Source organism: Somniosus microcephalus, chromosome 3 (genome assembly GCF_052327205.1).
Source record: "Somniosus microcephalus isolate GS21.2 chromosome 3, FLI_Smic_1.0, whole genome shotgun sequence".
NCBI classification, from domain to species: Eukaryota; Metazoa; Chordata; class Chondrichthyes; order Squaliformes; family Somniosidae; genus Somniosus; species Somniosus microcephalus.
The window spans coordinates 61,894,276-62,038,454 of record NC_140989.1 but is presented as its reverse complement, the minus strand read 5'-3'; positions in this window follow the sequence as shown (position 1 = coordinate 62,038,454).

The following is a 144,179-nucleotide window of genomic DNA, read 5'->3' as shown; positions in this document are numbered from 1 at the left end:
CATCAGGTCCAGGGGATTTATCCGCCTTGAGTTCCATTATTTTACCAAGTACCACTTCCTTAGTGATTTTAATTGTATTTAGTTCCTCCCCCCCTTTAGCCCCCTGTTTGTCCAGTGTTGGGATATTCTTAGTGTCCTCTACTGTAAAGACTGATACAAAATAATTGTTCAGTGTTTTTGCCATCTCCATGTTTCCCACCATTAATTTCCCGGTCTCATCCTCTAAGGGACCAACATTTACTTTAGCCACCCTTTTTCTTTTTATATAACTATAGAAACTTTTACTGTCTGTTTTTATATTTTTTGCTAATTTACTTTCATAATCTATCTTCCCTTTCTTAATCAATCTTTTTGTTATTTTTTGCTGTCTTTTAAAGACTTCCCAATCTTCCATCCTCCCACTAGATTTGGCTACCTTATATGCCCTTGTTTTTAGTCGGATACTATCCTTAATTACTTTACTTAGCCATGGATGGCTATCTTATCTTTTCTTTTACACCCTTTTTTCCTCAGTGGAATATATTTTTTTTGGAAGTTGTAAAATAACTCTTTAAATGTACACCACTGGTCATGTACCGTCTTACCCTTTAATCTATTTTCCCAGTCCACTCTAATTAATTCCGCTCTCATACCTTCATAGTCTCCTTTATTCAAGCTTAGCACGCTTGTTTGAGATCCAACCTTCTCACCCTCTAATTGAATATGGAACTCAACCATGTTATGGTCACTCATTCCAAGGGGATCCTTTACTAGGACATTTTTAATTAATCCTGTCTCATTACACAGGACCAAACCTAAGGTTGCTTGCCCCCTGGTCGGTTCAGTTACATACTGCTCAAGAAACCCATCCCTAATACACTCAATGAACTCTTCCTCAAGGCTGCTCTGCCCAATTTGATTTGTCCAGTTAATATGATAATTAAAATCCCCCATAATTATAGCTGTTCCCTTATTACAAGCCTCAACTATTTCCTGATTAATACTCCGTCCAACAGAGTTGCAACTGTTTGGAGGCCTATAGACTACACCCACTAGTGTTTTTTTCCCCTTATTATTCCTTATCTCCACCCAAACTGTTTCACTATCCTGCTCCTTTGACCCAATATCATTTCTCTGTATTATAGTGATTCCTTCCTTTATTAACATAGCCACCCCACCTCCTCTCCCTTCCTGCCTGTCCTTCCTGATTGTTAAATAACCTGGTATGTTTAATTCCCAGTCATGGTCACCCTGCAGCCATGTTTCTGTAATGGCCACAAGATCATACCCATATGTCATTATTTGTGCCGTTAACTCATTCATTTTGTTACGAATGCTACGTGCATTCAGATAAAGAACTTTCAAATATGTTTTGTAACACTTAGTTCCTGTTTTTTCCCTTTTTAGTACTTTACTTTTTACTCCATACCTTCTGTCCCTTCCTGACACATTCTGTTTTTTAATTCCCCCACTGCTACCTAAGTCTATGACCTTCTCTGTTGTCATTTCTATTATTTGCTCTCTGGAAACCTCCCCCCCACTAATTAGTTTAAAGCCCTCTCTACAGCCCTAGTTATATGATTCGCCAGGACTCTAGTCCCAGCACTGGCCAAGTGGAGTCCGCCCCAACAGAACAGCTCCCTCCTGTCCCAGTACTGGTGCCAGTGTCCCAAGAAGCAAAACCCATTTCTCCCACACCAGTCTTTGAGCCACGCATTTAGTTCTTTAATTTTATTTATCCTAGCCAAATTCGCTCGTGGCTCAGGTAATAACCCAGAGATTATTACCCTTGAGGTTCTGTTTTTTAATTTGACCCCTAGCTGCTCATACTCCTTTAACAGAACCGTCTTCCTTGTCCTATCTACGTCGTTTGTACCAACATGGACCATGACAACTGGATCCTCCCCCTCCCACTCCAAGTTTCTTTCCAGCCCAGAAGAGATGTCCTTAACCCTGGCACCAGGCAGGCAACACAGCCTTCGGGACTCCCGCTCTTGACTGCAGAGAACCCTATCTATCCCCCTAATGATACTATCCCCTACCACTACAACATTTCATTTTACTCCCTCCACTTGAATGGCCCCCTGTACCACGGTGCTGTGGCCAGGTTGCTCATCCTCCCTGCAGTCCCCGCTCCCGCCCTCACAGGGAGTAAGAACCTTGATCCTGCTGGACAAGAACAAGGGCTGCGTCTCCTTCAACACTACATCCTGGATCCCTGTACCTTCCTCACTCGTAGTCACACCGTCCTGTCCCTGACCACGGACTACATCTGCAGTAATTAACTTCATAGGTGTGACCATCTCCTGAAACAGAGAGTCCAGGAACTTCTCCCCCTCCCTGATGTGTCGCAGTGTCCGAAGCTCAGTCTCAAGCTCCATAACATGGAACTTGAGTTCCTCTAGCAGCAAACACATGTCGCAGATGTAATCACCGTGAGCCTCAATGGGGTTCACCAGCTCCCACATCTCGCAACAGTAACACATCACCTGCTCCATTCTATATAATTAATTTAATTTCTTATTAGTTATGAAGACCCTGCCCAGATATATATGATAATATCACACCACTATTCAATAGGACTTACCAACTTAAAGGTATGAAAGAGAAAAGAAGGAAGAAAACCAACCAACCAGCTGATTACCAACCTCCTCCTTGAATACTGTCTGTGGAGCCTGTTTGGTTGACTCGTCTCGCTGCTCCACCTCCGCAGTGCTGTCTAAGCCTGGGAGTGGGGAATAAAACAGAGCAAAAAACACACCCTCACCTCCCACTTATCCGAACTCTCCCACTTAGCAAAACTCCAACAGCACTCAATGCACAAAGCACTCCGTGCACTGCACTAGCCCCTCCCCTTTTATACCCAGATTCTACTTCCTGTTTAAACTGCCCAAGAGTTTAAAAAACCCTTAAAAAATTAAACTTACTTCAAATAATTGACTTCTTAACACACTAAAATTCACAAAATACACTTAAATGATTTTTCTCCCACTTAGCAAAGCTCCAACAGCACTCAATGAAGATAAGCGGATTCCTCAAGACGCCCCATATGAGGGTGGTTCAGACATTATGGTGGCAGAGCTAGTGGCACAGAAATTGCTTGGAAAATAATGGTGAATTAACTGTGTTAATTAGTTCCACCAATATTAGTTTGTAAATAATTCAGCAATTTGTGGCAAAGGGGAGATAATCCATGAGTTCCGATTCTCTGCAAATCACTGGACGATTTCCGCCACTGCATCATTAGCCTCAACAAAACCGAAAAAAATTGCAACCTCGCCGTGAGCCTCCCCATTGAAGTTTATTGCGTGTTATGAAATTGCTGGATTTACGCCGTTAATACAAATGAATCTCACTGCAGCCATTTAGGGCTGGTAGTTCATGTCATATGGACCCTGTTATTGATGTGATTTATGGTCCTGATACACTACTCAACCTTGGAGGCCCAGAAAGAGAACAATGAAACTGTGGAGTCCCACTCCCACAGGTAGTAAATTGTTCCTACAAGTTTTAAAAAACTTTTTAATCTACCTTGGCAGTAATTTTGTGCCACTCTTGCCATCCACACTCCTGTTAGTTGTACCATGTAACTACCAGGATGGTAGAAGGTGAACTAGAAGGATCTTGGCCTTTTTACATCTACCAATTCCGATGTTCTTATGAAAGCAGTTCCACTATTCCTGATCATGATGATCATGCTGGTTCACTACTTCATGGTTCAAGAATGTTTGTACATTTTGCACATTCAACTTACTATTAACTTCTCAAGAATGAATGCAACAATTCCCAAACAGAACCGGGTTACAATGTCTTCTTCTGCCTGTTCTTTATTATTTTTTTCTGACTTTTCCTTTCAGTCTGTTTTTTCTCTCTCTCTTTCACTCTTTTTATTTCTCTTTCTGTATCTAATTTGATTCTAATACCCTATTTCCTTCTCCGGCATTTGCTCTGTTTCTTTCTCTATTCTTTGTCATTGGTTAAGGAGATTGACCATTGGGCATGACATTCATGAGGTCCCAGATGTGACGTTGCCATTGCTGCACCAGTATCAATTCGCAATTCCAGGAATTTGCGGCACAAATATAGTGCGATCTGAAGGGTGAGGTGAAAAGTCCAATTAACGTTGCTTGCCACAAGATGCACTATTCCAGAATTTTCTGGGTCATTGAGTGCAATCTCCACCACCCTACGAGCTGATACACAGTGCAGGAAAATGTTTAATTATCTCACACGGTTGGCTAAAGTAAATGAAGACACTGTTCCACAAACACGTCCTTCAGGAATGTTAGTCATAACTCACCTCCTTACCTCTCTATGTCACTAACTGGGGTGATAGGAAAACTGATCTGTGAACCTCTGGAAACAATAATGCACCATACTAGCTCCAAACCATTGTATGTACTCATGATGCCTGTGACAATGGATTGTGTTGGCCTTGAAGAGAGGTGTTGAAAGGTATCTGCAGCTGAAAGCATAATAATTGTGGGATGGATGGAGGCGCCTGAGTGAAGAGAAGTGTAATTGCCACTCAGATACCTTTACCACTGTGTTCTCCCCTTGCAAAGGAAAAGGTTTCACACAAGTAGAGACAAAGAAGTTCAACTGGAGGAGTAACTGTAGGTTGCAGGAAATAGGAGGCAATGTGCCAAAAGCAGATTGGTGATAAAGCACCAGAAAGCAGTATGTTTCAATGTCATGTGGGAAATGTACATTGACTCAGCCATGTTATTATTCACACCGCTGAATAAGTTTTAGTGTTTTTAATATCCCAGATGATGGCTTGGAAGAAGAAAAGTAGCTTCAATTTACACAATTCCTGCTCATCCTCACCAACTGTGTAATGGCATCGTACGTGCTCCAACGCCAGCCCAGAGATACTCACTCAGGAGGAGGTAGTTAGCAAGTCAGAAGGGATATCACAAAGTGAAGCAATAAGCACTAATGAGCAAGAGGAACCTGGAGTAGAAGAGGGGGAGGATGATGTAACTCCATAGAGAGCGTAGAACACCCACTTTTTGTTGAGGAGCCTAAGGACCCAGATCTCAGGGGCCTAGGCTTCAAAAAAGTAATGAGAAGGAAGCATCAAACACATGTGGAAGCAGTGGAGATGATTTCCATGCATATAATTGAGATGATGGATGTAGTGTATGTACCTTTAAGAGGAGAACTACTTTTACAGCTCCTGTATACTGTAGTACCGGCAGTGACCACACCTGTATATAAACCCTGAGTAGAGATCTGTACTGTTAGTTTTTAGAATACCCTCATCCAGTAAACACTTGTTGATTGTTCATCTGCAATCTCCGTCTATTTATTGAAGAACACCATACCTCAAGATTCACAGATTTAACAGTGGCGACGAGGCAGATTCGAACCTACCTACAACTCTGCATTCCTCCCAGGGATTCGCTCCTGGAGAACAGTGGAAGAAAGTCGAGGCCAGAAACACGGGCGTTGACCACGAGCAACCGCCCAGTCATCCAGCAGAGATTGAGCATCGCAGGGGAGGCTGTTGAGAGCTGGGCTTGGTTCTCCAGTCACGACGATCCAGCGCAACAGGCTGGCAACAGGTACGGCGCAGACCCTTCCCGGACAGTGGCAGCTGGAGCCGACCGACAGCACAGAAAAGGCCGAGCAGCAACGATGGGGTAAGAGAGAGGGTAAAGCGCACAGGGCGCAGCCGGGGGTTGAAGACCGAGCGGCGTTGACGGAAAACAAAAAGAGAGAGAGGGTAAAGCGCAGCTGGGGTTCAGGACCGAGTGCCGTCAACGAGAGAGGCGCACAGGAAAACGCGCAGAGCGCAGCCAGTGCTCAAAGGCTGAGCAGCGTCCGCAGGGAAGAAAGGAAGTGCGGGAGACGCCATTTGAGCCGCAGCGGAGAAGAAGGGAGAGCGCGGGAGACGCCATTTTTGAAGCCGCAGCGGAGAAGAAGTGCGAGCGCGGGAAGAAAGGGAAGCGCGGGAGACGCCATTTTGAGCCAGCGGAGAAGAAGGGAGAGCGCGGGAGACGCCATTTTTAGCCAGTCTAACCACACCCAGGGATGCCGAAGAGTGGCAGTGTCACAGCGTTCGACAATGAAGTCGAAGATTGGGCGACATATGTAGAACGCATTGAAGTGTACTGCAAGGCGAATGAAGTGCCAGATGACAGGAAAGCACTGGTATTGTTGAATTCCATGGGTGCAAAAACGCATGGCTTACTGTGAAACCTAGTAACCCCAGAGAAGCCAGTGGATAAGGATTTTGAAAGCATAGTGGCAATCCTACAGGACCACTTAAACCCCACACCGCTGCTGATAGCAGAAAGATTTAAGTTTCACAAAAGGAACCAGCATAAAGACGAAAGTAATGTTGAGTATTTAACGGAACTGCGCAAGCTGTCGAAACACTGCCAGTTTGGAATGGGACTAGCAGATACGTTAAGGGACAAGTTTGTGTGTGGGCTTCAAAGTGAAGGAACCCAGAAACGGCTTCTAGCAGAAAAGGATCTTATGCTGGACAAGGCGTTCAGCATGGCAGTATCACACGAAGCAGCCGCATGGGGCGCTGCAGAGATACAACGGAGACTGCAAGAATATGGCACCAATGAAATGTCATATGGAGCAGGGAAGTGTTATCGCTGCGGCAGAACAACACACGACCAGAAGGATTGTTGGTTCAAGGACCAAGTGTGCAGACAGTGTGGAAAAGCAGGACACATAGCAAGAATCTGCAGGTCGGGAAAGAAAACCAGCAGCAAGAAATCTCCACAGGAGAAGTACAAAAAGGTACATAAGGTGACGGAGAGTAGTTCAGACGAACAGAAAAGTGATACAGACTCCGGAAGCAAGGAGCTGGGTTGTCTGAAACTACATAATGTAATCAAAATGGAGGATCACCAAACTATCTGGGTCACGCTCAAGATAGACGGAGTCCAAGTGAAAATGGAATTGGACACAGGATCAGCCTTAACAGTCATAAACCGAAGGGACTACAAGCGGCTATTCTCACATATACCCTTGAGAGATACAGAGATTGTCTTGAAGACCTATACGGGGCAAAAAGTCTACCCCAAAGGAAAAATAAGGGTGAACGTGATATACAACGGCAAGGAAACGCCAAAAATGGACCTATATGTATTGCCAGATGGAGGACCACCACTACTAGGACGTGAATGAATCCGGAAGATACAGTAAGATTGTCATTCCATACAAGCACTGACGGTAGAGGCCAAAAAGGATGACGACGTCACACCTGGACGACTGTCCTAAATGCTAACTGATGCACAAGAAGTGTTCCAGGAGGGACTCAGAACACTAAAAGGCATAACTGCGATGATCAAAATAGAGGAAAATGCAAGCCCAAAGTTTTTTGCCCCGTGTATGTCTCCAAGACAATCTCTGTATCTCTCAAGGGTATATGTGAGAATAGCCGCTTGTAGTCCCTTCGGTTTATGACTGTTAAGGCTGGTGCCTTATGCGATCCGCCCAGCCGTCGAAGCAGAGCTGGAAGGTTTGGAACGTTCAGGAGTACTGTCCAAAGTGGACTGGAGCGAGTGGGCTACACCCATCGTTCCTGTAATGAAGAGGTCGTTGAGTAATACGCCTGGGGAACCAAAGAAGGTTCGCATCTGTGGGGACTTTAAGGTGACAGTGAACCTAGTCCTTCACACGGTACAATATCCGCTTCCGCGGATTGAAGATATTTTCGCCTCGCAATCTGGAGGAAAACGCTTCACTAAGATTGATCTGGCCCAGGCGTATCTGCAAATGGAGGTAGAAGAAGCCTCGAAACAATACCTCACGATCAACACTCACAAAGGTCTCTACCAATACAACCGGCTGGTGTTCGGGGTAGCATCGGCTCCGGCTATTTGGCAAAGGGCAATGGATCAAGTCCTGCAAGGGATTCCAGGGACCCAGTGTTATTTGGACGACATCCTGGTCACGGGCGAAAATGACAGTGATCACCTCGCCAACCTGGAGCAGGTGCTCACTAGATTGAAGGGATATGGGCTCCGAGCTAATCGCCACAAATGCGAGTTTTTCCAGAAGCAGATCTCGTATTGTGGCCATGTTATTGATGAAGAGGGGTTACATAAGTCCCCTGAAAACATTGAGGCAGTAGTCAAGGCTCCAGCACCGGAAAATGTGTCACAACTGAGGTCGTTCCTCGGGCTGGTGAACTACTACCATAAGTTCTTGCCAAATTTGTCTACAGTATTACACCCACCGAACACCCTACTGCAAACGGGGGTACCATGGAAGTGGAATGACGAATGTAAACGAGCTTTCCAGAAGTGCAAAGAATTGATCACATCAAAAGAGGTGTTGGCTCATTTCAACCCAGCACTATCAATTCAGTTGGCGTGTGATGCATCACCCTATGGTATTGGAGCGGTGCTGTCGCACAAATTCCCGGACGGCTCGGAGAGGCCAGTAGCCTTTGCGCCTCGGTCACTAACCTCAGCCGAGCGCAACTACGCCCAGATTGACAGGGAGGCCCTCAGCCTAGTGTGGGGAGTGAAAAAGTTCAACCACTATCTGCACGGGCAGAAGTTCACCTTGCTGACTGACCACCAACAACTTGTCTCCATCTTTAATCCAAAGAAGGGCGTTCCGGTGATGACTGCGCAACGGCTACAAAGATGGTCCCTTTTTCTAGGGGCGAACCAATATGAAATAGAGTATAAGGGCACGAAACAGCATGGAAACGCTGATGGGCTATCACGCCTGCCACTGCCTACTGCGGAGGAAGCACCAGCAGTGGACCCTGTCGAAATATTTTATTCAACTATAATTGAACGCTTGCCAGTAACTAACGCGGATATAGAGAAGGAGACCCGAAATGATCCGACACTGTCTCGGGTATATGATTTGACGGTGAAGGGATGGCCAACACATGGCGACTCACTGTTGCCAGCATTCTCATCCAGAAGAGAACAGCTGTCAGTATGCCAGGGGACATTGATGTGTGGATCCCGAGTGGTAATTCCACCCAAGTTAAGGGAGAGAATGCTCAATGAGCTTCACGAAGGCCATCTGGGAGGGTTGAAAATGAAAAGCCTTGCTAGGGCTTATGTGTGGTGGCCGGGGATCGATCAACAAATCGAGGACCTAACAAAGAGCTGCTCAGGATGCCAGAAGGTCCAAAATGCACCACCACATGCCCCTCTACACCCATGGGAGTGGCCCTCCTCTCCATGGCAACGGGTGCATATTGATTTTGCTGGTCCATTCATGGACTCAATGTTTTTAATAGCAGTGGATGCGCACTCGAAATGGCCTGAGGTGATCAAAATGTCCTCCACCACTACGGAGAAAACGATTGCAGTCCTACGGACCATATTTGCCAGGAACGGCTTGCCAGAGCAGATTTGCTCTGATAACGGACCACAGTTTGTGTCCGAAGAGTTTCGGAAATTTATGAGAAGGAATGGGGTAAGGCATTACACATCCGCCCCGTATCATCCAGCCACAAATGGATTGGCTGAGAGGTTCGTACAAACCTTTAAAAAGGCAGTAAGGGCCATGTGCAATGACGACATTCCACTGCAGCATAAGGTGGACAATTTCCTGTTAGCCTACAGAAATGCGACACATGCAGTTGCCAACCAGACCCCGGCCATGATGTTCTTTAACCGAAGGTTGAGATCTCGTCTGGATTTGCTCAGACCAAATGTACGAAGAAATGTTGAGAATAAGCAATTCCAGCACATCAATGAGAAGCCGACAAGGAGCTTCAATGTAGGACAACCAGTCTTGGCCCGCGACTACCGAACAGAGAAATGGCAACCAGGAACGATATGCACACGGCAGGGGCCACGAATGTACACAGTGGATGTTGGGGAGAACATTGTGAGACGCCATGTCGACCAGATCCTAGCGTCACAGGAACAAGTCAACCCCATGTCTCGCGTACCTGTCGATGAACCCAACATACCGGTAGCATCTACCCCAGAAACAGTAGCATCGGAAGCTGATGATCTAACCGACGACAGGGGGCCAGAATCGCCTCTGCACCAAGAGCAAGACACTCAGGAAAGGCGCTATCCAGAAAGGATCAGGAAGCCGCCCCAAAGTCTGAATTTATAAATGGACTATTTCAGTTAATGTGCATGTTAAAAGTGTTAACTGTTAAATGAATGTTATGGTACTGTTAATCTAAAAGGGGAGGAATTGTAGTGTATGTACCTTTAAGAGGAGAACTACTTTTACAGCTCCTGTATACTGTAGTACCGGCAGTGACCACACCTGTATATAAACCCTGAGTAGGGATCTGTACTGTTAGTTTTTAGAATACCCTCATCCAGTAAACACCTGTTGATTGTTCATCTGCAGTCTCCATCTATTTATTGAAGAACACCATACCTCAAGATTCACGGCATCTGCAACACACTGCAAAAGTTTCTCCTGACATGCAGAATGCCCTGGACAGGCTAACAGACCAGGAGATTTCTGCAGCAACAAGATGCCAGGAGAAAATACTAAGGACATTGGTGAGTTCCAGTGTGACAGCAACCACTGCCTCAATAGATGGCTTGCACCTCAGAATCAACACATCACTTTAACAGGGCTTACAAGGCTCAATTGGGACTATTCAGCCAGTTCTCACACTGAACCAGTACCACCTCTGAGCCTGTGCCCAGCACCACTGGGCTACAAGGAGTAGTAACATATCTCCCTTTCTCTCATGAGAGTAATAATGAACCTAGTTCCAATGCCAGCACATGAGGGAGCTTCAAGTCTGGGCCCAGAACCCCTTGACGTGGCAAGAGAAAATGTGGCCCTCAGGGACAGCAGTTTCATTGAGACAAGAGTCACCTCAGTCCTTGAAAGCTCCAGGGGATATGTCACAGCCACCCAACCTCTCAATCTCGTGTCACTCAGGAAGCACCAGGTAGAGGTAAGAGGTTAGGGACACAAGTTAGTAAGAATTTAGGTACAAGGAATGGATACAGTGGTAAGAAAAAATAGTGATTAGTCTTTGAAATTCTTGATATAATTTGGAAACTATTATACTGAAAAGGAAAAATTGTTTAATGACCTGGACATCGGCGTTCATTTCTTTGGATGTATGCAATTCAGAGGGTTGAGTAGACGAAATGTGAGAATATAAGATTTCTATAACTGAGGCAAGGTATAGATGCCTTTGGGAATTCAGATTTTTTATGAGGCAGTTGGGGTTGTCAGGCGGACCAGCCATGAATTTTATTTCTCTGTACAACTTTTTTTATTGAAAGCAATAAGATGTTGTCTCCTTTGGACAGGTTGGGTGATTGGGCAGATGCATGGCAGATGCAGTATAATGTGAATAAACGCGAGATTATCCACTTTGGTGGCAAAAACAGGAAGGCAGATTATTACCTGAACGGCAATAGATTGGGAGAAGGGGAAGTGCAACGAGACCTGGGTGTCCTTGTGCACCAGTCACTGAAGGTAAGCATGCAGGTGCAGCAGACGGTTAAGAAGGCAAATGGTATGTTGGCCTTCGTAGCGAGAGGGCTCGAGTACAGGAACAAGGATGTCTTGCTGCAGTTGTACGGGGCCTTGGTGAGACCACATCTTGAGTATTGTGTGCAGTTTTGGTCACCTTATCTGAGGAAGGATGTTCTTGCCATGGAGGGAGTGCAGCGAAGATTCACCAGACCTGAGATGATACCTGGGATGGCAGGAATGATGTATGAGGAGAGATTGGGTCGATTGGGCTTATACTCGCTGGAGTTTAGAAGAATAAGAGGGGATCTCATTGAAACTTATAAAATTCTAACAGGACTAGACAGACTAAATGCAGGAAGGATGTTCCCGATGGCGGGGGAGTCCAGAACCAGTGGTCACAGTCTAAGGATAAGGGGTAAGCCATTTAGGACAGAGATGAGGAGGAATTTCTTCACCGAGAGAGTGGTAAACCTGTGGAATTCTCTACCACAAAAAGCAGTTGAGGCCAATTCATTAAATATATTCAAGAAGGAGTTAGATATATTTCTTAAGGCTAAAGGGATCAAGGGATATGGGGAGAAGGCAGGGACAGGGTACTGAATTTGGATGATCAGCCATGATCGCATTGAATGTTGGAGCAGGCTCGAGGGGCCGAATGGCCTACTCCTGCTCCTATCTTCTATGTTTCTATGTTTCTTTGACTGTGTCTTCTATCGCTCCTGTAAAAGCTCCTTCTGCTGTTGGAATGGAGGTCCATCTCCCTCTTCTTCAGCACCATCCTTGTCAGCTTCAGGAATTAGTAATCCTCTCTGCATTGCAACGTTATGCAGCATGCAGCAAATTTCTATAATCCCAGACACTTGCTGGGCTGTGTGGCAGGGCTGCACCAGGCACCTCAGTGAGACTGCAGAATGCCAATGATCTGCTCTGTCAACTTATTTCAGTCCCATAGGCCTCATTAGACTTTTTCTGCAGTACTGGAGTCATTAATTATGTCTGCAGAAGTATCCATGATCACCAATCAACTATCCTGAAACACGGGATTGTGTCAGCAGGACTAGTGTTGCATGGCTAAAGCATCATAACAGCTTTTGGGCAGCGGGCATTAACATACTAGTTGGGAAATTGATGGCATGAAACCCTTTCCTATTAATGAAATTGACAGGGGTTGCCATATGGGGTTTTTCAAGGTCAAATTTGTCTGTCAAATTTCTTCCTGAACCTGTGGGAATCCTGTAACTCTATATAGAATTGGACTGTTCACTTTCTTTGTTTTGCAGGTTCCATTGAGAATGTAATGTGTTGTGTCTGTGTATAATAAGACACAGACAGCAGGAGTAACGGTACAACAGGTGTTTACTCAACGTGGCTCACAGTGGAACTGATCTGTACAGATAACTACTCAGTGCTATATACAGGTGTGGTCACTGCCGGTACTGCAGTATACATGAGCTGTAAAAGATAGTTCCCCTCTTAAAGGTATATACATTACAATTCCTCCCCTTTTAGATTAACAGTACCATAACACTCATTTAACAATTAAATATCAAACTAATTACAATTAACACTTTTAACATGCAACATTAGCTGAAAATAGTCTATTTATATATTCAGTCTTTGGGGAGGCTTCCTGATCCTTTCTGGATAGCGCCTTTGTTAAGTCTGTGTGTTCCAGTTGTATTAAGATTAATTACTGACACAGACTACAAGAATAAAGTTCAACAGGTCTTTACTAGTTGGAGGTCAGGACTATACTAAATACAATATCACTACACAGTACTTATATACCGGTGGTCACCACCGATATTACGTATACAGCAGCCAGAGAAAGTAGTACATCTCTTAAGGTGGAACAGGCTTAAGTTCTCTTAAGGTGGAACAGGTTACATACACCACAATCCTCCCTTTTTAGCTTAACAGTCATATCCCCATTTAACATAACATAATAACATATATACATATATAACTTCAGGTATAAACAGTTCAAAGGTTCAGTCTCTCGGGAGGCCTTCTGATTCGGTTTGGATAACGCCTTTCAGTGGTCTCTGATTCTTGTTGCTGAGGTGACTCTTCTTGTTGGTTTCCTATGTATTGGACGTCATCATCAGGTACAGTCCCTGCCGAGGTAGATGCTTCAGGTTCATTAACGTCTTCCACAGTTGTCTCTGTCGCAACCATGGGTTCGACCCTTGCTCTTGATTCTACCAGTTGATCCGCATGACACCTTATCACATTGTTACCAATATCTACTGTGTACATCAGAGGTCCTTGTCTGGCCCGAATTGTTCCGGACTGCCATTTTTCGTTTCCATAGCCCCTTGCCAACACTGGTTGTCCTACGTCGAAACTTCAAGTGGACTTGTTATTAATATGCCGGAATTGTTTGTTTTCCACTTCCCTCCGCACATTTGGTTTTAACAAGTCCAACCTGGACCGCAACCTCCTGTTATAAAACATCATGGCAGGACTTTGGTTAGTCACTGCATGAGCGGCGTTTCGATATGCCATTAGGAAATTGTCCACCTTGTGTTGTAACGGAATCTGATCATCGTTCATGGCCTTTATTGCCTTTTTGAATGTTTGGACAAATCTCTCGGCCAACCCGTTTGTCGCCGGATGATATGGGGCAGAGGTATAACATTTCACCCCATTCTTCTTTAAGAATTTTTGGAATTCTTCCGACACGAACTGTGGTCCGTTGTCCGAACATATCTGTTCTGGCAATCCGTTCCTTGCGAATATTGTTCTTAACACCGCAATTGTCTTTTCTGAAGTAGTGGTATTCATCTTGATCACTTCTGGCCATTTGGAATGTGCGTCCGCCGCAATTAGGAACATGGAGTCCATGAATGGACCAGCAAAGTCAATATGTACGCATTGCCATGGGGCTGAAGGCCATTCCCATGGGTGTAGCGGTGCGATCGGAGGTGCATTTTGCACTTTTTGGCACCCAGCGCAGCTTTTTGTCAACTCCTCTATCTGTTGGTCAATGCCCGGCCACCATACATAAGCCCTAGCAAGACTTTTCATCTTAGCTCCCCCCAGATGACCTTCATGCAGTTCCTTTAGAACTCTTTCCCGTAACTTGGGAGGAATAATCACTCTTGTCCCGTACATCAAAGTACCATGGCAGACGGACAGCTGGTCTCGCCTTGCCGAGAATGCCGGTAACAGAGGATCACCATGTGTTGGCCATCCCTTCACTGTCACCTCGTAAACTCGGGACAGTGTCGGGTCGTTCCTGGTTTCTCTTTCAATACTTGCATTGGTGACTGGTAAACACTCGATGATGGTCGAATGAAATAACTCAACAGGGTCAACTTTCGTCGTCTCTTCTGCTTCAGGTAGTGGCAGGTGCGACAGCCCATCAGCATTGCCATGCTGCTTTGTACCTTTGAATTCTATTTGATATTGATGTGCCCCTAGGAAAAGGGACCATCTCTGGAGTCGCTGTGCTGTCATCACCGAAACACCCTTCTTAGGGTTAAAAATGGATACCAACGGCTGATGGTCTGTCAGAAGTGTGAATTTTTGGCCCTGCAGGTAATGATTAAACTTCTTCACTCCCCATACAAGGCTGAGAGCCTCCCTATCGATCTGCGCATAGTTGCGCTCAGCGGAGGTCAATGATCTGGATGCAAACGCGACTGGCCTTTCCGTGCCATTTGGCAACTTGTGTGAGAGTACTGCCCCAATACCATATGGAGAAGCATCACAAGCCAACCGAATAGGCAGTGTCGGGTTGAAGTGAGCCAACACTTCCTCTGAGGTGATCAATTCTTTGCTTTTGTGAAATGCCTTCTTACAGTTTTCGCTCCATTCCCATGGTACCCCCTTCTGTAAAAGAGCGTTCAGCTGGTGCAGTACCGTGGATAGATTCGGTAGAAACTTATGGTAATAGTTAATCAGGTTCCAAGTTTGCGAGGTGTTCCTCATCACCATCACCTGTAATCAGAATATCGTCCAGGTAACATTGTGTGCCTGGAATTCCCTGTAATACCTGCTCCATGGCCCTCTGCCAAATTGCCGGAGTCGATGCCACTCCAAAAACCAGCCTATTATACCGGTACAAACCTCTATGCGTGTTGATCGTGAGGTACTGGCGTGACTCTTCTTCAACCTCCATCTGCAAGTACGCCTGCGCCAGGTCTATCTTGGTGAAGTGTTTCCCGCCAGACAACGAAGCAAAAATATCCTCAATCCGCGGAAGCGGATACTGCACCGTGTGAAGCACCGGATTAACGGTGATCTTGAAATCTCCACAGATGCGAACCTTCCCTGGTTCTCCTGGCTTGTTGCTCGAAGGACGTTTCATAACGGGAACAATGGGCGTAGCCCACTCACTCCAATCTACCTTAGACAGTACACCTGAACGTTCTAGCGCTTCCAGTTCCGCTTCTACAGTAGGTCGTATTGCATAGGGTACCGGTCTGGCTTTGAAAAATTTTGGTTGTGCATGTTCATCAATCTTGATGTTTGCCGTAATTCCTCTCAGTGTTCCCAGTCCTTGCTGGAACACCTCTTTAGCATCATCCAATATTTTGGACAATCGTTTAGGTTTGACATCTGTTCCCCCGGAATCTACCGTTAGTGCTTTTAAGGAGTGCCAGTCCATGTTCATTTTCCTAATCCACTCCCGTCCCAGTAGTGGTGGACCTCCTTCAGGTAGCACATATAAGTCCATTACTTGGCTTTCTTCGCCCTTGTGGACCACTTTTACCTCTATCTTTCCGATGGGGTACACTCTTTGCCCCGTGTATGTTTTCAATATAATCTCTGTATCCCGTAGGGGAATATGTTGGAATAACCTTTTGTAATCTTTCTTATTCATGACCGTCAATGCCGATCCAGTGTCCAATTCCATCTTTACTTGGACTCCTGCTATCTGAAGAGTGACCCAAATTGTCTGGAGATCTGCATCCTTACCAACGTTGTGTACTCTTAAGCTACCCAGTTCATTACTGCTAGCATCTGAATCTGACTTCTGTTCGTTCAAACTGGTCTTTGTCACCTTGTGCACCTTTATGTATTTTCCTTGCGGTGACTTTTTGTTGCTGGTCTTCTTTCCTGACCGGCATACTTTAGCTATGTGGCCAAGCCTGCCACACGTTCTGCATTCTTGGTTTTTAAACCAACACTGGTTCTGATCGTGCGTTGTCTTTCCACAACGATAACATTTTACAGTACTCAAACCCAATTTATTTGTACTGAGTTCCGGTGACCGTAGCTGCATTACTGCCGTGCCTCTCACTGCGGCTTCGTGTGCTGCTGCCATGGTGACCGCTTTCTCAAGCGTCAGCTCATTCTCCTCGAGCAGTCGCTTTTGTGTATCTTCTTTTAATAATCCACACACAAATTTATCTCTTAGCGCGTCTGTTAGTCCCGTTCCAAACTGACAGTACTTTGCTAGCTTACGCAATTCCATTAAATATTCAGCATTGCTTTCATCCTTCAGCTGCCTTCTGCTGTAAAATTTAAATCGTTCCGCTAGCATCAGCGGCGTGGGGTTTAGATGATTTTTCAGGACAGTAACAATCTCCTCGAACGTCTTATCCGCCGGTTCATCTGGTGATAAAAGGTGTTTCAATTGCCCGTATGTCTTCGCACCCATTAAGTTTAATAATGTTAGTGCTTTCTCTGCATCTGGGATTTTATTTGCTTTACAATAATTTTGTATGCGTTCTACATACATGGCCCAATCTTCGATGTCGCTATCAAAGGTATTAATGTTCCCATGTTTAGGCATCGTTGCAATTTATTTTATCCCAAGATGGCGGCTTCCCGCTCTTGTCTTCGTCCTCCGCCTACAAAATGGCAGTTTTCCCGCGCTTGGCGGTCTTCACGCACTGGCTGCAATGGCGTTTGGCGTGCCGCTGCTGCTCCCCTTTCCCAGCGGTTAGTAACTCCCCCGACGCTGTCTCCGCTTCACCGCGGCTCCCTCGGGCATTCGCGCTTCCCCGATGTCGCGCCTCGCAGCCCTTCTTGCAGCCCGGTTATTAGCACTGGCTGCGTTCGCCTTCACCGCGGCTCTCGCGCCTTCAGTCGCCCCAGACGCTGCGCCTTTTTGGCCCGAAAGCGGCCCGGCCCTTATCACCAGCCGCGATCGATGTCCCCGTGCTGCGCCTTTCGGCCCGAATGCGGCCCGGCCCTTATCTCCGGTCGCGATCGATCTCACCGCCCTTATTCCTCCGTCTTCCTCCCCCCGTCTGTACAGCCAACGCGGCCGACTTTCTGCTTGCGTCGCTGACCGGTTTACCCACCACCGAGGTAGAAAGAAGATAGCTGACTGCCGCTGATGGAGGCTGCGAGTTCAGGATGCCTTCTGCACTCCGGGTTCTCGATGCCTGCCGTGCGACGTGTCTTCCAGCAGGGTGGTGAGGGTGGATGCCTCTCTTCGACGCCCATTCTGTGGACGAAGCCGCCGTGGATATAAACTGCCGCAGGGTAAGAATCGGACTCGTCGCCACTGTTAAGTCTGTGTGTTCCAGTTGAATTAAGATTAATTACTGACACAGACTACAAGAATAAAGTTCAACAGGTCTTTACTAGTTGGAGGTCAGGACTATACTAAATACAATATCACTACATAGTACTTATATACCGGTGGTCACCACCGGTATTACGTATACAGCAGCCAGAGAAAGTAGTACATCTCTTAAGGTGGAACAGGCTTAAGTTCTTTTAAGCTGGAACAGGTTACATACACCACAGCCTTTCCCGAGTGTCTTGCTCTTGGTGCGGAGGTGATTCTGGCCCCCTGTCGTCGGTTGGTTCATCAGCTTTCGATGCTACTGTTTCTGGGGTAGATGCGACCTGTACGTCGGGTTCATCACCAGGTACGTATGGGCGAGGCATGGGGTTGACTTGTTCCTGTGACTCTAGGATCTGGTCAGCATGGCGTCTCACGATGCTCTCCCCAACGTCCACTGTGTACATTAGTGGGCCCTGCCGTGTGCATATCGTTCCTGGCTGCCATTTTTCTGTTCGGTAGTCGCGGGCCAAGACTGGTTGCCCTACATTGAAGCTCCTTGTTGGCTTCTCATGGATGTGCTGGAATTGCTTACTCTCAACATCTCTTTGTACGTTTGGTCTGAGCAAATCCAGGCGAGATCTTAACCTTCGATTGAAGAACATCATGGCTGGGGCCTGGTTGGTGACTGCATGTGTCGCATTCCGGTAGGCGAACAGGAAATTGTCCACCTTGTGCTGCAGCGGAATGTTGTCATTGTACATAGCCTTTATTGCCTTCTTAAAGGTTTGTACGAACCTCTCAGCCAATCCATTTGTGGCTGGATGATACGGGGCGGATGTGTAATGCCTTACCCCATTCTTTTTCAAGAACCTCCGGAACTCTTCGGACACAAACTGTGGTCCGTTATCGGAGCAAATCTGTTCTGGCAAGCCATTCCTGGCAAAAATGGTCCGTAGGACTGCAATAGTTTTCTCCGTGGTGGTGGAGGACATTTTGATGACCTCAGGCCATTTCGAGTGCGCATCCATGGCTATTAAAAACATTGAGTCCATGAATGGACCAGCAAAATCAATATGCACCCGTTGCCATGGAGATGAGGGCCACTCCCATGGGTGTAGAGGGGCCTGTGGTGGTGCATTTTGGACTTTCTGGCATCCTGAGCAGCTCTTGGTCAGGTCCTCGATTTGTTTATCGATTCCCGGCCACCACACATAAGCCCTGGCTAGGCTTTTCATTTTTACCCCTCCCAGATGACCCTCATGAAGCTCATTGAGCGCTCTATCCCTTAACTTGGGTGGAATTACCACTCGGGATCCACACATCAAGGTCCCCCGGCACACTGACAGCTGTTCTATCCTTGTCGAGAATGCTGGCAACAGTGAGTCGCCATGTGCTGGCCATCCCTTCACCGTCAAATCATATACCCGAGATAGTGTTGGGTCATTTTGGGTTTCCTTTTCAATACAAGCATTAGTTACCGGTAGGTATTCAACTATAGTCGAATGAAATATTTCGACAGGATCCACTGCTGGTGCTTCCTCCGCAGTAGGCAGTGGCAGGCGTGATAGCCCATCAGCATTTCCATGCTGTTTCGTGCCCTTATATTCAATCTCATAGTGGTGCGCCCCTAGAAAAAGTGACCATCTTTGTAGTCGTTGCACAGTCATCACCGGAACGCCCTTCTTCGGATTAAAAATGGAGACAAGAGGCTGGTGATCAGTCAGCAAGGTGAATTTCTGCCCGTGCAGATAGTGATTGAACTTTTTCACTCCCCACACTAGGCTGAGGGCCTCCCTGTCAATCTGGGCGTAGTTACGCTCGACTGAGGTTAGTGATCGTGACGCAAAGGCTATTGGCCTCTCTGAGCCGTCAGAGAATTTGTACGACAACTGCTCCAATGCCGTAGGGTGACGCATCACATGCCAAACGAATTGGTAATGCTGGGTTGTAATGGGCCAATACCTCTTTCGATGTGATTGGTGTTTTGCTGTTCTGGAAAGCTCATCTACATTCGTCACTCCACTTCCATGGCACCCCAGTTTGCAGTAGGGTGTTCAGTGGGTGTAGCATTGTAGACAAATTTGGCAAGAACTTATGGTAGTAGTTTACCAGCCCGAGGAACGACCTCAGTTGTGACACATTTTCCGGTGCTGGAGCCTTGACTACTGCTTCAATCTTCTCTGGGGACTTATGTAACCCCTCTTTATCGATAACGTGGCCACAATACGAGATCTGTTTTCTAAAAAACTCGCATTTGGGGCGGTTAGCTCGGAGCCCATATTCCTGCAATCTAGTGAGCACCTGCTCCAGGTTGGCAAGGTGATCACTGTCATTTTCGCCCGTGACCAGGATGTCGTCCAAATAACACTGGGTCCCTGGGATCCCTTGCAGGACTTGTTCCATTGCCCTCTGCCAAATAGCCGGAGCTGATGCTACCCCGAATACCAGCCGGTTGTATTGGTAGAGACCTTTATGGGTGTTGATTGTGAGGTATTTTTTTGATGCTTCTTCTACCTCCATTTGCAGATACATCTGGGCCAGATCAATCTTAGTGAAGCGTTTCCCTCCAGATAGCGAGGCGAAAATATCTTCAATCCGCGGAAGTGGATATTGTACGGTGTGAAGGACCGGGTTCACTGTTACTGTAAAGTCCCCACAGGTGCGAACCTTCCTTGGTTCCCCAGGCGTGCTGCTCAATGACTTTTTCATCACAGGGACGATGGGTGTAGCCCACTCGCTCCAGTCTACCTTGGACAGTACACCTGAACGTTCCAGACTCTCCAGCTCTGCTTCGACGGCTGGGCGGTTCGCTTAAGGTACCGGTCTGGCCTTAAAAAAATTTGGGCTTGCGTTTTCTTCAATTTTAATCGTCGCTGTCATGCCTTTTAGTGTTCCGAGTCCTTGCTGGAACACTTCTTTCGCGTCAGTTAGGATCTTTGACAGTCGCCCAGGTGTGACATCGTCATCCTTTTTGTCAGCCACAGTCAGTGCCTGTATGGAATGCCAATCCAGTTGTATTTTCCGGATCCATTCACGTCCCAGTAATGGTGGTCCTCCATCTTGCAATACATACAGGTCTAGTTTTGGTGTTTCCTTACCGTTATATATAACGGTCACCCTTATTTTTCCTTTGGGGTAGACTTTTTGCCCCGTGTACGTCTTCAAAATAATTTTTGTGTCCCTCAAGGGTATGTGTGAGAATAGCCGCTCGTAGTCCCATCGGTTTATGACTATTAGGGCTGATCCTGTGTCCAATTCCATCTTTACCTGGACTCCTGCTATCTTGAGAGTGACCCAAATGGTTCGGTGATCCTCCGTTGTGATCACATTATGTAGTTTCAGACAACTCAGTTCCTTGCTTTCGGAGTCGTTATCACTCTTTTGTTTGTCTGAACTATTCTCCATCATCTTATGTACCTTCTTGTACTTTCCTTTGGTAGGTTTCTTATTGCTGGTTTTCTTTCCCGACCTGCAGACTCGTGCTATGTGTCCTACTTTTCCACACTGTCTGCACACTTTGTCTTTGAACCAGCAATCATTCTAGTCATGTGTTGTTCTGCCGCAGCGATAGCACGTCTCTGTTCCATATGACATTTCGTTTGTGCCATATTCTTGCGGTCTCTGTTGTATCTCTGCAGCGCCCCATGCTGCTGCTTCATATGATACCGCAATGCTGAAAGCCTTTTCCAGCATAAGGTCCTTTTCAGATAAAAGCCGTTTCTGGGTTCCTTCACTTTGAAGCCCACACACAAACTTGTCCCTTAAGGTATCTGCCAGTCCCGCTCCAAACTGGCAGTGTTTCGATAGTTTGCGCAGTTCTGTTAAATAATCAGCATTGCTTTCATCCTTATGCTGGTTCCGTTTGTGAAACTTGAATCTTTCTGCTATCAACAGCGGTGTGGGGTTTAAATGTTCCTGTAGTATCGTTACTATGTCTTCAAAACTCTTTTCCATTGGCTTCGTTGGGGTTACTAGATTTCGTAATAAACCATACGTCTTTGCACCCATTAAATTTAACAATACCGATGCTTTCTTGTCATCTGACACCTCATTTGCCTTGCAGTACACCTCTATTCGTTCGATATATGTAGTCCAATCTTCGACTTCATTGTCAAATGCGGTGATACTGCCACTCTTCGGCATTTTGGGTGTGGTTTAAAATGGCGTCTCCCAATGGCTTAAAATGGCGTCTCCCGCGCTTTCCTTCCTCCCCCGCTGCTGCCAACGCTGCTCCCGGCGGTTCTCGTGGCAATGGCGGCGCCCTGTAGGTTTCGCGCGCTTCTCCTGCGCTGCTGCCAACGCTGCTTTCGGCGGTCCTCGTGGCAATGGCGGCGCCTTGCGGATTTCTGCGCGTCTCTCTCTCCCTCTCTACGATGCTGCTCGGCCCCTGAACACTGGCTGTGCCCTGTGCGCTCTGCCCTCTCTCTCTCTCCCCCGTCGACGCTGCTCGGCCCTTTGCTGTGCCGCTCGGTCGGGCTCTAGCCCGCCGCTGTCCGGGAAGGGTCTGTGCACTACCTGTTGCCAGCCCGTTTCGCTGGACCACCTCGACTGGAAAGCCAAGCCTGGCTCTCGACAGCCTCCCCCGCAATTCTCGAGTCTCTGCTGGATGTCTGGGCGGTTGCCCGTGGTCGACGCCCGAGTCTCTGGCCTTGACCTCCAATCCACTGATCTCCAGGAACGAATCCCCGGGAGGTGATGCAGAGTTGCAGGTAGGTTCGAACTTGCCTCGTCGCCAATGTTGTGTCTGTGTATAATAAGACACAGACTGCAGGAGAAACAGTACAACAGGTGTTTACTCAACGTGGCTCACAGTGGAACTGATCTGTACAGATTATTACTCAGTGCTATATACAGGTGTGGTCACTGCTGGTACTGCAGTATACATGAGCTGTAAAAGATAGTTCCCCTCTTAAAGGTATGTACATTACATAATGAACCAGAAAGCCTGCCTAAAAAGAGCATCAGTGACCTTCTTCGAGCAGTAGTGAGCTGCTGCTTGACTAGTGTGGCAGAAGTCACCCAAGGCTGCCTAGAACAATCCAGTGGGCAAACAATTTAAGGCAGTGATTGATTTTACTGCTGTAGATAATGCTGTGCTCCACATTGAAATGGCTGCAGGTCCTCATTCAGCAGCTGACATAACTCTCCAAAGGCCTCCAGGAGGGCAATGAAAACTGAGCAAGACCTTCTAGTCTATAAACCCTGTGAAATGGGCATCAATGTGTAGGAAATAAATGTCTTCTGTGATGCCCCACTTCAGGTGCCTCCGATCTAGCCTCTTCCACTTCTTCATTCTCCTCCTCTTCATAACACAGGAAGAGAGAGAGATTCCCACTGGGAAATCCATTTCCCTAATTCAAACATTAATTTTCACCAGTACTGGCTATAAATGGCAGAAGAAGTCTTCATAAAAGCTCCAGATCACCAAACTGTAAAAATGGAATTTCAGGCAAAGTTTCACAACGTTTCAGATACAGCAGCAGAGATGGCCTCCTCAGCACTGTATCTGCCTCAAGGATACTACTGTGTGCTTCATACCACCAATTGTATTGTGGCAATATTTCCTGATGTTGGATTAAGGGCACCAATTGGGGGAAATTGCAGGGAGGCCATGTGATGGGATGGGGTGGGGTCAAGGTGGACGGTAATGGTGACTTGTGGGTTTTCCAAGGAAAATTTTGGTAAGCAAGTTTTGGGATGGGATTGTGGCAGTAAACCACACTGCCACATTTTTTTTGCTTTTTTTTTAGCCACAAAACTACCCCAAAACAGGCAGTTGCAGGAAAGGTAATGTAGCCTTTAGTGTCTTAATCCCTCCTCTTTGCATTCATGAGAGGAGCAACTTACTTCATCATCGTAGAAGTCAGCCAGGTGTAATTGCTACAAGTAGCATAGCTTCCAGAGTATTGCTAGTTTTATCCTGAATAAAATGACAGAAATGGCCATCACAAAATCAGATAAAAATAGCAAGTACTAGAAATACACAGCAGGTTCTTCAGCACCTGAAAGAGAAAAGACAGTTTCATGTTTTGGATAAGGACTCTTCTGACCCCCTCCCAACCCGTCTTTTATTTTGCCAATGCTGGCAGATCTGCTGTGCACATTCAACACTTTCTCTTCATTTCAGATTTCCTGCATTCACAGTTTTGATTTTATTTCCACAAAAAGGGATAGTTTATTTACACATCTACACAACAGCAGTTCACGATCGGACAGTGTTTTAAACCGTAATATTTTTTAAATTTGCCTTAAAAAGTATCTCGATATATTTAAGAGTGGTAACTTGGTGCAGTTTGATTTATACAGCTGAAAATGGGTTTAAGCATTAAAAATAAGTATTTTTAATCACAGTGTTAATCCACCACCTGTGAGTAACCCGATTTTAAATTACTGAAAATGGTTTTGAAAAAATATACAGAACCATTTGCTAGTTAAATTGGGGTACAGTAATCAGTTTCTTAGTAAATTAAAAACAAATTAAATTCAAAAGCTTTTAAAATGTGCCTATTAGTGTCCTTGTGCCCAAAGGAGCCAGCTTTATTTTTAGAGCCTCCTCGAAGATCTGCAAACAAACATTAGCGGAAACTCCCAATGGTGATTAATTCATCCTGGGGGCGTGGCCAGTTTTGTGGGCAGGGTCGGCTTCTAGCGCAGTGTTTTTTAAACTAGCGCAAAAGATCATGGAAACTCGATGTGCGTTGAATATAATTTGCACTTAAAATTCCGCAATCTTTTCCACAACGCACATCGAGTTTCCGTGATCTTTTGCGCTAGTTTAAAAAACATTTAAAAGCTTTTGAATTTAATTTGTTTTTAATTGACTAAGAAGCTGATTATTGTACCCCAATTTAACTAGCAAATGGTTCTGTATATTTTTTTAACTCATTTTCAATCATTTAAAATTGGATTACTCGCAGGTGGCGGATTAACACTGTGATTTAAAAAGCTTATTTTTTATGCTAAACCCATTTTCAGCTGTATAAATCAAACTGTACCAAGTTACCACTCTTAAAAAAAATCAAGAAATACTTTTTAAAGCAATTTAAAAAATAAAATGATGGTTTAAAACACTGTCTGATTGTGCTGGTTCATGGCAGATTTTGCGTTTGGCGATGTGCAAATGAGTTTGAGTGGAAACTCAAGGGAAAAAAAACACTTTGCACCCGGATGACCTATTGCGCCCAAAGCAGAATCTCTACCCTGTTGATTTAAGTGATATTAGTTGAGGGATTAATATTGGCCAGGGCACCGGGGAGAACTCCCCTGCTCTACTTCGAGTAGTACCATGGAATCTTTATTGTCCTCCTGACAGGGCAGGCGAGGCCTTGGTTTACCCTCTCATCCAAAAGATGGCACTTCCAATGATGCAGCACTCCCTCAGTACTGCACTGAAATGTCGACATAGATTATGTGCTCCAGTCTCTGGAGTGGGGCTTTTGAACCCACAACATTCTGCGTCATAGGCAAGAGTGCTGCCACTGAGTCAAGGCTGATACTCAGCTTGGCTTGGAGACTCTTCAACGTGATGATGATTTTCTGTGTGCACAATACCAAAAAAAGGAGTGAGATCATTTTAAATCGGTTACATTATTAAATCAAAATAGAGATAACACACTGTGAATGAATAATATCTGAAACTTGAAAATTTTACTATATTAAATTTGGTCAGAGCTCAGCAGCACTGCCAGTATATTGGCCTGCAGCCTGCTAATCTTTTAATGCAGCATCGGCAGGCTCACTGTTGCTTGTCAATGTGGAGCATGTTACTAAGGTCGCAAAGTCATAGAGGAGGCTCACATCAAGCTCTGAGTTGTTGCTCGTGGGAAAGGACTGGTTAGATGCACCGTAAAGCTCTTGCTGATCTGCCACAACAATCTACCTTAAGAAGCCCCTTGTCGCATCAGTAAGAATGAAAGGAAATTTGGTGGTGTGGATTTACTGCTACTATTAACTGGGTTGAAACTGACAAATACCTTTCATATAGGAGCCTTACAACCCCTAAGGTGAAAGACACTGCGCTTTCACCTCTGGAGTATGGATTCAATCCAGATAATAGTCCGCGCTGGAATCAACCAATGTCCCAGAGATCAAAGGACATTAGGGGTAATTCCATGATCTGGCACCCAGCAGAAGCAATTTCCTCAGCTGCATTCCCTGTAAGCACCGCTTCCAGCTGGGACTGCCTGATGGCAGAATCATCCCTCGAGTTCTAATCCATAGGTTTGCAAACTGGACCTTAAAGAGTCTGTAAGGGGAATTCCAAGGGTGGGGTCATCAGATTTCTGTCATTCTCTCATCATATTTCTATATTTGTTGACTTATTGACACATTGGGTCTGATTTTGGGGATCCCACTCTGCCAATGCAAAGTCACCAGACCAGAATCCCCCTTCAAGCCCAAATCCTGGGGACAGTGTCATAAGAACATAAGAACATAAGAAATAGGAGCAGGAGTCGGCCATTCGGCCCTTCGAGGCTGCTCCGCCATTCAATGAGATCATGGCTGATCTTCTGCCTCAACTCTACTCACCGGCCCTATCGCCATATCCCTTGGTGCCCTTACTAGTCAGAAATCTATCGACTTCTGTTTTGAATATACCCAATGACTGAGCCTCCACAGCCCTCTGGGGTAGAGAATTCCAAAGATTCTCCACCCTCTGTGTGAAGAAATTTCTTCTCATCTCAGTCCTGAATGGCCTACCCTTTATCCTGAGGCTGTGGCCCCTGGTTCTAGACTCCCCAGCCAAGGGAAACATTCTCCCAGCATCCACCCTATCAATTTGGTATGCTTCATTTAATTGGTCAGGATATGCTGCCCATGCCTGTAAGTGTGTTTCATAGCCATCTGCCCCAAGAGGCAGCCAGCAATGTCAGAGCAGTACCATGCCACTCCAACAATGTAAAATACCACAGGAAGGGCCAGGAGGGGCCGAATGAAAAGGCAGGAGTTTGAATCTTCAGCTCTTCGGGGAGCTATCGGGGATGTTTTAGGAAGTAATAATTAAGTAAATAATGGGATCCATTGTCTATGGACTCTAGACTTCTAAGGCCTATAACGGGGTCTTAACAGGGCTCATGCAGCTCTCAACTGTCATGGGCTCCAATGAGGCCTGCCAAAGACATACTGGGCAGATTTCCCAGAACAGCCCGGGAGCTACCCCAGACAGGCAACTTGACATAGTGGAGTCAGGTTGCAGATTTGCCTTCTCCACCGTCTGTTAAAATTTAGCTGGCTAGTGTAAATGGGGTGAAATCCCAGCAGAACCAGGTTCAGCTCCAAATCCCTGACCTCCCACAATGTAAAATGGCCGATATTGCTAAATTGGCCACCCATTAGACACCCGCCCGTTTTTTCCTTTGATTGACTTCAACAGAAATGAAAATTGGGCATCCTAACCCCGACTGCGTCACCCAGGTCCCTTAGCACTAAAAATGCAAGTGTTATGTATTATTGACATTCTGTTATTAACAAATATGCTTGTGATTGACGTCAAGTGACAAAGAATTCTTAACACTTGGTCAACACTACTGTTAGATCCGTGGTTCAGTGGATAAAGAATTACACGGATGCTGTACATAAACAAACAACAGGTCTTTACTGGAGGAGGGTCATCTCTAGACTGGAGTACAGAGGCATGCGCACAGCTTATATACCGGTGTGGTTACTGCCGGTACTACAGTATACAGGAGCTGTAAAAAGTAATTCTGACTTAAAGCACATACTCTACAATTCCTCCCTTTTTAGATTAATAATACCCCCTTAATATTCAAATAACAATTACATTTTTACATGTACATTCAATAACAAAAAGTCCATTTATAGATTCAGTCTTTGGGGCGGCTTCCTGACCCTTTCGGGATAGCGCCTTTCTGGAGGTTCTTGTTCTTGGTGCAGAGGCGATTCTGACCCCTTTTCATCGGGTAGTTCATCGGGTTCCACTGCTACTGGGTCTGAAGTAGATACTACCGGTATGTCGGGTTCATCCCCAGGTACTCGAGACATGGGGTTGACGCCTTCCTGTGACGCTAAGATCTGATCGACGTGGCGTCTCACAATGTTCTCCCCGACATCCACTGTGTACATTAATGGCCCCTGCCTTGTACATATCGTTCCGGGTTGCCACTTCTCTGTTCGATAGTCATGGGCCAAGACTGGTTGCCCTACATTGAAGCTCCTTGTCGGCTTCTCGTTGATGTGCTGGAATTGTTTATCCTCAACATTTCTTCGCACATTTGGACTGAGCAAATCCAGACGAGATCTCAACCTTCTGTTAAATAACATCATGGCCGGGGTCTGGTTGGTAACTGCATGTGTCGCGTTTCGGTAGGCTAATAAGAAATTGTCCATCTTATGCTGCAGTGGAATTTCCTCGTCGCACATGGCCTTTATCGCCTTCTTAAAGGTTTGTACGAACCTCTCAGCCAATCCATTGGTGGCTGGATGATACGGGGCGGATGTGTAATGCCTTACCCCATTCCTTTTCATGAATTTTTGGAACTCGTCGGACTTAAACTGTGGTCCATTATCAGAGCAGATCTGCTCTGGCAAACCGTTTCTGGCAAATATGGTCCGTAGGACTGCAATCGTTTTCTCTGTAGTGGTTGAAGACATCTTTATCACCTCAGGCCACTTTGCATGAGCATCCACTGCTATTAAGAACATTGAGTCCATGAATGGACCAGCGAAATCAATGTGCACCCATTGCCATGGAGAGGAGGGCCACTCCCATGGGTGTAGAGGGGCATGTGGTGGTGCATTTTGGACCTCCTGGCATCCTAAGCAGCTCTTAGTTAGGTCTTCGATTTGTTGATCGATTCCCGGCCACCACACATAAGCCCTAGCAAGGCTTTTCATTTTCACTCCCCCCAGATGACCTTCATGTAGCTCCTTTAGCACTCTCTCCCTTAACTTGGGTGGAATCACCACTCTGGATCCACACATCACTGTCCCCTGGCATACTGACAGCTGTTCTCTTCTGGATGAGAATGCTGGCAACAGTGAGTCGCCATGTGTTGGCCATCCCTTCACTGTCAATTCATATACCCGTGACAGCGTCGGATCATTGCGGGTCTCCTTCTCTATATCCGCGTTTGTTACTGGCAATCGTTCAATTATCGACGAATAAAATATCTCGATAGGGTCCACTGCTGGTGCTTCCTCCACCGTAGGCAGTGGCAGGCGCGATAGCCCATCAGCGTTCCCATGCTGTTTTGTGCCTTTATATTCTATTTCATACTGATTCGCCCCTAGAAACAGGGACCATCTTTGTAACTGCTGTGCAGTCATTACTGGCATGCCCTTCTTAGGATTAAAGATGGAGACAAGTGGTTGGTGGTCAGTCAGCAAGGTGAACTTCTGCCCATGCAGATAATGGTTGAATTTTTTTACTCCCCATACTAGGCTGAGGGCCTCCCTGTCAATCTGGGCATAGTTGCGCTCAGCTGAGGTTAGTGACCGAGACGCAAAGGCCACCGGCCTCTCCAACCCGTCTGGGAATTTGTGCGACAGCACCGCTCCAATGCCGTAGGGTGATGCATCACATGCCAAACGAATTGGTAGTGCTGGGTTGAAATGGGCCAACACCTCTTTTGATGTGATCAATTCTTTACACTTCTGGAAAGCTCATCTACGTTCGTCATCCCACTTCCATGGTACCCCTGTTTGCAGTAGGGTGTTCAGCGGGTGTAGTACCGTAGACAAATTTGGTAAGAACTTGTGGTAATAGTTTACCAGCCCGAGGAACGACCTCAGTTGTGACACATTTTCCGGTGCTGGAGCCTTGACTACTGCCTCAATCTTGTCAGGGGACTTATGTAACCCCTCTTCATCGATGACGTGGCCGCAATACGAGATCTGTTTCTGGAAAAACTCGCACTTGTGGCGATTAGCTCGTAGCCCATATTCCTTTAATCTGGCGAGCACCTTCTCCAAGTTAGCAAGGTGATCACCGTCATTTTCGCCCATGACCAAGATGTCGTCCAAATAACACTGGGTCCCTGGAATCCCTTACAGGACCTGATCCATCGCCCTTTGCCAGATAGCCGGAGCCAAGGCTACTCCAAACACCAGCCGGTTGTATTGATAGAGACCTTTATGGGTGTTGATCGTAAGGTAATGTTTCAAAGCTTCTTCTACCTCCATTTGCAAGAACGCCTGGGCTAGATCAATTTTGGGGAAGCATTTACCACCAGATAGCGAGGCGAAAATATCCTCAATTCGTGGAAGCGGATATTGCACCGTGTGAAGGACTGGGTTCACTGTCACCTTAAAATCCCCACAGATGCGGATCTTCTTTGGTTCCCCAGGCGTATTACTCAACGACCTCTTCATTACAGGGACGATCGGTGTAGCCCACTCGCTCCAGTCCACTTTGGACAGTACTCCTGAATGTTCCAACCCTTCCAGCTCTGCTTCAACTGCTGGTCTGATCGCATAAGGCACTGGTCTGACCTTCAGAAACTTTGGGCTTGCATTATCCTCTATTTTAATTGTTGCTGTTATTCCTTTTAGTGTTCCTAGTCCCTCCTGGAACACTTCTTTTGCGTCAGTTAGCATTTTTGACGGTCGTCCAGGTGTGACGTCGTCATCCTTTTTGGCCTCCACCTTCAGTGCCTGTATGGAATGCCAATCTAAACGTATCTTCCGGATCCACTCACGTCCTAGCAGTGGTGGTCCTCCATTTGGCAATACATATATATCCATTTTAGGTATTTCCTGACCTTTATATGTCACGTTCACCCTTATTTTTCCTTTGGGGTAGACTTTTTGCCCCGTATACGTCTTCAAGACAATCTCTGTAACTTTCAAGGGTATGTGTGAAAATAGCCGCTTGTAGTCTCTTTGATTTATGACTGTTAGAGCTGACCCTGTGTCCAATTCCATTTCCATTTGGACTCCGTCTATCTTGAGTGTAACCCAGATAGTCTGGTGATCCTCTATTTCGGTTACATTATGTAGTTTCAGACAACCCAGCTCCTTGCTTCCGGAGTCTGTGTCACTTTTCTGTTAGTCTGAACCACTGTCCATCACCTGGTGTACCTTTTTGTACTTCTCCTGTGGAGATTTCTTACTGTTGGTTTTCTTCCCAGACCTGCAGACTCTTGCTATGTGTCCTGCTTTCCCACACTGTCTGCACACTTGGTCCTTGAACCAACAATCTTTCTGGTCATGTGTTGTTCTGCCGCAGCGATAGCACTTCCCTGTTCCATAGGTCATTTCGTTGGTGCCATATTCTTGCGGTCTCCATTGTATCTCTGCAGCGCCCCTTGCGGCTGCTTCGTGTGATATTGCCATACTGAAAGCTTTGTCCAGCGTAAGGTCCTTTTCTGATAGAAGCCGTTTCTGGGTTCCTTCACTTTGTAGCCCACACACAAACTTGTCCCTTAACGTGTCTGCTAGTCCTGCTCCAAACTGGCAGTATTTCGATAGCTTGCGCAGTTCCATTAGGTACTCAGCATTGCTTTTGTCTTTGTGTTGGTTCCTTTTATGGAACTTAAATCGTTCTGCTATCAGCATTGGTGTGGGGTTTAAGTGGTCCTGTAGGATTTCTACTATGCTTTCAAAATTCTTGTTTACCGGCTTCTCTGGGGTTATTAGATTTCGCAGTAACCCATAAGTTTTTGCACCCATGGAATTTAACAGAACCAGTGCTTTATTAGCATCTGGCACTTCATTCACCCTGCAGTACACCTCAATACGTTCCACATATGTCGCCCAATCTTCGACTTCATTGTCGAACGTAGAGATACTGCCACTCTTCGGCATCCTTGGTTGTGCGTTAACTATCACCAATGGCGCCTCCCGCGCTTCCCCTTCTTCTCCGCTGGCACCAAATGGCGTCTCCCGCGCTTTCCTTCCTTCCCGCGCTCGCCCGCCTTCTCCGCTGCAGCTTCGCAAAATGCCGTCTCCCGCGCTCTTCCTTCTTCTCTGCGGCTCAATGGCGCCTCCCGCGCTCTCCCTGCTTCTCCGCGGCTCAATGGCATCTCCCCTTGCTTCGCCCCGCGGACCCTGATCAGCCCGTGATCCCTGGCTGTGCTCTGCGCGTTCTTCTCTTGATATTTGTCGACGCCGCTCAGTCTAGAACCCGGCTGTTTCTTACCCTCTCTCTCTCCGGTTTTGCAGTATTTTTCCACGACGCTGCTCGGTGATCAACCCCCGGCTGCGCCCTGCTCTCTTCACCCTTTTTCTTACCCCGTCGACGCTGCCCAGCTCTCTCTCTCTGCCGTCGGTCGGCTCCAGCCACCGCTGCTCGGGAAGGGTCTGCTCAGGACCTGTCGTCGGTCTCTTACTGCTCGTTGTGGCTGGGGAACCAAGCCCGGCTCTCCACAGCCTCCCCAGCGAAGTTGGATCTCTGCCTGACTGCTGGGTGGTTGCTCGCGGTCGACGCCCGTGTTCCTGGACTCGACTATTATTTTGTTTTTTTTTTGTTTAATGTTGCAGGTAGATTTGCATCAACACTCGTCGCCACTGTTAGATCCGTGGTTCAGTGGATAAAGAATTACACGGATGCTGTACATAAACAAACAACAGGTCTTTACTGGAGGAGGGTCATCTCTAGACTGGAGTACAGAGGCATGCGCACAGCTTATATACCGGTGTGGTTACTGCTGGTACTACAGTATACAGGAGCTGTAAAAAGTAGTTCTGACTTAATGCACATACACTACAACTACCAACATATATTATCACTTCTCAATTTACAAGTTGCGGTTAGAAATTAAGTAATTGTTTGTGAACAGCAACAAAATATAATTCGAACGAATTAAAGTTAATGTTACTGGGGTGTTTTAAAATCATTGTGGGGAAGAAGCAGCAAACATTGAAGTTCTGTTTTTATTATTTTACGAAAAGTCTGGCCGAAATGTAAACTCACTGACCAGCTGGAGGAATGTGTAATGAAAGTACTTAGGGCTAAAACTTTGATTGTATAACGCCCATTGTTTGGGCGCTAAGGGTGCCATTTTGGATCGAAAATGGCGTCCAAACCGCGCGGGCACAATTCTGGTGCGGGCAACACTGGACACCATCTTGGTGAGGGCGTTAGCGTCGGCGCTGGGGACGTGCGCTAAAAGTAGGCAGATTGTGAAGTCAATCAGTGTGCAACGCTGATTTGACATCAGCGCTGCCGTTTTCGTCCTCAGCGGTGGAAGTGCCACCCTGTTTTAACCTCGCACAGCTGAGCCTGCGTTCAGTAGCTGCAAGGACCCCCCTACCAGCGATACTTAATGGGATCATCAACCACTCTAACGTCAGTTGCTGATTGATTTCTACTGGCTCTGTATAAGTTTGTGGAAGTGTTTGGAGCTTTCTCGAGTTGTTTAAAGTTGGTGAGGTGACAGGGAGTGGGTGCTGCAAGTGGAGAAGGCCGTGGTTCTGACTTCAAGGGTTCTGGTCAGACCACTTGCTCCCAGTCATGGGTGCTCGAGCTGTCATCCCCCTTGGCCTGCAGCATGACAAGATGATGGAGCAAAGGCAATGAAGAAGAGGACAAGCTGCTCACAGAGGGAGGAGGGGGAGAAGAGCTCTCAGCAAGAGGCCTTACCCACCTAGGGTCTTCCAAGAGCATTTCTCTTACCTCAACCTAAGCCAGGAGCAATGTGTGAGGCATCTGTGCTTTACGAATCAGGTGCTCACAGAACTCTGCCACCTCTTGCAACCAGACCAGCAGCCTCGCACCAGGGCAAGGACAGTGCTGCCAGTGGCTGTGAAGGTGACCGTGGCCTGAATTTCTTTGTGTCGGGTTCCTTCCAGACTGGAGCAAGCGACATCTGTCACATCTCCCAGTTCACCGTCCACTGCTGCATAAGAGAGGTGATGGATGCTCTTTATGCCAGGAAAGAGGACTTCATTGTCTTTTCTCTGACCAGAGAGAAGTAGGTGGAGCATGTACGTGGCATTGCCAGGATGGCGGGCTTCCCCATGGTGCAGGGCGCCATCGACTGTACGCACGTGGCTTTGCAGGCACCTCATCGAAATGCCGAGATGTACCGCAACCGGAAAGGTTTCCACTCGCTGAATGTGCAGTTGGTGTGCGACTATGCTCAGCCCATCATGATGGTGAATGCCCAGTATCCTGGCAGCAGCCATGATGCTTTCATTCTGCGCCAGTCCGCTGTTCCCTCAGTCTTTGAGCCACCAAGACAAACCAGAGGGTGGCTACTGGACAACAAGGGCTATCCGCTGACCACCTGGCTCATGACTCCGCTCCGCAACCAAGTACACATGGGCAGCATGCGTACAATAAAAGTCCTGCTGCCACATGGAATCTGATAGAGCAGATTATTGGCATCCTTAAACAACTCTGCCGTTGCCTGGCCCTACAGTATTCGCCAGAACGTGTCTCAAGATTTGTCATGGTTTGTTGCATGCTCCACAACCTCGTCATGAGGGCACAGTCCTTGCCAACAGACATACGGCGACCAGCTGAGAAGGAGGAGGAGGCAGAGCAGGAGGATGAGGAGGAGGAGGAGGAAGCAGAAGAAGAGGAAGCGGAAGAGGAGCAAGTGGAAGGGTGGAAGGGAGGAGGCAACCCAGACAGCCCCTTTCTGCTGTCGGTGATTGACTCATCCGACTGCGGTACCAGTGAACGCAACCCTAATTCCCCATTCAACAATAGTCCCACACAATGTTCCCTGTAATCTGCTTTTGGGTGCACAGGCCCTTTAACTGGCCCATTCAGTTTCTCGCGGATGCACGGTTATTTACATTGAAAAGCCCGTGAGTGGCCTGCGTGGGACCTCCAGACCCATGCGGCTGTGCAGCTTAGCAGGAACGTTGATCCCACACCTTACCTGCCCCTGTTACTGACCATCACAGTGTCCTCTTGGCCACACTGCTGAAATAAAAGCCACCACAAAAGAAACATTTCAATCCAACTTTATCCATCAATCCTTCCAATATAACCTAACAACGTCAACTAATCACCCTTGTGCATTCCCTTAGTGCCTGTCTTCAGTGTGCCTTTGCCTGTTCTAGCGCTCCTACGAAGTGCTACCCTATTGGCTGCAGCATGGCTGGTGGAAGGCTTCTGACTTTCAGTGGGGAAGACTGCAGATGGCCTTGCAGAACAACCTCGAGCACGTCTGGGCCTAGAAGGCCCGGTTGCAGACTGCATCACCTCGGCATGGGTGGCAGCAGTCTGGGCTGGCTGGCTGACAGGCAACAGCAAGGGCACTGGCAGAGTGGCAGTGGTGGGAGAGCGAAAGCTGTCATCCTGAGAGAGGACAGCGGATTCTTGCTGCACGGAGCCATTGCCACTTCCCCGGGGTGGTGCCTCAGCATTCCTAGTAATCTGTTGGAGGACAGATTGCTGGAATGCTGTGACACCTGGCAAGCCCCTTTCCACACTGGTAAACCCAGCCATGGTGGCGGCAGTCTGAGCTTGCATGGCAGCAAGCTGAGCTTATACTGCAGCACTCAGACGTTGGGTGGCTTGTGCTTGTGCTGCAATGGAAGCTGGGACATCGGCCATCAGACGCTGCATCATGGTTGGGTCCACAAGTGCGCTAGTTGATCTTCCCACCCCTTCCGTGCTGGAAAGGATGGGCTCCAAGCTCTGCGCAAAGCCCTGTGCAAGGTTGGTGCCGGACTCTTCCGTGCTCCTTGACATTGCACACAGACATTCTGGCAGGCCTGCCAATGCACCAAGCATTTTGTTATGCATACCCATCAACGTTTTTCTGTAAGCTGCTCCATCAAAGTCCTTATCTGACTCACCCTGTGCAGATCCCACCTCTAAGCTACCCTTTAAACCCCGCGCAGTGCCAGTATCTGAACTAGCGGCTGCGACTTTCAGATCGAGTGACAGTGTTTCTTCATCTTCATCACTCTTCTCTCCCTCTTCTTCTACAACCACTAGCTGGGCAGGTTGGATTTCTTGGGTGTCTGAAATGAGAAAGGCACAAGGCTATGGTTGTGGTGAGGGGAGGGATGGAAAGCAAGAGGTGCATGCTTACACCATGTGCAGCTTGTAAAGCAGAAGTGATTGTGGGATGAGGGGAAGGTGGGATGTGAGAAGGAGGATAATGTATGAGGATACTGGCATCTTGTATTATTTCAGCCCCACCACTGTCCACGGGCTCAGTGATGCCCTTCCCAAGAATGGCCAGAACCATCTCCTCCATGGGGGTGAGGTGACGCAAACGAGCCTGTCCCCCGCTGGTTAGGTGCTGCTGGCACCCGTTATGCACCACTTTTTCCTGCAAGAGAAAGGGAAGTGTCAGTGAGTGTGGTGCAATGTGCTTGGGTGATGTGCCTGTCATGGTTGAACAGCTGATAGTGTGTGCAAGCTGTGAGATGTGGGTGTGAGGCTTGCAGCAGTGATAAGTGTGTGAGGGTGAGATGGAACATGTGAATGTGAAGTATGAGTCGTGATTGATAGAGATTGTTGGTAGGTGAGTGATCGGGGAGTAATGAATTGAGCAGTGTGTGAGGCCAGTGGTGCAGTTTGTGGGATATGGCATTTGAAGATAAATTCACTGACCTTGACCAATGTAGAGGAGACCGCATCGTGAGCAGCGAATACAGTATACTAGATTGCAAGAAGTACAAGTAAATCGCAGATTGGGTGACCGCTTTGCGGAACACCTCCCTTCAGTCCGTAAGGGTGACCCCGAGCTTCCGGTCGCCTGTCATTTTAATTCACCGCTCCATTCCCACTCGGACCTCACCGTCCTTGGCCTCTTGCATTGTTCCACGGAAGCTCAACGTAAACTCGAGGAACAGCACCTCATCTTCCGATTAGGCACTTTGCAGCCTTCCGGACTCAATATCGAGTTCAACAATTTCAGATCATAAACTCGGCCCCTATTACATTTTTACTTATATTTTTTTTCCACCCCTTTGTTTTGGGTTTTACCTTCCCCCCCCATTTCCTTTTTTTCTCTCTCCCACATGCCAGCTGTCTCTCATCCTGCCAGTACATGTCACACCTAATCTGAGCCGTCTTTTGTCTCCACTGTCCTATTACCATCTCGTCTGGTTTTGAATACCTCTTAATGTCTCTTTACTTCTTTTGTTCTATCGCAGCCCTGCCTTTCGATCTATTTCATTTCCTTTCCAGTTTTGAAAAAGGGTTCACCCGAAACGTCGACTATAATTTCTCTCCACGGATGTTGCCTGGCCTGTTGAGTTTTTCCAGCATTTTCTGTTGTTATACTGGCATAGACCTGTTGGGCACAATGGCCTGTTTCTGTGCTGTGAATTCTATGTAAAAAAATACATTGGATTTCTCATGACACACCCATGCAATTAATGAATACAAGCAATCATTATTGATTCTTTAAATTTAGAGACATGTTAATTTATTATTTAGAAACATATGCTTTCGTAGCTCAGAGGATGACAATTGTGCATTGTATAGCATTGGCCACATAAATTATGCAGGAACAAACTAAACCAATGTACCACATGATACACATTTTTTTAAGCAAAATCAGATTTCACAACCATTTGGTTAGCTAGAAAGATTTATAGTGTGCCATAGTCATATCCAATTATTTTACTAATTATAATTTGACACAGCAATATGTCAAGGAGTTGGCTTTAGGAATACAGAAAACTAGGTCTGGAAAATGAAGTATTTTACATTGAAAAATGTGCTATTACCTTGCACAAACCATATTATCAATTCAGAAAATCACATATTAGGTCAGAGCACAGAGTCAAAAAGGAACTATAAATTTTCTACAACATCACAAATATATCAAATTATGAAGTTAATTAACTCAAAAAGTTGATTGCTAAGTTAATTACCATTCATGTGCTATGAAAATATAAGCCAGTACTACATCACGGAAGCATGTTGTGAATTACCAAAAATAAGGTCAGATGTTTAAAGGGGAACTGTTAATATAATAGAGGGGGTGGTTGCAGACAATTAGTTTGTGCAAAACTAGAATATAAAAACTAAGGAATGTGATGTCATTTTTATTTGTTAATTTTATAAATGTTTAGGAGGAATTTTATGTCTAATAACAGCATATGACGAGAAGAGGTCAAACACAAAGGGAGAAATTTTCCAAGGCCCCAGGCCACTGACAGCCTTGCATGCAGATCTCGGCTTATTGGAAACTGTTTGTGATTTTCCTTCCTTTGACATTAAAGGACATCAGAATTTTCCATCAAGCCTCCCAATGCATGAGAAGCCTAGGGCCTTGAAAATCCCACCCAATTGATCATCACGCCCGCTGTCCCTCAACAATTAATCGCTCTGTAGCGGTTCGTGTAGATCGCCACTAAATAAGAGAGTTTGACTTCGACGAACTATTAACAAGTTGTTTATTTACAGGAACAGACTAATTACATCAGGTAAGATGGCAGGTAAGATGGCTGACTGTAGGAGCACCGTGGTATAGGTCTTGTCCCAGCGGGGGCTCCACGAGGACTGAGTTCGCAGTCCTGTGGGGAGCGTGATGACGTCATCGCGTTTGTGTTGTGACGTCATCACGTTGTTCGCGTTTCCCACGCTTAGGGCATCACGTGATGCGCGTCGTTGCGTCGCTGGCCGTTGAGGCCGAGGTCGCGAGGCCGGGCTGTGCCGGTGCTTGCCGCAGGAGCGGAAGATCGCGTTGCTCCTGTCGGCTGGCCGTTGAGGCCGAAGACACTGGGCCGGGCTGTGCTGGCGCACGCACATCACGTCGTACGTGACGTGACGTCAGCGCGCTAGGGCGCGTCTTAAAGGGGAAATGGCCCCAACAGGTAAGTTAAAAGGGCAACGGCCCCAAAAGGTAAGTTAAAGGGAATTATGTGTCTTTATGTAAGGTACAACCGGTGGTACCGCCACAGCTCAACCATTGGTGGCCGTGCCTTCTGTTGCCTAGGCCCTAAGCTCTGGAATTTCCTGCCTAAACCTCTCCGCCTCTTTACCTCTCTTTCCTCCTTTAAGACACACCTTAAAACCTACCTCTTTGACCAAGCTTTTGGTCACCTGCCCTAATTTCTCCTTATGTGGCTCGGTGTCAAATTTTTTGTCTTATAATACTCCTGTGCAACACCTTGGGATGTTTTACTACATTAAAGGCATTATATAAATGCAAGTTGTTGTTATTGTTGTTGTTGTCCTAGCTTCTTTTGGGAACAGGAGCCTGTAATGTTAGAGTTAGCATCAGCGTCCCTGTTTTAGCGAAGGAGAAATTTGCCCGACTTTCCATTTCTGATTGCTTTTCAGCATCCCTGCTGGGAGTGCGCATGTGAAGACTTTGGTTGAGAACGGGATTGGGCTTGGTTGTGATGCGCCCATGGTTGAATACCTTACTAACATTCACTACCTAGGGCCAGAACTTACTGTAGCCAGCGAAGGAATGGCGGCAGCCGTTAGTTAGACTTGCCCTTGCCCGTTTAATTTCCAGGAGACTTTGTACTGCAAGTTGCTGTAAATGGGAGATGGAAATTGCATGGCGCCCTCTACAGGGCATTTGGGATGTGAGTGAACAGGGAAAGCAACAGTGTATCTCCTTAACCAATCAGATTGAAGTATTGTTAATGAACAGTGCAGAGTCCGAACCAGGAAGTATAAGTTAGAATAGTGAATTCAATGTCAAATCAGATACAGAAAATGAAATGAAGAGAAGGAAAGAAACATTGGAATAAGAGAGAGAAAAAAGAGGCCGATTGAAAAAGCTAAAAAAAAATTTTTTTTTTTTAAATCTCCAACAACAATTAAAAGCTGAATGAATGAGACTCCATGCTTGTAATAGTTAGTTTTCAGTGCCAGAGGTTGCTTGGCAGTAATTAAGACTTATCACGCCATGAATAAGGGTACTTAGACTAAAATGGAGAAGCCCTAACTTTCTGTGGCTAGTTTAGTTTGTAGCCACCATGCAGGTACAGGAACTTCACGCCGTTCAATGCATTTTAATGGTGAGGCAGACAGCAAGACACCATTTTCACAAAGGTAACGGTGGAGCGGGGCATCTCAAACAGCAACTTCCGGATTTTTGCGTAGAAGTTGCTGTGATTTGCGCATAAGTAATGGTGAGTGCTGTTAGACCCACCATTATTTTGATAGTAAATTCTGGCCCTATGTGTCACACATGACTATCAGCTGCGTGGGTATGGAACCATACACAGCCAAGAAACTAATGCCTTCAGGAGAGGAGGAGAGAAAAGCGGCAGAAAGAGGAGAAAAAAAAATAATAATTAAAAGATGTCGGTATCAACTTGATATAAAGTTTTTTATATGATGGAAATCCATGAAATTGAACACCAAGAACCAAGCCTTTGTTATATTATTGCTAATAAATTATAAATAACTTATAGCACCCCTACTGTGAAAGTGGTGTAAAATTAAAAGGTGAAGATTGTCCTAAAGAACACAGAGCTAGAAGTTTCATTGGGACAGAGGTGATTTCACTGGCAGTACCAGTTTTCCCTCTGTAATCCATGATATACATTCCTTACATTGCACCAACACAGTTTGCATAGATACTAATTCCACATATTTTCTTCCTATTTCTCCCCTTCTCTCTTAAGTAGGCAGTAATTTATACTGGAGTACCATTAAACAGCCAGCGGTCCCCACCCCCGTCCCCCCTCCCCCATACCTCACCTAAGTGACGATTTTGCTTGTCCAAACCTTGACAGTGAGCAAGCAGGCTATTTGGATGTGAAAGCAGCATAGCTGCACCCAATTCTGTTCTTACCTGACCTCCACATGTGCATTTTCCAGCAGGGACCCATGGAATTGTTCTCAGGAGCGTCCCCTTCCTAGCACACAGCATATTGAATCCAGTTGTTGAATGGGCCTGATGTTCCAAATAACATTTTCTCATTCAATGCTTTCTTATGTCTCATGAGATTACAGGTTTAGAAATGACAATGTACGAGCAAGCAACCTGGTTTAACTAAAGATTTGATGTAATCCATCCATCACTTTAATTGTGAACCATATTAAGCCCAATATAAATCCAGTCATTTATAATATCACTGAAGAGGGGATGAGTCTACACTGAAATTCTGTTGTTGGCTATTTTTGACCAGCACTTTTAAAACATAAAACACTGAATAGTACTAAATCAAAGAAAGATTGGGAGACCAAAGTAAACTGCTACTTTATAGCATAGCATGTTGACTGTCCAACACAATGAACTGTCAGCAATTACAATTAATTTTAATTTCACGTTAAAATGTATGAACACATGGATCTAATGGATCCAGAACTGAAACAAAGTCAGAGGAAATCAAGCTGAATCATGAGAATTCCCCTCACGGGCTCCCTAAACTACAATTCTCGTGTGTTTCTCCAGTAAGCTTTCCTTCAACTAGCTGTGTTTCTCCACAAGCTCTCTGTTAGGTTGCTTTGCGTCTGTAGGAAGCTCTCATTTCCCCAGCTATAGCTCCCTCCCCACAAAGTGAGCTGTCTTTGTCGGAGGAATTTCTTCTCTCAGAGGGTCGTAAATCTGTGGAATTCTCTGCCCCAGAGAACTGTGGAGCCTGGGCCATTGAATATATTTAAGGTGGAGATAGACAGATTTTTGAACAATAAGGGAGTGATGGGTTATGGGGAGCGGCCAGGGAAATGGAGCTGAGCCCAAGATCAGATCAGCCATGATCTCATTAAATGGCGGAGCAGGCTCGAGGGGCCAAATGGCCTACTCCCGCTCTTATTTCTTATGTTCTTATGTTCTTTTATTTGGCTCATTGATGGAACAAGTCTGGTGTGCTGTATTGCAGCTACATTCCTCTGGTATCTGTGGGTCAAAAAGTCACAATCTTAGGCCATAATCCGAGGACGAGTCCTTACCCAGAGTGTAGTGTGAAGGCTTAGTAGTGTTTCCATAGGATGAAGACTGTGGTGGTACCCAGAGTGGGCAGGGAGGAAAGGGAAAATGTGGTGACATGTTACCCTTGCCTGCTCTCGTGAAATATTTTCACTTCTTTCTGCACTGTTCCGGGTATGAGGGAGTTGGGAATCAGTGACTGCACCAGCTCCTTGCAGTTATTGTTCGGCATGGTGAAAGAAAGACACAGGAGGGTAAGACTCCTGTCTAGTAGCTGTTGGAGCATTGCTTGGAGGCCTTCATCACAGAAACAGGCTGTGCTTCTTTTGCCCGCTATCCTGGTATGGTTCTAGTGAGTTGTAAGAAATAGCTGTTAGAATTAAAACTCCATTTTTGAATCTTAGAACAGAGACTGATAACAAACTGAAGAAATGCAGCCGGGGATAGATGACAGGAATGTCAGTAAGGTCAGATAACAAGCACAAAAAGACAAATGGCCAAGGCCAGGGCATGGAAGTGATAAGGGAACCCTAAAATTCAAGACAACACAGGATGGTAGAATGATAGTTAGACAACATGGAGCCAGAAAGTCATAAAATGCCCTTAAAGAAACATAACAAGACATTACTCAGAAAGATAAGAGGAAGGCCATGCAGGAAGGGATGGCGAAGGATGCCCTCCCGCTTCACAATTGGATTATAGATGGGGAACAAATGATTAACACCAGGTAATCACCATCCCATTGAAATAAAGTATAAAATAAGGGACCAAGAAGGAAATAGTCAGACAGCTAGGGGCGAAGGCTTCCTCAAGGTGGAAATGAATGCTGGTTTATGCCTAACACCTTGATCAAGTTTAACCTCTGAGGTGAATCAATGCTGGCTGATGGCCTAACACCTCCAACAGCTCGAGGGACGAACTAACAGAAGTGACTGCTGCTGCTGGCTGCAGCGATCCGCTGACCCGAGACCTCCACGCTGTCTCATCGGGCATCTAACCGTCTGCCCGGTCATGGCATTTGGCTTCGGGCGTCGTAGATCGTTCTCTACTGGCACGGGTTGTATGGCTATTACACCTATCTTAACCACATGTAATATCTGATGATGCTTTAAACTGTAGCTCTTTAATAAAAAGCCTTACAACTCCTAAGACCCTTTGGGTAATCTGTGTGTGACCTGTGATCCAAAGCTTACAGCTGGCACCTAAGTGGGCAAAATGGTACCAATCTGGATTGATGCCGTCAAGTGGTTCAGTGCAAATTACCAGCAAAACCACTTGTCGCCTGCCTACCTTGCTGTCGGACAGTGCTCTGCTGCTGGCGGAAGTCTGTAGAGTGTTTTTAAAGAGTTTAGCCAAAGTTGCATGGAAATTTTGTGAGTCAGCAACTTACGCAATTTCTACACAAAGTTACACCAGAGATGCGGCAAAAATATTTAATCTAAATTACCCCAGGAAACTCTGCTGGTGAATGGCATAACTTTCTGGTACAACAGACATCGAGGAAATTCAGGGCCATTGTTTTTCACAAGGGCTGCATTCAGCATATTTTTCCTCAAAGGACAAATTCCTCATAATACAATAAGAATAAAAAAATAATAAGGATCATGTTGGGAGGTGTCCCATGTCCAGAAATTTCGTTTTCTGATAAGTTCTTCCACTTGTAGTTCTTTTATCCTAATTTCCTTAATATATATATATATTTCAAAGGAAGCTTGCACAGTGAAAATTAATTCACTAAAACATATTGTATTGTGCAAAATATCCAATTATGATAATTGTAATTGCCCCTTTATATCAAGCATACCAGATGGTGAAACTTAAAGTGGAATTATTAAATGCACAACCAGTAATTACAATGACTTGTATTGCATCATAGTGAGGGATGGTGAAGCCTAAGGTTGAATCACTGAGGGCAGATTTATACTTAGGCAAAAAAGAACACTGGCTAGGAAATTCCTTAGAGCTGCCCCCTATGAGGTTTCTGCCAGTCTTCTGGCCAAGTAACACCAGTGGAACGAGAGCATCTCCATGGTGTTTCCCGGCCATTGTCAGGAACAAATTTCAGGGCAGGACAGTGGCCTGTATTTTATTTTTTCAATTTTGCTCAACTCCTCCATTCTAAAAAAACTGACTTTTGCTACAGTTTGGTTTGCATGCTGGTACCTCACCTGACTAACTATTCGTCATTTGTTAGACAGTGAGTGTTGACAGGCTACTGGGCCACACCAGGCATCACAAGTGAGTCCAATCGTATGCTCACCTAAGTGAGCAAAGAAACTATGCCATGTTCTTCGCAGCCTTCAACATGTCATCGATGACAACGAACACCTCGCTAAGGCCATCCCCACGCCTCCTCTACTCACCTTCAAACAGCCGCCTAACCTCAAACAGACTATCGTTCGCAGCAAATTACCCAGCTTTCAGGAGAACAGCGACCACGACACCACACAACCCTGCCACAGCAACCTCTGCAAGACATGCCAGATCATCAACACAGATACTATCATCACACGTGAGGACACCACCCACCAGGTACATGGTACATACTCATGTGACTCGGCCAACATTGTCTACCTCATACGTTGCAGGAAAGGATGCCCCAGAGCATGGTACATCGGCGAGACCATGCAGACACTGTGACAATGGATGAACGGACACCGCGCAACAATCGCCAGGCAGGAGTGTTCCCTCCCAGTCGGGGAACACTTCAGCAGTCAAGGACATTCAGCCTCCGATCTTCGGGTAAGCATTCTCCAAGGTGGCCTTCGAGACACACGACAGCGCAAAATCGTCGAGCAGAAACTGATAGCCAAGTTCCGCACCCATGAGGATGGCCTCAACCGGGATCTTGAGTTCATGTCATGCTACATGTAACCCCACCTGACGTAGGGTCATTCAGACTCGAGTCGTCGTTGGCTTGTTCTCTCTACACAGATGCGGCCGGACCTGCTGTGATTTCCAGCAAAAAAAATGTTTTTTGTCTGTTTTTTTGTTTTTCACACAGACCCCAGCATCTGCAACATTTGACCCCTTGTGACCCCACCTCATTGTTCTTTGATGTAATGTTTTCCTGACTGACCTGTTTGGACACCATTCACACCTTTGATTGCTGTGATTATCTCTCTGCCAAGGTGTGATAAATGGCAGTTAGAAAGATTACCTGTAAACATCTGACATTATTCTCTGACTATATTAACTGTGTCTTTATGCATCTCTCCACTTCACCTGACGAAGGAGCAGCACTCCGAAAGCTTGTGACTTCAAATAAAGCTGTGTGACTTCTTACATTTGTCCACCTAAGTGAACACACATGGGGGGAAAAATTCAGTTGGTTTGCACCTCTCATTAGCACCTGGCAGGGGTGTTAACGGAGCACTGATGCAGTAGCGGCGAGGCAAATCTAGCACCGCACGGAAAATCCACCCCCCCGCCCCCGTAGGACCGCCACTAACAGTTACTGCCGGGGACTTCAACACCAGGCAGATTGTGATGTCAGTGAGCGTGTAACACTCACTGTGTGCCCGTTCTGCAAAATTCATTGCTGCCCCCCTGCCTTAGCGCCTTGCTCCGGCAGCGACAGGGAGAGGAGGCAGCAAGCCCCTCTCTCTAAGGCAGTCCCTCGGAACCGAGGATGACTTGCTTCCACGCTAAATAAGAGGTCTCAGGTGACTGATGAGTCCAATGCGGGACCTACAGTCTCTGTCACAGGTGAGGCAGACGGTGGTTGAAGGGGCGAGTGGGTGGGGTGCTTGAGTTGACGTGCGCTCCTTCCGCTGTTTGCGTTTGGCTTCCGCTTGCTCCCAGTGAAGAGACTCGGGGTGTTCGGCGCCTTCCCGGATGCTTCTCCTCCACTTTGAGCGGTCTTGGGCCAGGGATTTCCAGGTGTCGGTGGGGATGGTGCACTTTTTCAAGAAGGCTTTGAGGGTGTCCTTGAAGCGTTTCCTCTGCCCACCTGGGGCTCTCCTGCTGTGTCGGAGCTCCGAGTAGAGCGCTTGTTTTGGGACTCTCGTATCGGGCATGCAGATGATGTGGCCCGTCCATTGGAGCTGATCAAGCATGGTCAAAGCTTCGATGCTGGGTGTTCTGGACTTATGGACATTATGGACATTTTACAAGCACATAGCACCCTCTGGTGGTGGTTATTGTGTTAGCGGTGTATGTATAAAGCAGAGGTCATTTGACCTTTCTACCTTTCTTCCTGTTTGACCTAGGAAGTAGAATTCCAGGAAGAACCTAACTGAGTAATGGAGGATCTTCCATGAGGGATCCTCAATCCAATGTAATCTGATCTCATATGTTAGGCCAGGTGCAATATCTGTGAGTATCTTTGTGTGTTAGCACGATAGCAACTTTGTCAGTGTAGTATTTTGACAATATGTTTATAAAAGGTTAATATTTGGTAGTTTGGTAGCCTATATTTCCTAAGGAGGCTGAAGGGATGTAACCTGTCACCCCTGATCCTCTCTAACTTTTACCGCTGCACAATAGAGAGCATCCTGACAAACTGTATCACAGTATGGTATGGCAGCTGTAGCTACTATGACCGGAAAGCCCTGCAGCAGGTAGTCAAAACTGCCCAACGCATTACCGGCACCCGGCTACCGACCATAGAGCACATATACCAGAAACGCTGTTTACGGAGGTCACGGTCCATCATCAAAGACCCTACCCACCCCAGCCACAGTCTGTTCGTCCTCCTGCCATCTGGGAGACGCTACAGATGCATTCGCACCCGTACGACCAGATTTAGGTACAGCTTCTTTCCCAGGGCTGTCATCCTACTGAACTCCACAAATAAACTCTAAAGCCTGCACATCTGCCAATGCACTTTATTATGGTTATGTTTATGTTAATGTATTACAAGCCAAATGTATGTTGAATGTTTAAATATCTTAATCTAAATGTACACTCTCGGGAGCCGCAAGCCTACATTTCGTTGTGCTGCACTTGTGCACTAACAATGACAATAAAAGTTGTTTTGATTTGATTTGATTTGATTTTACAGAAGTTAGTCCAAATGTTAGATGGTTATACAATTAGTCTATTCTACTGTTGTAAATATGTTTATCTTATGTAATATCGAATGTATAGTACTCAGTTTATGTACAAAACATACTTTGTCTTTGTTTACAGTTTCACAAAATTGTTCAAGTAAAGCTTTAAACAGCGAAACGGCTTCACGAGGAATTATTTGAATAAGTGTTTAACTTGCTGGATAACTAGATAGGAGCACGTCTAGTGAAGCCAGTACAGTGAAAAGATACCAATATGGCTAGCTGTGAAGAGTGGAGCAGCAGGAACTCAGAGTGAGCCTTAACCTCGTAGACCACACCTACCTCACATCAACATGTCAGAAGATAATGCCGAAAATGCTTTGCAGCGAGGAGAAGACCTTAAACAGGCAGACGAAACAGTAGAATGTGACAATCGGTCTATAAGCTCTGGTTACTTCAGATCGCAAGCTGGTTCACGGTCATCAGGTGGTTCTAGAGTAAGCGTGGACATCGCCAGAGAACGGGCTAAGCAAGTAGCAGCTCAAGCCAGAGCTGCGCATGCGAACAGTGAAATAGAAATAAAAGTAAGACAGGCCCGTCTTCAAGCTGAACCCCAAGCCGAACAGGCCCGACTCCAAGCCGAACAGGCCCGACTCCAAGCCGAACAGGCCCATCACCAAGTGGAACATCAGGCTGAACAGGCCCGTCTCCAAGCCACATTAGACGCTCTGCAGCAACAAAAAGAGATAGATGCTGCATTAGCTGAGACACAAGTATTCGAGGCAATTTTGGAGGGAGCTGATCCCGAGACAGCTTACAAACCTTTAATTGCCATTTCGCAGCAGAGTCGACTACAGCGCACCATAGATTACGTGAGCGACCCTGCCGACATACAGTTTACAAGAGAAAGGGATGAAGGCCCACACATCTCTACAGACACAAGCACTTCATATAACATGCCCCAAGTTGCCAACCAAGGTCAAAGTAGACAGCGTGCCTCAAGCCGCAGAGTCTCCCCCAGCAGGACGGAAGACACGGTGCAGAGGAATAGAACGCTGGATAGAGAGAGTCAGCAGCGAACCCCCTCTCGTTTCCTTGAGACCCCCAACAGAACCCCTATTCAGGGCAACCCTGGCACAGGTCCTGATGCGCTATTAATTACTCAAAAGACTGAGGTTAAGCGAGTAACTAACAGGCTTTTATTAACAAGAGAATGAAGGTGTGCCTCGAGTGGTCGACCAGTCCAGAATACAGAGGGACTGTGGAGCAGTCACCTTTATACCTGGACTCGTGGGAGGAGTCAGCCGAGGCATGTACAGACATGTACACAGTGGAATACAAACACCCACGCAGGCAGGTATAACAGTGGTTTACCACATTCACCCCTTGTTTAAAAATGAGTCCGGCGGGGTGAAGTGTATTAAAAGTTTGTGTATTGGAGTCTCTCCGGAGGTCTTGTCTGCCGCTGTGATCGACGTGGCGACGGCAGGGGTAGTGAAGCTTCCGGCGTCGAGTCCCGCGTAGGCTGGGGCACTGGTGTGTAGTCCTCGTGGGTGTCGAGCGGGTCGCGGGGCCCAGGCGTGCAGTCTGCTGGGGTTGGATATTGGATCGTGGGGGGGGTGGTAGTGGGTAGTGGGTTACTGGGGCCCCCGAGGGTGCGAGGTCTCGTATGGAGACTGTGTCCTCCCGCCCATCCGGGTACGCAATGTAAGCATACTGGGGGATGGCGTGGAGGAGGTCGACCCTTTCGACCAGGGGGTCCATTTTATGGGTCCTCACGTGTCTTCTCAGTAGGACCGGCCCTGGGGACGTCAGCCATGGCGGTAGCGATGTCCCCGATGTGGACTTCCTTGGGAAGACAAATATTTTCTCATGAGGGGTGGCGTTAGTGGCAGTGCAGAGCAGTGACCGAATAGAGTGGAGCGCATCGGGGAGCACATCCTGCCAGTGGGAGGTCAGAAGGCCCCTAGACTTTAAGGCTAGCAGGGCGGCCTTCCAAACTGTCGCATTCTCTCTTTCCACCTGTCCGTTCCCCCGGGGGTTGTAACTGGTGGTCCTGCTTGTGGCAATACCCCTAGCGAGCAGGTACTGGCGGAGTTCGTCGCTCATAAACGATGAGCCCCGGTCGCTATGGATATAGCTGGGGAAACCGAACAGGGTGAAGAGGTCGTTCAGACATTTAATGACCGTGGCACTGGTCATGTCCTGGCAGGGGATGGCGAACGGGAAACGGGAGTACTCATCAATAATGTTGAGGAAGTACACATTGCGGTCGGAGGAGGGGAGAGGCCCTTTAAAATCAACGCTCAGGCGCTCGAAGGGGCGAGTGGCTTTTATCAGGTGAGCCCTGTCTGGTCTATAAAAGTGCGGTTTGCACTCAGCGCAGACTTGGCAGTTCCTGGTCATGGTCCTGACCTCCTCAATGGAGTAAGGCAGGTTGCGGGCCTTGATGAAGTGGAAGAACCTGGTGACCCCCGGGTGGCAGAGGTCATTGTGGAGGGCCCGCAGTCTATCGATCTGCACGCTGGCGCAGGTGCCACGCGATAGAGCATCCGGGGGTTCATTGAGCTTCCCGGGCCGGTACAAGATCTCGTAATTGTAGGTGGAAAGTTCGATTCTCCACCTCAAGATCTTGTCATTTTTGATTTTGCCCCTCTGCTTGTTGTTAAACATAAACGCAACTGAACGCTGGTCAGTGAGCAGGGTAAATAGCTTTCCGGCCAGGTAGTGCCTCCAATGATGCACAGCCTCCACAATAGCCTGGGCCTCCTTCTCAACAGCGGAGTGTCTGGTCTCTGGGCCCTGGAGGGTTCGTGAAAAGAAGGCCACGGGTCTCCCCGCCTGATTAAGGGTAGCGGCCAGGGCAAAGTCGGACGCATCGCTTTCCACCTGGAAGGGGATGGATTTGTCCACTGCATGCATGGTGGCTTTGGCAATGTCTTCCTTGATACGGTGGAAGGCTAAGTGGGCCTCTGCCATCAAGGGAAAAGAGGTGGACTTGATCAGCGGACGGGCCTTGTCCGCATAGTAGGGGACCCACTGGGCGTAATAGGAGAAAAACCCTAGGCACCTCTTCAGGGCCTTGAGGCAGTGGGGCAGTGGGAGTTCCATAAGGGGACGCATCTGGTCGGGGTCGGGACCAATGACTCCGTGTTCCACAACACAGCCAAGGATGGTGAGGCGGGTTGTGCGGAATATGCACTTCTCCTTGTTATACGTCAGGTTTGGGGTTCGGAGTGGCTTTGGCCCTGCAGACGCTGGCGTAGTGTCCATTCTTCCCGCAGCCCGAACAGATCACATTTTTCGCCAGGCAGCGCGCTCTGGGGTGTTTGGCCTGGCCACAGAAGTAGCATTTCTGGCCTTGGGACACTGCTGCGGTAGTTGGGCCGTTGCTGGGATGTGGCTGGGGTGTCACGGCGCTATGAGACGGTCCTACCGTGTCCCAGGCTGTCGTTCCCCGCGGCGTCCATGGTGCAGAGGAGTAGGCATCCATGCCCCGGTAGGCTGCGTCCAATGATAGTGTGAGTTCAGAGGCCTTGTTGAGGTCGAGGTCACTCTGCTCCAACAGTCACTGTCGGGTGTAATTGGACCTGTGGCCTGCTACAAAAGATTCCCGGTTAAGTTCCTCTGTGTACACGGCGGCCTTTACATCCTTACAACCACAGGCCCGGCCAAGCACAGACAGTGCCTGAAGATATTCCTCGGTCGATTCCCCAGGTTGTTGTTTACGACTCCGCAGGAGGTGCCTGGCGTACACCTCATTCACTGGGCGCGTGTACTGGTCCTTGAGGAGCTTGAGAGCAGCCGTGTACGAGGTCGCGTCCTGGATGACCGAGTACACTCGGTGGTTCACTTTGGAGGTCAGGACATCCAGTTTGTCCTCATCCGATTTGACCGTTGCAGCTGAGGCGATCAGGAATCTTTCAAAGCACCTAAGCCAGTGAGCAAACTTGGTGGATGCGTCCGCCTCCCGATGGTCTAAGTCCAGGCATGCTGGTGTGAGGATCTTCTCCATTATAAAAAAATCTTGTTAATAAAATTGATGCGCTATTAATTACTCAAAAGGCTGAGGTTAAGCGAGTAACTAACAGGCTTTTATTAACAAGAGAATGAAGGTGTGCCTCGAGTGGTCGACCAGTCCAGAATACAGAGGGACTGTGGAGCAGTCACCTTTATACCTGGACTCGTGGGTGGAGTCAGCCGAGGCATGTACAGACATGTACACAGTGGAATACAAACACCCACACAGGCAGGTATAACAGTGGTTTACCACAGGTCCCAGTACCTACGACCTTGCCAAATACCTTGCATGCACCCAACTGGTGACTACAGGGTTAACCAAGTTTGATGACAGGCCGGAGAATTATCGGGCTTGGAAGTCCTGCTTCCACGATGCCATATCGGGCTTAGACCTGTCGGCAGGAGAAGAGCTCGGCCTCCTTATCAAATGGCTCAGCCCAGAGTCCGCCAGACAGGCCTGCAGGATAAAAGCGGCCAATGTGGGACATCTGCCAGTGGGGCTGAAGACGGCTTGGGCGAGGCTGGAAGAAAGCTACGGCTCGCCTGAAGCCATTGAAAGGGCTCTCTTTGACAGGTTGGAGAACTTTCCGAGGTTGACGAGTAAGGAACCCCAGAAGCTCCGCGACCTTGGAGATCTGCGGTCGGAACTCGAAGCCGCAAAGCAGGACTGCAACCTACCCCGTCTATCATGCTTAGACATTTCCAGAGGGGTAAGTCCCATCGTTGAGAAGCTTCCATTTAACCTGCAGGAGAAGTGGATAACGTTTGGATCAAAGTTCAAGCCAAAGCACAACGTGGCCTTCCCACCATTCTCTGCGTTTGTCAAATTCATCCGTAAAGAAGCCAAAGCCAGGAACGACCCCAGCTTCAACCTCTTCTCCTCCCACACAGCACTTGCCAGAAGAGACAAGTTTGACAGACATGGAAAGACACCAATATCTGTCCACAAAATGCAAGTGCCCTCAACAGAGAACACAAAGATTCAGAAGAAACCTGAGGATATGAGCAAACAATGCCCTATCCATAACAAGCCCCATCCATTAAAGAAGTGCAGAGGCTTCAGGGAGATGTCCCTGGAAGATCGGAAACAATATCTTAAAGAGAACTTTATATGTTTCAAGTGCTGCTCCTCCATGAGCCATCTTGCCAAGAACTGCAAGGTAGATGCAAAATGCACAGAATGTGAAAGTGATCGGCACATTTCAGCACTCCACCCAGGCCCAGCTCCTTGGAAGTCAGAGTCGCCTCCTCCCGCTTCAGAGCACGGCGGGGAGAGAGAGGGAGCTGCCGGTCCGGAGATTACATCCAGGTGCACTGAGGTGTGTGGAGAAGGAATGAGCGCAAGAGCATGCTCCAAGATATGCCTCGTTAATGTGTACCCTGTAGGACGTCGCCAGGAATCTGAAAAGATGTATGCCATACTAGATGAACAAAGCAATCGTTCTCTAGCAAGATCCGAGTTCTTCAACATCTTCAAGGTCAAAGGAAGTCCGTCGCCTTACACGCTGAAGACGTGTGCTGGACTTTCAGAGACAGCTGGCAGGAGGGCCTGCGGTTATGTTTTTGAGTCAGCCGACGGGAAGATTAGCCTCCTCCTTCCTACACTCATCGAATGTAATCAAGTCCCCGACAACCGTTCTGAGATTCCCACTCCGAATGCAGCTCGTCCTCACCGTCATCTGAGATGCATTGCAGATGAGCTCCCACCTCTTGATCCAGATGCAGGCACACTTCTGTTGTTGGGAAGGGACATCCTGAGGGTACATAAGATAAGGGAACAGATCAACGGTCCACATGATGCCCCTTTCGCCCAAAGGCTAGACCTCAGCTGGGTCGTTGTTGGAGACGTGTGCCTCAAGGGCGTTCACAAGCCATCTCAGGTGAGCACACTCAAGACTTCCATCTTGGAGAATGGTCGTCCAAGCTACCTTACCCCATGCAGTAGTCAGATCCGAGTGACAGAGAAGTTCAGTCATACGGCTCAGCCTCAGAACTCCCCAGCGCTGATCTCCGCAGACAGCACACAGATGATGATCACTGGAGAGAACCCGGGTCAGTCAGTCTTCTGTCGCACCGCCAACGACCACAAACTTGCTCCATCGATCGACGACATGAGGTTCCTCCAGATTATGGACAATGAAGTCGCTCGTGACAGCTCTAACAGCTGGGTTGCACCCTTACCCTTCCAGAACCTCAGACGACGGCTGCCAAACAACAGGGAGTACGCCTATAATCGTCTTAACTCACTCCGTTGCACACTAGAGAAGAAGCCAAAGATGAAAGCACACTTCCTAGAATTTGTCAAGAAAATGCCCGTCAACGATCATGCAGAGATAGCTCCTCCACTCCAGGAAGGCCAAGAGTGTTGGTACCTCCCTTCCTTCGGAGCCTATCACCCCAAAAAGCCGGAACAGATCCGCGTGGTGTTTGACTCCAGTGCACCATATCAGGGAGCCTCTCTCAATGACGTACTCCTCACAGGGCCTGATCTTAACAACAGCCTCTTGGGAGTACTCATGAGATTCAGGAAAGAGCCCGTTGCCATCACTGCCGATATCCAGCACATGTTTCATTGCTTTGTGGTGAGAGAAGACCACAGAGACTTCCTCCGCTTCCTGTGGTATCGGGACAACGACCCCAATAGAGACATTGTGGACTACAGAATGCGTGTCCATGTCTTCGGGAATAGCCCGTCCCCTGCTGTCACCATACACGGACTGAGGAGGGCTGCCAAGGAAGAAGACGACGACTTTGGCAGTGATGTGAGAGGGTTCATCGAACGAGAGTTCTATGTTGACGATGCACTGAAGTCATTCCCGACCGAAGCAGAGGCCATCAGTACCCTCGGACAAGCTCAGGAACTACTTGCACTATCCAACCTCAGGCTGCACAAGATAGCCTCTAACAGACCAGCAGTGATGGAGGCATTCCCCCCTGAAGATCGTGCTAAGGACATCAAGGACCTAGACCTCTTCACTGATGACCTCCCCCTACAATGTAGCCTAGGAGTGTCTTGGAACATAGCAACAGACACTGTGACGGGTGGGGGAGCCATGGGGCCGTGTAGATACGGGGCCGTGCTCTCCGGGCAAGGTAGGTTCTGGACCCAAGTGCAGAAACCAGGCTAGAGGCAGGTATACAATCTTTAAGGTACTTTACTAGATTCACACATAACTAGATTCATACAAGGAACACAACAATATACATAGAACTCGAGACAAGTTACAAAACGGCTAGTCAAGAATAGGAACTCAGGACAGCTTCCATGAGGCAACCTACTTGTCCATACTGAGCTGGGATAAGCTTACCACAAGCGCAACCATCTTGCCGAGACGAGACTCGAGACAAGCTATCACGAGGGGCTGCCACAGGGGTAACAGGCTTATCAATACAGAGCTCAAGACAAGCGCCAACATGGCAACACGCTAGTCCAGCCCAGCACCTTATCAAGACTAAGAACAACAAGAACACAGACTTAGATACATCTTAAATACAGAGCTCAAGAACCATGGCAGCCAGCTAGTCAAAGCCAGTAGCCACAGAGTGAAGGCTAGTCCCCAGTTCCCCGGTTAGGACTGAGCACAGAGGAAAGCAACCACAGAACTTATATACCAAGAAAACCAGGTGAAACCCATGAACAGCTAACAGGCCGTTAAGAATTAACACAGGAGGCTAGGAACAATTAACAAAGGGCTAGAAACAAACAAGTGAAGGTGCCATCTAGAGGCTACAGAAGGAACTGACTGGCACCCTCACAGACACGTTCACGTTCCAAGTCTTAGATGCCAAGAAACCCTTCACACGTCGAGGAGTGCTCTCTACAGTCAACAGCCTATACGACCCTCTCGGCTTCTTAGCCCCTATCACTATACAAGGCAAGCTGCTCCTCAGGGAACTCTCCACACATGCTGAAGAGTGGGATTCACCTCTCCCTGAAGAGATGGAAGCAGAGTGGGACAGATGGAGAGACTCACTCCAAGATTTACAGGAGATCCGAATAACTCGCTGCTATACATCTTTCTCTCCCTTAAATGCCCAATTCAAAGAGCTTTGTGTCTTTGCAGATGCACCCACTAAGGCCATTGCAAGTGTGGCTTATCTGAAGGTCACCACTCAAAATGGACAAAGCAAAATCGGCTTCATCTTTGATAGGGGCAAGTTGGCGCCCCAGCCAGACCTCACCATACCCAGATTGGAATTTGCGTTGCAGAACGCAACCTACCCCCTCACAGCAGTCTACGGAAGCTTCATCTGATCATCGACACCGACGGACTGTCTCCGAGGTGGTTCTTCTTTTGTCGCCAGAGGACTCCAGTGACAAGTAGAGTTTGGACTTTGTGGAGTCGTTAACGACCCCAGACGGGGAGTGTTCTGGACTTATGGGCATTTTACATGCAGATAGCACCCTCTTGTGGTGGTTATTGTGTTAGCAGTGTTTGTATAAAGCAGAGGTCATTTGACCTTTCTACCTTTCTTCCTGTTTGACCCAGGAAGTAGAATTCCAGGAAGAACCTAACTGAGTAATGGAGGATCTTCCATGAGGGATCCTCAATCCAATGTAATCTGATCTCATATGTTAGGCCAGATGCAATATCTGTGAGTATCTTTGTGTGTTAGCACGATAGCAACTTTGTCAGTGTAGTATTTTGACAATACTATGTTTATAAAAGGTTAATATTTGGTAGTTACAGAAGTTAGTCCAAATGTTTGTTAGTTATACAATTAGTCTATTCTACTGTTGTAAATACGTTTATATCTTATGTAATATTGAATGTATAGTACTCAGTTTATGTACAAAACATACTTTGTCTTTGTTTACAGTTGCACAAATTTGTTCAAGTAAAGCTTCAAACAGCGAAAAGGCTTCATGAGGAATTATTTGAATAAGTGTTTAACTTGCTGGATAACTAGATAGGAGCACGTCTAGTGAGGCCAGTACACTGGGGATGTTGGCCTGAGCGAGAACACTCTCATTGGTGCACCTATCCTGTCAATGCATTTGCAGGATCTTACAGAGGCAGCGTTGGTGGTACCTTTTAGGGGGGCATCTTTTACCCGGTTTACGGTAATTTACCTTCCTTTACCTGGTTTATGGTAATTTACCTGGTCAGGCAGCCCTTTTGCCACTGCACTTTGACCAGCTCCAATCAGCAGTTTCGAATCGCTAAACCCCTCCTTCCAGTTCTGACTGGAGGAACTTATAATTAATGATATATTAAAATGGACAAATGGTCTGGATGCAAGAAAGTCAAATTTTATTAAACTAAAGAAACTACACCACACGATTAAAGTAATCACGGTAAAATGGCTTAAATAGGGGAGGGGAAAACGGACACAATGAAGGAAATCAACTAAAATACAATTCTAACGAAATCCCCACTTTACCCCCACCCCTAAGCCTACCCTAAGTTGCCTTGTGGAAGGCCAGAAAAATATATGCTCACCACTATAATGCCAGCTCCGTGCCCCACGAGATCTTCACTGTCCTGAAGTAAAGAAACACCCCAGTGTTTTACAAGTAAACTGCTGGTGTTTTTACCTCTTCAGACAGACTCCACGCTGTAGAGGGCACACGGAGGCAAGCCAGAGAGAGAGAGATACCTCTGAGAAGCTATCTCTTATACTCCAATTTTGGGGCCCAAATGTTCCCGCCCAGATCTGGAAGTTTCTGGGCTAAAACAAAAGGGAACCAACTGTCCCCATTGTCCAGTAATGGGTGATTCAAAACCATTCAATTTTAAACTGTTCCTCTTCTCAGTTTAAGTGTCTATTCTGTGATAGCTGCAGTTTTGAATATGTCTTCATTCATCCTGATGGGTTTGAATGAAGTTGTATTACTATGTAAACAGAAACCCATTGTCTGTGGTCAACTGAGACTGCAGTCTCAAGTGGTTACTCCTTGTGCAAATATCCTTGTAGCAGTTTCTGTAAACAAATCGATTGTCTCTGCAGGGAGGGGCTTCCCGAACTGCCTTTGATTGGCAGATTCAAACGGGCTACTCCCCAGTGTAAACAAACAGCTTGTAGGTTACCTGACCCACCCAATACCACAGGGTGATTGACAGCTCAGGCTTCATTCAAATGCTAATGGCCTGTCTGCCCTTTTTCCTGCTGAAAATTCTGTTTCCATGAGGTTCAAAACTCAAGAGTACATCCTTTTCTTTAATAAAATGTACTATCTTAAAGTGTGCGATTTTTACAAAGTCCTTTTGATTCCAGTGTCCAAGTGCTGCTTAGCTCATGGGCTCCTTAATGCAGCCTTTTGCGGTTCTGGGCATGTTTTAAAACATTATCCAACCCAGAGACAATTTAAATCACACAAAGTCTTCGTCCATGATGTGGATTAATATTTCCCGATCTTCGGGGGCTGAGGGGATTTTGCGAACCCCTACAACCTCTCCAGTGCTTTGAGGTGCCTGCTGTACATGGTCCATGTCCCTGAAGCATACAGGAGGGCAGGAATCACTACTGCTCTGTAGACCATGAACTTGGTGCCGGGTTTGAGGTCCTGGTCTTCAAACACTCTCTTCCTCAGGCGACCGAAGGCTGCACTAGTACACTGAAGGCAGTGTTGGACTTCATCATTGACGTCTGCCCTTGTTGACAGTAGGTATGGAAAGTGGTTCACGTTGTCCAAGGCCTCATCGTGGATTTTGATAATCGGGGGGCAGTACTGTGTGGCGGGGGCAGTTTGGTAGAGGACCTTTGTCTTACGGATGTTTAGTGTAAGGCCTATGCTCTCGTATGCTTTGGTGAAGGTGAAGGTGTTGACGATGGTTTGGAGTTCGACCTCCGAGTGAGCGCAGACGCAAGCATCGTCTGCATACTGTAATTCGATGACAGAGGATGGGTCGACCTTAGATCTGGACCGGAGGCAACGAAGATTGAACAGTTTCCCGTTTGTTCTGTAGATTAGCTCCACTCCAGCGGGGAGCTTACTGAGGGTGAGATGGAGCATTGCAGCAAGGAAAATCGAGAAGAGCATTGGTGCGATGACACAGCCTTGCTTGACCCCGGTCCGTGCAATGCTCACTGGGTACCCGTTCTGTAAAATTCATTGTTGCCCCCCTGCCTTAGCACCTCACCCCGACGGCGACAGGGAGAGGAGGCAGCAAGCAGGAAGATGCCAGCTCCAGGGGCATTACTTAAAGTGACCATGAGTAATGAGCCACAGCTGTCACGTTAGTGTCATTTTACTGCTTCCTTGTCAATTTGACAACAGTTTAATTCAGTCATTCAAATGTTGTTTAGTATCAGGAGTGTTGTGGCTACTAACAATTAGTTACATTTATTCTCACAACATATTAAAGTGCTACACTTGGCTACATTAATGGGGGCTGTACTGGCAGTCGACCTCGCCCTCCAGGATCTACAGCGGAGGGAACGGAGGCAGAGAGAAAGTTTGGAACATGTGGCCAGATGAAGGAGAAAGGCCATGAGGGCTGCTTGAGTCATCCGGCTCCTTCTCCTTGACCTGCTGCTGCTGGCTGAGATGGCTGCATGGCCAGCAATGATGGGAATGAGGTTCTGCAGCATCAATGAACCTTCCCTTTAAGAACTGGAAAGAGCCTGTGGCAATGATGACTTGTGATTAGACTGTTCTTGATATTGGTCAGCGCTTCGAGTTTAACGCCACTGAGCTAAGCCATTAGCGCTTGATTTAGCACTCCGATCCTTTCTTTGTGCAATGAGACTTAATTTTGCGTACAGTTTGAAGCATTAGCGCCTGGTGCTAATTCTCAAACTTTTCAAAAGTTACCACCCATTCGTGGGCTATAATGAATTTCTCCCCTTTTTACAGCCGGAATTACTGGATAGTGATCAGGATTAAGGAGGTGAATGTCCACCCATTCATGGGCTATAATGAATTTCTCCCCTCTATACAGCAGGAATTACTGGATAGTGATCAGGAGTAAGGAGATGAATGTCCACAGGGATTGTCCCGCTTGTTCACCATAACTTCAGTTACACCATTTATCTGGGGTTTCGACAAACAAGCAGGGGATTCCCCCATGGAAATTCACTGCCTAGGAATCCTGTATTATTTTCCTTTTCTTAAACCATGAATTCTGTGGTGAAGTGTAGTTTTTTTTAATTCATTCCTGGGATGCAGGAGTCACTGGCAAGGTCAGCATTTATTGCCCATCCCTAATTGCCCTTGAGAAGGTGGTGGTGAGCTGACTTCTTGAACTGCTGCAGTCCATGTGGTGAAGGTACTCCCACAGTGCAGTTAGGGAGGGAGTTCCAGGATTTTGACCCAGCGGCTATGAAGGAATGGCGATGTAGTGCTCTTACAATTACCTCAGCTAACCCAGCACAGACTGGGAATTAAGCCTTCTGGTCAGTATTGCTCAGATAAAAATTGAGCCACCATGGTGCTCGGTGACCTGAATAAAACCTTCATTCCAATGTGACTTAGTACACTTATGACAATCAAAGAAAGTAGAGCACTGCCAGTCTGATTCAATCCCCTCTCCCTAATTATTACATTAATTGGTGTTTTTATTACTGAGAAATTGAGGTGATGGGTCAAGATCCTTTATTCAGACACTGCAAAACTTGAAAAGATTTGGAGAGAAGACAAATCAAGAAAGCTTGGGTTTAAAACCCTGTAGATTAGAGAAGGAAGGGATAAGGAGTTCCACAGATTGGAGTCCTGGGAATGCACAAAAAATAAAGCAAAGGAAAAACACAAGGACATAACACTAAAAAGTAACCCAGAGGTCCTCTACGTTGACTATACCACACACAAAGGGATTAAGACGAAGAACAACCTCATATTCTACACCGACTCCATTCCCTCATGGAAGGAGACTTTACAAAAATACTACGCATACGTCTCCAGCGAAGGTATTGGCAGTGGAGGCAGACTGAAAATATGTAAAGATGGAAATCTAGATAAAGATGACCCCCTGCTAACCATAAGCTACTACAACAAAAAAGGAAAGATCATGATACAGGGGAATGTAGAAAGTCTGGACTCCTTCGAAAAGGAATTCCCCCAGCTGAAAACTAAGGCAGACACAAATAGGACCAATGGACAGGAGGCAAAAGAGAATCGAACAGAGGATGATGAGAGCCAAGCGGAGGAAGAAGAAGAGAGTCCAGCAGAGACACACACCTCCCTGACCATCTCCACCCCCCCCCACACCTCTCAACGCAAACAAACTGCTGAAAGAGAGTCTGTCCAAACTAGAACTCGAATTCAACGAATACAGAGAAACACAGACCAAGAACTGGACGGAGGAACTCAAACAGCTGAAAATGGAAAACGAGTCCACCATCCACAATCTGAGAAAGACCGTAGAGGAACAAATAAATAAGATCAAAGAACTCCATACCCAACTAAACAAAATGACGGAGGCCGTAGAAAGGCTCAGCAGGCAACACAAACCTCTTAAGGTCCAAAAAACAACACACACAAGGACACAGAACCCGTCGGATGCCACCCCACACGAGGACACACCGAAAGCCACAAACCCCGCTCCTGCCACACAGCTCACCACAGAAACCCAGCCAACAACCAGCCCTCAGTCGAGTCCTGCCCAGACTACCGCTACCCAGTCCTCACACACAGGGACGCAGAACCCGTCAGATGCCCCCCCACACGAGGACACACCGAAAGCCTCAAACCCCGCTCCTGCCACACAACATATCCCAGAAACCCAGCCAACAACCAGCCATCAGTCGAGTCCTGCCCAGACTACTGCTACCCAGTCTGAAAAACCAGCCCCTCAGGCGGTCCTGCTGACCGACTCCAACGGAAAGTTTCTGGACCCCCAGAGGCTGTTCCCAGGTCATCAAGTCCTGAAAAAATGGTGCAGCAACACAGAACATGCAATGAAGATCCTGAACAAAGAATCCCTTGGAAGCCCCAAATGGCTTGTGATCCACACAGGCACAAACAACCTACGCACCCTACGGGAAGGCACTGCTAGGGCGGTGAGCAGGATGGCGGAAAAGGCCAGCAAGGAATTCCCCGAGGCGCGGATCGTGATCTCCACACTACTGCCCAGAAAGGACACCCCAGCCTATATAATCCACAACACCAACAGGGAGATCGACACGAGATGTTCTGTCTTCCCCAACGTCTACCTGGCCCATCATCCAAACATCAACACAAGGGACCTCTATGACGAAATACATCTACTCAAACAGCGGATGTGGGTCTTTGCAAAAAACCTCATAAACACTGCCAAAAGACGCAGCCCTCCCACCCCCTCTACCATTGGGAGCCGTAACCCAAACAGGACCACCAATGTCCCCCACCCCCCTTTACAAAACCAACAACAGAACCCAAGACCCCCCTCTAGACCACAGACTGTAGACCAAGAACTGAGAAAGATCATGACGATGCTGAACAGCCTGATAGAAAGCCGGAGAAATTATTAATATTGTTATTTATCATTATCATTATTGTTATCTTATCAGTATTATTACTACTATTAGATAGATATATGTGCATGCCTCATGAAATTTATACTAAATCATCATTTAGCATTATAGAAAATAGTGTTTCCACACTCATCCCACAAAATAGGTCCATTTTATTTCGTTTTATTGAACTATATAAATGCGTTCTTTCCACATAAGCTGCTGGAATATCCAGGGCCTCCGCTCCTCAACTTTTGGGATGAAGAGTACAGACCCTGAATTCCTAAAAGCTATAAAAGACATTGATATAATTGTGTTAACAGAAACATGGTGCCAAAAGGACATGCCGACCCACTGTCCCCCAATGTACCATGAAATTATTGTGCCTTCAGTAAAGAACATTAAGACACGCAAGGGCAGAACCTCCGGGGGAATCCTGGTGTGGTATAAAGGAGAACTGAACAAACACATCTCACCGATAAAACAGGGAAAATCACACGTATGGCTAAAATTAGATAAAAATATAGGAATAGTAAAAAACGATGTTTACTTATGTGCGATCTACATACCTCCAATAGAATCGCCATATTTTGAAGAGGAGATATTTGACACTCTCCACATGGAAATCAGCCATTTCCAGGCCCAAGGAAAGGTGCTACTATGTGGGGACCTAAATGCAAGGACAGGATGTGAACCTGACTTCATAGACCCACAGGGCAACAACCATGTGTTTGGCCAGACCCCTCTATATGTCACACCAGCCATCGCAAACCGAAACAACCTCGATTGTGAAATAAATAAAAGCGGTAGGGAGGTAGTGCAACTCTGCCGAGCCTTAGGCCTGTACATAGTTAACGGTAGGTTCAGAGGGGACTCCTTAGGGAGACTCACATATTCCTCAACTCTTGGGTCTAGTGTGGTGGATTATACAATCACTGACCTGGACCCCTGCGATATCAACGCATTCACTGTCAGGCAGCAATCCCCCCTCTCAGACCATAACCAAATAAATGTGTACCTTAAACTTTCTGCCCAAACTACAGACACAAAAAAGGAACCCAGTAAGCTACATAAAATAAACCAGACATACAGATGGGCCCCAGACAGTGGAGATAAATTCATCACAGCACTAAATTCACCTGATCTCACAAGTAAAATTTCAAAATTTAAAGAAAATCTATATGAGATCACCAGAGATGGGGTAAACATGGCCATAGAGGATATAAATATGATCTTTCATGAGGCAGCTGTAAAAGCCGACCTCGTGAAACAGAAGAGGAAGAGTCACAAAAGACAAAATAAAAATAAGAAATGGTTTGACCACGAATGCAAAAATGCCAGAAAAGACCTGAGAAAAATATCAAACCAAAAGCATCGCCAACCAAACAATCCGGACCTACGTACTAGATACAATGAAACCCTCAAAAGATATAAACACACCATTAGGAACAAAACACAAAACTATACCCACAAAATACTAGAAGAAATTGAAAACTCCACCAACCCAAAACAATTCTGGGAAATGTGGAATAACCTGAGTACAACACAATTGCAAGCATTACCAATCCAAGATGGCGACATCTGGAGAACACATTTTGAAAACCTCTACAAAGACATCCCAATAAACGAAACAAACCCAAGTCAACATCAGGTCACAGAAAAACTCCACACATTAGAAGCAACAATCAAAGACAACCAAAACCCTCTAGACTCCCCAATCACATGGAAAGAAATGGCCACAAAAACAAAATCTCTCCACCTAAAGAAAGCCTGTGGCCCAGACAACATCAAAAATGAAATGCTCAAGTTCAGCAATATGGAGATGCAGGGTGCGGTACTCAAATTATTCAACATCATATTACGTTCAGGCTGTTTTCCCGATATCTGGTGCCAAGGACTAATCTCCCCCATATATAAAAGCGGAAACAAATCAGACCCAAATAACTACCGCGGCATCTGTGTCAACAGTTGTCTAGGGAAGTTATTCTGCAGTATTCTAAATAGTAGATTACTTGATTTTCTTAACAAACATAATATCCTCAGAAAAAACCAAATAGGCTTTCTTCCAAAACACCGCACCGCCGACCATATCTATACCCTTCACACCCTCATTGAAAAACATATACACCAAACAAAAAATGGGAAAATATTCGCCTGTTTCATCGACTTCAAGAAAGCCTTTGACTCTATATGGCACGAAGGGCTCTATTATAAACTTCTTCAATGTGGAATAGGGGGCAAAGTCTATGACCTTATTAAATCAATGTATCTGAAAAACAAATGCGGGGTCAAAATTGGAGACAAACGCACCGATTTCTTCACCCAGAGAAGAGGCGTCCGGCAGGGCTGCAATTTGAGCCCGACCCTGTTCAACATATACATAAATGAATTAGCAGACATGCTGGAGCAAAGCGAGTCACCAGGTCTCCGTCTCCTAGATGGAGAAGTGAAATCCCTGTTCTATGCGGACGACCTGGTTCTGCTGTCTCCCACAGAACAGGGATTACAGCAACAACTAGACCTACTCGACAAATACTGCCAAAATTGGGCTCTAACAGTAAATCTAAAGAAAACCAACATCATGATTTTTCAAAAAAGGCCCAGATGTCAGGAAAACAAATACCAGTTTACCCTCAGTGATATCACTATAGGACACACTATGAGCTACACCTACCTTGGTCTAACTATTACAGCATCAGGGAGCTTCAGCATAGCAGTGAATGCACTAAAAGAAAAAGCCCGAAGAGCCCTATATGCAATAAAAAGAAAATTCTACAACATCCAAATCCCAATCAAAATCTGGCTCAAAATATTTGACAGCATAATCCTGCCCATTGCACTGTACGGTAGTGAAGTATGGGGCCCGCTAAATCACCAAAGCTACACTAAATGGGAAAAACATACAATAGAAGCCCTACATGCAGAATTCTGCCGAAGCATCCTTCGCACCCAAAGGAAAACGCCAACAAATGCATGCAGAGCCGAACTAGGCAGATACCCACTGATAATAAACATCCAAAAACGAGCACTAAACTTCCTAAATCACCTCAAATCTAGCTCCCCAGACACCCTTCATTTCAAAGCCTTTCAGACCCAAGAGCTAAACCCAGAAAAGAGTCCCCTGAGTCAGCTGCTACGGAAACTAAGTACTCAGCCGGACCCTGACCAGCCCCAGACCAACACAGCCGCCCAAACACCAATCCGAGTGAACCAAATCATTAAAAAATGCAAAGAAACCTACCTGGAACATTGGAACAAAATAACCGAAAGCCAAAGCAGATTAGAATGTTACCGGGCCCTAAAAAGAGAATATAAACTGGCAGACTACCTCACGACCATCAGAGACACAAAACAGAGACAGACCCTCACCAGGTACAGACTAAGCGACCACCAACTGGAAATTGAAAAAGGCAGATACAAGAAATCCTGGCAGCCTAGAGAGAATAGAATATGCGATCAATGTCTGGCTGGCGAGGTTGAAACAGAAATGCATTTCCTCCTAAAATGCGAAAAATTCAACACATCAAGAAACATATTATTCAACAAGCTAAGCCAAACAACCCCAGATTTCAAGGAATTGGATGATCTGTCAAAATTGAGATTAGTCCTAGGAGAAGGAGACAGACCATACCTTGGGGCCAAATATGTAACAACATGTCACAACCTGAGGACTGTTTAAAATTAAGACTGTTTAAAATTAATATTGAACGTACCAAATGAAGTACAAAGACTGTTTAAAATTAATATTGTTTAAAAGTAATATTGTATGTACCCAACAAATGTCAAATCGATTGACACCTACAGAATGTTGGAAAACTGTACCTTTTTGCTATGTAAGCTTTGGCAATATGGTTCTCTGTAAACTTTCATGCCAATAAAGCATTTTAATTGGAATTGGAATTGGAATTGGAATAGGAGCCAGTGCAGTGAGTCTTGACGTCAACACGATAAGGGCTCGTGGAAGAGAAAATCACACAATGGAACATTTGTAGTTCATGAAGAACAAGAGGGAACATTTGACTTATTTTATGAAAGCTACGTTTAATAGTACATAGACACTGCAGGTTGAGGATAATGGCCATCAGTGCTGGACGTTCACCAGTAGAAACATGCTGCATTCCATGGTAAATAAATGAAAAATAAGTATATATTATCAGAGTTGGAGTCACCTCTGTGCATGGTTGCTGACACATGAGTACTATTGGTTGTCAAGGTCAAACTAATTGTCAGATTTAGAGCAAGTCTATTCACACCACAAGGACTCTATATGTGGGAAGATGCTGACCAAAATGCATTTGCCTTCTTATAAAGCAACACTGAAAGGTTTCCAACCTCCAATAATTGCGTGATTAGGCTGCCAGGCAACAGCAGCAGTTCGCAAAAGAACAGCAGGCGATTGCAGAATGGCTTCAAAAAAAACCCAGAGGTTATGACTGACTGATTAAAATAAAAAGGCACAGCCAACAGCACATGTGAGGAAATTAAATGAAAAACAAAAGTCAGTATCGAGTGGTTCTTAACACTGTAATTGTAGCCATATGCTGGCTAACAACAGGAGCAGATTGCAGAATAGTATTTGTGATTGATAAAATACAAAGCTTGCATTATGTAATATTGTAATATCTGGGAGCAAAGTATTTTAATCATTGACTAGACATAGGAAAAAGAAACTAACAATAGAGAGGTATAATATTCTGAATTGGATCTACTATATTACATCCCTTAATATCTTGTAAGAATAGGACTGAACGAAGCCATTAAGTCTCTCCATCTCAATTTAATTGAAATTATGGATTTGTTGGCTGATAAATTGTTCTATCTCCAGCCTGCCCCGGGTTCAAAGCCAAGAGTCCTTCCGCGAGTACCAAAACCTGCACCTCTGCATCCAGCCCCAAAGCCTGTGGTCCTCCCTCCAGTCCCAATACCTGTACCTTTCCACTCCATCCCTCAACAGGAATTTGCCAATTTGCTTTTTAAAGAGTCGTAGGTTGAGCACTCACGATGTTTAGAGGCATTTTATTCTGGTTATGTTTGAAAACTAGCACATGCAGCAGGCATTAATAGGGTTTGAGAGCTACCAGTTCAACAGCTGAGAAAACAGCTCTTTTGTTCTCAGGGGAGGAAATAAAGTGGAATGAGAAAATCAGCCAGATGTACCCTTCAGCAGCAGTTTAAAAAATTATTATAATATATACAGCAAGATTATAGTTCCACAAATCAAGAGTTTATTGTTTTGCAGTAAAACTCTTCGCTTCCAATTAGTTGCCCCCATTATTATACCCATAATGCTGCTCAAGAAACTATCATGTCACATGATGTGAAACTGCACAAAAGATGTGTCAGCTGTTAGCAACACGTACACATATATGAACGGTGTAAAACTGCAATGGTTATAACATTAAAAAGAAATGCAGTGGCCATGTTTCCTCTGCACTGTTTCTAAAACTAACCCGCATGATAAACAGTAATTTCAGTAACAGGAGGGAGAAACTTCAAATGTTCAGTTATGTAAGCAGAGTATAATACCACTTTAATACTAGTAGCATTTCCAGCACAGTGCAAGTGGTAGCACAGATCCACACTGCCCGCTCACACTGCTCTCTGCTCAAGCAGAACATTGCTCATTCACATCCAACTGCTGGTGAAATTTCTGATGTTAGAAATGAACAGGCAAGAATGTTGTCTCTTTTGTCAGATTAGAAGATTTAAAAGCCCTCTGGAAGATATAGCAGGCTCTGTTTAAACTTTATATTTAACGTTTAAGTCACAGGCTTAAGTCATGTGCATTCAGCTGAACGAGAGACTGACAACCCCGCCCAGCGCCATTTAAAGGGATACATCCAACTTGCAGGTAAGTTGATTATTTCTCTTGTACTGGCTCTTGCAGAGTTTGTATGAATACGGGGTTGCTGGAAGACATTTCAAAAGTTGTTGAAGTGTGCAGGAGTGCTGCTGGTTGTTGGGAAGGCATTGGCTGTTACTGGAAGACCTCTGAATACACCACTTGCTCCCAGTCATGGCGGCTCTACCTGCAGTCCCCCTCTGTCAGTGGCCCTCAAGGTGACCATGGCCCTGGATTTTTTCACCAGTGGATCCTTCCAGGCTGGAACAGGCAACATAGCAAACATCTCGCAGTTCACCATCCATCGCTGCATCCAGGAGGTCACAGAGACTCTGCACTCCAGGAGAAGGGACTTCATTGTCTTCTCTCTAAACAGAGAGAAGCAGGAGGAGCGGCACGTGGCTTTGCCAGGATAGCGGGCTTCCCCATGGTGCAGGGTGCCATCATTTGCACACACGTAGCTTTGTGGGCGCTGCATATAAATGCTGAGATGTACCGTAACTGCAAAGGGTACCACTCACTTAATGTGCAGCTGGTGTGCAACCATGCCCAGCACATCATGATGGTGAATGCTCGGTCATGGTGCCTTCATCCTGCGCCAATCGCAGTGCCAGCACTCTACCAGCCACCACGTCAAATCCAAGGGTGGCTGTTCGGAGACAAGGGCTATCCGCTCTACATCTGACTGATGACTCCCCCCACAATCCCACCACTCGTGGGCAGCAATCATATAATTGTAATGAAATATATTCCATTCATCACTGCCTGTTTTCTGTGTCTTGTAACTGCCTGCTTTCTGTGTCTTTTCCCTTCCCCCAGTCCTCATGTATTATGTATTGGAATGTGCTGGAACTGGTTGTGTGCAGGGCTCCGCCCATACCTGGCTCCTTTGTAATCTAACTTCAGTCGGGCATCAGCCTCCTGAAGGTAGACATCTCTCTATTTTACGTGTTATGTTCTGAGTTAATAAAAGCCTTACTTTTGTTCTGCTAACTTCGGGTCTCGGAATAATTGAGGCACATCAATTTTATTAACTCAATTTTCAACACTATGGATCAACTCCTGAAACCCGAATGTTTGGATTTGGATCAACATGCTCCGGACGCATCAGCACGCTTCGGACACTGGTTTGACTGTATGGAATTCTTCCTGGACAATTCCGCAGCCATCAAAGACGCTACGGACACTGCGAAGATGAGACTCGGAATGCTACGGAATTGGGTAAGCCACCGGGTTTACCCCCTCATCCAAGACGCCGATACGTACCTGGCCGCCTGCAACACCTTAAAGGTGCATTACCAGCAGCCTACGAATGAGGTGTATGCTAGGCATCTACTCGCTACTCGCGCACAGCGACCTGGGGAATCGGTGGAGGAGTTCCTAAGCATCCTGAAAAAGCTTGGCAAGGACTGTAAGTGCCGAGATGTAAAAGCCGCAGTGTACACCGATGAGCTTGTTCGCGATGCCTTTATCACAGGCCTCAGCTCCACTCACATCCGGCAAAGACTGCTGGAAAAAACGGAGTTGGACCTGAAACAGGCTGCGGACACCGCGCGGTCCCTGGAGATGGCCCAGAGAAACTCGGACGCCTACTCTTCAGCCCGCGCCGCCCACACCGCCACGTGTGCGCCGAGGGCGCCGCCATCTTGGAAGGCATCTTCCCCGCCCGGCAGCCCGACACCGGCGGGGCCCAGCTCTCCCCCCAGAAGCCCTACGACAGCTGCGACGCGTCAAGGACCCAACTGCTACTTCTGCGGGCAGCCAAAGCACACCAGAAACCTGTGCCCGGCGAAAGGCACCACCTGCTTTAAGTGCGGTAAGAAGGGGCACTTCGGGAAGGTGTGCAGAGGGAACCCCGCCGGAAAACCAACCGCCGGAAAACCCGCCACCGCCGCGTGTGCGCCGTGGGAGTGGCCATCTTGGACGCCATCTTGCCCGACCTCGTGGGGTCCGCCATCTCGTGAGCAGACAGCGTGGACGCCATCTTGTATCGATCAGGGCCCTACAGTGGCATCGGTCACAGTGGACCAGACCAGGCCGCATCCGCTATCCAAATCAATGGTGGACATCGAGGTAAACGGGTGCATGGTTAAATGCTAACTTCGAGTCTCGGAATAATTGAGGCACATCAATAATGACAGCTGTGCTGCCAGGAGGAAAATCATCGAGCAGACCACTGGGCTGCTGAAGCAACGGTTCCGCTGCCTTGACCGCTTGGGAGGAGCCCTCCAGTACTCACCAGAGCAGGTGTCCCAATTCGATACTGCATCCTCGACAACTTGACCATCATGAGGGCGCAGCCCTTGCCACCTTGGGTTCCTTGACCACCTTAGGAGGAGGAGGAAGAGGAGGAGGCGGAGGAAGGGAGTAGGCAGCCAGCAAATCCCTGTTCCCGACAGGGTATCTGTGAGCGCATCATCAGACTCCGGTTCCCCTGAATGAAACCCCAGATCCCCATTGTTCAACATTTCCCCACCTTACCATCCCTCTGTCACAGAACATCACAGTGTCTCCTTGGCCACAATGCTGAAATGAAAGCCACCACATAACAAACATTCCAAACATAATTTATAAATGATTAATTAAAAAACTGCATTACAAATTCAACTAATCACCCTTGTGCATTCCCTTAATGTCTGTCTTTTGTGAGCCATTGCCTATTCTAGTGCTCCTACCCCAGTGACTGCAGCATGGCTGGTGGAAGGCTGCTGACTTTCAGTGGGGGAGACTGCAGATGGCCTTACAGGACGACCTCAAGCAGCTGTTGGTCTAGAGAGCCCAGCTGTAGACTGCACCACCTCGGCATGGGTGGCAACAGTCTGGGCTGGCTGGCTGACAGGCAACAGCAAGGGCACTGGCGGAGTGGCAGTGGTGGGAGGATGAATGCTTTCATCCTCAGAGCGGACAGCAGGTTCATCCTCCACGGAGCCACTGCCATTCCCCCGGGGCAGCGCCTCAGCAATCCTCGTAATCTGTTGGAGGACAGATTGCTGGACTGCTGTGAGACCCTACAAACCCCTATCCACACTTGTAAACGCAGCTACAATGGCAGCAGTCTAAGCTTGCGTGGCAGCAAGCAGAGACTGGATGAGAGCAGCCTGAGCTTCCAATGCAGCACTCAGATATTGGGCCGCTTCCACTAGTGCTGCAGTGGAAGCTGAGACATCGCCCATCACACCCAGCATCGCAGTTGGGTCCACAAGTGCGCTAATGGAGTTGCCCATCACTTCCAACCTGGAAATCATGGGCTCCAAGCTCTGCGCAAAGCCCTGTACATGCTCCAAAGACAGATGATACAAAGCTAGGTGGGAAGGTAATCTGTGAGGAGGAGACAAAGAGCCTGAAAAGGGATATAGACAGGTTAAGTGAGTGGGTAATAAGGTGACAGATGGAGTATAATGTGGGGAAATGTGAGGTTATTCACTTTGGTAGGAAGAATAGAAAAACAGAATGGGGGAAAAATTGGGTGGCACCCATTTTGGGGCACTAACCGTTCCCCGCTGCAAATTCAGTAGTAGCGCCCCAAGCAGGAGGTGGGGTACTACTGGAAAGTGCTCCACCTCCTGCTTGGGGCGCTACTACTGAATTTCACGGTGCTACATGCAGCAGCGCCACGCGTGGCGACACATAGCGGCACGTCATTGCAGACTTCCTCCCCTGACAACAGCAATCACGGCCGGCACCCCACATACAAAAGCGAAAGGATGCAGGTGCTGGCAGTCAGCCAAAATAAAAATGGCCGCCCGATACCTGCCCTTTAACTTGCGTCACCACCGCTGCCAAGCCGCCCCTGATCCTGTCACACATATCGTGCGGCGATAGGTCAGGGGTCACAAGGGAAGTTTGCGGCCAGGGCGCAAGCAGAACGTTGCCGGCTACTGCCGCCACTAACCACCCGCTGAATTTTGTAGGAGGCGTTAGCGGCGCCCCGTCCGGGTTCTAGGGGATTTGCACCCTGTTATAATGAGAGGCACAAACCAACCCAATTTTTCCCCCAATATTTTTTAAATGGTGAGGAACTATTAAATGTTGGTGTTCAGAGAGATTTAGATGTCCTCGTACAGGAAACATAGAAAGTTAGCATGCAGGTACAGCAAGCAATTAGGAAGGCAAGTGGCATGTTGGCCTTTCTTGCAAGGGGATTTGAGTACAAGAGTACTACAGTTGTCCAGGGCTTTGATGAGACCACACCTGGAGTACTGTGCACAGTTTTGGTCTCCTTATCTGAGGAAGGACATACTTGCCTTAGGAGCAGTGCAACAAAGGTTCACTAGATTGATCCCTGGGATTGTCCTATGAGGATAATTTAAGTAGATTGCGCCTATACTCTGGAGTTTAGAAGAAGGAGAGGTGATCTCATTGAAACATATAAGATCCTGTGGGGGATTGAAAGAGTAGAAGCTGAGAGGTTGTTTCCCCTGTCTGGAGAATCCAGAACTGGGGCTGTAGTCTCAGGATAAGGGGTCAGCCATTTACGACTGAGATAACATAAGAACATAAGAAGTAGGAGCAGGAGTAGGCCATACGGCCCCTCGGGCCTGCTCCGTCATTCAATACGATCATGGCTGATCCGAATCTAGACTCACGTCCACTTCCCTGCCCTTTCCCCGTAACCCCTAATTCCCTTATCTGCTAGGAAACTGTCTATCTCCATTTTAAATTTATTTTATGTTGCAGCTTCCACAGCTCTCTGGGGTAGCAAATTCCAATAGATTTACTACCCTCTGAGTGAAGAAGTTTCTCCTCATCTCAGTTTTGAAAGGGCAGCCCCTTATTCTTAGATTATGCCCCCTAGTTCTAGTCTCACCCATCAGTGGAAACATCCTCCCCGCATCCACCCGATCAAGCCCCCTCACAATCTTATATGTTTCGGTAAGATCGCCTCTCATTCTTCTGAATTCCAGCAAGTAGAGTCCCAACCTACTCAACCTTTCCTCATACGTCAACCCCCTCATCTCCGGAATCAACCGAGTGAACCTTCTCTGAACCGCCTCGAGAGCGAGTATATCTTTTCTTAAATATGGAAACCAAAACTGCACGCAGTATTCCAGGTGTGGCCTCACCAATACCCTGTATAACTGCAGCAAGACTTCCCTGTTTTTATACTCCATCCCCCTTGCAATAAAAGCCAAGATTCCATTGGCCTTCCTGATCACCTGCTGCACCTGCATACTAACTTTTTGTGTTTCATGCACCAGGACCCCCAGATCCCTTTGTACTGTAGCACTTTGCAGTTTCTCTCCATTTAGATAATAACTTGCTCTTTGATTTTTTCTGCCAAAGTGCATAACCTCACACTTTCCAACATTATATTGCATCTGCCAAATCTCTGCCCACTCACTTAGCCTGTCTATGTCCCTTTGCAGGTTTTTTATGTCCTCCTCACTCATTGCCTTCCCTCCCATCTTTGTATCGTCGGCAAACTTGGATAAGTTGCACTTGGTCCCTTCCTCCAAATCGTTAATATAGATTGTAAAGAGTTGGGGTCCCAGCACTGACCCCTGCGGAACACCACTAGTTACTGATTGCCAGCCCGAGAATGAACCATTTATCCCAACTCTTTGTTTTCTGTTAGATAGCCAATCTTCCACCCATGCCAGTATATCACCCCCAATCCCGTGATTTCTTATCTTGATCAGTAATCTTTTGTGTGGAACCTTGTCAAATGCCTTTTGGAAGTCCAAATACACTACATCCACTGGTTCCCCTTTATCCACCCTGTATGTTACATCCTCAAAGAATTCGAGCAAATTTGTCAAACATGACTTCCCCTTCATAAAATCATGCTGACTCTGTCCTATTAAATTATGTTTATCCAAATGCTCTGTTACTGTTTCCTTAATAATGGACTCCAACATTTTGCCAACCACAGACATTAGGCTAACTGGTCTATAGTTTCCAGCTTTTTGTCTACTTCCCTTCTTAAATAAGGGTGTTACATTAGCAGTTTTCCAATCTGCCGGGACCTTTCCTGAGTCCAGGGAGTTCTGGAAAATAATCACCAATGCATCCACAATCCCTACCGCCACTTCTCTCAAGACCCTAGGATGTAGGCCATCAGGTCCGGGGGATTTATCTGCCTTAAGTCCCGTTATTTTACTGAGTACCATCTCCTTAGTGATTTTAATCGTCTTTAGCTCCTCCCCCCCCATTGCCCCCTGTTTGTCCAGTGTTGGGATATTTTTAGTGTCCTCTACTGTAAAGACTGATACAAAATATTTGTTCAGCGTCTTTGCCATCTCCATGTTCCCCACCACTAGTTTCCCGGTCCCATCCTCTAAGGGACCAACGTTCACTTTAGCCACCCTTTTTCTTTTTATATAGCTGTAGAAACTCTTGCTATCTGTTTTTATATTTTTTGCTAGTTTACTTTCATAATCTATCTTCCCTTTCTTAATTAATCTTTTAGTTATTGTTTGCTGGCTTTTAAATGCTTCCCAATCTTCTATCCTCCCACTAGATTTGGCTACTTTATATGCCCTTGTTTTCAGTCGGATACTATCCTTTATTACTTTACTAAGCCACGGATGGCTGTCTTTTCTTTTACTCCCCTTTTTCCTCAGTGGAATATATTTATCTTGAAAGATGTGAAATATCTCCTTGAATGTAGACCACTGCTCTTGTACCGTCTTACACTTTAATCTGTTTTCCCAGTCCACTTTAGTCAATTCTACTCTCATACCTTCATAGTCTCCTTTATTTAAGCTCAGTATGCTGGTTTGAGATCCAACTCTCTCACCCTCAAACTGAATTTGGAATTCAACCATATTATGGTCACTCATTCCAAGGGGATCCTTTACTAGGACATTTTTTATTAATCCTGTTTCATTACACAGGACCAGATCTAAGATTGCCTGCCCCCTGGTTGGTTCAGTTACATACTGCTCAAGGAACCCATCCCTAATACACTCTATGAACTCTTCCTCAAGGCTGCCATGCCCAATTTGATTAGTCCAGTCAATATGAAAGTTAAAATCCCCCATGATTATAGCTGTTCCCTTATTACAAGCCCCAACTATTTCCTGATTTATACTCCGACCAACAGAGTTGCAACTGTTAGGAGGCCAATAGACTACGCCCACTAGTGACTTTTTCCCCTTCTTATTCCTTATCTCCACCCAAACTATTTCACTATCCTGATCCTTTGACCCAATATCATTTCTGACTATTGCAGTGATTCCATCCTTGATTAACATAGCAACCCCACCTCCCTTTCCTTCCTGTCTGTCATTCCTAATTGTCAAATACCCTTGTATGTTTAGTTCTCAGTCATGATTATCTTTCAGCCATGTTTCCGTAATGGCCACCAGGTCATACCCATGTGTAGTTATTTGTACCGTCAACTCGTCAATTTTGTTACGAATGCTGCATGCATTCAGATAAAGAACTTTCAAATATGTTTTCTGACAATTTATTCCTGCTTTTACCCCTTTTACTAGTTTACCTTTATCATTATACATGCTGTCCCTTCCTGACACGCTCTGGTTTTTAATTCCCCCACTGCTACCTTGCTCTATTGCCTTCTCCATTGTCATTTTTATTTTTCGCTCTCTTAAAACTTCCCCCCCACTAATTAGTTTAAAGCCCTCTCTACAGCCCTAGTTATTTGATTCGCCAGGACTCTAGTCCCAGCACTGGCCAAGTGAAGTCCGTCCCAACGGAACAGCTCCACAGATGAGGAGGAAGTTCTTCACTCAGAGGGTTGTGAATCTTTGGAATTATCTACCCCAAAGGGCTGCGGATGTTGAGTCGTTGAGTATATTCAAGGCTGAGATAGATAGATTTTTGGACTCTAGGGGAATCAAGGGATATGAGAATAGGGCGAAAAAGTGGAGTTGAGGTCGAAGATCAGCCATGATCATATGGCCTACTCCTGCTCCTAATTCTTATCTTCTTATGTTGTCTCTGGCTGGCCTGCCATTGCACCAAGCATTTCTGTGTGCATGCCCATCACCCTTCTTCTGAAGGCCACACCATCAAAGTCCTCATCTGAGCTGTGGTAAGGGGAAGGGGGGGAAAGCAAGATGTGCATGCTTACACCATCAGCAATTTGTAAGTGAGAAGAGATTGTGGGATGAGGAGGACGTGGAATGTGAGAAGAAGAATTAGATATGAGCATACCATCATCATCAATGCTTTCAGCCTCGTCGATCACCACAGCCTCAGTGATGGCTCTTCCAATGATCTCCAGCATTGTCTCTTCCAGCTGGGTCAGGTGCTGCAGCCGTGCCTGCCCCCCGCCTGTTAGCTGCTGCTGGCACTGGTTTTACACCTCCTTGGCCTGCAAGAGAAAGGGAAGTGAATCTGGGGCAATGTGTTAAATAGTTGGCGTTATGTGCAAGGTCTGGAGGAAGGTATACAGTGGTGTTCCCCAGGGGTTGGTACTAGGACCACTGTTTTTCTTGATATAAATTTTCAGATGACACAAAACTTGGAACTATAGTGAATAATGAGGAAGATAGTGAAAGACTTCAAGAAGACATAGACAGGCTGGTGGAATGGGTGGACATATGGCAGATGAAATTTAATGCAGAAAAGTGCGAAGTGATACAATTTGGTAGGAAGAACGAGGAGAGGCAATATAAACTAAAGGATACAATTCTAAAGTGCACAAATCATTGAAGGTGGCAGGGCAGGTTGAGTAAGCCATTAAAAAAGCATACGGGATATTGGGCTTCATAAATAGAGGCATAGGGCTGGATTTTCATTGAGGAGACGTTTAGGAGGCGGGACTACAACTTTCGGGGTTGTAGTCCCGCCTCCATCGAGTTGTGGCCAACCCGCACGATTTTCACTTGATTGACTTTGTTGAGCCCACCCAGCGGGCTCAGCAGGCCAATTAAGGGCCACCCAGCAACAGGTGACATCACAGATTGACATTTCATCTGTCAAGAGCTTTTGACAGATGAAATATCAGCGTTTCACAGCTCTTTGAAGCTGTCAAACACTGACAATCTGTACTCCAATTTAATTCCTTCCTCTCAGGCTGATTTAGAGAGCTCTCCAGAACAGAAAACTGAATGCTGCAACTTTTGACAGCTCGTGGCCATTCTGCTTTCTGTGCTGGTGAGATGAGGGACTCCTGAGGCCTGAAGGAAGGAAGGCTGTAAAGGTAAGTAAAGGTAAGTTAAACTTCTTTAAACACTTTACACACACCAAACACACTTACCTCTGCACTCATGCACCCATCACTCACCTGAACACCGGACATCTCGAACCCTCCAAGCCCTTCAGCCCGACGGTCCGCCTTGCTAACTTGCCGTGGTTTGGAGGCATTGGGAATCCCACACTTCAGCAATAAAAATAGGGATTAGGCAAAAATCTGCCTCTTAACTACCTATTAACAGGCAGTTAATTAGCACTAATCCCCTTCCCGCCTCGGGAAGGCGGGTCCCAGCACAGGTCGGGTAGCCGCCTCCTTTGAAACTGGCATGGAGGCGGGTTGGGGGCGGGATGGGTTCGTGCCCCCCGATTTCAAGATTTTAACCCCCCACACGCCTCCAATCCCACCTCCACGACCCAATGAAAATCCTGCCCATAGAGTACAAAAGCAAGGAAGTTATGATGAAACTTTATAAAACACTGGTTCGGCCTCAACTGGAGTATTGTGTCCAATTCTGGGCGCCACACTTTAGGAAAGATGTGACGGCCTTAGAGAGGGTGCAGAAAAGATTTACGAGAATGGTTCCAGGGATGAAGGACTTCAGTTACATGGATAGACTAGAGAAACTGGGGTTGTTCTCTTTAGAGCAGAGAAGGTTGAGAGGAGATTTGGTAGAGATGTTCAAACTCATGAGGGGTCTAGACAGAGTAGATAGAGAGAAACTGTTCCCATTGGCGGAAGGGTCGAGAACCAGAGGACACAGATTTAAGGTGATTGGCATAAGAACCAAAGGCAACATGAGGAAAAACTTTTTTACGCAGCAAGTGGTTAGGAATTCATTGCCTGAAAGGGTGGTGGGGGCAGATTCAATTGTGACTTTCAAAAGGGAATTGGATAAGTACCTGAAGGAAAAAAAATTGCAGGGCTACGGGGAAAGGGTGGGGAAGTGGGACTAGCTGAAGTGCTCTTGCAGAGAGCTGACATGGGCTCGACGGGCCGAATGACCTCCTTCTGTGCTGTAACCATTCTATGATTCTATGATTCTAGGTGTGAGATATGGGTGTGATGCTTTCAACAGTGGTAAGTGTGTGAGGGTGAGCTGAAGCTATGATTGTGAGGTATGAGTCATGATTGATAGGTGAGTGATGGGGGTGTGTTGCATTTGGCAGTTTGTGAGGCTAGTGGTGCAGTTTGTGGCATATGACATTTGAAGATGCATTCACTGAGCTTGACCACTCGTGTGAGGTCATTAAACTTCTTTCAGCACTGGATCCATGTCCTGGGGGAAAGACCGCTTCAGCAAGCTGCTCCCACTGCCTTTGTACAGTCTGTCTGGATGGCCTCCTGGCCCCTTCCGGATAGAGAACCTGTCTCCTCCTTTTGACCCCCTGCACTATGGCCTCCAGTGCTGCATCCGAGAACCAAGGTGTCTCTTCTTTGCCCTGTTGCACCATTGGTACTTTCCCCTTTCCTTAGCTACACTAACAATGAGGTGCTTCTTTCAGCAAGCACCTCCCCTTTAAGAAGTGCAGACAGCATTTCACTCTGCAAGCAACCTTTAAATAGAGATCAGACTTCCCACAAAATTGGGCCCCCTGCTGAGCGCTCAGCCAACCAGCAGCACATTTAGTTCAGCCTGTACTGGCTCTCTTAAGGCTAAAGGGATCAAAGGATATGGGGAGAAAGCAGGGACAGGGTACTGAATTTGGATGATCAGCCATGATCTCATTAAATGGCGGAACAGGCTCGAGGGGCTGAATGGTCTACACCTACTCCTATCTTCCATGTTTCTATGTTTCAATCACGTTAATTAACAGACAGCATGAACTTCACTTGCTGCCTGCATTACTTTCAACAGGCACGGGCAGATCACGCATCGCGATCCCCACACCCGTTTTTGAGCCTTATCAAATTTAGCCCCAATATCTGGTATGATAGCAATGCCCAGTGGTAATCGGAAAACCTGGTTATTGTATTTAGCTTACTGGCTAGTGCACAGGTTCTGTTGTGATCTTCTAAACTTTAGAAAACAGTAGGAATAAACAATCTATCAGACCATGATGTAGGCTATAAGCGACAGAACAGGTTGATTAAAAGTAGCGGGGGGGACTAGGTGGTGCAATCAGTTGACTCTTTCTTTCCCCTCAGGGACCTGGGTTCAAATCCAGTTCATGCTGATTGGATGAAAGTCTCCTTTGTCTGCTGGCTGTAAATGTCCTATGTGAAATGAATTTAGGAAGTCTCACTGCAATTTCTACTGCACAAAACAACCTCGCTCAGATGGTTGATGTGCGAGATGGAAAAAATGCCACACTGGGTGCTAATTTGAGACGAAGTCACACTACAGCTGCACTATAGCTGACCTGGGTGAGTGCTTGCTGCTAACATTAGGTGGCTGAAATGGAAAGTGCTCTAATGCCCAACGCTAATATCCCCATATACAAAAACAAAATATTGTGGATACTGGAAATCTGAAATGAAAACAGAAAATAGGGAAACCCTCAACAGGTCAGGCAGCATCTGTGGAGAGAGAAACAGTGTTAACATTTCAGATCGATGACATTTCATCAGAACCAGAAAAAAGTTAGAGATGCAACAGGTTTTAAGCAAATACAGAGGCAGGGAAAGGGGAGAGGGGAGGGAAGAACAAAAGGGAAGGTCTGTGATAGGGTGGAAGGCACGAGTTCAACAATTTCAGATCATAACCTCGGTCCCTATTACATTTTTACTTATATTTTTTTTTCCACCCCTCTGTTTTGGGTTTTCCCTTCCCCCCCCTCCTTTCCTTCTTTTTTTTCTCTCTCCCACATGGTAGCTGTCTCTCATCCTGCCAGTACACTTCACACCTAATCTGAGCCATCTTTTGTCTCCACTGTCCTATTACCATCTCGTCTGGTTTTGAATACCTCTTAATGTCTCTTTACTTCTTTTGTTCTATCGCAGCCCTGCCTTCGATCTATTTCATTTCCTTTCCAGTTTTGAAAAAGGGTTCACCCGAAACGTCGACTGTAATTTCTCTCCACGGATGTTGCCTGGCCTGCTGAGTTTTTCCAGCATTTTCTGTTGTTATTTCGGATTTCCAGCATCTGCAGTATTTTGCTACCAGACAAAAGGGATGATGGTGCAAGGCAAAAGGAGATGGTAATGGGGCAAGTACAGAAACAAAAGATGCGTCTATAGGAGGTGTAAATGGGAATATCAGAATCAACAGCAACAGCTGCTGTCGGAAAAGATGGGGGCAGAGGTTAGGATCTTAAATCATTGAACTCAATGTTGAGTCCGGAAGGTGGTTAAGTGCCTAATAGAAAGATGAGGTGCTGTTCCTTGGGTTTACGTTGAGCTTCGTTGGAACAGTGTAGGAGGCAAAGGACAGAGAGGTCAGAGTGGGAGTGGGGTGGAGAATTAAAATGACAGGCGGCCGAAAACTCGGGGTCACACTTGCGGAGGTGTTTTACAAATCGATCACCCAATCTGCGTTTGGTCTCCCCAATGTAGGCGAGACTACAACGTGTGCAGCGAATACAGTATACTAAATTGCAAGAAGTAGAAGTAAATCACCGTGCTAATATCCCCATATCTTGAATGGCATTAAAAAAAACTTTTTTTTAGTAAGAGATAAGTAGTTGCAACAGGCAATACAGCAGTTTTTTACAGAATCTTTTAAATCATGTTTTCTCCTAAGGTACCAAAAAAAACAAAAAACACGGCATTTCATCAAACATAGTGATAATACTAAACCTGAATTAGTGTCCATATTATAACTCATATAGTTGGGCATTCGAAATGGTCCTCAGAGCTCTATGAGGGCACCTCTATATGAGAGATGGTATAGTGACACAGAATTGAACTGTTAAGCTGGGAGCATGCAACCTTTTGAAGTTGAAAACTGGGCTACAGAAGAACCTGAAATCCCTAGGGCCGGAAAGGATAGAAAGCAAGATTTCTGTCTGGGGGCAGGAATTTAGGGTGGAACCCAGCTCTGATGGGATTCTACCCTATTTTCACTGCCCCTTTAAATTCTGGTGAGTAGGGTAGGTGTGAACTCCTGTGGAGGCCTTTAGCAAGTATCAAAATCTTTACTGGAAATAGTAATTGGTCTGCTTGGGATTGATTACTTTTGTCTGCAGTGACAAAGGCTCCACTGGAAGCAAAGACTTTCTTGACTCATCTTTTCTTCAGCCCAGAAGAGGCTCGGAGCAAAGCCAGACAAAGTGGCTTGGCATGCTCCACATTCTGGCAAGCAGATCAGAGCAGGCACTGTTAAAGCATCCTTGCCGGCGTGATGTGCAAATGACCCGGTCTCCAGGATTTGGAATGGGGTCTCTGGCTTTAGGCTGGGATGGGGGAGGGCTCCGTTCTGCTGCACTTGCACCGGTGGAGCAGACCCCCAATAATTCCACCACCAAGATGTCTCCTATAGTTAAACCAAGACTGTTTTTGAAAATAAATGTAATGGTTTGCTAGATTCCTCCCATGTTTAAGACAATTTGCATGTGAAACCAAGCGCATTTGATAGATTTCAGGACAAAGCAATTGATTTCTTTCTTACTTTGCAATGGAAATATATTTTCATAGGAATAATAAGTTTGAAATTACATTTTGCTTAGCACACAGTAATGTCCATTTTCTCCAGCGATAAACTAATTTAAAGTGGCACATCTCATCTCATAGAGAGCTATGAAAAATATTTACCCTTTCTTGTGATTTGAGTTGTGGCAAATCCTCTAGTTGTTGCAATTCCCTCCTTGTAGCTGCGAATTAAGGCACGTTTATTGATCATCACAGAAGGTTTGCTCTGCAGCTCTGGCCTGCACATAACCGGACCTGAAAATTATTTCAGATTTCCAGCATCTGCAGTATTTTGCTTCTGAAAATTCTCTGTACTGATAGTGGGCACCAAAAATGGAAACTCTTCAATTCCAAACCTTCACATAAACCTTCATCAAAAAAATAATTAAGTATATCATATGGTTTAGGACCCCTATTTTATACAATTCAATTCCTATAATGTGTAAATGCCCTTTGTCTACATGGTGGAAAATCATGGTTTTTGTTTTGCGATTCTATTTTATTCTTAAACTAGCTGGGGGTGCCCGGCGGTGCCGAGGCTTTTTCGAGGGCATGTTGTTGTGGGGAGAGAGAGAGAGAGCGACTGGGGGGGGGGGAGAGAGAGGGAGAGCGACTGGGGGGGGAAGAGAGAGTGCGACTGGGGGGGAAGAGAGAGCGCGACTGGGGGGGAAGAGAGAGAGCGACTGGGGGGGAAGAGAGAGTGACTGGGGGGGAAGAGAGAGAGTGACTGGGGGGGGAAGAGAGAGAGCGACTGGGGGGGGGAAGAGAGAGAGCGACTGGGGGGGAAGAGAGAGAGCGACTGGGGGGGAAGAGAGAGAGCGACTGGGGGGGAAGAGAGAGCGACTGGGGGGGAAGAGAGAGAGCGACTGGGGGGGGAAGAGAGAGAGCGACTGGGGGGGGAAGAGAGAGAGCGACTGGGAGGGAAGAGAGAGAGCGACTGGGGGGGAAGAGAGAGAGCGACTGGGGGGGGAAGAGAGAGAGCGACTGGGGGGGAAGAGAGAGAGCGACGGGGGGGAAGAGAGAGAGCGACTGGGGGGAAGAGAGAGAGCGACTGGGGGGGAAGAGAGAGCGACTGGGGGGAAGAGAGAGAGCGACTGGGGGGGAGGAGAGAGAGCGACTGGGGGGGAAGAGAGAGAGCGACTGGGGGGGAAGAGAGAGAGCGACTGGGGGGGAAGAGAGAGATGGGGAGAGAGAGAGTAGAGAGACTGGGGAGAGAGGGGAGAGAGACTGGGGAGAGAGAGAGAGAATGGAGAGATAGAGAGAGAGACTGAGGGGGAGAGAGAGCGCGACTGAGGGGGGAGAGAGAGAGAGAGAGAGACGGGGAGAGAGAGAGAGAGAGATTGGGGGAGAGAGAGACTGGGAGATAGATAGAGAGAGACTGAGGGGGGAGAGAGAGCGACTGAGGGGGAGAGAGAGAGACGGGGATAGAGAGAGAGAGAGAGTAGAGAGACTGGGGGGAGAGAGAAAGGAATAGAAGGATATGCTGATAAGGTTAGATGAAATTGGGTGAGCAGAGGCTGGTGTGGAGCATAAACAACAGCATAGACCAGATGGGCTGAATGGCCTGTTTCTGTGCTGTAAATTCTATGGCCCGGAATTTGCGGTTGTAATGATGGTGAAACTGTTCGTTTTTTTTAAATTCGTTCCTGGGATGTGGGTGATGCTGGTAAAGCCAGCATTTATTGCCCATCCCTAATTACCCTTCAGAAGGTTTGCCGTCATTACAATCTGACAGCAACTTCTGGAGTACGCACATGCACAGCTAAACACGGAAATCCAGAAGTTGCTGTCAGTCATTCCCTGTTCCTCCACAGGATGCGCTGTTGAACTCCGCACAGCCAGCAATCAATTGAAATTGCTGAACTGACAAGAACTTAGGCTTTTACGCTGGAATATCACTCTGATAAACCCCTGAAAAAGTTAAGTCATGTTGAATGAGGTGTAACTGGATTTTTAATTGCGTATAAGTCATAATTACTGCTAAACAACCATTCTGGTACTCAAAAACTAATTTTATATTTGTGGCATGTCAAATTTTTCCATTATACTAAAAATTCCATAGTTTTTTATAATAATTTTTTTAAGTTTGTTTATGATATTTCAGCTTCTACCTTAATCTCATGTGTATGTCCCAATCTTTATTTCGCTCTTTGTAAAATGATTAACAAGTGAAGGATAAAACCTACTTTTTACTTCCTGGTTTGCTGTCTGTGAGAATCCTTCAATGTGATTGGCTGCTTAGCCAACTTGATGACATCACTGTTGCTGGATGCTGGAGATCCCCTAGACTTGGCGCCAGCTTCAAATTAACATCGGGAGAGGTAAAATCGATGCCACAGAGATCATTAGATCTTTTTGGGCAGCTTTCTTCGAGGTCAGCGACACCGCTGACCGCAAAGTCCAGGCCATTATAATTCTATGTAATTCACCATATTGAATACACACATATTTTGACAAAAATAGTAAATGTTCCAGATGGGAAAACTTCCTGACCCATGGTGAGGGGTGGGGGGCGGGCGCGGGGTTGGGGGTGGTAAACTTGGGGGGAAACCCTGTTTATGCACAAGAACGAGTTGTTGGTGGCACAGCAGAAGAAGCCCCGAGGAAATTCCCTCCATGGTATTCAGCACCTTCCTTCTTCTTCAGTTTTGCAATTGTAATGAAAGGCATTATGCCATTGTTGGATATGTTCCATATGAAGTCGACACATGCATCATAAATTAGAGCTAAGGTTTACAACAGAATATCTGGCAAATCAGACATCACTTGGACATCTTTTACCATCAAACTATTTTTTTTTCCCACTGTGCAATTGTCTGCCCTGAACTTAACCATTTTTTCCCATATTAGATTAAGCAGATGACATTTTAGAGATATGCTTCAGCAAATATGATGTTTATAGTTGACAATCTGCTACACTTTAGTGACTCGGACTATTTCAGCTAAAGTGCTTTGTTACGGTTCAATAAGCTTTTTCTTGTTCATTTCATTAATGTGCAACACTGGATATTTTAATCCTGTGAGTTCTCCTTTAGATGCTGTGCCTTCTTACTTCTGTGGTTTCAAACAGCACTCTTAATGGCAGCTTTTATTTGAAGCACTTGTTTATAACTTAAAGGCTTGGGTTTGCAAAGTGCAGTGAACAGGATTGTTTTGATGATGATGTTGAATATATAAAAGGAGCAGCAGCAGCAGCGGCGGCGACAGTGCAGACCTGGGAGGAGCGGCGAGACAGCGGCGGCGGTATAAAGTGAGCCCGAGGCGCAGAGGCTTACCAATCTCACAGACCGGCGGTGGCGATCCGGAGCCACGTCACGATTCAAAAAGTGATGCGGGCAAGAGGAAGCAGCTGATTGGGTGAGTACGGCCAGGTATTTATACTACTCTATAGTTTGACAGTTAAGATTAATAGTTTATAAAATTTAGAAGGTCTTAATTTTTGTGGTTATAGTTTCTACGGTCTCTGTTGTGTATCGGGGAGTGCTAGTAACCAAGGGCCCTTGAGTATATCATTTAATTGTAGTGTAATTAGTGGTATTGATTTGATTTTAATTAATTTAAATTAATTAAAGGGTAAGTCATGGCAGGATAGCTCGGCCCCGTGGCATGCTCTGCCTGTGCTATGTGGGAAATCAGGGACACTTCCTGTGTCCCTGACAACCATGTGTGCGGGAAGTGTATCCAGCTGCAGCTACTGACAGACTGCATTGCTGCGCTGGAGCTGCGAATGGATACATACTGGAGCATTCGCAATGCTGAGGACATCATGGATAGCACATTTAGGGAGTTGGTCACACCACAGGTAAAGGCTGCACAGGCAGGAAGGGAATGGGTGACCACCAAGCAGAGTAGTAGGTGCAGGCAGGTAGTGCAGGGGTCCCCTGTGGACATCCCCCTCTCAAACAGATATACCACTTTGGATATTGTTGAGGGAGATGGCTTATCGGGGGAAGGCAGCAGCAGCCAACTTCCTGGCACCATGGGTGTTTCTGCTGCACAGGACAGGAGGAAAAGGACTAGGAGAGCTGTAGTAACAGGGGATTCTATTGTAAGGGGAATAGATAGGCATTTCTGCAGCCGCAAATGAGACTACAAGATGGTATGTTGCCTCCCTGGTGCAAGGGTCAAGGATGTCTCGGGGTGGCTGCAGGGCATTCTGGAGGGGGAGGGTGAACAGCCAGTTGTTGTGGTGCATATAGGTACCAACAATATAGGTAAACAATGGGATGAAGTCCTAAAAGCTGAATATAGGGAGTTAGGGGGTAAATTAAAAAATAGGACCTCAAAGGTAGTAATCTCAAGATTGCTACCAGTGCCATGTGCTAGTCAGAGTAGAAATAGAAGGATATTTCAGATGCATACGTGGCTAGAGGAATGGTGCAAGGGGGAGGGATTCAAATTCCTGGGACATTGGAACCGGTTCTGGGGGAGGTGGGACCAGTACAAACTGGACGGTTTGCACCTGGGCGGGACTGGGACCAATGTCCTAGGGGGAGTGTTTGCTAGTGTTTTGGGGAGGGTTTAAACTAAAATGGCAGGGGGTTGGGAACTTGTGCAGGGAGACAGAGGAAAGGGAAGCAAGGATAGAAACAAAAGACGGGAAGGAGAAAAGCAAAAGTGGAAGGCAGAGAAATCAAGGGTGTAAATCAAACAGGGCTACAGTAAATAATAATTCTAAAAGGACTAAGAGTGTTAAAAAAACAAGCCTGAAGGCTTTGTGCCTTAATGTGAGGAGCATTCGTAATAAGGTGGATGAATTAGCTGTGCAAATAGATGTAAACGGATATGATGTAATTGGAATTATGGAGACATGGCTCCAGGGTGACCAAGGCTGGGAATTCAACATCCAGGGGTATTCAATATTCAGGAAGGACAGGCAAAAAGGAAAAGGAGGTGGGGTAGCATTGCTGGTTAAAAAGGAGATTAACACAATAGTAAGGAACGATATTAGCTCTGATCATGTGGAATCTGTATGGGCAGAGCTGAGAAATACCAAGGGGCAGAAAACGTTAGTGGGAGTTGTATACAGACCTGTAGGGGGTGGTGTGGGGTGGCGCGTACGCCCAGTCAGTTATGCCTCTGACTGTTTATGAGCGGTTCGAATCGCTCCCACGCCTCTGGGTTCTAGACACCGGACTTAGGTACAGGCGGCGATACAGAAAAGACTCGAGTAGACAGGTGGTTCGGATGTGAGAAAACCAAGATTTTTATTGAAATAAAAAATTAACAGAATCTTATGGAAAAGTTACTAGTATAAAAATTACAGGCAAATACAAAATAACTATACTTATACAGGGAATGGGGAACACACAGCACATCAAGGGAAAACGACTATCTTAACAATCCCCTTATCCTTATCGCACCCACTATACCTAACTAGATTAAGCTATGAGGGGCCAGAATTCATGCTCACCAATCAAAAGATCTGCTGAATTCAAAACAGCGGTGGGGTTTGGGGTTCACTCTTTGTGCTCTCTGGAGCCTGCCGTCGTCACGTGGTCTCGGGGTGCTGCAAGGGCATCGTCCAGGGACAAGTACCCCAAGGTTAAAGGCCTAGAAATTCATTGACACCACTTTTGGGGCGCTAAAGTGGGGCGTCCGCTAAAGTTTGCGTCCGCCCCCAAATCTAGGCCACTTCTCCGATATTCATTAGCTTCGCCCTACTAGTTCGGGCGAGCGCTAAAACTGCTGTTGGACGCCTCTCTTTGGGTGCTAAGCCGGAGGTGGTGCTCGATAGCGCCGAGGCCGGGCGCAGCGCAGGTGCAGCCATCTCGTGACTGACAGCAGACACCCTGGCGCCGGCCAGCTCTTAAGGGGGAAGGGTCGACTGTGTCTGCTGCCACGCCCTGGATAGTGGAGCCCTCCAGCTAGGCCTGAACACTGCTGCTGGACCCAAATAGCGCCTGAAGACATGGAGAAGGCCCGTGAACGTGCGCAGCGCTTCTCAGAGCATGATCTGAGTGTGCTGCTTGCTGCTGTGGAGAAGAGGCGCCATGTTTTGTACCCGGACAATGGCAAGAAGGCGACGGTCCGCGTCTACAGGAGAGCCTGGAGGCATGTCGCCAGCAAGCTGTCAGCCAACAGCGACGTCCCCAGGACCGGTGCCCAATGCCGCAAAAAGTTAAATGACCTCACACGCATTGTCAGGGTGAGTACCCTTTCCAATGACCTCCTCATCCTTGCATGTGCACCTCACATTATGGGCAAAGGGACCTGAAAGCTCTAATGGCCAGCCTTCATCCAGCAGCTATGGCACAGGCATGAGCATCAATTGCACATTCTGCACTGAACACACTGGCCAGGCTATTCCACCATGGGAGGCAGTGCGCAGCAGATCATGGCGACACACTGGCCAGGCTATTCCACCATGGGAGGCAGTGCACACCAGATCATGGTGACACACTGGCCAGGCTATTCCACCATGGGAGGCAGTGCACACAAGATCACGGCGACACACTGTACTTAGAGGCCGTCCTTTCTCTTGCAGGCCAAGCTGGCGAATAATCGCAAGAGCCGGACTGCGACCGGGGGAGGACGACCCCATATCCAGCCACTCACCGACCTGCAACATCGCGTGGAGCGCCTCATGGGTCGCCGGGTGATTGGGCCCGTTGCACGTGGAGATGCCGACCCTGTTCTGGGAAGCAATGGTAAGGACATCACCTTTTGCACCTCTCTCGTCCCACTTGCGCATCAGATCTACATCCTTTGCCACTGTCCGACCAATGCACTGAATGCCACCACTCATGCATCCCGCACTGACGCCCTCTCCTCACTCTAAAGCTACTCTTGTGCCTTCCAGCTTTCAGATGGTCAAGAGGAGGTCCCTCAACTTGCCAGTGACAGACCCTCCGAGGAGGAGCAGGAGGAGGAGCAAGAGGAAGGCGGCCCATCAGGGGAATCCTCAGCCGCGGCCACCCAGGCCAATGTAGGGGACACGTCTTCCGTGGAGGGCAGCGTGGCGGAAGTGTCGAAGGGGAGGGGAGCTCCTGGGACCTGCGTGCTGCAGAAAGGCGGGAGGGGGGTGGAAGCTCGGCGGCCTTCTCCCCAGAGGGGGGATGCGTCGGAGGGGAGTCCAATTGCTGGGCCCAGCGGCCTCCAGCAACGCAGGAAGGGTCGGCCAGCTCGGCGGCCTTCTCCCCAGAGGGAGAGTCCGGCCTCCAGTCAGGAGATGCTCTTCGCCGAGGAGATGGAACGCCTCGAAGACTTCTCCGCGGACTCGGAGCGCTGGCACACGGAGCTCATGGCGGCAGTGTCACGGTTGCCTGAGTCCATCGATTCCCTCTCTCGGAGTGTGGCCGAGTTCGGGCCCTTAGAGGCCACCAGTCGGGCGGAATACCGGGCAGATCTTTCAGCAACTGGCCAGGTGATTAGTGGTGCCGTCCAGTTACTGGCTGCTCTGCTGCGGTCAGTGAACAGGTCAACACGGGCACTCACTGCTGCCACACTCGCTGTGTCAGCCAGGCATCGCCAGGGCACCCGGCGCGCTGCAGCAGCACATCGGTCTGTCCCTCGGCAGATTGGTGCGCATGCTGCAGTGCTGGCCCGGGCGAGTGCCAGTGTCTCAGGCGACCAGCGAGCGCCTGCCATCCGCCAGCTTGCCGCCATTCCTCCAGCCGCCACTGCCACTCCCCCAGTGGAGCTGCCAGGAGCTGCTGCAGCGACTGATGTTGGCCAGCCACAGCTGCAGCAATCAACAGCCGCCCGCTCGACGGCCAGACCTCGACTAGGCCGACCCCCAAGGGCATCTGCCGTCACGACATGTGCCCCTCAGGAGCCTGCCCCCAGCCTTGCAGCAGGCAATGGCCTTACTTTGAGGCGGAGCAGCAGGGCGGGCAGGGGCCACCCAAAGATGGCCAAGGCATCGCCCTAGCGGGCCAAATAGTCGAATGTGTGGCCATTTGTGTTTGTTTCTTGAGGCCGAGAATTGGATGTTTGTTTTTTGAAGGCCGATGATGTGATGTTTGTTTTGGACGAAGGCCGAGAATGACGGCCATTTTAGTTGCCCTATTTTGTTAATCCTCCCCAGGTTGTGGGAGCGAGTAATGTGTTTGAGTGTTTTTTGGGGGTTTCCTCTGTTTTTGGTTTTCATGTGGGAAGGGCCCAGAGTTTGTACAATAAAGCATTTTATTTATTCACATTGTCCATGTTTGATCTTTGAAGTGTTTGTTGCCTTAACCGGCTGAGGGCTTGCGGAGCGGCTGCAATCATGTCCTATCATTGGCACAAGCCATTCCCTGACAGGGGGCCTAGAAGTGACGTTCAATAAGCCGACGACGGGCGGCCCTTGGACCTTGTGCATCCCTCCTGGGCTGGTACTCCTCGTCCTCGTCGTCCTCATGCTCCTCCTGCTCCTCCTCCTGAGGTGGTGGTCCAACGTGAGGTGGCAGTGCCTGAGTCCTGCGGATAGCCAGGTTGTGCAGCATGCAGCAAACGACGACGAATTGGGAGACTCGATCCTGCGAATACTGGAGGGCTCCCCCGGAGCGGTCGAGACAGCGGAACCGTTGCTTGAGCACGCCGATTGTTTGTTCTATGAGGTTCCTCATCGCTTGATGGCTCTCGTTGTATGCCTCTTCAGCAGGGGTCGTGGGCGCGTGGAGCGGGGTCATGAGCCAGGTACACAAAGGATAGCCTTTGTCCCCGATAAGCCATCCTCTTGGGGGAGGCTGTGCCTGGAACATGTCAGCCACAGTTGTCTGCCGCAGGATAAAGGCATCGTGGCTGCTGCCTGGAAAGCGGGCATTGACAGCTCGGATGCGCTGCCTGTGGTCACACACCAGTTGTACATTGAGGGAATGGTAGCCCTTCCGGTTGCAGTAATCCTCGGCATGCTCAAGAGGTGCCCGCAAAGCCACATGCATGCAGTCAATGGCGCCCTGCACCATGGGGAAGCCCGCTATTCTTGCAAACCCCACTGCACGCTGCTGCTGCTTGTCCAGGGTCATGGGGAAGGAGATGAATTGATGTCTCCTTCTGAAAAGGGCTTCGGTCACCTGGCGGATGCAGCAATGCACGGCGAACTGGGAGATGTTAGCGATGTCCCCAGTAGCGGATTGGAAGGAGCCGGAGGCATAGAAGTTGAGAGCCACCGTCACCTTCACTGCCACCGACAGAGACGTCCTGCACATCAGCTGTGGCTGCAAATCTCTCTGAAGCAGCCAGCAGATGTCTGCAACCACCTCCCTTCGGAATCGCAGCCTCCTAACACACATCGCAGCAGACATGGTCAGATAGGAGGTCTGCTGGCGGTATACCCTGCGTGGGTAAGGCCTCAGTTGGCGACGCCTGTTGCCCCCTCTGCGTCTAGCCAGGGCTGCCACTCTCTCACGGCGTCTGTAAGCCCTTCTGGCATAAGGCTGAAATTCAGCGTTGCCACCCAATGCAGCCCCCATTATATGCTGGCAAACACTGAGCTCTGAATGAAGGCTAAGATAATTGGTAAGCTCTGGCCTGAGCCAAAAATACCGGTCCAAGTGTTGGTCCAAAGCAGTAAACTCTCCTCCTTGGTCTCTGTCCAAAAAACCGTTGCACAAGAGTGAATGCTGCAAAATGGCTGGCCTTTATACTGCTGGGTAAGTGCCCTTTAATTAGCGCTCCCACCGGCCCGGCTGGCCTGTGTACCGTTCCACTTCACAGTCGCTCGGGACGCCCGGCGCACAATGGGCCGGCGCGAGTGAAGTTCCGGTTTGGGGCGCACAAAGGGCGTTGCACTATTATATGATGTCATGATCTGCGCGCGCAGCAGGGCGCGCGCTAAGACTTTGCGCCGGCACTAAATGTGTCCTGAAGTTGGGGAGAGGCGCAGATCGCGCTGCGCCCGTGCGATAAGCGCCTAGCGCTCGAGATCTACTCCCCCTAAGGCGCTAACGGCTGGCGCGCCCAACTGAATTTCTAGGCCAAAGTCTCTGCTTGGGTACTTTACCTCGCAAGGATGATGGTTCCTCTTCCTCGGCCGGCAGTTGGAGTTTGCATGAAGATAGTCGACGGTGAGCTGGATTGAAGGCCCGATTATTTGAAGCTTTTCTTCAATCGTCTTCCCATTCATCTTCCTCACCACCTCGCCTCGTTGCATCCCGCCTCGCCTGGCCTGGTTTGTCCGTGTCCGCCTGGTGCAATGCCGGGCATTCCTGATGGAATGGGAAAGGCACGGGCAGTGGCCGGGCGGTAAGTGCGGGACGGGGGAAGAGCAGTAGCCACGAGGGCGAGGGGCCGGAGCAGGAGCCAGGAGCAAGGGCAGAGAGCAGAGTGAAGAAGATTGCCAGTGGGCCTACAATTATACTCCTTCGGACGGCCCTTATCTGCACGCCAAATCAGGTTAGTTCATTGTCTCAATCTTGGCGGGCTAGTTTAAATAATTGTAGCAATCTAAAATAACCATTTTTAGATGGCCGGTAATCGCACCTACTGGCCCGATTCCTGAGTTGCTTTTGTTATTAATACATCTTAATCGGCCTGCCCAACTTCGATGGCTTCCCTAAGTTGTTTCCGATTATTTATGCAAACAACTTGATGGCCTTAAGTATAGGCCTCACTGGTTTTGATCCGTCTCCGATTTGACTTAATGCATAATTCAAAGTCCTGTCTGCTTTCAAAATACAAAAATCTCTCTTCACAGAAACTGCAGCTTGGGTTTCGATTTCCCAAAAAACTGCTTGTGCCACAGAGTCCAAGCTTTTTAAATCTTGCAGGCTTTTGGCCACGAGGTGCGGACGCCATCTTTGGGTACCCTTTCCATTAAAATGTCCATGCAGTGTCCCTTTTATTATTAATAACCTTTGGAGAAATGTAGAAATTTTGCGAATCTTACAGACCCCCAAACAGTAATGCTGAGGTTGGGGATGTCATTAAATGGGAAATTAGAGATGCGTGCAATAAGGGCACAGCAGTTATCATGGGTGACTTCAATTTACATATAGATTGGGCTAACCAAATTAGTAACAATACTGTGGAGGAGGAATTCCTAGAGTGTATACGGCATGGTTTCCTGGACCAATATGTCGAGGAACCAACTCAAGATCAGGCCATCTTAGACTGGGTATTATGTAATGAGAAAGGATTAATTAGCATTGTTGTTGTGCGAGGCCCCTTGGGGAGAAGCGGTCATAATATGATAGAATTCTTCATTAAGATGGAGAGTGAAGTAGTTGACTCAGAGACTAGGGTCCTGAATTTAAATAAAGGAAACTACGGTGGCACGGTGGCATAGTGGTTAGCACTGTTGCCTCACAGCGCCAGGGACCCGGGTTCAAATCTGGCCTCGGGTGACTGTCTGTGTGGAGTTTGCACATTCTCCCCGTGTTTGCGTGGGTTTTCTCCGGGTGCTCCGGTTTCCTCCCATAGTCCAAAGATGTGCGGGTTAGGTTGATTGGCCATGATAAAAAAAAATAATTAAAAAATTGACCCTTAGTGTTAGGGGGGATTAAATACGTGGGGTTATGGGGATAGGGCTTGGGTGGGATGGCTGTCGGTGTAGAGACCGGGTGCTAGGGTTTGGATGATCAGCCATGATCTCGTTGAATGGCGGAGCAGGCTCGAAGGGCCGAATGGCCTACTCCTGCTCCTATCTTCTATGTTTCTATGAGGCATGAGTTGGGTAGGATGGATTGGGGAACGTTACTTAAAGGGTTGACAGTGGATAGACAATGGCAAACATTTAAAGATCGCATGGATGAACTACAGAATTTGTTCATCCCTGTTTGGCATAAAAATAAAACAAGAAAGGTGACTCAACCGTGGCTAACAAGGGAAATTAGGGATAGCATAAGATGCAAGGAGAGGACATATAAATTGGCCAGAAAAAGCAGCAAAACTGAGGATTGGGAGCAGTTTAGGATTCAGCAAAGGACGACAAAGGGATTAATTAAGAGGGGTAAAATAAAATATGAGAGTAAGCTTGCAGGGAACATAAAAACTGACTGTAAAAGTTTCTATAGATATGTGAAGAGAAAAAGATTGGTGAAGTCAAGCATAAGTCCCTTGCAGTCAGAATCAGGAGAATTTATAATGGGAAACAAAGAAATGGCAGACCATTTAAATACATACTTTGGTTCTGTCTTCACAAAGGAGGACACCAATAACCTTCCAGAGATGTCGGGGAACATAGGGTCTAATGAGAGAGAGGAATTAAATGAAATCAGTATTTGTAGGGAAATGGTGTTCGGGAAATTGACGGGATTGAAGGCCGATAAATCCCCAGGGCCTGATAATCTACATCCTAGGGTACTTAAGGAAGTGGCCCTAGAAATAGTAGATGCATTGCTGGTCATCTTCCAAAATTCTATAGACTCTGGAACAGTTCCCATGGATTGGAGGGTAGCTAATGTAACCCCACTGTTCAAAAAATGTGGTGGAGAGAAACCGGGAAATTATAGATCGGTAAGCCTGACATCGGTAGTGGGGAAAATGCTAGAATCCATTAGAAAAGATGTAATAGCAGAGCACTTGGAAAACAGCGTCAGGATCAGACAAAGTCAACATGGATTTACAAAAGGCAAATCATGCTTGACTAATCTACTGGAATTTTTTGAATCTACTGGTAGAATAGATAAGGGAGAACCAGTGGATGTGGTGTATTTGGACTTTCAGAAGGCTTTCAATAAGGTCCCGCATAAGAGATTGGCGTGCAAAGTTAAAGCACATGGGATTGGGGGTAAGATACTGACTTGGATAGAGAACTGGTTGGCAGACAGGAAGCAAAGAGTTGAAATAAACAGGTCTTTTTCCGAGTGGCAGGCTGTGACTAGTGGAGTACCGCAGGGATCGGTCCTAGGACCCCAGCTATTCACAATATATATTAATGATCTAGACGAGGGAACTAGATGTAATATCTCCAAGTTTACTTGGATGATCAGCCATGATCTCATTAAATGGCGGAACAGGCTCGAGGGGCCGAATGGCCTACTCCTGCTCCTATCTTCTATGTTTTTATGTTTCTATGTTTGGCAGAAGTGCTTCAATGAATAAAATTTTTCGGCTAGAAGTTTGATGGCGCTGCGCTGGTTTTACCTAAGGATCCAATATTGTGACCAGCGTGCATGCGCTCATTCTGCGCCGGAAACGCGCTATCCACCATATTGGTTAGAGCTGCTCAGTCGGCATCCAGGGCGTCCAGGCCTGAAACTGCCATTAGATCCATTGCATATGCAAGTCGGTGACCTGTTTCTGAGGTGGGAAAGCTCCTCAGCTCGAACATTGATAACCCAGTGGAGCACAAAAACTCCCGAAGCATTTGAGAGAAAAGAAGGACTAACAAATCGTCCAATGGTACTTGCGCAAAACTAGGTGTAAGGCATCCAAGAGCAAATCTGTAGGTTGATGTGGTTGCACGTGTTTGTTCGTTATAAGTCTGTAAATCAATTTCAGCTTCTAGGAAATCCTTAATGTATAACTTTGAGCATGTTATAGAGCTATGATTCCAAATTTTAGATTCAGATTTGGAATTTCATTTTGGGATGTCAAAAAGAGAAAATAATTAGAAGCAACCAACATGGATTTCAGAAATAAATATTGTACTTGACAAACCTGATGGAATTCTTTGAAGAGGTGAGGGGTATGGTGGATGGGGAAATGCAGTGGATGTGGTGTAATGGACTTTCAGAAAACCTTTGACAATGTATTACACAGGAGACCATTGGAGAATATTAAGGGGCATGGAATTAGGAGGAGGATAGCAAATTGGATTAAAAACTAGTTAGAAGGAAGCAAACAGAGTCAAAGTTAAGGTCAATTTCTCAGAGTGGTTGAAAGTGGGTAGCAGTGACCCACATGGTTCTCTTCTGGAACCGCCTCTGGTCACTATGCACACCAATGATTTGGATATAGGGCTAGAGGGAGAGGTGCCCATATTTGCAAACAACACTAAAATAGAAGACATAGTAAATCATTCTGAGGACCAAAGAAAGCTGCCATGGGTTATTAATAAGATTGTGAAATGGACAAAAAGAGTGGCAGATGGAGTTCAATGTCAGTAAAGGTGAGGTGATATATTATGGTTAAAAAAAAGTACGGTGCAAAACATTTAAATGAATAATGATTTTGCCTAGTAATTTTATTTATTATCCATTCTATTCTTTTATCCATTTGAACTGCTTGTATAAGGAGTGGCAAGAAGTTAACAATGGAGTGCAAACTGGATTGCAATTACAGTTCTGTAAAAATGGTCACACAGTGGTTATGGATAACTGAAAGTGTATTTACATAATTTGCTTCATTACAAGATACACATTACAGTGCAGCATAACAAACCTTTAAAAAAAAGCATTTAAATATCTTTTTTAAAAAGGATCTTTAAAAACAGATTAATCGCATCTAAGAATGTCACCGTTTGTTGCCAAATGATTGCATGTCGCTAAAACATGGGTAAGTTATAAGCATCACAAAGCTTGAGCCCTAGCAACTGATGACTCTGAAACATCACTGAATTGGTTACTAGACGATTTTCACACCTGGACAAAAATACGTGTAAAAAGAGCTTATCACATTGATTGGCAAAAAAGGCTTAAAATTTAAAATAAAGATTTAGCCAGCCGGTACAACGCTTAAATTAATAAATCCAGACTTTTTCAATTCATTTAAACATTTTATTCATTTAGCGAGGACAGCTATCATTGGAAAACAGAAAAGGGATTTGTGCATGGAGATTCTATTCTGTTAAATGTTTTATTCTTTTATCAGTTATTCATTTAAGTGGACTTGACTGTAAAAGTAACAATTAAACTTTGAATGGGGGAAAGCTGAGTGATGTGGAAGAACAGATGAGTTTGGAGGGTCCGGTTCACGAGACATTGGCCCGGATTTTCCGGTCAGTGGCGAATGAACAATGCTAGCCATTCATTACACTTACACTTGCCCACAGGTCTTTCTATGGGCTCTTACACTGGAATTTGCGCTGATTAGAAATCCATTTTGGCGCAGCGCCTTCTACAGAGGACCTGGGACCTGTGTAAACAGGGCAAGCAACTATGTATCTCTTTAACCAATCAGATTGAAGAATCCCTACTGAGACACGCAGGCCGCAATCTCGAGTGGGGCGGGATTTCTGAGCAGGGAGGAGGATTTGTGTTCGGGCCCGCGCGCTGTGGAGGTTTGGGGATAATTTTAACCTTAACTCGTCAGGTGGGAAACCAGTGTGATCGGGTGGAAGGCCGGTTTTTCACCACCGCCCCCCCACCCTGCAATATTATTTTCCATTGACTTCAATGGAAAATTATGGGGGATTTTAACTATCATATTAATTGGACAAATCAAATTGGGCAGGGCTGCCTTGAGGATGAGTTCATTGAGTGTATTAGAGATGGGTTTCTTGAGCAGTATGTAACTGAACCGACCAGGGGGCAAGCAACCTTAGATCTGGTCCTGTGTAACGAGACAGGATTAATTAAAAATGTCCTAGTAAAGGATCCCCTTGGAATGAGTGACCATAACATGGTTGAATTCCATATTCAATTAGAGGGTGAGAAGGTTGGATCTCAAACAAGCGTGCTAAGCTTGAATAAAGGAGACTATGAAGGTATGAGAGCAGAATTGAGTAGAATGGATTGGGAAAATAGATTAAAGGGTCAGTGATGTACATTTAAGGAGTTATTTTACAACTTCCAAAAAATATATATTCCACTGAGAAGAAAAGGGTGTAAAAGAAAAGACAGCCATCTGTGGCTAAGTAAAGAAATTAAGAATAGTATTCGACTAAAAACAAGGGCATATAAGGTAGCCAAATCTAGTGGGAGGATAGAGGATTGGGAAAACTTTAAAAGACAGCAAAAAATAACAAAAAGATTGATTAAGAAAGGGAAGATAGATTATGAAAGTAAATTAGCAAAAAATATAAAAACAGATAGTAAGAGTTTTTATAGTTATATAAAAAGAAAAAGGGTGGCTAAAGTAAATGTTGGTCCCTTAGAGGATGAGACCAGGAAATTAATGGTGGGAAATATGGAGATGGCAAAAACACTGAATGAATATTTTGTATCAGTCTTTACAGTAGAAGACACTAAGAATATCCCAACACTGGACAAACAGGGGGCTATAGGGGGGGAGGAGCTAAATACGATCAAAATCACTAAGGAAGTGGTACTCGGTAAAATAATGGGACTCAAGGCGGATAAATCACCTGGACCTGATGGCTTACATCCTAGGGTCTTGAGGGAAGTGGCGTTAGGGATTGTGGATGCATTGGTAATAATTTTCCAAAACTTTCTGGACTCAGCAAAGGTCCCGGCAGACTGGAAAACTGCTAATGTAATGCCCTTATTTAAAAAGGGCAGTAGACAGAAGGCTGGAAACTATAGACCGGTTAGCCTAACATCTGTGGTAGGTAAAATATTGGAGTCCATTATTAAGGAGACAGTAACAGGACATTTGGATAATCATAATTTAATAGGACAAAGTCAGCATGGTTTTATGAAGGGGAAGTCATGTTTGACAAATTTGTTGGAGTTCTTTGAGGAAGTAACATATAGGGTGGATAAAGGGGAACCAGTGGACGTAGTGTATTTAGACTTCCAAAAGGCATTTGACAAGGTGCCACACAAAAGATTATTGCTTAAGATAAAAAATCACGGGATTGGGGGTAATATTCTGGCATGGATAGAGGATTGGCTATCTAACAGAAGGCAGAGAGTTGGGATAAATGGTTCATTCTCGGACTGGCAATCAGTAACTAATGGTGTTCCACAGGGGTCAGTGCTGGGTCCCCAACTCTTTACAATCTATATTAACGATTTGGAGGAGGGGACCGAGTGTAACATATCAAAGTTTGCAGATGATACTAAGATGGGAGGGAAAGTAGTGAGTGAGGAGGACATAAAAAACCTGCAAGGGGACATAGACAAGCTAAGTAAATGGGCAGAGATTTGGCAGATGGAATACAATACTGGAAAGTGTGAGGTTATGCACTTTGGCAGGAAAAATCGTAGAGCAAGTTATTATCTTAATGGCAAGAAACTGGAAAGTACTGAAGTACAAAGGGATCTGGGGGTCCTGGTGCACGAAACTCAAAAGGTTAGTATGCAGGTGCAGCAAGTGATTAAGAAGGCCAATGGAATGTTGGCTTTCATTGCTAGGGGGATAAAATATAAAAATAGGGAGGTATTGCTTCAGTTGTACAAGGTATTGGTGAGACCGCACCTGGAATACTGCATACAGTTTTGGTGTCCATACTTAAGAAAATACATACTTGCTCTTGAGTCAGTACAAAGAAGGTTCATAGATACATAGATACATAGAAGATAGGAGCAGGAGTAGGCCATTCGGCCCTTCGTGCCTGCTCCGCCATTTAATGAGATCATGGCTGATCCTTTAATTCAGTATCCCGTCCCCGCCTTCTCTCCGTAACCCTTAACCCCTTTTGCCCGTAGAAATATATCTAATTCCCTCTTAAATATATTTAATGAGCTGGCGTACACTGCCCTCTGTGGCAATGAGTTCCACAGGTTCACCACTCTCTGAGTGAAGAAATTCCCCCTCATCTCTGTCCTAAATGGTTTAGCCCTTATCCTTAAATTATGTCCTCTAGTTCTGTTTTCACCCGCCAAGGGAAACATTCCTTCTGCATCCAGTCTGTCTAGACCTGTCAGAATTTTATACACTTCTATGAGGTCCCCTCTCAATCTTCTAAACTCCAGTGTGTACATCCCTAAACTACATAGTCTCTCCTCATAGGTCATTCCCGCCATTCCTGGTATCAGCCTGGTGAATCGCCGCTGCACCCCCTCCATGGCAAGAACATCCTTCCTCAGATGAGGCGACCAAAACTGTACACAGTACTCGAGGTGTGGTCTCACCAGTGCCCTGTACAGCTGCAGCAAGGTATCCCTGTTCCTGTATTCTAACCCTTTTGCTATGAAGGCCAGCATACCGTTTGCCTTCTTGACCGCCTGGCATCCACAATCCCTAACGCCACTTCCCTCAAGACCCTAGGATGTAAGCCATCAGGTCCAGGTGATTTATCCGCCTTGAGTCCCATTATTTTACCGAGTACCACTTCCTTAGTGATTTTGATCGTATTTAGCTCCTCCCCCCCTATAGCCCCCTTCACTCGGTTAATCCCGGGGATGAGGGGATGGACATATGAGGAGAGGTTGAGTAGATTGGGACTCTACTCATTGGAGTTCAGAAGAATGAGAGGCGATCTTATTGAAACATATAAGATTGTGAAGGGGTTGGATCGGGTGGATGCGGGGAGGATGTTCCCGATGATGAGTGAAACTAGAACTAGGGGGCATAGTCTTAGAATAAGGGGCTGCTCTTTCAAAACTGAGATGAGGAGGAACTACTTCACTCAGAGGGTGGTAGGTCCATGGAATATGCTGCCCCAAAAAGCTGTAGAAGCTACATCATTACATAAATTTAAAACAGAAATAGACAGTTTCCTAGAAGTAAAGGGAATAAAGGGTTATGGGGAGCGGGCAGGAATTTGGACATGAGTCTAGGTTTGGATCGTTCATGGCCCTGTGGGTAGCAGAGCGGGCCCAGGGGCCGTGTAGCCTGATCCTGCTCCTATTTCGTGTGTCTAAATCTGTTAGATTCAGGAGATGGTTCTGTGATAGTAGATTGGCGGTTTAAATCAGATCAGCCATGATCTTATTGAATGGCGGAGCAGGCTCGAGGGGCTGATTGGCCTACTCCTGCTCCTATTTCTTATGTTCTTATGGGATGGAAATCCAGCATTGCATCCGATCCCTTGAGTTTCCTGAGGGGCAGGTTAGGTTAAAATTGCTCCCATTTTCAGAGTTCAAGCTGCTCTGACCTCAACTCCTCAAACTCTCAGTCTAAACTGATCTGTTAGGGAATATTCAGAAACATTCAAATTGACCAAAATTCCCTCTATTCAGTCCTATTCATGTTCTGGGAAAAACAGGTTTGTGCATATACTAGCAAATGTAGTTTAGAAAATAGTGACAACATATGAAGAGTTAAATACTATTTTTATTTCTGCCCATCAGTCTCAAAAAACTCTCTGTTCATAATTATTTAAAACTTTCTCAAAATATTTTTTCTAGGAGTACAAGCACTGTGACTAAGAGTGAGAGGACTAGTGATTATAATCACACGCTGGACACTCAGCTTGTGCTCGTGTGGAGAGGGCCCAAGTGGAAGCTCGGCATTTTGAGAGTGAGAGTGAGAAGAAAGTGAGAGCAAGAACAAGAGCGAGAGGAAGAGAACGAGAATCAGAGCGGGGGAACAAGAAAGCGAGATAGAGAGAGAGAGAGAGTGAGAGAACAGGAGTGAGAGTGACAAGAGCAAGTAATACAACAAGTAAAGAGTGAAAAAGTTTGCGTGAGAGAGAGTGAGAGAGCAAGAGTGAGACAATGATAGTGAACGAGAGTGAAAGTCAGAGCAAGATAGTCAGAGAAAAAGTGAGATTGAGAATGAGTGAGTGAGAGAAGACTGAGTGGCAAGTGAAAGTGAGGGTAAGAGTCAAAGTGAGAGTTTGAGGCCTAAAATGAGAGCGTGTGAGAGAGAGAGATTTAGAAGGAGAGTCATTGCACCACTCCCATGCATTTCCTTGTAGCCAGTTTCAGAGTTACATTCACACAGGATGAGTGACGGTCAACTGTTCTCTTGGCCTGTGAACTTCTCAGCTGTTATAGATGTCAATCAATATTGACTGATAAAAGGCATGCTTAGCATCATGGGAAAATGGAGTGCTTTGCCATAGTGAGTTACCTTTAGCAGCTGATTTAAGAACTGCCAGAACTCATCCCTGAAGTGTAGGGAGACTCAGTGTTATGGGATCCAGAGATTGGAATTTAGGCATTCCAATGAGAATTTAGCTCTGTAGCTCCAGAACTGGCAGGCTGCCTGTTCAAAGTATATAATGAATGAGCTTTTCAGAGAATACACAGAAACTGTAATTCACTAGATTTAGCCAAAAATAAAATGTAGGTTGTATCATTATGTATCATTATGTTGTTGGTGCATTTGAAAACAAAATGATTCTAACTCCCAAGCCCTGGCCATGAACAGGCTACTCACCCAAATCTATTCATAAGAGCATAAGAAATAGGAGCAGGAGTAGGCCATACACCTCCTCGAGCCTGCTCCGCCAGTAAATAAGATCATGGCCAATCTTCGACCTCAACTCCACTTTCTTGTCCTATCCCCATATCCCTTGATTCCCTTAGTGTCCAAATATCTATCAATCTCAGTCTTGAATATATTCATCTTAGCCTACAGACCTACGTATTGCAAAGGAAATCATTTGTTGGGAAGCTTAGTGTAATTTAAACTGCTACGATGATTCAACAGAACAGTATTGTTTAGAATATTTTTTTAAAAGACTAGTTAGGCATATTGGTTTTTTTCCAAGGTCATGCAATCCAATAGCTTCAGTAAGTATCCAAGGTAACCATTCTTTTGAAAGGTTTCGAACTTCACATTCATTGACTGCCACATTCATAATCAATTTGTATCCTCTAGTGAAGTCAATGTCTCCTCTCTGTGGGTCCTCCACCTGGCTCTAAATCACAGTGACCTGAAGTAATTGCCAATAACATGCTTCTGACAATGTCTTTTGGGAAAAAGGATTGATGAGATTCATTGATTCACCTTCTACAATATTCTATGACAATTAAGTAGGATGAGGTAAAAAAAACTGAGACTGTTTAATTTTGTGGGTTGGCTGGTCCAGTTCAATATCCAGCTTTTCAAACTTAGATTGATTTTATTTTTCCTGATTTTTCAAATCTGTGATTTGAGTGCCAATGAAAATGAAATATACCCATCAATGCTTTTACTGTAAAACAGTTGTGACTTTATAGTTTGTTGGTTTTAAAATGTTTGTCAAGTTTTGATTCATTATCTAATGTTAAACTCAGCCATTACTTCTAAATAAGAAATAATTTGTAGATTTTTTTTATCCATAAAATCTGGTAAATTTAAATCCCAAGATTAAATGGCTTGAAAAATTCATGGGACTCGATCCCAGCAGTTGCATCGGGAATATGCCCACCACAGAACTCCGCCACTGACCCTGCCAGTGTTTACAGGGCCAGGTGCAGGGCCTGCAGGTCTTTGGCAGTGTCAGGGCACGTCTGTGGCACAGCTTGCCAAAGACTTCAGAAATGCCAACAGTATCCTTCCCTCCTAAAAGAGCATTCTGCATGCAAAGGGGGCTGCTTCAACCCCAGGCAAAAGTTTTTGGGCTCCTTATATTCAGGAGTCCAAGCCCCAACCTCTACCTGGACCCCCAGGTGGGCCCCACTTCTGCCAGGATTCGACAGAGACCAGGCATATCCGCAACAATCGAACACCAGATCTCAAATGAGGGGCAGAATGCAGGAACTCCTGTCTTAAGGAGTCCTTGACTCGAGCCCCAACCCTGGATCCACCCGTTGGCCTTGTAAGAGGTGAGCAGAGGTTTCATCCATTTCAATGCACAGGGGAGCTCCCAGCATAGGCTGGGACCCAGTGTATCCAGGAACTTCTATAGCACGCCTGCTAAAGTATATCTACCCTCCTCCAAACAATCAATATCTCCATGTCTGCCATTTGCAATAAAAACAATGGCATTTTTCAAAATGCTGTCCCTTCTGGTTTTCTGATGTCATTATGAAAAGACTCTGTCAGATACACAATAATTTCTATGGATCTAATAAACCATTTTAATACTGTTGCCAAAAAATATTTCTGCTTCATGCTGTTCGATGGGACCCAGCCACATTCCACCACCTTGCCCAAATGCCCATTCTTCATATGTGAGCCTACATAGCAAGGAGTAAGTTTTTTGTCTTCACCGCCTAGTTGGTAATCTGGCGGAGTAGATCACCCGTCTGTTGTAGAACCCGCCAAATTTTTACTCCAAAAGGTTCCCATTGGGCTGGTTCTACAAAGGGCAGGGCCTTCGATCCAGTTTCTTTTCGTTCCAGTTTTGAAGAAGGGTTCGACCCGAAACGTCAGCTCAAATTTCTCTCCACGGATGTTGCCTGACCTGCTGAGTTTTTCCAGCATTTTCTGTTGTTGATCCAAATTCAGTACCCTGTCCCTGCTTTCTCTCCATATCCCTTTAGCCTTAAGAAATATATCTAACTCCTTCTTGAATATATTTAATAAGTTGGCCTCAACTGCCTTCTGTGGTAGAGAATTCCACAGGTTCACCACTCTCTGGGTGAAAAAATTCCTCCTCATCTCAGTGCTAAATGGCTTACCCCTTATCCTTAGACTGTGACCCCTGGTTCTGGGCTCCCCTGCCATCAGGAACATCCTTCCTGCATCTAGTATGTCTAGTCCTGTTAGAATTTTATAAGTTTCAATGAGATCCCCTCTCATTCTTCTAAATTCTAGCAAATATAAGCCTAATTGACTCAATCTCTCTTCATACGTCATTCCTGCCATCCCAGGTATCAGTCTGGTGAATATTCGCTGCACTCCCTCCATGGCAAGAACATCCATCCTCAGATAAGGTGACCGAAACTGCACACAATACTCAAGGTGTGGTCTCACCAAGGCCCTGTACAACTGCAGCAAGACATCCTTGCTCCTGTACTCGAATCCTCTTGCTATGAAGGCCAACATACTGTGGTAAACCACTGTTATTGTTGTTCACCGTTGTTGTTGTTGTTGCACACTGTTGTATCTATGCATGCCTCAGCTGGCTCCGCCCCTGGCTCCACCCACATGCCCAGGTATAAAGGTGACTGCTCTGCAGCCCCCTGCCTTCTTGGAAACCAGTCAACCACGAGAGGCATGCTCTGTTCTTTGTTAATAAAAGCCTTTTAGTTACTCTCCTAACTCTCCGTCTTTTATGAGTAATTGATAGCGCATCACATACCATTTGCCTTCTTAACCACCTGCTGCACCTGCATGCTTACCTTCAGCGACTGGTACACAAGGACACCCAGGTCTTGTTGTACTTCCCCTTTTCCCAATCTATTGCCGTTCAGATAATAATCTGTCTTCCTGTTTTTGCCACTGAAGTGGATAACCTCGCATTTATCCACATTATATTGCATTTGCCATGCATCTGCCCAATCACCCAACCTGTCCAAATCATACTGGAGTTTCTCTGCATCTTCCTCACAGCACACACGCCCACCCAGCTTTGTGTCATCTGCAAACTTGGAGATATTACATCTAGTTCCCTCGTCTAGATCATTAATATATATTGTGAATAGCTGGGGTCCTAGCACCGAGCCCTGCGGTACCCCACTAGTCATTGCCTGCCACTCGGAAAAAGACCCGCTAATTTCAACTCTTTGCTTCCTGTCTGCCAACCAGTTCTCTATCCAAGACAGCACCTTACCCCCAATCACATGTGATTTAACTTTGCACGCTAATCTCTTATGCAGGACCTTATCAAAAGCCTTCTGAAAGTCCAAATACACCACATCCACTGGTTCTCCCTTATCTATTCTACCAGTTACATCCTCAAAAAATTCCAGTAGATTAGTCAAGCACGATTTACCTTTTGAAAATCCATGTTGACTTTGTCCGATCCTGTCACTGTTTTCCAAGTGCTCTGCTATTACATCTTTTGTAATGGACTCTAGCATTTTCCCCACTACCGATGTCAGGCTTACCGGTCTATAATTCCCCATTTTCTCTCTACCACCTTTTTTAAATAGTGGGGTTACATTAGCTACCCTCCAATCCATGGGAACTGTTCCAGAGTCTATAGAATTTTGGAAGATGACCAGCAATGCATCTACTATTTCTAGGGCCACTTCCTTAAGTACCCTAGGATGTAGACTATCAGGCCCTGGGGATTTAATGGCCTTTAATCCCATCAATTTCCCTAACACCATTTCCCTACAAATACTGATTTCATTCAACTCCTCCCTCTCATTAGACCCTATGTTCCCCGACATCTCTGGGAGGTTATTTGTGTCCTCCATTGTGAAGACAGAACCAAAGTATGTATTTAATTGTTTACTATTTCTTTGTTCCCCATTATAAATTCCCCTGATTCTGACTGCTAAGGGATAAATGAAGAGAAGCATTAAAGGAAGCTTAACAAACCTCATTGCTGTCCAGAGATCTGCTGCCATGCTGAAGGAGTTCCCAGAAGCAGGGCATGGCTGGAGGCTACTGTTTCTGACAGCAACAGCATATTTGGACCAACCAGCCCCTTTACGCATGCTCCCGCCCCTCCCCGCCCACACTCCCCCCCACCCCACACCATCCAAATGACAGCAACTGTGATAGAAAGTGAGCAGAATTAGACAACCACCAAAGCAATAACCATGGGCCATAGTGGAAGCAGTTGCAGAGCAATCTCATGACCCAGCAAAGGAGGCACAGGGCGATCTCACTCCCAAAAGGTTCCCATTGACAATCAGCAACCACCCATTTCACTTACTCCTGGCACTGACGAAGCATCTAGAAAGACTTGCATTTGCATTTTTATAGCACCTTTCATGACCACTGGACATCCCAAAGTGCTTTACAGCCAGTGAAGTACTTTTTTGAAGTGTATTCACTGTTGTAATGTAGGAAACATGACAGCCAATTTGCACACAGCAAGCTCCCACAAACTGTAATATGATAATGACCAGATAATCTGTTTTAGTGATGTTGATTGAGGCATAAATATTGGCCAGGACACCATGGATAACTCTCCTGCTCTTCTTCGAAATTGTGCCATGGGATCTTTTACATCCACCTGACAGATCAGACAGGGCCTCGGTTTAACATCTTATCTGAAAGACAGCACCTCCGACAGTGCAGCACTCCCTCAGTACTGCATGGCATGTCAGCCTAGATTTTTGTGCTCAAGTCTCTGGCGTGGGACTTGAGCCCACAACCTTCTGACAAGAAGGCAAGGGTGCTACCAACTGAGCCATGGCTGACTCAAAGGGAACACTAGGTTAGATCCAACAAAACACATACCACACCATGTCACTAAGAGGAAGCAGCAGCATAAACACACATGCACTCATCACATTTATAGTATTGAATTTGGTTGCATTTTATTTCAACTGTTTCTCTGATGATGCAGAATCAGACGGCAGCAGATCAAAGGATGGGTAGCCAAGGTGGTTGAGGTAGTGCAGAGGAATGTCTTCTGGGTCATTGTCAGAGTTCTGCTCTACCCTTGGCTCTGGGTGGGTTTGCTCCAAGGTTAGGCATCGATGGATGGTAATGTTAATTAGCATGCAATAGAAAGTGATAATTCTAGGGACCCTGGTGCCATGCTGTAAAATGCCTATAGTATGATTAATAATTATTCTGGTGAATCAAATCTATGTACCTCATTCTTTGCTGAACTGATGTTTCTGACTTTTGCAATGGTGCCATAACCAGGGATTAAGAGAGTAGCTCTTGTTTCCTTGGAGTGATCCTTCCAGTCTGAATTATACTTCAAATAGCCTAAGCACAGAGGATTGTCTTCACAACAACAACAACTTGCATTTATATTGCACCTTTAACATAGTAAAATGTCCCAAGGCCCTTCAGAGGAGCGCTATCAAACAAAAGTTGACACATAGCCACATAAAGAGATATGAGGACAGGTGAACTTGGTCAAAGAGGTAGGTGTTAGGGAGTGTTTTAAAGGAGGAGAAAAAGGTGGAGAGGATCAAGGAGGAAATTCCAGAGCTTAGGGCCTAGGCAGCTAAAGGCACGGCGTTAATTATGGAGCGATGCAAATCGGCGAGGCCAGAATTGGAGGAGCGAATAGATCTCGGAGGGTTGTAGGGCTGGGGGAGGTTATAAAAGAAAGACTTGCTTTATATAGTGCCTTTCACGTCCTCAGGATGTCCCAAAGGGCTTCACAGCGAATTAATATACTTTTTGAAGTGTAGTCACTGTTGCAATGTCGGAAACACGGCAGCCAATTTGCACACAGCAAACTCCCACAAACAGCAATGTGATAATGACCAGATAATCTGTTTTAATGATGTTGATTATAGAGATAGGATGGGGCGAGCTGCCAATGGTGGAGTGATGAAAATCGACGATGCGTAAGAGGCCAGAACTGGAGGAATGCAGAGATCTCGGAGGGTTATAGGGCTGGGAGAGGTTATAGAGATAGGATGGGGAGAAGGAATCATATCTGTTGCCTGGGAAGTAGACAGAACTCTATCTTATCCTGTGCTGCTGGTCACTGGCCATCTGTACATTCATAGAGTGGAAACCTTTGTAGTTCTTGGGGTCATAGAATTGTATGTAAAAACCTGGATGGCTCTATGGACGCCACCAATAAGTCCCTGGACTTTGAAAAATCCAGTGAGGCAGGAAAAATTGAAGGGCTTTCTCACTCCACTTCCATGAAAAATGATGAAGGTGTTTGCCCTGAAAAACAATGCATCAGTGACCTGCTTGACTGATATTTCTGATGGCTCTTATGTAGCTTAGAATGAGTCTGAGGCATAAAAATATAGGGGTATGGTGACTTTGGCTGCCGCTGACAAAACCATTCCTGAGTGAATGATGCCTGCAGATCACATTCCAGCAGACAGCACAATTCCATTGCTGCCTCTCTGGTGAAGCCGAGGCTGTGAATACTATTATCTTCAGACATTTTCTGATGTGTACCTGGGTCTGTGTACAAGGTTATATAGGTAAGGGAAGGTAAGGTCAATCCACCTCTGGTACAAATTCTACATTCCTCCTTTCATCCACAATGGAGAGGGACGTCCACAGTAATTCTTGTACTCTGATTTTCGATTGCAAAAGGCAATGGGAAAAAATCCAGAAATTCAGCAATGAAAAATCCAAAGATAAATAACACCATGATTTTGAAAATTAGTGATGATGAGAGCAAAAATGATCACTGTACTAGCAATTTTCTTTGAATTGTTTAAACAATTAAAGAATGGGCTCATTGCCAGCAATGGATAATACTTGTGGCAGTAAATTTAACTGATTAGTGTTGGTGGCAAATCCTCTTATTACAGACCCAGATTTTTTGTCTGCCGATTTAGCTGAACTTTAATTAAGTATTAACATTTTTAACAATTGAGCTACTTTAAAAGTCCTTTTCCGTTCTACATGGCTCAAACACAGTGACTGCTTTATCTTGTCATAAGGAGAGACTGTTATTACAGTTGTATTCATTATGCAATTAATTTGCATAAATTACCTGAAGATTATTAAAAATATTGTCATCATTTTCTTAGAAATAAAAACAGTATAATTCTATGATGAGAAAATTAAATTAATTTTAACAATTAGAAAACTTATAATAAAATTCTATATAACAGTTCATTCCTTGAGGTGAAATAAACAAATCCATGTAGAGAGACAAAGACATTAGTTAGAATGTACCTCCATTAATTTAAATGGAGTCTCCACAATAATTGTATTTCAAATAATTTATTTTAATAGCTGGCATAGTTTTTTTTTCCCAAGGCAATTAGTTCAGTCCCTGAATCTGATGCGCTGAGTGGGTCAAAGAGGATAATTCCATCCATTAAACTAAGTCCATAGTTCCTTTCACATCCATATTTTTGAATCTTTTTAAACATTGATTCAGCTACATAAGTGATTTCAAAACAACGATAGTTTAATGGAAACATTTCCTAGATTCAACATACCCTTACTCATTGATTGATTAAAGTGACCTCCAGATATAGTAGAGAATGAGTTTTGTGTTTCTTCCCTGTTCCTGCGATGCCTCTCTACCTCTCTTTCCTCCTTCAAGCCACTCCTTAAAACCTACCTCTTTGACCAAGCCTTTGGTCATTTGCCCTAATATCTCCTTATGTGGCTCGGTGTCAAATTTTGTTTTATAACGCTCCTGTGCAGTTCCTTGGGACGTTTTACTGTGTTAAAGGCGCTGTATAAATGCAAGTTGTTGTTGTTGTTGCAAAAACACCAGCGCCACAGAGCAGTCCTTTCCTCTACAAGCTGCAAATCTTTTCAAATCCAAGACTCGGTGTCAACAACCCACTATTTCTTTACTTACTTTGCTTCTCTCCTATTTTTCAGACCTTGATTGTGTATAGATCATAACCCTTCATTTGATCCTTCAATTTTAAAAATCTTGAGTTCTTTTTAGTGGAGGCAGGCTACAAAGTGAGGAGTTTTTCAAACATATGTCAATAAACTCCAAGACGTCCATGTGTGAATAACACACAGTTGTGCACTCAGGTGGGCAGCGGTCAAGTTGGGGGTGGGGTCAAACCGTCCTGACCTTGGGAGCTTGGTCAATTTCCTGCCCAAAAACGCCAGGAAGCAGCAGCTGGCCAGTGGGCGGGAGTGCCTGTTTGGCAGCAGGGGGGTGCCACTGGGGACCAAAAGAACGGTCCCCGGCACTCAGGTAAATCACGGGATGGGAGCTTCAGGAGGGGATGGCATTCGGAGTGGGCGGGTGGGGTTGGAAACCTCGGGCAGGGGAGGTATAGATTTTTCATCTAGGGTGCAGCGGAGCACTCTTGCTCCAGCTGGCCCTACAAGGAAGTTAAAAAAAGTAAAAAGCCTTACCTCTTTGTGTCTCTTCTAGCCCCAACTCGTCTTCCTGCTAGTTTGACCTGGTAGGAAAGTCACAGCCGTTTCCCCGCTCAGGCTAAAGGTTAAAATAGCAGTCAGTGTCCAATGACATCATCAAAGCCCAATCTACATATTTAAGGATTAACCATCTGGTTTCTGGTGAGTGTCCTTCTCGCCTGCTCAGGTTAAAATGTAAGTCTGCGGGAAGAGAGCGGGACATCAGGGGGTGAGTTCCACAGGCGATTTTGACTACCTTCCCGATTTTCGCATTATGCTGAGTACTGAGACCAAAAGCTGAAGTTTTATTGTTTTGAAACTGCAAAACGTAAGGTCAACATGAGATTTAAAGGAGCATATATGTTTATGAATGACAAAGTTAAAGGGATGAATACTAAGTCCAGTGTCAGGGGTGATCAAGCGGACTGCTCTGTCCTGGATAGTGGCGAGTATCTTGAATGCTGTGGCACTGCACCCTTCCAGGTACATCACACTCTTGCTTTGAGCCGTGCAAATCATGGAGAGTCATTGAGCTGGCAGGAGTGAAGACATCCATCACAGAGCACCCAGCCTCTACCCTGTTCTTGTAGCCATAGTGTTGAAATGGCCAGACCAGTTCAGCTTCTGGTCAATGGTGACTACCCCCACCCTGCACCCCTCCCCCTGAGGATGTAGATGGAGGGAGGAGGAACTTGAAGATGGTGGTGCCGTTCTGAGGGTAATCCTGGCTCTGGCAGTGTAGCTACAACTGCATCCACAGATTCCTTGTGAGACACATTTATCAGCACAACTGTTCATGGCTTTGAAGACTTAATTGTAAGAATCCTCCTCAATTGTCTCCTCCCAGTGGCTGAAGAGCTCCTCCCAGAGTCACAAGGCGGATTCCGCCCACTAAGAGGCACAATGAACATGATTTTCACCATGCGACAAATCCAAGAAATATGTATGGAGCAGCATCAACCTCTATACATGGCCTTTTTTTTTACCCCAAAAGGCCTTCGACTCTGTCAACCGAGAGGGATTATGGAGTGTCCTTCTCAAATTTGGCTGTCCTCAAAAATTCGTTACCATCCTCCGTCTGCTCCATGATGACATGCAAGCCGTGATCCTTACTAACGGATCCATCACAGACCCAATACAAGTGAAGACCGGGGTCAAGCAGGGCTGTGTCATTGCACTAACGCTCTTCTCAATCTTTCTCGCTGCAATACTTCATCTCAACTCTAACAAGCTTCCCGCCGGAGTGGAGCTAATCTACAGGACGAACGGGAAATTGTTCAATCTCCGTTGCCTTCAGTCCAGAACCAAGATTGTCTCAACCTCTGTTATTGAATTACATTATGCAGACGACGCTTGTGTTTGTGCGCACTCGGAGGCCAAACTCCAAACCATCGTTGACTCCTTCACTGAAGCATACGAGAGACTGGGCCTTACATTAAACATCCAAAAGACAAAGGTTCTTTACCAACCTGCCCCCACCACACAACACTGCCCCCCAACTATCAGAATCCATGACGAGACCTTGGACAGTGTGGACCACTTTCCATGCCTTGGGAGCCTTCTGGCAGTGAGGGTGGGCATCGATGATGAAATTCATCACCTTTAGTGTGTCAGTAAAGCCTTTGGCCGCCTGAGGAAAAGAGTGTTTGAAAACCAAGACCTCAAACCCAGCACCAAGCTCATGGTCTACAGAGCAACAGTGATACCCGCCCTCCTGTATGCTTCAGAGACATGGATAATGTACAGTAGGCACCTCAAAGCACTGGAGAAGCATCACCAATGCTGCCACTGCAAAAGCCTGCACATCCATTGGCAGGATAGGCGTACTAATGTCAATGTTCTCTCAGGCCAACATCCCCAGCATTGAGGTATTGATCACGCTCAATCAGCTCCGATGAACGGGTCACATTGTCCGCATGCCTGATACAAGACTCCCAAAACAAGCACTCTACTCCGAGCTCCGTCACAGCAAGCGATTTCCAGGAAGGCAGAGAAAAACGCTTCAAGGACGTCCTCAAAGCCTCCTTGAAAAAATGTAACATCCTCATCGACTCTTGGGAATCCCTGGCCCAAGACCGCTCAAATTGGAGGAGAAGCATTCAAGAAGGCGCCAAACACTTTGAATTTCTTCGTCGGGAGCACGCGGAGGCCAAGTAGAAACAGCGGAAGGAGCGTATGACAAACCAAGCACTCCACCCACTCGTCCCTTCAACCACTACCTGCCCCACCTGTGGCAGAGCCTGTAGATCCCACATAGAACTCATTAGTCACCTCAGAACCCACAATATTGGAGTGGAAGCAAGTCATCCTCGGCTTCGGGGGACTGCTTAAGAAGAAGAAGAAGAAGAATCCTGGCTCTGGCAGTAGCTATAACTGCATCCATAGATTCCTTGTGAGACACATTTATCAGCACAACTGTTCACGGCTTTGAAGACTTAATTGGAGCTATTCGGCCTGTTCTCCAGCTGACCATTAGCCCAAATGAGCCCATGCCCACCACCATCCACAAGGACTGGCCCAATTCAAGGAGAAGGACCACACCCACCTTCTCAAGAGAACGAGGTATGGGTCATAAATGCAGCCTTGCCAGCGACACCCACGCCTCGACAATAAATATATTTTTTTAACTCACAGTGGAGGGAAAAGAATCTATTCTGTGTTCAAGATCATTCTTGTCAACCTTTCTTGTCATGCCTTTCTGGAGATCTTAAGGCAAGCTGAATATTCTTCAGTTACATTTGGTGGAAAGGTAAAAAAGCACAGATGATAACAGTCAGCAGCTGAAAAGACCCTATAACAGCATGCATACAATGAGAAGCCAAAGGCAACTAGGAAGTTAACAGAAACATGACCTCAACAGAGAAAAACACATGAAAGTGGCCTATTGCTGGACTACGATCAAAGGTAAAAGCTTCAGACTAATTCAAGTCAAAGATGAGGCCAAGAAAAATAATAAAGGCTGTGACAACTAACAGAACTGACAATTAGTTCAGAAAAGAAGAATTTGAAGAACTTCTTCTGCAGGAGAGCAGCAGTGAAACACCTTGACAACAACAGAAAAACAGAATCAAGGATTGATTTGAGTTACTGAAGCAATTTTACCCCATTTGACAATTTAATCTAATGTATGCTGAATATAAACAAATGAGTAAGAATTCACAAATGATCATAGTAGGCCAACTAACCCATCCAGCTTGTTCGCTATATTGTTAGCCATGGCAGCTCTACCGTTTTATATTCAATTCCCATTTCTCCATCGGGGTGATTCCATGATCCGGCGCTCCAAATAGCAAGTAACGCTCAAGGGGAGAAGATCTTAGAAAATTACAGGCATGCAGTCTGTGATTTTCTATCTATTCATTTTAATGGATAGAAAATGTCAGAGTGCACATCCCCAGCTTCCTGTAATCATTCTCTGTAAGCGTTGCTCTCAGCTGAAAGTGCTGGATCGTGGAAATACCCCTCATAACTCTTAACACACTTGTTTTCCAAGCATTTATTTCTCTTTTAAACCCCTGAATTGAATTTACATCTATGGCCTTCTTGAGCAATGTACCCCACATCTTCCTGATTCTTGAGTGTGATCTTTTTTGTTCCTAGATTCACTTTTAACTGGTTTAGTTCTAATTTTAAGATTTTTATCCATCCTTTTGTTCTAGATTTTCCTACTATCTACCCTTTCAATTTCTTTCATTATTTTAAAAATCTCAATCATGTCACCTATTAGCCTCCTTACCTCCAGGGTGTATAACCCAATTTCTTCTTATGGTGGCTACGTTTCACCATCCCAAATATCAACCTGATGTCTTGTTACTGGACTTTCCTTTTTAAGGTGGGGCACACAAAACTGAACAAAATGTTCTAAGGGGGTGAATTTCCTCAGGGCTTCTCCTGCTCCATCACCGTAATTTTGGTATTTCTTTACTTTTATATTCTATACCTCCTGTGATGAATCCCAGCACCCAAGGAGAGATGTTAGGAGAACTTTCTTTACTCAAAGCATTGTTGGAACATAGAATGTTTTGCCACAGGCAAAGACCATTGCATTTTTAAGGCACAATTGGAGAAATATTTGAAGCAGAGAAAGATACAGGGTTACGGGGAGAGAGCAGGGCACTGGGGTCAGTTTTGGACTGATCCAGCAAAGAGCTTGCCTAGACACCAAATGGCCTCCTTCTGTGCTGTAAACTTCTATGCTTCTATAGTTCTAATGAATTATTTACCTGGACATCCAAAATCCATACATTCACCAAGTGCTTCCACAATTAGACTGAATTCCCATCTGCCATTTTCTTCCGTTATAAACATATTGGTTACAAGTTGAAACAGAAAAACTTCTAAAACAAAACAGAAAAGTTGTACACTGGTTTTCACACTGGCATAATAGTGGTGTATGCTCTCAACATAGTACTTATAGAAGAGTATATTGATAGCCTAATTATGCACATTTGTACAGTAATTTAACATGCTTCAGGTCTGAGACAAACATAGGCTAGGGGCAGCATAGCCAGACATATGTTCACAGGGGCTACCCCGCCCTCCTGGAGCATTTTGTCTGCACATCTGGGAACCAGTACTGGTGTGTTTTCTTATTGGCATTAACCTATCTCAGCCTGTAAAGTTTGGGTTCTGCAGGACCTGTAAAGTTTGGGTTCTGCAGGACCTGCTTGATTTGGAGGTACTTGAGTGCATCCTGCTGATTGAGGTAGTGTGCTTCCATTAATTGCTGCAAGGACAAGATCTCACCCTTGTGAAGATGCTGGCCAGGCTAGAATCTACTTGTGGTTAATACAATTGGAAATTCTTTGAGGAAAGGGTTGCCAGACCCAGTGGTATCTTTAGGCATGCCTCCTTCCAGTACAACTGTAGGTCTTTTGGGAGGGTACCTGAAAGGCAGGTTAGATGGGGAGGAGTAGACTGGTAGGTTTTTGCCCCTCTCCAACCATGTGTTCTGCAGTGAGGGTGTATCCAAGCCATAATAACCCTGAGTTGGGCCACCGAGCAGTAGCAGCTAAGGTTTGGGAGGCTCAGTCCTCCCATGATTTTGGGGAGTTGGAGCATCCTAGGTGTATTCATGACCATTTACCCACTCCAGAGGTACCCTGCTCCTCACCTGCGAAGATCATGGAATTGTTGGATTGGAACCATAATAGGTAGTATTTGGAACAGGTAGATGAGCCAAAACTTTCCCAGCCCAGGGCTGATATTGGTAGTCTGCCCCATCTGTCCAGATCGGTGCTCTGACTGTGGGGGCATTGGGATAATTCCTATTCTACAGGGTCAAAGGTTATTGTTAGACATCACCAGCTACAAGAAACGTTCTACTATCTGTTAGATCCGTGATTCTGAGAGTATGATGTTTTTCAATAACCACACTGATGCTGTAACATAACAATCAACAGGTATTTACTGGAGTAGGGTAGTCTCAAGACTGGGGGTACAGAGGCATGCTCAAGGCTTATATACAGGTGTGGTCACTGCCGGTACTACAGTATACAGGAGCTGTAAAAGTAGTTCTTTCTTAAAGGTACATACACTAAATTCCTCCCCTTTTAGGTTAGTAGTACCCATAATACTCAAATAACAATTAACACTTTAACATGTACATTAAACAACAATAGTCCATTTATAGATTCAGTCTTTGGGGCGTGTTAAGTCTGTGTGTTCTAGTTATTGTTAATAAGAATCACTGCACACAGACCACAAGAATAAATTCAACAGGTCTTTACTAGTCGAAGGTCAGGCTGAACTGCCCAATAAATCATTACACAGCACTTATATACTGGTGTGGTCACCACCGGTATTACAGTATACAGCAGCCAAGATAAAGTAGTGCATCTCTTAAAATAGTTCTCTTAAAGGTGGAACGGTTACATACACCACAATCCTCCCTTTTTAGCTTAACAGTATGTATTCCCCATTTAACATAACATAATAACATATATACACAACTTCATGTAAAAACAGTTCACAGATTCAGTCTCTGAGGAGGCCTCCTGATCCGAGACAGATAACGCCTTTCAGGGGTCTCTGGTTCTCGTTGCTGGGGTGACTCATCTAGTTGATCCCCTATGGATAGGACATCATCATCAGGTATATTCACTTCTGTGGTAGATGCTTCAGGTTCACTAACTTCCTCCACGGTTGTCTCTGTCGTAACCATGGGCTCGACCCTTGTTCTCGATCCCACCAGTTGGTCAGCATGACGTCGCATTACATTTTCACCAACATCTACCGTGTACATCAGGGGTCCTTGTCTGGCCCGAATTGTTCCAGATTGCCATTTCTCGTTTTTATAGTCCCTAGCTAACACCGGTTGTCCTATTTCAAAACTCCGAGTGGGCTTGTTATTGATATGCTGGAACTGTTTGTTTTCGACTTCCCTCCGGACATTTGGTTTTAACAAGTCCAACCTGGACCGCAACCTCCTGTTATAGAACATCATGGCAGGACTTTGGTTTGTTGTTGCATGGGTGGCGTTTCGATATGCCAGTAGGAAATTGTCCATCTTGTGTTGCAGTGGAATCTGATCTTCGCTCATGGCCTTTATTGCCTTTTTGAACGTCTGTACAAACCTCTCGGCCAGCCCATTCGTAGCTGGATGATATGGGGCAGAGGTATAATGTTTCACCCCATTCTTCTTCAGGAATTTCTGGAATTCTTCTGACACGAACTGTGGTCCGTTGTCTGAACATATTTGCTCTGGCAATCCATTTCTTGCAAATATCGTTCTTAGCACCGCGATCGTCTTCTCCGAGGTAGTGGTAGTCATTTTAATCACTTCTGGCCATTTAGAATGTGCGTCCACCGCAATTAAAAACATGGAGTCCATGAATGGACCAGCAAAGTCAATATGTACACGTTACCATGGGGTTGAAGGCCATTCCCATGGATGCAGCGGTGCAATTGGAGGTGCATTTTGGACTTTTTGGCATCCTGAGCAGCTTTTCGTCAGATCCTCTATCTATTGGTCGATACCCGGCCACCACACATAAGCCCTAGCAAAGCTTTTCATCTTGACTCCCCCCAGATGACCTTCATGTAGTTCTTTTAGAACTCTCTCTCTTAACTTAGGAGGGATAATCACCCTTGTTCCATACATCAATGTTCCCTGACAGATGGACAGCTGTTCTCGTCTTGCTGAGAATGCCGGTAACAGTGGATCACCATGGGCTGGCCATCCCTTTACTGTCAATTCGTAGACCCGGGACAGTGTCGGGTCATTCCTAGTCTCCCTTTCAATATTTGCATTGGTAAACATTCGATGATGGTCGAGTGAAATAACTCCACCGGGTCAACCGTCGGTGCCTCCTCCTCAGTAGGTAGTGGCAGGCGCGACAGCCCATCAGCATTACCATGCTGCTTTGTACCTTTGAATTCTATCTGATATTGATGTGCCCCAAGGAAAAGGGACCATCTCTGGAGCCTCTGTGCTGTCATCACCGAAACACCCTTCTTAGGGTTAAAAATGGATACCAACGGCTGGTGGTCTGTCAGCAGTGTAAACTTCTGGCCCTGCAGGTAATGATTAAACTTATTTACTCCCCACACAAGGCTGAGAGCCTCCCTATCTATCTGAGCATAGTTGCGCTCAGCGGAGGTCAATGATCTGGATGCAAATGCGACTGGCCTTTCCAAGCCATTTGGCAACTTGTGTGAGAGTACTGCTCCAATACCATAAAGAGAAGCATCACAAGCTAAACGAATAGGTAGCGTTGGGTTGAAGTGAGCCAACACTTCCTCTGAGGTGATCAATGCCTTGCTTTTGCAAAAGGCCTTCTTACAGTCCTCGCTCCACTTCCATGGTACTTCTTTCTACAAAAGAGCGTTCAGCGGGTGCAGCACCGTGGATAGATTTGGCAGAAACTTATGGTAATAGTTAATCAACCCTAGGAACGACCTCAACTGGGATACATTTTCCGGAGCGGGAGCCTTCACAACAGCTTCGATCTTGTCAGGTGACTTGTGCAGCCCCTCCTGGTCAATGACATGACCACAGTACGAGATCCGTTTCTGAAAGAACTCACATTTCTGGCGATTAACTCGAAGTCCATATTCCTTCAATCTGGTGAGCACCAGTTTCAAATTTGCAAGGTGTTCCTCATCGTCATCTCCTGTAATCAGGATATCGTCCAAGTAACATTGAGTGCTTGGAATTCCCTGTAATACCTGCTCCATGGCCCTCTGCCAAATTGCTGGAGCCGAAGCCACTCCAAAAACCAGTCTATTATATCGATACAAGCCTCTGTGCGTGTTGATTGTGAGATACTGGCGTGACTCTTCCTCAACTTCCATCTGTAAGTACGCTTGCGCCAGGTCTATCTTGGTGAAGTGTTTCCTGCCAGACAATGAAGCAAAGATATCCTCAATCCGCGGAAGCGGATATTGCACCATGTGAAGCACCGGATTAACCGTGATCTTGAAGTCTCCACAGATGCGGACCTTCCCCGGTTCCCCTGGCTTGTTACTCGATGAACGTTTCATGACGGGAACAATGGGCGTGGCCCACTCACTCCAGTCCACCTTAGACAGTACTCCTGAACGTTCTAGCCCTTCCAGCTCAGCTTCCACAGCAGGTCGTATCGCATAAGGTACCGGTCTGGCTTTGAAAAATTTTGGGTTTGCATGTTCTGCAATCTTGATTTTTGCCTTAATTCCTCTCAGTGTTCCCAGTCCCTGTTGGAACACCTCTTTAGCCTCATCCAATATTCTGGACAATCGTTCAGGTTTGACATCTTTTTTTCCGGAATCTACCGTTATTGCTTTTAGGGAGTGCCAGTCCATATTTATTTTCCTGATCCACTCCCGTCCCAGAAGTGGTGGACCTCCCTCAGGTAGTACATATAAGTCCATTCCTTGGTGTTCTTTGCCCTTGTGTACCACCTTGACTTTTATCTTTCCGATGGGGTATACTCTTTGCCCCGTGTATGTCTGCAATACTATCTCCGTATCCCGTAGGGGAATATGTGTGAATAACCTTTTGTAATCTTGCTTATTCATGACCGTCAACGCCGATCCGGTGTCCAATTCCATCTTCACTTGGACTCCTGCTATCTGAAGTGTGACCCAGATAGTTTGTCGGTCAGCTTCCTTACTCACATTGTGAATTCTCAGACTACCCAGTTCCTTGCTGTTGGAGTCTGAATCCGAATTCTGTTCATCCGAACTCTTCTCAGCCACCTTATGTACCTTTCTGCACTTTTCCTGCGGTGACTTTTTGTTGCTGGTCTTCTTTCCTGACCGGCATACTTTAGCTATGTGACCAAGCTTGCCACATTTTCTACATTCCTGATTTTTAAACCAGCATTGGTTCTGATCGTGTGTTGTGTTTCCACAATGATAACATTTCGCTGTACCCAAAGCCATTTGATCTACGCTGAGTACCGCTGCCTTCAGCTGCATTTCCGCAGTGCCTCTCGCTGCGGCTTCGTGCGATGCTGCAATAGTGACAGCCTTATCAAGTGTAAGATCATTCTCTTCAAGCAGCCGCTTTTGTGTTCCTTTCGACAATCCACACACGAATTTGTCTCTCAGTGCCTCTGTCAGTCTTTCCCCAAACTGACAGTATTTCGCTAGCTTACACAGTTCAATTAAATACTCCGCATTGCTTTCCTCTTTCAGTTGCGTTCTCGCATAAAATTTAAATCGTTCCGCTAACATCCGCGGTGTGGGGTTCAAATGATTTCTCAGGACAGCAACAATATTAGCGAAAGTCTGATCCGCCGGTTTAGCTGGTGATAGGAGATGCTTCAATAGCCCGTATGTCTTTGCACCCATTGAGTTTAGTAAGGTTAGTGCTTTATCTTCATCTGATATTTTATTTGCCTTACAATAAATCTCTATGCATTCTACATACGTGGCCCAATCTTCAACATCGGCATCGAAATCGTTGATGTTACCACGCTTAGGCATCCTCGCAATCTTCTTGAGAAACAAAAAGAAATTTTTCTTTTCTTTTTTTTTCAAAATGGCGGTTTCCCGCGCTTGTCTTCTTCCCCCGCCGACGAAAATGGCGGCTTCCCGCGTTTGCCTTTCTCCCCCGCTGGCTGTAATGCTGATTGCTGTATTGCTGCGTTCGCCCTCCCCAGCGGTTCTCAAATCGTGCCTCCCAGCCCCTCTTGCGGTCCGGTCCTTTCCCCCGGCTGCGGCTGAGTTCTCCGCGGTTTTTAAAAAAAAAAAATTCTCCCGCGCCTCGCGGCCTCGGTAGCTGCCCGGCCTTTTTCCCCGGTTGTGGTCGAGCTCTCTCTCAACGCTGTTGCGTCTCCCAGCCCGCTTGCAGCCCGGTCTTTTACACCGGCTGCGTTTGCATTCACCGCGGCTCCCGTGCCTTACGCTGCCCCAGTCTCAGCGCCTCTGGCCCCGACTTCTGTCCGGCTCTTTTCCCCGGCCGTGGTCGAGTTCTCCGCCCTTATATCCTCCGTTTTTCCCTCCCCTACTTCACAGCCAACGTGGCCGACTTGCTGCTCGTCGCTGATCGGCTTACCCACCACCGTGGTAGAAGGGATGATCACTGCCTGTTGCTGATGGAAGGCTTCGTGTCAGGATTCTTCCTTGCTCTTCAGACCCGAGTCTTTTCTCAGCAGGATGATGAGGGCGGATGCCTCTTCTCGACGCCCGTTAAACTGCCTTGGATATATCTCTGCCGCAGGGTAAGATCGTCCTCGTCGCCACTGTTAAGTCTGTGTGTTCTAGTTATTGTTAATAAGAATCACTGCACACAGACCACAAGAATAAATTCAACAGGTCTTTACTCATCGAAGGTCAGGCTGAACTGCCCAAAAAATCATTACACAGCACTTATATACCGGTGTGGTCACCACCGGTATTACAGTATACAGCAGCCAAGATAAAGTAGTGCATCTCTTAAAATAGTTCTCTTAAAGGTGGAACGGTTACATACACCACAGGGCGGCTTCCTGATCCTTTCGGGATAGCGCCTTTCCTGAGGTTCTTGTTCTTGGTGCGGAGGCGATTCTGGCCCCTTTTCATTGGTTAGTTCATCGGTTTCCACTGCTACTGGTTCTGAGGTAGATGCTACCGGTATGTCGGGTTCATCCCCAGGTACTCGAGACATGGGGTTGACTCGTTCCTGTGACGCTAAGATCTGACCAACGGGGCATCTCACAATGTTCTCCCCGACACCCACTGTGTACATTAATGGCCCCTGCCTTGTGCATATCCTTCCGGGTTGCCATTTCTCTGTTCGATAGTCACGGACCAAGACTGGTTGTCCTACATTGAAGCTCCTTGTCGGCTTCTCATTGATGTGCTGGAATTGTTTATCCTCAACATTTCTTCGCACATTTGGTCTGAGAAAGTCCAGACGAGGTCTCAACCTTCGGTTAAAGAACATCATGGCCGGGGTCTGGTTGGTAACTGCATGTGTCGCGTTTCGGTAGGCCAATAAGAAATTGTCCACCTTATGCTGTAGTGGAATTTCATCGTCGCACATGGCCTTTATCGCCTTCTTAAAGGTTTGTACGAACCTCTCAGCCAATCCACTTGTGGCTGGATGATACGGGGCGGATGTGTAATGCCTTACCCCATTCCTTCTCATAAATTTTCGAAACACTTCGGACACAAACTGTGGTCCATTATCAGAGCAAATCTGCTCTGGCAAACCGTTTCAGGCAAATATGGTCCGTAGGACTGCAATTGTTTTCTCTGTAGTGGTTGAGGACATTTTTATCACCTCAGGCCACTTCAAATGAGCATCCACTGCTATTAAGAACATTGAGTCCATGAATGGACCAGCAAAATCAATATGCACCCGTTGCCATGGAGAGGAGGGCCACTCCCATGGGTGTAGAGGGGCATGTGGTGGTGCATTTTGGACATTCTGGCATCCTGAGCAGCTCTTCGTTAGGTCTTCGATTTGTTGATCGATTCCCGGCCACCACACATAAGCCCTAGCAAGGCTTTTCATTTTCACTCCCCCCAGATGACTTTCATGTAGCTCATTTAGCACTCTCTCCCTTAACTTGGGTGGAATCACCACTCTGGATCCACACATCACTGTCCCCTGGCATACTGACAGCCGTTCTCTTCTGGATGAAAATGCTGGCAACAGTGAGTCGCCATGTGTTGGCCATCCCCTCACCGTCAAATCATATACCCGAGGCAGCGTCGGATCATTGCGTGTCTCCTTCTCTATATCCGCGTTCATTACTGGCAATCGTTCAATTATTGACGAATAAAATATCTCGATAGGGTCCACTGCTGGTGCTTCCTCCACAGTAGGCAGTGGCAGGCGCGATAGCCCATCAGCGTTTCCATGCTGTTTTGTGCCTTTATATTCTATTTCATATTGATTCACCCCTAGAAACAGGGACCATCTTTGTAACCGTTGTGCAGTCATCACTGGAACACCCTTCTTAGGATTAAAGATGGAGACAAGTGGTTGGTGGTCAGTCAGCAAGGTGAACTTCTGCCCATGCAGATAGTGGTTGAATTTCTTTACTCCCCATACTAGGCTGAGGGCCTCCCTGTCAATCTGGGCGTAGTTGCGCTCGGCTGAGGTTAGTGACCGAGACGCAAAGGCTACTGGCCTCTCCAACCCATCTGGGAATTTGTGCGACAGCACCGCTCCAATACCATAGGGTGATGCATCACATGCCAAACGAATTGGTAGTGCTGGGTTGAAATGGGCCAACACCTCTTTTGATGTGATCAATTCTTTACACTTCTGGAAAGCTCATCTACGTTCGTCATTCCACTTCCATGGTACCCCTGTTTGCAGTAGGGTGTTCAGTGGGTGTAATACCGTGGACAAATTTGGTAAGAACTTATGGTAGTAGTTTACCAGCCCGAGGAACGACCTCAGTTGTGACACATTTTCCGGTGCTGGAGCCTTGACTACTGCCTCAATCTTTTCAGGGGACTTATGTAACCCCTCTTCATCGATGACGTGGCCACAATACGAGATCTGTTTCTGGAAAAACTTGCACTTGTGGCGATTAGCTCGTAGCCCATACTCCTTTAATCTGGTGAGCACCTTCTCCAATTTGGCGAGGTGATCACTGTCATTTTCGCCCGTGACCAGGATGTCGTCCAAATAACACTGGGTCCCTGGAATCCCTTGCAGGACTTGATCCATTGCCCTTTGCCAAATAGCTGGAGCAGATGCTACCCCGAACACCAGCCGGTTGTATTGATAGAGACCTTTATGAGTGTTAATCGTAAGGTATTGTTTCGAGGCTTCTACTACCTCCATTTGCAAGTACGCCTGGGCTAGATCAATTTTGGTGAAGCGTTCACCTCCAGATAGCGAGGCGAAAATATCCTCAATTCGTGGAAGCGGATATTGTACCGTGTGAAGGACTGGGTTCACTGTCACCTTAAAATCCCCACAGATGCGGACCTTCTTTGGTTCCCCAGGCGTGTTATTCAACGACCTCTTCATTACAGGAACGATGGTTGTAGCCCACTCGCTCCAGTCTACTTTGGACAGTACACATGAACGTTCCAACCCTTCCAGCTCTGCTTCGACAGCTGGTCTGATCGCATAAGGCACTGGTCTGGCCTTAAGAAACTTTGGGCTTGCATTTTCCTCTATTTTAATTGTTGCTGTTATGCCTTTTAGTGTTCCTAGTCCCTCCTGGAACACTTCTTTTGCATCAGTTAGCATTTTTGACAGTCGTCCAGGTGTGACGTCGTCATCCTTTTTGGCCTCAACCTTCAGTGCCTGTATGGAATGCCAATCTAATTGTATCTTCCGGATCCATTCACGTCCTAGCAGTGGTGGTCCTCCATCTGGCAATACATATATGTCCATTTTAGGTATTTCCTGGCCTTTGTATATCACTTTCACCCTTATTTTTCCTTTGGGGTAGACTTTTTGCCCCGTGTACGTCTTCAAGACAATCTCTGTAGCTTTCAAGGGTATATGTGAAAATAGCCGCTTGTAGTCCCTTTGGTTTATGACTGTTAGGGCTGATCCTGTGTCCAATTCCATTTTCACTTGGACTCCGTCTATCTTGAGTGTAACCCAGATAGTCTGGTGATCCCCCATTTTGGTTACCTTATGTAGTTTCAGACAACCCAGCTCCTTGCTTCCGGAGTCTGTGTCAGTTTTCTGGTCGTCTGAACTACTGTCCATCACCTTGTGTACCTTTTTGTACTTCTCCTGTGGAGATTTCTTACTGTTGGTTTTCTTCCCAGACCTGCAGACTCTTGCTATGTGTCCTGCTTTTCCACACTGTCTGCACACTTGGTCCTTGAACCAACAATCCTTCTGGTCATGTGTTGTTCTGCCGCAGCGATAGCACTTCCCTGTTCCATAGGACATTTCATTGGTGCCATATTCTTGCGGTCTCCGTTGTACCTCTGCAGCGCCCCTTGCGGCTGCTTCGTGTGATACTGCCATACTGAAAGCCTTGTCCAGCGTAAGATCCTTTTCTGATAGAAGCCGTTTCTGGGTTCCTTCACTTTACAGCCCGCACACAAACTTGTCCCTTAACGTATCTGCTAGTCCCGCTCCAAACTGGCAGTGTTTCGATAGCTTGCGCAGTTCCGTTAGGTACTCAGCATTGCTTTTGTCTTTGTGTTGGTTCCTTTTATGGAACTTAAATCTTTCAGCTATCAGCAGCGGTGTGGGGTTTAAGTGGTCCTGTAGGATTTCTACTATGTTTTCGAAATTCTTGTCCACCGGCTTCTCTGGCGTTATTAGGTTTCGCAGTAACCCATAAGTTTTTGCATCCATGGAATTTAACAAAACCAGTGCTTTCCTAACATCTGGCACTTCATTCGCCCTGCAGTACACCTCAGTACGTTCCACATATGTCGCCCAATCTTGGACTTCATTGTCGAACGTAGAGATACTGCCACTCTTCTGCATCCCTGGGTGTGATTTAACTGTCAAAAATGGCGTCTCCCGTGCTTCCCCTTCTTCTCCGCTGGCACAAAATGGCGTCTCCCGCGCTTTACTTCCTTCCCGCGCTCACCCTTCTTCTCCGCTGCGGCTGCTAAAAATGGCGTCTCCCGCGCTCTTCCTTCTTCTCCGCGGCTCAATGGCATCTCCCGCGCTCTCCCTTCTTCTCCCCATGGACACTGTTCAGCCCTTGAGCCCTGGCTGTGCTCTGCGCGTTTTTTTTTTTTTTTTTCTGTGCGCCTTTCCCGTTTCCGCCGCTCGGTCCTGAACCCGACTGCTGCTTTACCCTCTCTCTCTCCATTTTGTTTTTCCTCGACGCCACTCGGTTTTCAACCCCCTGCTGCGCCCTGTGCACTTCACCCTCTGTCTTACCCCGTCAACGCTGCTCGGCTTTCTCTCCACCGTCGGTCGGCTCCAGCCGCCGCTGTCCGGGAAGGGTCTGCGCTGTACCTGTCGTCAGTCTATTGCTGATCGTCGTGGCTGGGGAACCAAGCCCGGCTCTCCACAGCCACCCCTGCGACGTTCACTCTCTGCCGGACGACTGGGCAGTTGCTCGTGGTCGACGCCCGTGTTTCTGGCCTCGACTTTCTTCCACCGCCCTCCCGGAGCGAATCCTTGAAGGGAAATGCAGAGTTGCAGGTAGATTCGAATCGACACTCGTCGCCACTGTTAGATCCGTGATTCTGAGAGTATTGTGGCGTTGCCACATTGGGGAAACACTGTGTGTATGTAGATAAACCTGTATAATCCCCTTTTAACTGCTATATTCCCCTCCCCCCGCAAGACAGTTGCAAGCTGAGAGGAATAAGGCATGTTCAGACTTGCCTGCTGCTGAGAGAAGGAAAACCAATCAGGTTCCAGCAGGTGACCAATCCGTGAGTCATCACAGGCTCGCGGGCTTTACGAATTCAGTACTGTATTGTGAGAGTTGGAGTAAAGACCTATTTCTTGTAGCTCGCTGTGTTGCCTATTTCTTTACGCGGGAGACTGTAGTCTCCCACATTGGTGACCCCGAATGTCGGCGGCCGAAGCGCCCGACTCACGTAGCCCTACAGAGGCCAGCAACGACCCGACGGCAACCAGCAGCAGCCCGATGTCGGCCGGCGCCGCGTCCTTGAAGCTCCTCGCCTTCTGGGAACACCAAGCACCAGCTTGGTTCGCACACACGGAGGCCCAATTCACCCTTCGCAGGGTTCAAGACGATGAAGAAAGGTACCTCCACGTAGTCTCAGCACTAGCAAGCTCCACCGCCGCCGAAGTTCTCGACCTGCTGGGGAACCCACCACAGACCGGCAAGTACTCAACCATTAAGGGCCACTTGCTGCAGGCTTACAGCCGGTCCGGGGAGGAGAGGGCCCGTAGGCTTCTTTCACTACCAGGCCTCGGCGACTCTACCCCGACCCAGTTGATGAGCTGGATGCTTGCGCTCCTGGGCTCTGAACCGCAATGCTTCTTGTTTCGGGCCCTTTTCCTCAGCCTGCTTCCTCAGCAGGTACAGACTGCCCTCGCGGGGTCCCTGATCACGGACTGCATACAACTGGCAACCACCGCGGACAAAGTCTTCGCCGTCGCCCAACTCGGCTGTGCAGCTGCGAGGCTCCCCGACACCACCGAGCGCGCGCCGCCACGCCAGGCCGCAGAACTATGCTACTACCACGCGCGCTTTGGCCACAAGGCCCAACGCTGCAGAGCACCCTGCTCTTTCGATCAAACCAAGATGGCCACCCGGCCCAAGGCGCCAGCCCCGTGCCACCGTCTATGCCTGCTCGACTGCACCCCCGCCGCCACGATGGCCATCGGCACCGCAGGTAAACAGCTGTCCATAACCGACTCCCTTTCAGGGCGCAGATTCCTTTGCGACACCGGAGCCCAATGCAGCATAATTCCTGCCTCCCAGCTCGATATCCAGGCAGGCTGCAGCGGCCCACCCCGCGTGGCGGCAGATGGTGCAGCCATCGCTACTTTTGGAAAGCGACGGGCCGAGGTTTGTTTCAACGGCCAGCGATTTACGTGGGATTTCGTGATGGCCTCGGTGGCACATCCCTTGCTGGGTGCCGATTTTTTTTGCGCCCACGGACTCATGGTCGACGTCCGCGACAGGCGCCTGATCGACGCAGCAACTTTCGCTTCACTGGCCTGCCAGCAGAGCAACAGCCCGGCCCTCGTCGGGTCCTGCTCTGCCCCGGCGGATGACGACTACGCCCGCCTACTCGCAGATTTCCTGAGGCTCACACAACCGACCTTCTCAGCCGCGGCAGCCAAGCATGGTGTCGAGCACCACATCGCCACTACGGGACCACCAGTGTTCGCCCGAGCCAGACGCCTGGACCCAGCCAAGATGGCGGTGGCCAAGGAAGAATTCGCCATGATGGAGAAACTGGGCATCATCCGCCGCTCAAACAGCCCCTGGTCGTCCCCCCTCCACATTGTGCCCAAGCTGGGCGGTGGCTGGCACACCTGCGGTGACTACAGATGGCTCAACGACGCCGCCACGCCCAACAGATACCCCATTCCGCACATCCAAGACTTCTCGGCACACCTAGCAGGAAAGTCCGTCTTTTCCAAGGTCGACCTGATTCGCGGCTACCATCAGGTCCCCGTCCACCACGCAGACGTCCAGAAGACGGCGGTCATCACCCCTTTCAGACTGTTCGAGTTCCTGCGCATGCCCTTCGGGCTCAAGAACGCTGCACAGGCCTTCCAACGGCTCATGGATTCCATCCTATGGGACCTGAGCTTCCTGTTCGTCTATCTGGACGATATCCTCGTGGCCAGCACCAGCAAGGCCGAGCACATCGCGCATTTGCGCTCTCTTTTCCAGCGCCTCAGCCAACACGGGCTAATCGTCAACCCAGCCAAATGCCAGTTCGGAGCAGCCAAAATTGACTTTCTCGGCCACAGAATCTCGCCAAGGGGAGCCATTCCCCTACCTTCCAAGGTGCAGGCGGTGGCGGACTTTCCCCAGCCCACCTCGGTCAAGGCGCTGCAGGAATTTTTGGGGATGGTCAATTTCTATCACCGTTTCGTGCCCAAGGCTGCCTCACTCATGCGCCCCCCTCTACGAAGCCACCAGGGGAAAAACGGGCAAAGAGCAACTCACCTGGTCTAGCGAGATGGCGACAGCCTTCCACCAGACCAAAAGCGCCTTGGCCAACGCCACACTACTGGCCCACCCCATCCCGGGCACCAAGACCGCCCTCACCATGGACGCCTCGGATTACGCCGTCGGCGCTGTCCAGCAACAGTGGGTCGAAGGCGCGTGGCAGCCACTGGCATTTTTCAGCCGACAGCTGCGCAAGAACGAGCAGGCCTACAGCATGTTCGACAGAGAGCTACTGGCCCTGTTCCTGGCAATCCGGCACTTCCGTTTCCTCCTGGAAGGCCGGCCGTTCACCGCATTCGTGGACTACAAGCCGCTCACTTTCGCCATGGCCAAAGTAACCGAACCCTGGTCCGCGCGCCAACAGCGCCAACTCAACTTCATCTTGGAGTTCACCACGGACATCCGCCACGTCGCCGGCAAGGACAATTTGGTGGCCAACTGCCTCTCAAGACCCTCGCTCCACGCAGTGCACCTGGGCGTCGACTACGCCAGCATGGCGAGAGACCAGGCCGCCGACACGGAGATCCAGGCCCTCAGGACGTCAATCACCAGCCTCATTCTGGCCGACATCCACTTCCACGCAGCCGGCACAACCCTCCTGTGCGACGTCTCAGTCCCCTCGCCTAGGCCGGTCATCCCATCCGACTGGCGCAAGCAAGTTTTCGACATCATCCACGGCCTCTCACATCCAGGGATGCGTGCGTCTCAGAAACTCATGTCCGCCAAGTTCGTTTGGCCTGGACTCCACAAGGATGTGAGAGACTGGACCAACACATGCGTGGTGTGTCAGCGTGCTAAGGTCCAGCAGCACACCAAGGCGCCATTGGAGTGTTTCCTGGTGCCCGAGAGGCGTTTCGACCACGTCCACGTCGATCTGGTAGGCCCCTTGCCGCTGTCGCACGGTTTCACACACCTGCTCACGATCGTCGACCGCACCACCAGATGACCCGAGGCGGTTCCCCTCGCCTCCACCACCACGACCGACGTCGCGCGAGCATTCGTCTCGACATAGGTGGCCCGGTTCGGCATGCCGACCGACATATCCTCGGACAGAGGCCCCCAGTTCACCTCCCACTTGTGGAATGCCATCACCGCCGGCCTCGGCACCAAGTTGCACAGGACAACAGCCTACCACCCGCAGGCCAATGGGCTCTGCGAGCGCTTTCATCGTTCCTTGAAAGCCTCCCTCCGCGTCAGCCTGGCCGACACCAGCTGGATCGACAAACTACCCTGGGTCCTCCTGGGATTGCGCACCGCGCCCAGAGAGGACCTCCGCGCCTCCGCGGCCGAGATGGTCTACGGCCAACCGCTCAGAGTACCAGGCGACTTCCTCCCCCTGACAACGGAGCCATGGTCGGCCACCTGACAGCTTTCCCTGCACCAGGACGCGGCCCAGCAATTCCGTCCAGTGCCCACTTCGCAACACGGCCCGCAGCCGTCCTACATGCCTCGGGACTTACAACATGCGGAGTTCATCTTCGTGCGCCGGGACGCGCACAGAGGCCCGCTGCAGGCACCATACACCAGCCCCTTCTCAGTATTGGAGACGGGGGACAAAGCTTTTCTTATCAACGTCGGCGGGATGCCGGACCTTATTTCAGTAGGCCACCTCAAACCGGCGCACCTGGACCTCAGCTTCCCATTTCGTCCGGCTCTTCCCCCACGGCGGGGCAGACCTCCCGCGTTGGCGGCGGCCCCACAAGAGGACCAAGACACGCCAGAACCTTACTTCCCGGCCGCCGCCCCACCTTCACCGGCAGCCCGTCCAGCCAGCCCACCGGCAGACCAGCCGCCAGACCAGCCGACGAACCAACCGGCCGACCTCCCAGACAGCCCTCCTCACACGCCAGATGGCTACTACAGCCGCCACGGCCATTTGGTCAAACCTCCGCAGAGACTGACTTTTACAGTTAACGAGGATTCTGGGGGGGTGTATGTGGCGTTGCCACATTGGGGAAACACTGTGTGTATGTAGATAAACCTGTATAATCCCCTTTTAACTGCTGTATTCCCCTCCCCCCGCAAGACAGTTGCAAGCTGAGAGGAATAAGGCATGTTCAGACTTGCCTGCTGCTGAGAGAAGGAAAACCAATCAGGTTCCAGCAGGTGACCAATCCGTGAGTCATCACAGGCTCGCGGGCTTTACGAATTCAGTACTGTATTGTGAGAGTTGGAGTAAAGACCTATTTCTTGTAGCTCGCTGTGTTGCCTATTTCTTTACGCGGGAGACTGTAGTCTCCCACAGTATGATGTTTTTCAATAACCACACGGATGCTGTAACTTAACAATCAACAGGTATTTACTGGAGTAGGGTAGTCTCAAGACTGGGGGTACAGAGGCATGCGCAAGGCTTATATACAGGTGTGGTCACTGCCGGTGCTACAGTATACAGGAGCTGTAAAAGTAGTTCTTTCTTAAAGGTACATACACTACACTATCCAGTACAATGGAAGAAAGCATGCAAGAAAACAATGGTTGCATGCAATACTTTAAATCATATCTCCAAACTACGGTTTGTCCCATGCTTAATGGACCCACAAGAAATATGTACGAAAGTGAGTGCATGTACCTTCACCATCCTCCTGATATAAGCAAACTTCTTTCTCATTTGCCTCCAGCTACAAGGGATCAAGGTAACTGCACTGACTTAGTCGATGACCTCCCTCCATGCAGCTTGCACCTGATTTTTTTACTGGAGGTGCCCTTCAGCCCCAAATAGGGCCAGCCTCCTCTGGTGCACCTCCTACGGGGAAAGGGCGGGGGAGTGGGGACTAGCTGAAGTGCTCTTGCAGAGAGCCGGCACGGGCTCGACGGGCCGAATGGCCTCCTTCTGTGCTGCAACCATTCTATGATTCCTGCAGCAGAATCTCCAACTCTTCAGCATTAAAAAGAACATTTCTTCTTTGGGACGTGACGAGCAATTACCCAGCTTTTCTGCCATCATTACAACCTCCCTTTAATGGTGAGTTGCAGCCCTGAAAGGGCTGCTGGCTTGCCCGGTTTTGTGCCCCTCCCTCCCAGCCAACTGTGCTACATGCCAAGCTCCCTGAACAAGTACTTCATGTGAGGGGAGCCTATTCAAACTAGGGAAAGGGCCTTGCATCACAAAATTAACCAGGACAGCCCTCTGAGCTGGCAGTGCAGGTGAGCCAGTACTGTGGGCCAGCTCAACTCCAGTCCTACCATTCACACAAAACTGGGCTTTTATACATGCAAAGCAGAACCCAGCAGATTTAGCAGAATCAGCTGTTACCTTGTAACACAGTTACACGGTGAGTGTAAACAGTGAATGTAAATTTACGTACTGAAGAAACATTTTCTTTTAAACATGCTGACTAAATGAATAGTATTATGTCCGTGTATGATTGAGACATGGACAGCAGGAGTTGAACAAAACAAGTCTTTACTGAAAGGAGTCAATCGGGAAACTGAAACTACAGAGGCTTACTAGCGCCTTTTATACAGGGGTGGTCACTGCCGGTACAGCAGTCTGAGACCAGTTATTCTCTTAAAGGTACATACACAACAATTCCTCCCCTTTTAGATAAACAGTACATAACATTCATTTAACAACTAAATGATAACTAATTACAATCACAATTACGGTTGCTAGATACATTGGTTAAGTTTAAGCAATTATAAGTTCAGTCTTTGAGGAGGCTTCCTGATTCTGTCTGGATAACGCCTCTTTGGGGTATCAGGTTCCTCTGGCAAGGTTGAGTCGGGGTCAATGTCGTTGTTTGGTTCATCTGCTTCCAATATCACCGATTCTGCGGTAACTGCAATTGGTACGTCGATTTCATTGCCAGGTGTATCAGATCGTGGTGTGGAGTTGACGTTTTCCAGTGACTCTAGAATCTGGTCAGCATGGCATCTTACAATGCTCTCTCCAACGTCCACGGTATACATGAGAGGTCCTTGCCGTGTACAAATCGTTCCTGGCTGCCATTTCTCAGTGCGGTAGTCCCGGGCCAAAACTGGTTGACCTATCTTAAAACTCCTGGTCGGCCTTTCATTCATATTCTGAAACTGCCTGTTCTCCACATCTCTTCGGACGTTTGGCTTAACCAAATCCAAGCGCATCGTAGTCTTCGATTGAAGAACATCATGGCTGGAGTTTGGTTGGTAACCGCATGTGTCGCATTCCGGTAGGCAAACAAGAAGTTGTCCACCTTGTGTTGTAGGGGTATATCTTCATTACACATTGCCTTGATAGCCTTCTTGAATGTTTGAACAAACCTCTCGGCCAATCCATTAGTGGCTGGATGATATGGGGCGGATGTGTAATGCTTAACACCATTGTTCTTTAAGAACCTCCGGAACTCTTCAGACACAAACTGTGGTCCATTGTCAGAGCAAATCTGTTCAGGTAGCCCATTCCTGGTGAATATGGTTCGTAAAACTGTGATAGATTTTTCCGTGGTGGTTGAGGACATTTTTATTACCTCTGGCCACTTTGAATGTGCATCCACCGCAATTAAAAACATCAAGTCCATGAAGGGACCAGCAAAATCAATGTGCACCCTTTGCCATGGAGATGAGGGCCACTCCCATGGATGTAGAGGAGCTTGTGGTGGGGCGTTTTGGACCTTCTGGCATCCTGCACAGCTCTTGGTCATCTCTTCGATTTCTCTATCGATTCCCAGCCACCACACAAACGCTCTGGCTAAGTTCTTCATTTTAACCCCTCCCAGATGACCCTCATGAAGCTCATTGAGCACTCTATCCTTCAATTTGGGTGGAATTACTACTCTGGATCCACACATCAAGGTTCCTCTGCACACTGACAGCTGTTCTCTTCTCGGCAAGAATGCTGGCAGCAGTGGTTCGCCATGTGCTGGCCATCCTTTCACCGTTAAATCATAGACCCGTGATAGTGTCGGGTCATTCCGTGTTTCCTTTTCTATGTTTGCATTCGTCACAGGGAGACATTCGACTATGGTCGAGTGGAATAACTCCATTGGATCCACTGCAAGGTCTTCTTCTTCCACCGTCGGCAACGGTAGGCGTGACAATCCATCAGCATTCCCATGCTGTTTAGTTCCTTTGTACTCGATGTCATATTGGTGTGCCCCTAGGAAAAGGGACCACATCTGCAGCCGTTGCGCTGTCATTATCGGTACGCCCTTCTGAGGGTTGAAAATGGAGACAAGAGGTTGATGATCGGTTAGTAGAGTAAATTTTTGACCGTGCAGGTAGTGATTGAACTTCTTCACCCCCCACACTAGGCTGAGGGCCTCTCTGTCAATCTGGGCGTAGTTATGCTCGGCAGAAGTTAACGAGCGTGACGCAAAAGCTATCGGCCTCTCTAAACCATCAAGTAATTTATGTGACAGTACCGCCCCAATGCCATAGGGAGACGCATCACACGCCAGTCTGATCGGCAGTGCTGGGTTGTAGTGAGCCAATACTTCTCTTGAAGTGATTAAGTCCGTACTCTTCTGAAAGGCCCGCTTACAGTCATTGCTCCATTTCCATGCTACTCCCGTTCGTAGCAGGGCGTTCGGTGGGTGCAGGATTGTCGACAAATTCGGCAAAACCTTATGGTAGTAATTCACCAACCCGAGGAATGACCTCAGTTGCGACACATTTTCAGGCGCTGGGGCCTTAACAACCGCTTCAATTTTGTTAGGGGACTTATGTAACCCCTCTTCATCAATCACGTGGCCACAATACGATATCTGTTTCTTAAAAAACTCGCACTTGGGGCGGTTGGCTCGTAGCCCATGTTCCCGTAGTCTAGTGAGCACCTGTTCTAGGTTGTTAAGGTGTTCACTGTCATCTTCACCTGTCACAAGGATGTCGTCCAAGTAACACTGAGTCCCCGGAGTCCCTTGCAGGACTTGTTCCATCGCTCTTTGCCATATCGCCGGAGCCGATGCTACTCCGAATATCAATCGATGATACTGGTAAAGACCTTTGTGAGTGTTTATCGTGAGATACTTCCTAGAGGATTCTTCAACCTCCATCTGCAAATATGCTTGTGCTAGTTCAATTTTTGTAAAACGCTTCCCTCCAGACAGTGAGGCAAAGATGTCTTCCATCCTTGGAAGAGGATATTGTACTGTGTGAAGGACTGGGTTCACCATCACCTTGAAATCCCCACAGATGCGAACCTTCCTTGGCTCCTCAGACTTATTGCTTAACGTTTTCTTCATGACAGGAACAATGGGTGTTGCCCACTCGCTCCAGTCGACCTTAGACAACATGCCTGCCTTCTCCAGATTCTCCAGCTCTGCCTCGACGGCTGGGCGAATTGCATATGGTACCGGTCTTGCTTTGAAAAACTTGGGAATTGCATTCTCTTCTATTTTTATCGAGGCGGTTACGCCTTTAAGAGTGCCCAGTTCTTGTTGAAATACCTCTTTGGCGTTAGCTAAGATTGTTGACAATCGTCCAGGAGTGACGTCTTCATCTTTTTTACCGTCCACCATCATTGCATGAATAGAGTGCCAATCTAAGCTTATCTTCCTGATCCATTCATGTCCCAATAACGGTGGTCCACCATTTTGCAGTATGTAGAGATACAATTTCCGTATTTTCTTGCCGTTGTATTCGACAGGCACCCTTATTTTTCCTCTGGGGTATACTTTTGCCCCGTATACGTCGTCAAGACGATGGATGTCTCTCTCAAGGGTATGTGTGAGAATAGCCGCTCGTAGTCTCGTCGATTCATGGCGGTTAGCGCTGATCCTGTATCCAATTCCATTTTAACTTGGGGCCCTGCTATCGTGAGGGTGACCCAAATGGTTCGGTGATCCTCTTTTGCGATTACATTGTGAAGTTTGAGACAGCTTAGTCTCCTGTTCCTGGATTCACTATCGCTCATCTGGTCTTCGGTACTATTGTCCATCATCTTTTGTACTTTCTTGTATGGTTCCTTAGTAGCCTTTTTGTTGTCGCTGGTCTTCTTCCCAGACCTGCAAACTCGTGCAATGTGTCCCATCTTTCCGCATTGCCTGCATATTTTGTCCTTGGACCAGCAGTCCTTCTGGTCATGGTTAGTTCTGCCGCAGCAATAACATTTTGCAAATCCCCGTGTCATTTCGTGGGTGCCGTATTCCTGTGGCTTTTGTTGAATTTCTGCAGCTCCCCTGGCTGCTGCTTCGTACGATACTGCCACGCTGAAAGCCTTATCTACCGTCAGCTCTTTCTCTGAGAGTAACTTCTTCTGTGTCCCTTCACTCAGGAGTCCACAGACAAATTTGTCCCGTAGTGTATCTGCCAGTCCTCCTCCGAACTGGCAGTGCTTTGATAGCTTGCGTAGTTCTGTAAGGTACTCAGCATTGCTCTCATCTTTATGCTGAGTTCTCCTGTGGAATTTAAATCTTTCTGCTATCAACAGCGGTGCAGGGTTTAGGTGTTCCTGTAGGACAGCAACAATTTCGTTAAAACTCTTCGCCTTCGGTTTGGCTGGAGTAATCAGGCCCCACAATAGGCCGTACGTTCTAGCGCCCATTAAGTTTAGCAATACCGATGCCTTTTTCTCATCGGCTATTTCGTTTGCCTCGCAATATACCTCGACTCTTTCCACATACGTGGTCCAGTCCTCTATTGTATTATCAAAGGCAGTGATACAGCCAGTCTTTGGCATCTTGAAAATCTAAAATGGCGCCTACCGCGCTTTGCCTTCTTCCCCGATTTAACAAAATGGCGCCTCCTGCGCTTTGCCTTCTTCCCCGCTGATTAAGATGGCACCTCCCGCGCTTTGCCTTCTTCCCCACTGTTGCTAGCGCTGCTTTCCGCAGTTTCCGTTGCAACCTGCAGCTCCTCGCGGTTTCCTGTGCGTTTAATATTTCTTTTTTTTATTATTTTCCCGTCGTGGAACAACCCTGTGGGACTCTTGCCTCCCTCTTCTCGGGTCTATACGCAGCCCGGCTTCGTAGCACCGGCCGCGCCTTGTGTGCTCCACCCTCTCTCTCTCCTCTTCCCGACAACGCTGCTCGGCCCCGTTGCAAGCCACCCGCTCGAGTTCGCGACCGCCGCAGCCCAGGAAGGATCAGTGTACTACCTGCCACCAGCCCGATTAGCTGAAGCACCGTCGACAGGAACCAGGCCCCGCTTTCGACAGCTTCTCCAGCAATCTTCAACTCCGCTAACACAGGGGCGGATGCCCACGGTCGACGCCCGTTTCTACTGCTTCTTTCTTCCTTCTGGCCTCGACCTCTGCTCACTTCGCTGCAGGAATGGATCCCAGGAGGTGGTGCAGACTGTAGGTAAGTTCGTATCTGCTCGTCGCCAGTATTATGTCCATGTATGATTGAGACACGGACAGCAGGAGTTGAACAAAACAAGTCTTTACTGAAAGGAGTCAATCGGGAAACTGAAACTACAGTGGCTTACTAGCGCCTTTTATACAGAGGTGGTCACTGCCGGTACTGCAGTCTGAGACCAGTTATTCTCTTAAAGGTACATACACAACAAATAGTAAAACTGTTCACTGCTTAATTTACACAATCCTAGGATTAGTAAATGTTAGGCTTACCACCAAAACATTGGCATTTGTCAGATATGTCAGTTTTTTCATATACTGATTAATGCACAATGCCTCATAAATCACAAGCAGCTATCTTCACAGACATATGTTTATGTTTGAAAGCAAGACGTTATCTAGAGATTGTAAAAGTCATACAAAATGTTGTTTGAAAGGGCAATGTGTTAATCAGATAAAAGTAAGTAATTAGAAGCATTCTTCATTCAAAGCTCAGAAATGTAAGGGGTCGTTTTAACGAGCTTATGGTGTGCTAAATCGGTTTTGATTTTCGCACTACTCGTGAGCGGTTTCGAAGCGCTCCCCCCTCACGGTTCTAGACACTGGGCTTATTGCCAGACAACCTTTGTGTGTTGGCCCAACTCGTGACTAGGAAGACAAATGGTCAGATGAGACAGATTGAGTTTTAAATCAAGACGATCTTTATTTTTGAAAGAGAATGTACACAGAGAAAATGGCAAGAATAAATGCAGACGAAAAATAACGTTTCTCATGGAGGACTAAATTATACACTGAGAAAAATAACTTTAAAGCATATAAACAGTTCTAAAATAGCGATAAGCTAAAAGCGGGGGTGAGAGAAGCGCATGGACACATCGAGGGATAAATCACACTCCTGACTTACAAATACCCTTAACGTTACAAACCCTCCCGTTACTGAATATACCTCAATTATGTCAGTTAGGTAGAGTTGGGCCTTTATGCTATCCAGAATTTCAAAACCCTCTGGACCTTGGTACTTCTTGTTACGTCTGGAATTTCCGATCTTCCTTATGGGACCGGCTCCTGGACCCTGTTACTTGGTGTCGTCCGGGACCTCCGACCTTCCTTATGGGACCGGCTCCTGGACTCGCTCTCCTGTACAAACTTTGGAAGTCCTCCGAAATCCTCGAGCCGTTTTCTGTTCCGCACAGTCCTCGAACCCCTGATGGTAACTGGACTTGGACTTCACGGTGCGAACCGTCTCCGGAGGAGTCTTCCTTACTCTGGTCGAATCTTAGACTGGCTTGCTGATGATTTACCTGAACGGTTATACTCTTTTCTGGCCCTAATCTTGGCGCCAACTCAACCGTTTTCCTTTGTTAAGGTTGCTTTAACAAAAGCAAGCACATTAATTTTAACTGCTCGCAAATCGAACTAATGGGAATCCGATTAGTGTCCCTTCGTTTGTGTGTGCTCAGCAGTTTCTGAGATCGGTTACCGCTTTGCCATAATGGGAATCCGTTTAGTGTCCCTCCGTTTGTGTGTGCTCAGCGGTTTCTGAGATCGGTTACCGCTTTGCCATCGATTAGCGCACCCCCAGGTGTTAATAGTTTTGTTTACTGCTGTAACCACATTACAATATCAAAAACAGTAAGGTTCTGGATTCTTCTAATCGATGATGACTCAGACTGCTTTAAGGTACTGTGTGTGTGTCCTTTTGAACTGGGCCATGAGAACTGCCAAATCCATTCTGTGTTCTCACAATGTGGCCACTTCAGGGGCCCTACCCATATACTGTATTTCATGGATTTTTGCGAATCCTACAGTCCCCCCTGTGATACAATGAGCATCTTCAATCTTCTTTGTATCATAAAATGTCTTTGGGTGAGCACAAATCCGTTCTCTCCCCAACTGACCTTCCCGTAATTTACCTTGCTAAGGAGTGTACCTCGCCCGCACTTTCCTCATTCCGAACAACGAAGTTTGAGAAAACATTTCCTATTGGAGACAAACCTTTAAACAATATACAGACTCACCTAGAGTCATAACAGAATAATCATAATACAATATAATGCGAAATCAAACAAGGTACAGAACAATCCAAAATATTAAAACAACAGTAATTACACGGGCGACTCCCCGTTTATACTGACATAGTGGCCCCGCCAATTCGGCTGACTAGGGAATTCCCTGCTGTGTCCCTTCCTTCTGCACTGTACACAGACCAGGTACAAAACTATCCCCAGTTGGCACACCACCAAAATGTGGGAAGCCAGTTGGATCCATGATGGGACCTCTATATTAGCAAAAAGGTCCCACCACGGTGGAACCACTATATCCTGAATTTCTGCCCCTATATCAACGGTCTTTTGTTCCAAAGTGAAAAAGTGTTTCTGCGAGATGGCGACCGCTTTGAGCAGCGCGGTTAGGTGTTCTGGGAGAGGGGGAATCGTAAAACCAAAATGTGCTACATACTTTTGGAGATCAGTGAAATTCTCCTTAATGGCGAGGTGAACAGTGGATGGTTCGGGGATCGGGATAATCTGCAGCTGTGCCACTTGAACTATTGCCTCGGGTTTAAAACAGAAGCTGCTGTCACTGACCGCGCACCAGCCGTGCTGTCCGTGCCGGTAGTGAGACGCTGCGGTGGCGACACAATATGTCCCACCTCCTATGTATGCCACCTGTGGGGGAACATGGCCCTGTGCCATGGCTTCCATAGTGCAATTGATAGGCTTAGCGTCAGCAGACCTGAACCCGCATTGTGGTATTGAATAGGCGTTCAAGTGCTGGGGACACAGGATTATGTGTGCTCCCCGGCTTCGGCACCCTGAGAAGTCAGTCCCCGTCATAGCATGCTCCCACTTAATGACGTAGGGTGGGACCTCTGCAAAACGGACATGAGCTCCCCCCCGAATGACTCCAATGTTCACCACCCTATACACCGGCGCAGGTCGGGCTGTCCTGCTCATTATGGGGATCCGCACGACGACCCCCATGATGGTATGGTTGGAGCGACCACAGTCCACCGGGACTGGATAAGCCTCAGAAGCGAGCCGGAGCTGGCAGGGCCTCAACGCGTTCTCAAAAGGGTGGAGGGCTGCGAGGTGTTTGTTACTGATCCAGGAGGGGACCAAACCCTGTTTCAAGTCCTCCAGATTGCTGCGGCCCTCGCCCAGCAACCATGCTCCGTATAGTACGCACACCTCAGTCTGGGCAGCCTGATCTGAGGCGTTCCTGTCCTCCCTGATGAGAGCGTTGACCGTCCGAGCCTGCTTCTCCAGCTCTGCTATGATCTCTTTTAAGTGGAGAGTCATAGCCTGATCCTCATGGAGCTCCGAACCCACCACCCGATTTTCATCCGTGAGGATTCCCTTCAACTGGGTCTTTAACCCGTTGACCTGCTGCTGCAGTTCAATGTCGTCCATACTATTTATGATGGATGACCCAGTGTTAAACCCTGTGAACCAGTCATTCACGGTGCCCCTTTTTAGTCTCCCTGCTTGCTCCCATTGCTTGTGGCTTTCGGTATACAGCTTGGTTCTGTTGACCCTTGCGAAGTCAAATTCAAAGAACTTCTGCAGGGTCTCTTTTAGCAGGGCCTGATATAGCCTTCCTGTTTCTACAGGGCACCATTCTGGCAGGTGTACCTCGGTCAGGTTGAGGATGACCGAGGCCACCGCGTAATGGACCCCCTGATAGGCCATTTGGTCCGTGGGAACTAATACTAACCCGTTCCCTGGTCCCTTGGTGGTGGTGGGGCATCCCTCTGTTACCGTCCGTGGTGTCTGGGTCGTGGGCAGGGGCTGTCGGGGGCGGGTCACTAACTCAGTGGCATTAACTACGATTGGGGAGTGGGGGACCGCGTATGCATCCAAGCACGATTCCCAGTCCATCCCCCTCCCGTTATCCTGCCACTGGCTGTGGAAAATGATGGAAACACCTGCGGGGCAGACCTTTTCTGAACCCCACATACACACGTAAATCCCCTGATCGGGTTCCCACCATTTATCCCAGCACACTGCCCTCCCTGGGTCCCTGTGATGGTCCGGTGAGTGTTGTTCCCTAACCTTTCCCACTGTCCTCTGGGGTTCCCCATGTCCTTGCTCAGTTTCCTGAGCCACCACCACCTATCCAGGGGGACGTTCCCCCTGCACGTTAAACAAATTCGTTTTCCCACAGTAACACTGATCTGCGTGGCCTTGATCGTGACCCGCGGACACAATAGTGAAACTTCTCCATAGGTGAAACCAATGTCATTAGAGTATTTAGTGGCGTTCGATCCCAGCCAACCCGGCCAGTTGCCCTCGTGGGTATATCCAGCGACTTCCTCTGCCTTGCGCAGGCCCTGCCCGTCGTGGGCCAGGGGCGCCGTTTCCCCGGTACATCCAAAGATGTGGTGATCCTCCGTCTCCCCTCGCCACACGATGTTGAGGCCCACCAGGGCCGCGAGGATGATGCCTCTTAATAGCATCATTGGATTAATATCTGTTGGAGAGATAAAAGAGAATGTTCGAGCCGGGCTCCTTGGGCTCCTCGGCTTGGGTGTGGGGTGAGTGGGTCCCGCGACCCTAGCTCACTTAACTTGCCACTCTGTACCGTTCCAAAATGCCACCATACCTCAGAAAAACCTTATACATACATACTAAATTTACAAATAACTAAACCTTACTTAGCAAACTATGGTGTATGTACATGTGCCGTCCGTCTCCGGACGGCCAGCTTAAAATCTGTGGGGACTGTCGCAGGCCTCCCCCTGCGGCGTTCCCACCTCAGTTTCAGCTGCTGGTCCCTAGCAGCCTGTAGCTGCTGGCTGTGAACTGTTTAAACTTCCCACAGCTTTCCTACGGGGGTATCTTTTTACAGTAACCGGCGGCCAGACCTTTTCAATGCTACACTGAGGGGCAAGACCTAAGACCTCTGGCTCCTCCCCTTCACCGCTGTCGGGGGCGGGAACTTCGTCCTCCGACTCGGCTTCACTTTGGCCAGGGACAGGACCTAGGACCTCCGGCTCCTCCCCTCCTGGGTCCCAGAACAATGGGGGAGTCTCCCGCTTAGATGGGACAACTCCTCCCCTCACGCAGGCTGCACGTCCAGCCTGTGTGACCTGTGGCTGCAGCTCCCCTACAGCGTTTGATTCTTTACTGGCCTTTTCAGCCCCCGTTGCCTGTTTTCCTGCCTCCGGTTTAAACAGTTTACATTGGTTAATGTGAAACCATTTAGTGCGCCGGGGCAGTTTCACAGCATACACCATGGGGCTGGCCTGATCTACAATACTGTAGGGACCCATGTAAAGTGGCTCGAAACTCCCCACACGGGCGAAGTTTCTTACCATCACTAGATCCCCTACCTCCCAGCGATGGGTTTTACTGGGCTCGAGCAGCATTTTATTTCCCTGATGCTGCCTCCCCATGTTACCTGCGGCTCCCTCATAAATCCTTTGGAGGCGTTCAAGGAGCGTGCGGGCAAATTTGTCCCGATTCACCTCCCTTAGCTGCCCCTCCGTTAGGACTGGGGCCAGGACATGAGTGGGGGTTCTCATGACCCTGCCGGTCATGAGCTCATGCGGAGAGTACCCCGTACTCTTTGATTGGCTGGCGCGGACCCCCATGAGGATAAGAGGCAGGACTTCTGCCCCCCTTTGGGGCGAACCCATTATCTCCTTCCTTATTTTCTCTTTTAAGGTGCGGTTCATCCGCTCCACGATCCCAGATGACTGGGGATTGTAGGCGACGTGCCATTTCCCTTGAATGCCCAGCAGCATCAGGGTATTCTGCATGACTTGGCCGGTGAACCGGCTTCCCTGATCGCTTTCCACAAACTGGGGCAGTCCCCATCTCGGGAACACCTCCCGCACCAAGATTCTTGCAGTTCCTAACGCTGTGGCTGTTCGGCAGGGGAAGGCTTCAACCCATTTAGAGAACACGTCCACCAGAACGAGGCAATACTTATAGCCTCCCTGGGTGGCGGGTAAGGGTCCGATATAGTCAATTTGGATTGACTGCCATGGTCCCTCTACCCTCCTAACGTGTCCCATCGGCACCTTCCTCCTGTGAGGGTCGGGGTTATTTGCCGCGCACACAAGACAGTTCGCGCAAAACTCCCGGACGTCCTCCCGGGGTCCTGGCCACCATCCTGCCTGCTCTACCCGCTGCCAAGTGACCTCAGGCCCGGGGTGCCCTGCTCCCGGCCCCTCATGGGCCAGTTGAAGGAATTCCCTCCAGTGCTGCTGAGGCACCACCCACTGCTCCTCTCTAAACAGCATCCCCTCTCTTATGGAAAGAGATGCTGTGCCATATGGGCCTTCTATTTTCTTCCCCTCGCTAACCGCGTTAAATACCCCTCTCAGGGCAGGGTCCTGAGATTGGACCGATTTGAGGTCCGGGGCTAGTGCTACCCCTACACTCTTCTGAATCCCATCCCTGCCTTTTACAGCTGCCACTGGTCCAGGTCCGTAGGGGTCCCAGAGAATGCCGGACATGGCACCCTCTCTCGCCAGTGCGTCAGCTCGCTGGTTTCCCTGACCGCGAGGTTCTGTGGAGGAGTGAGCCTTCACTTTGTGGATGAAGACCTCACCCTTCTCCCCCACGGCTGCCAGGATCTTTTCCAGCAGGGGCTTGACCACCAAGGGTCTCCCATCCGCAGAAGTGAATCCACGACGGGACCAGATGGCCAGGTACTCAGTACACGAATTGCATGTGAACATGCTGTCCGAGCAAATCGTGTACGGGGTAGGGAAGACTTCGGGGTGGGTGACCACATACGCCACAGCGGACAGTTCTGCCTGCTGGGCGCTCATGGTGCTGGGGAGTTTAATTGCCAACGCAATGTTTGCCGTCAGGTCGTAAACTCCGAACCCCGTGAGCCGTTTTCCAGCAGATACCATGCTGGAACCATCCACGTAGATCTCACGGCCGGTGGGATGTATCCCAGCCCGGAGACCCACGTCGACCTCCCATACCCCTTCTACAGAACGCTGATGGGCCGTCCCAGGGTAAGCCAGGTTGGCGGCTAATCTGGGCTCACACAGGCCTTTTACCCGCAGATCCATTTGGGAGAGGAGTAGGGTCCAGTGCGCAATGCGGGCACTGCTCACGGTCCCATCCTTGATCGTCCCATCCAACAGCATCTTGGTAGGCGTGTGGTGTGTGAGGAGGGTGATGGGGTAGGTGCCTGTGAAGATGGTGGATCTTTTCACAGCCCAGTGTGTGGCCAAGAGGTGCCGCTCACAGACCGAGTAGCTCCTCTCCACGTCGGTGAGCACCCTGGAGGAGTAAACCACGGGTCTCAGTTTGCCATGTCGCTCCTGGAGCAACACAGCATTCAGACTGTCCCCGCTGGCCGCCACCTCCAGGGAGAACTCCCTTCCCCCATCTATTGCTCCCAGAGCCGGTGCGGTCTGCAGCTTCCTTTTTAGGAGCTCGAACGCAGCCTGGCATCCTTCATCCCACGACCACTCCACTCCCTTGTGCAGGAGTCGGAGTAGCGGGGCTGCCATGGCCGCATAGTCCTCCATGAAGTCTCGGCAGTACCCGGTTAGCCCTAGAAACGACCTCACACCCTTTATAGTGACGGGGACCGGTAACTCCTGTACCGCCTCCCTCCTAGCCCTATCGATGGCCCTTTCTCCGGCGCGGATGGTCAGTCCCAGGAACTTGACTTCCTTCTGACCGATCTGCGCCTTCTTTGGGTTAACCTTAAACCCTTTTCGGGTCAGCAGCTCCAACAATTCAGCCAGCAGTGGGCCGTGCTCTCCGACCGTGTCGGTAAACAGGAGCAGGTCGTCCACATACTGCACTAACTGAAGGGGCTGACTGAACTCCTTCAGGCTGTCCACCATGCATTGGTGGAAAATGCTGGGACTATTGTGGAAGCCTTGTGGCAAGCAGTTCCAAGTATATTGTTGCCCCTTAAAAGTAAAAGCAAATTTATACTGGTCCTCCCTCCGCACAGGGATCGACCAGAACCCATTAGAAATATCCAGCACCGTGAACGTGGTCGCGGATGCGGGAATACTCCCAATGAGGTTGGCCACTGCTGCCACTGTAGGGGCACATGCGGGGATGTTGCTGTTCAACACCCGATAGTCCACCGTGGCTCTCCAGGAATTGTCCGGTTTCTTAACCGGCCAAAGCGGAGAGTTCACATGGGTGGCTATAGGCCTTAGCACCCCCTGCTGTACCAGCGCTGATATGGCCACCTCCATATCAGCCTCTGCCTCCTTTGGGAAGTTGTACTGCTTTTGGGGCCGGGCCATGGGATCCCCATCTACCCTGACCTCAAAACTGATGACTCTCCCACAGTCGTGTTTGTGCGTGGCGAACGCACCTAACTGAGCCTGCACTTCGGCCCTAAATACTACCAGGATACCCTCCATCATTTCACCGAGGTCGTAACTCCCTTTCGGCTTCATGGTACACAGGGTTCCCTTCCCATCCTTTCCCGGGATTACTACTACTCCACTTTCCTTCCCGGTATTGGCCCCCCATAGGCAATGGTTCCTGAGGTCTACGAGGATCCCATGGCCCATGATGAAGTCGGCCCCTAGGATCCCTTTACCTCCCTCCGTGTCCCATCTCGCCAGGACACATGTCCACTTTGTGTGTAGTGTGCCCAAGCGGATCGAGAGCGGCCTGGAGAACGCACCCGTCTGCTCTGCCCCTGTGAACCCCGATAAGACGTATGGAACCCCGCTAGACAGAGGTGAGGCGGTGGGATTCTCCGTATGAATCACGGTGCAGGAAGCCCCCGTATCCAACAGATAAGTCCCCGTACCCTTCTCTACCTCCATCTGCACGAGCGGTCTCTTCCATCCGTCATACCGGAGCGCACACAGATAGACGGGCTGCGCGGGTTCCAGTCATTGCGGGCCACCTTGGGAAGGGGTTGGGGGAACCACTGGACCGGTGGTACAGGACCCTTTGTGAGGACCAATGATCTCACTGAAGCTAGCAGCATGTCCAGCAGCTGGTGAGGAGCATTTGGCTCCGTTTCTTTTTCTGGGGCAGAGGTCGGGGTTGTAGCCGGGGCTTGGGCTGGGGCTGTTGGGACCTTCTCCCTATTATCGTTCCAAGGATTTTTGCAGTCCCTGCGCCAATGCCCTTCCTTTCCGCAACCGTAGCAAGTTTGCCTGCTTTGGTTGGGACGACTCCCTTCCTGG